The sequence below is a fragment of the Ursus americanus genome, chromosome 23 (genome assembly GCF_024610735.1).
Source record: "Ursus americanus isolate L20-20 chromosome 23, mUrsAme1.1.p, whole genome shotgun sequence".
NCBI lineage: Eukaryota > Metazoa > Chordata > Mammalia > Carnivora > Ursidae > Ursus > Ursus americanus.
Window position 1 is genome coordinate 21,999,778 of NC_142149.1, and position 135,374 is coordinate 22,135,151.

The window sequence follows — 135,374 nt, forward strand, 5'->3', positions numbered from 1 at the left end:
GACGAGACTGGGCGGGGCATCAAAGTTCATATCCCAGAGTCCTTTGTACCTACTTCCTTTCTGTCCCTTTCCGGCGTTCAAGATGTCGAAGCGAGGTAAGGTTTTGACTCTTGAGTATCCTTCGCCATCTGTCGCGAGGTGGCTGCTGGCCTCGCCCGGAGCGGCGGCCATGGGCAGCTGGGACGCTTTGCTCTCCTCCGGGGCGGAGACGGAGAGGAGGGCGCCGTGAGAGCACTAGAAGGGCCCCCCGAAAGCGGCGGGGGGGGGGGCCTGGAGAGTTGAGTTGGCAGGATCCGGACAGGAGTTTAGAGCAAACCCCGCGGGGTCCCTCTGCGCGTGGCGCTGCAGGAGTGATATCGAAGTGCCACTGGCTTAGGCCCCAGAGTGGACGACGTGTGCGATCGCCCGTCTTGCAGGGAGAACTACGTGGTGCAAAAATTGGAGCGAGGATTGAGTGGCTCAGGCCCCTTAATCGTAACGTAAGGGCGGTAATAGTGAGGAATTGGCTGTTTGCTGTGGGAACCGGGTGGCGCGTGGGGAGGGGTAGATGGAGTCCCGGGGGGGGGGATGAGTATACCGTTGCCCAAAGCATGTGCGAGTGAATGTATACCTTGAGAGTGTGAGGGAAACTCGGAACCGTGACCAGTCAGTGACCCCGTCCTGTTTTCCTTCCTCCCCGCAGGACGTGGTGGGTCCTCCGGTGCGAAATTCCGGATTTCCCTGGGTCTTCCGGTCGGAGCCGTGATCAACTGTGCTGACAACACAGGTAAGACCTTCAGCTGCACTCCGCCAAACTCCCCTTTTAAAAGCACTCGGTGGGCCTTGACTAGTGACCTACTGAGCCGTCAAGGAAGGGTAGAGTAAAAACACTGCTTTTGGGTGAAGCAGCAGCGTGTTGTGTTGTTTTGCTTCAATCGGTGGTGTGACAACGTGTTCGCCTTCGTTAGGGGGAACTAACTGCTTGGGAGTATGAACGGAGGGAGAGTCTTGAAGTGCTGGGAAAGGTTACACCAGCCACAAAAAACAAAAAAAAATCACTTTTGTTTACATTCTCACTAGGAGCCAAAAATCTGTATATCATCTCTGTGAAGGGCATCAAGGGACGATTGAACAGACTTCCTGCTGCTGGTGTGGGTGACATGGTGATGGCCACAGTGAAGAAAGGCAAACCAGAGCTCAGAAAGAAGGGTGAGTCTTAGACACACTGAATCCTCTTCATTCCTTGGTGGACAGTTGAAGGACTTTTCCCTTTATTGGAAAAATGGAATAATTTTACTATTGTGAAGGCTTCTTAAAGCTTGATTTCCTTTGAGAGGCAGTGTGAGATAAACATCTGTAATTGAAGTTCTGGTTTGGCTGTCTTAGAGACTCTTCTCTCCCCTGCCTGGTCTTGCCAATTTGTTTCCTTTTTGTTTTTGTTTTTTTTTTTTTTTAAGTAATCTCTGTGCCCAACCAGGGACTTGAACTCATTACCCTGAGATCAAGAGTCGCATGCTCTACTGACTGAGACAGGTGCCCCAGTAAGTGTATTTTTTTTGGTAGGCATTCGGAGCTTGACCAGGTGTCAGGCAAGTTTTCTTTTCTGGAACTACTCATTTGAAGGGGAAGAATGATACTTGCATACTTTCTCAAGTGGTTGTGAGATTCAGGTAATAAGCTGAGCGTGTAGAGCGTTTGGCCTGTGACCTAACACTTCACAAGTACAGAATGACATAGGCCTCCTGATTTAAGATTGAGTTTGTTTGTTCATAGAGGAGATTCACTCAGAATTGTGACCTGTCAAAAGTTAAGCATAGTTGCTTCTAAATCTTTTCTGGTAGAAACTAAAATAGGAAGCTCTTCATTGCTTAGTTCCCCTAGGTGTATGAGTTGGGGGAAAGGGTTTCAGAGCACTTCTGACCTGTAATGTCTTGTCTGGCCTTAGAGCTCCTCATACTCCATGCACTTCAGCTCCTGAACTTCCCTTCTGTACCTGCTTAGTCTGTCTCTGCCCTGGGATATCTGGCTTTTCTGGAGAAATCTGAGCCATCCCTTGATGGACAGTACAAATGTGGTCTTGGCCACATACTGCAGTTACTCCTCGTAGGCCTGTACAAGCGCCCCTCCCACCCCCTGGTGTTTCTTGGGTGGGGGGGTCAGAAATCTTTGTTTACCTTTAATACACTCTTGAGGGCTTGGAGTATCAAACATTGTGGTTAGGCATTGATTAATCCGTGTGTAGATTGGGACCTGCGTGACACTGGACAGGCTTTCCTCTTAGAACACTTGCTGGGTCTGATCTGTGGCCTGGGAAGCCTTCAGAGAAGGGCAGAGCAATCCACTAGCACTGTTGGTGAGATGGCAGCTGGATGTGGTGTTGGTCTCAATCAGGTTGGCGTGGGGACAGACCAGAGAACACTTATGGTTTTAAAGACAGTGAATTGGCAACTGTTAGTGAATCTTATTTGTCCTCATTTCTGCTGAATGAATGTATCCCTCACCTTAGACTTCCATATAACAGAAATGTGGAAAGGGGCAGTTCCGGAAGTCCAGAGTCCTGGGTTTGTGTGTGGCCTTATTCATCTGCTCGAGTGGTCATTTGTGAGAATTTAAATGGTTACGAGTAGGGGTGTCTGACTGGCTCAGCTGGCAGATAGATCGTGTGACTCTTGATCTCTGGGTCATGAGTTCAAGCCCCGCATTGAGCGTAGAGTATACATTTAAAAAATTTTTCTTTTTAATTAAAAAAATAAATGGTTATGAGTAGATGAGGGTCCAACAGAGAAGGCTCTCGGTAAATAATAGTTACTCCTCAACGTGTATCTCATTGTTAAAAACCTGATCAGAGGTAGAGGTGCCTGGCTGGCTCAGTCAGTGGAGCATGCGACTTGATCTCAGGATTGTGACTTCGAGCCCCACAGTGGGTGTGGAGATTTCTTTTAAGTGGGGGAAAAACCCCTGATCAGAGGCCATCTTATGTATAGAGATAGTATTAGCCTCAGGGATAGCCAGGATCCCTATCCTTACCAAAAAAAAATCCTGTATTTGCAGTGTCTGATCTTGAATGTGGAAATGTAACTGTTAATCCCTGTTTTACAAGAGGAAAACTTGAACGTCAAAAGGTTAAGTAACTTGTTCAAGGTCTCTAAGCTCGTGAGGTCATGGTTTGCAGGTGATGTCTGACTACAGTTCTTACAAGTGCAGTAGATGAAGGTCTGGGAACGGGTTTACTTTAGTGCAGGTAGGTTTTTTAAAGTTACTTAAGATGCTGGAAAACAGTTCCACAAAAAGTTAAAACACAGTTAATTAAGATAAGATATTAAACTTAAATAAGATATTAAACTTCACTTACCCAACTTTCAGACTTCTAAGAGACGGTTAATGTTTTGTTGCGTCCTTTTTTTTTTTTTTTTTTTTAAGATTTTTATCTCTTTATTAGAGAACAAATAGGGGACTGGGAGAGGGAGAAGCAGGCTCCCAGCTGAGCAGGGAGCCATGCACGGGGCTCAAACCCAGGACCCTGGGATCATGACCCAAGCGGAAGGCAGATGCGTTACAGACTGAGCCACCCAGGCAACGCCACCCTCCCCTTTTTTTAAGATTTTATTTTATTTATTTGAGAGTGAGTGAGCACACACGCTGGGGGAAGGGGCAGAGGGAGAAGCAGACTCCCCGCTGAGCAAGGAGCCCGAAGCGGGGCTTGATCCCAGGACCCTGAGATCATGACCTGAGTCGAAGACAGATGCTTAACCAACTGAGAACCCAGGCACCCTGTCCTTTCTTTCTGACTTAAGTGCAAAAAAATTAGCTTGTAAGCTTTACTTCTTAAATGGGACCACGGCCTTCCCATAACTCGTTCTTCACAGATGATTGTCCTACATATGAAAAGTTACAGATAGACGTAATCATTTTTAAATGATTCTGTTTTTGTGTATCTGCCATGAGATATTTAGGTTAATTCCAAGTTTTTGCTCTAATAAAACGACATATGTCCGCACTTAGGCATTCGATATAAGGTGTAGAGTGTGTGGTCAAGATCCTGGACGTACTCCTGAGGTTCACGCACATACATACACGCGCATCTTTAGTTCCAGGTTTTCTTTGGTTAAATTGGTGTGTAAATGAGCTTCTATTCGTAAAATCTAACATGGTACATATTTGATCCCAACAAACTCTTGAAAGCAGTGAATTTTAGATCGAGGTATGTACTTTCTTAGAGGTTTTGATACATACTGGGATGAAATATTGCCTAATGAGTTAATAGCTTGGCCTCTACTTACCCAGTCCAAAAGGGGGTCCCATTTTGTGATACTAGGTAGCCACCTGTCGGGTGAAATGGGAACAAGTATAGAAGGTGCTTAGCAAGTTTCCTGCTAGCGTGTTGCTGATTGTTATAAAAAGAGTACAGATTTACACTTGTAGGAAGTGCAGGCAGTTTTGACTTGGAGTAAGGTCTTTCCTTAAGGGGCGATTGGTATTTGCACTGTCTTTCACACTTGCTTTTAGGAAATGAAAAGCAAACGGTGAGTCCACATTATGTTCAAGTGGGAAATGTTGGGGAACTAGGTGAGATGTAAACTGCTTTTTCTTGTGGCACTGGAACTTGACAGGTTAGTGGCTGCTGTCCTGTTTTCTCTCTTAGTACATCCAGCAGTGGTAATTCGACAACGAAAGTCATACCGGAGAAAAGATGGCGTGTTTCTCTATTTTGAAGATAACGCGGGGGTCATAGTGAACAATAAAGGTGAAATGAAAGGTAAGAAGGAAACCACAGTGTCGCCTAGGTCTTTGAGACGGGATGACTTAACCTCTGGGTGGGTCGGATCTTATCTGTCCCCTCATTCTTTTTTTATGTAGGTTCTGCCATCACAGGACCAGTGGCAAAGGAGTGTGCAGACTTGTGGCCCAGGATTGCATCCAATGCCGGCAGCATTGCATGATTCTTTGGTGTATTTGTTTTAAAAAATTAAAAATTATTTGCTCCCAATGTTTGCCTTCCTGTTCTTTTCTATCTGTCACTCTTTTTGACATCCCCTAACCGTTGGTAAAATGAAATTGCTCAGTGCAGTACTTGGGCTTTATGATTCTACAGAAACTTTCAGATTTTCCCATTTGTGTTTGGAGTCCCTCAAGTAATTTGCAGATAGTGGATCCTGGTCGATGATAGTTACCCCATGTAACTGCAGTGCACTGAATTTGAGATAAGATAGCATGAACGGTCCGATGGTGGACACGTGGCGTTCACAGAGCGGTGTGAGGAAGGACCAGGTGCGTGTGTACATATGCACACTTGCAGTTACGGGTTTTCTTTGAGTAAACCAGCACATAAAGGGCTATCTTTGTGAAACCTAACACATGATTGCTGTGTGAATTTGCTCTTGTGGAAGGTAATGAAGTTACTAAAAGTATCTGCATGGTTTCTGCTATCAAAATGTTTGGACAGGATAGCTGTATAATGTACCTGCCCAACCCTAGTTCATGAATAAAGGGGATTAATTAACCAACACAGTGGGCGTAAACCTTGGCAAATTCTGCTTGAAAGCATCGGACGTTGTGTTTTTCTTTCTAAACCATGAAAATTGATTTATGTGACATTCGGGGCCTGAGGAAAAAAAGGAGCATTCTGCGGGTTTGGGTCAACAGTCTGGCCTAAAGATGTTGAATAGGGTTTTAAGATAGGTGTTCTTTGTAAGGCTGAAGATTAAGAGTATGTGTGACACTAGCACATACTTGATAAGATGACTTAACAATTACGGAAAATGAGAGTGGGAAGTAGATGGTATCTGAACTCATTGAGCCATTCTGGGTACAAGCTTTTCAACGGAACCGAGTTTGGGAACTGTATGCAGTAAGGTGGGGGAGAAGGAGGAGGCTGGGTCCGACTGCGTTCACACCGCCTAAGTTCGGTTAACACCCCTTCCAATCTCCAGTTCCTCTTGCATGGTCTTCTCTTAGTCACCCTTCACCTCGGGGCCTTGCGAGCAACTTAACCCCACAGCCCTAAGAGCCTGCCCTGCTGGAGGGGACTATACGGTTTGTGTCACAGCAGTCTTGTGACACCGCACCACGTAACAATGCGACTAATGCGCAGGGGAGCCCCTACCTAGGGCCCTCCACTCCCGCCAGAAAGGCCCTTGGAGGCTGCAGTGGCTGGGATGTCGCGCTTCTGCGAGTGTCCTCTGCGGCTGGAGAAGGGCTTCATCTTGGACGGTGTGGGGGTGAGCACCGTGGCCCGCACCTACGAGCGCCTGCGGCCCAAGCTCTGGTCGGCGATTCCGCCCTACAACGCGCAGCAGGACTACCACGCCCGCCGCTACTTCCAGAGTCACGTGGTTCCGCCCATTCTGCGCAAAACCGAGCAGGTTGTTACAAGAGCGCCCCGGACGAGCTCACCGGCCCCGCAGAGCTTAACCCTGATGGCGGGGCCCCGACTTCCCAAATCCGGGCCTCTTACCACTAGGGAGGGCTCCCCACTCCCACCCCCTCGGCTTCCTCCATGAAAGCCGGGAACTGGCACAGGCAGGGGACAGGGATTGAGCTCACTGAGCTCCCGGGATCACTCCCCGCCCTGATTTTGAGAACGATCTCATTGTGGGTTTCTAACAGCCTTAGGGAACAGGGCTTCACGCCCGCCCCTGCCAATCCAATCGGTTTCATTGTCCTTTTTGACGTCACGGACCACCCTTTGGGGTGATCGCGCGCCGCAGATTCTCTCAAAGCGCGAAAATGCTTGTGACGTCAGCGAACGAGACAAAGCAACGCCTTGACCGGCCGGACGGGGCGCCCTCCCTTGGTGATGTCACAATTACAGAAGGGCTCGCTCCAGGGGACTTTCTGTGAGCAGGTGGGAAGGAAACTTCCCGAACTTCTGCGGCCCTGGCTGCTCCCCCGGCCTTTTCGCTCGTGGGTGCCGCCTCTCCTCCGCGGAGTCCTACCCGGGATCGAAGATCCTGAGGCAGTTTGCTGATGGCTGCAACTGTTTCCAACACTTCTGCCTCCAGTATTTGTGTACATGTGTCACAGCGGTATGGGGAGGGGATTGTTGGGGTTAATGGGGGTTATTCTGCGAACAGATCTTGGGGTGTGTGTGTGTTTGGGTGTGTGCCTGGGTGTGCACTGCATGTGTATGGACACATCTCTATGTCCCGTGCTGGCGTATGTACGGGTTCTCTACTTGCCTAACTTTTACGACCGAAGGAACCGGAGACTGGGAGGAAAAAAGAGAAAAACTTGAGTGTTTAACAGCTTGAAAATAATATGGTGTGCACGCTTTTGAAACTTACTATATTCCATTTTGTAAGGGTTTAATCCCAACCGTTTGTAGTAGGTATTGTTTTCATTTACATAAAGATAACGGGTTTTTCTGTTTTGTTTTAAGTAAACTCTACCACCAACACACGGCTTGAGCTCAGGACCCCAAGATCAAGAGCGGCATGCTCTGCGGACTGAGTCAGCTGGGCGCCCCATGACATTGTTTATTTTTAAAGTAAATTAGGGGCGCCTGGGTGGCTCAGTCGGTGAAGCGGCTGCCTTCAGGTCCTGATCCCACCTGGGGCTCCCTGCTCAGCGGGAGTCTGCTTCTCCCTCGCCCCCCCCATTCTTTCTCTCTCTCAAATAAATTAAATCTTTAAAAAAAAATTAAAGAACCTTTACTATGCCAGGCCCTTTACTTGAATTATCTCACTTAAATCTTACAGCAAACCTCCTTTCACTGATGAGGACGTCGAGGTCCAGAAAAGCCGTGTCGTTGGCCCAGGGTCACACAGCTTGTTCGTACTAGGCAGAGCTGGGATTGTAACTGGCGTGTCGGCAGCAGACACTGAGCCTTTAATGCCTTGCCCCTCCCTGAGAGACGATAGGTCAATAGGTATATTTATATTTAATCTGTCTGGCCTGGTGGCCCCAGGCTGGGACCTTGTCTCTCTCCCCCTGCAACAAGCCCAAAGGGAGTTTCGTTGGCGCCCCTCTCAGCACCGTGGCTGACAGTCTCTGTGTTTTCTCCCTCACTCTCAGGATCACGGCGGCACAGGAAGAGACGGCTGGATAGTGGATTATTTCCACATCTTTGGGGAAGGACAGAGGTACCTGAACAGGAGAAACTGGGCAGGCGCAGGCAAGTGCCACCTGGCTTTCCAGCCTTGGCGTGGACCCCCCTGGAAGAGTGGTATGCGTTCCAGTTCAGAGAGAGAAATCGGGCCACAGAGAGCCCTAGTTTGGGGGAGCGGGGGAGAGGCCTTGGGACTGCGTCCCCAGCTTTTCTTCTCAGACGTGAGCCGATGGTGTCGCGTGCTCCTTCTATTTGGTGACAAAGCAGCTGCTATAGGTCGGTGGTTTTCACCCTCACACTCCCCCTGCGCTCCAGCTGGGCAAACTGAAGTGGACGGAGGGGAAGTGACTGGCCAAGGAGGGCTTAGCTGGGATTGGAATTCCGCTCTTTCCAAAAGTCCATGTATGTTCGACTCCCTGCTCCCTGAACAGGCTGTGTCCTGCTCCTTTTCCAGGCCCAATTGAGCAACAGGAAAGGAAGGGTTGAGAGAGGTTTTTCTGACAGTGTGAACCCTCCTCCTTTGGCCACACTCTAGTCACATGACCTTTGGCACCATTTGCCCAAATTGAGCTCATCCATTTTCTCCACGTGGGTCTGAAGCAAGGGTGAAATGTTTTCAGTCTTCCTGGGAGCAAGGCAAGTTCAGCCAAGCCCAGAAGCTTCTGGCCCCTCCTGTCTTAACACATAGCATTCACGCTCCTCCTGTGTGCTACTCCTGGTATGCGGTTTGGTTTCTGGAAAGCTATCTGTCTCCTTGACTTCATCAGCCCTCGGCTTTTCATCAAGAGGCTCGAGACGTTTGAGGATGGAGGGTTCAGCTGGGACATGGGGAGCACATTCTATACCAGCCCCATGGGAGCAGGGGAAAAGCAAGAGGGGGCTGAATAGGGGCTCAGACCTCTCTCTCCGCCCCCAAGGGCATTCCCTCCAGCAGGTGACCGGGCATGATCACTACAATGCTGAACTGAAAACGATCAAGGGATTCAATGGTCGGTTTGGCTATCGCCGGAACACCCCATCCCTCCGCCAGCGCCCGTCTGTCTTTGGAGAGGTCACCCAATTCCCTCTCTTCTAACAGCATCTCTTCCCTTCCCACGCCTGGACCTGAATAGAAGACATGTTTAGATGAACTCTTAATGCTATTTTTAAATAAACAATGATGTTATTTGTGCCTCCGAGTGTGCTGTTTCTTTGCTGAGGTTGGGGGGGCAGTTTCTCCACCCTCAGCTTCTCTAGCCTTCGGAGAGCAGGTGGGAGGAGAGAGGGCGTCCTCAGGCCTGCTCCCTTACGCCCCATGCCCACGAGTGCCAGGCTGGAAAGGAGGTGGCCATTCTCCCCTGCCCATGGCAGGAGAAGGAACAATGGCACTGAGCGCCTCAGCCTCCACAGAGCTCTGCCCCAGGCTAGAGGCTGGCTACCGTTTGCCCCTCGAGAACGGAGCAGGTGGCCTGTCCAAACAGCTTGTGCTTGGTTTCCTGATTTTCCTGAGACTCATCCCACCCAAAATAACAGACATCGTCCTTCTCCTTTCCACCCTCAGTCCATCGAGAGTCAGGGCGTGAGCAAGGACATATCTGGGTTGCTTGTTAGCTTCTGGATTCTGACATAGTAATTCTGACACCGTGCCTGTGGCCGTTTTCTCCACTAGTGCTCTGTCAATTTCCTTTTCAGCTAGTTTCCAGGATGTCATTTTTCAAGTGTCCCCACCCAGTTTATTGGTGGCCAAGAGAAAAGCCAAAGCAGATGATGGATACAAAAGAAGGTGGGGCTTGTGAACACAAAGCTCGCCAGAGCCCCAGTGTGGGTGGAACCTGATTGGTACTGAGTCACCTTAAGTGGACAAGGAAGAGGAGGCTACCAGGCTGTGGGGGTATAGCTCAGGGGTAGAGCATTTGACTGCAGATCAAGAGGTCCCCGGTTCAAATCCGGGTGCCCCCTTCTGTCCCTTTTTTACTTCCATTAAATGGAAGCAAGGAAATGCACTGTACCTCTTAACTCCCAGCCAGAGTTACTAGAGAGGACAAGGAACCCTCAACTCATTCTTGTACCGAAACACCCCTAGTTTCCCCAACATTCCAAGTGACACTTAGCTGAGACCCCTGGAGGACCCCTTGGGCTTCAATTAAGTCAAAGTACCTAAGGAAATTCTAAATCTAAAATTAATTGTGGGAGGGGCGCCTGGATGGCTCAGTCGGTCAAGCGTCTGCCTTCGGCTCAGGTCATGATCCCGGAGTCCTGGGATCAAGTCCCACCTTAGGCTCCCTTCTTAGCCGGGAGTCTGCTTTTCCCTCTCCTTCTGTCCCTCCTCCCCGCTTGTGCTCTCTCAGATAAATAAATGAAACTCCTTAATAAAAAAAACAGAAATTAGGTGTGAGAGCTACACAAATTTAGCAATCTGATGTGTGAGAGTACAGATAAAGAGGTATTTTTGAGAGCTTAGTATAGTAAACGCAAGGCAGTTGTGAACGAGAACTTGAAACAGGGGCCCCTGTCCTCAGGGACTTCTGTGTCTGCTGGAAGTTGACATATTCACACCCAGGGGTCAGGGGGAGACGACTGTTCGTAGCTTAAGGAAGAGATACCTTTTAAAAATACCTACCCACCTTTTCTAGACTAACTTGCTAACTGAAGCTTTCCTACAATTTGAAGGGACAAGTCTCCTTGGTCTGAAGAGTTTATTATTAACACATTTCTGACACTGTGCAATTAAAATTCCCTTTCTTGAAGGCTAGGGGCACTTTCCTCTTAGTAGGTTTTTTTTTTGTGTTTTTTTTAAGGTTTTTTTAAAAAATTATTTTTAAAGATTTTATTTATTTGAGAGAGAGAACTCGAGCAGGGGCGGGGACAGAGGGAGAAGCAGACTCTCCGCCGAGCAGGGAGCGCAATGTGGGGCTCAGTCCCAGGACCCCAGGATCATGACCAGAGCCGAAGGCGGGTGCTTAACCAACTGAGCCACCCAGGCGTCCCTCGTCTTAGTAGTTTTTTGTGCCAGTCAGAGTTCTTGGAATGGAACAGATATCCACTCTGGCCACGTAAAGCAGGAGAGGAAGCACGGTGGGGACTCACAGAGCCGATGGAAGGTTGGAGAGCCTAACTCACAAAGCCGTTAACTATGAAGGACGGCAGAGGAAGGAAATCCAGCTCAGGTCTCATCTCAGGCGCCACCAGCTCAGGGCACTTGTCGTTACGTGGGGCCACACCTGCCTCTCCAGCACAATTCCCCCGCTTTCACACCGCCAGGTGGAAGCATCCGATTGGCTGAGTCGTGGTCTGACGCCAGTGCAGTTTTCCGCCAGCAAAGGGAGGGTTGCCTCACCGCGTTTGACAACGTGAGGTACTCCCCCAGAACTGGAGGGGTGTTTGGGTGCAAAAATTTCCAATTCTAGCTGTCGAGGATTTGCCCTCTCCCACCCCTTGACTTTCCATTTGCTAAAATTCATCAGATCAAGACGTTGTCTCCAATCAGTTATGTCCACGTGGTCATGAGCATATAACTACTAATTAATATTGAGTCTATATATACTACGGTAGCGTTGGTGTCTTGAAAACTTTTTTTCTCTTGAAGGTCATGATCTCATTTTTTCACTTGTACATTTTTCTTTCTGTTCAATCCTTCCACAGCCTCACAGTACAATTATTTCCCTGGTCCAAACCTTCCCAATTAATTTTTTCAAGGCAATCTTCCCGACACCCTCCCTGCTTCTGCTTCAGGCAGGCTCTTGAGACCTGTCACCCACCTGGTGCCTTGGGAATTCGCTTTCCCCGTCCTCCGTGTGGGATTCTCGGTTTCCTGGGCAACATCTTCCTTTCTCTTAGTTTCCTCCTTTATATGGTGGAGAATAACTCTGAGCTGCTTCCCGAGAAAAAAATATAGGCCAGGTAAGATGCTTGAGTTCTGGCAGCTCCGAATATCTATTTTGTCTGAACACCTGAGAGGTAGTTCGAGAACATCATTTTTGCTGATAATTTTGTTTTCGGAAGCTTGAAAATCATGGTCTTCTAGTTTCTCTTGGTAAGCTTGACGTCATTCTTATTCCCGTATGTGACCTGTTTCTCTCTGTCAAATCTTCAGTTCTTTGTTCTTGATATTCTGTTTTTTCCATGATCTGCTCGGTGATCTCTTCCAATCTAGAGATTCACATCCTTCCTTAAGTGTATTGTGTCTGGTAATTTCTTCTCCATCATTTGCTCACGTGAGGACTTATCTTTTCCCTCCTCCTGTTCATTTGTCTTTTTGTTGTACTTTTGAGATTTCTTCAGGCTGTATTTCTACTCTTGAGGTGGCTTTTGGATTTCAGCTTCCTCATGTGCCCCAATGGCTTTTTTTTGTCATTACACCCTGTTCTAGTGGATACCCTTTTTATGGATACCATTTTCTTCTCTTGTTTCTTTAAGATTGTGGTTGTTTCTGAAGTGTTCTTCTCCAAGTGTTGCCTTTTCCCCCTCCTTTTTGCTGCTGTTTCCTTTGGTTTTGGACTCTGGTGTTGAGGGCATTCACCAAATAACTGGCCCTCCAATAGGTTAAAGGTCATTGGGAGCTCTGTTCTTGGGTAGGGCTTGTTGACTGGTGAATTTCCCTGTGGGTTTTCCAACAGTGAGCCAGCCTTTTCATTTGGGAACTTCCAAATGTCTATGTCTGTGAGTCACCATCTTCCCTGAATCCTTGGGCCATTTAGTTTCTCCATAGAAAAATCCTGGGATCTCCTGTCTGGGATATCTCCTTGATGCGGGCATCTTGGGAGCAGGACAAGGAGGAGGAAAGGGTTTGGTGACCTCACTTTTCAACATGTAGGCTTTTGTTTAATCCCCACTGCTCTTCTGAAAGCCCTTGGCCACCACTTGGAAGTGGAGGGGCCTCACAGATCCAGTTTCTCCAACAAATCTTTCACCTATGGGACTGGAGATAGAAATTAAGAATCTTAACTGCTACGTATACAGACTTTCACCAAAATTCCCTATTTGCTTCCCACTCCTCAGTCCTTCCTGATGATGCCAAATTTTCTTCTCAGGAAGGCCACTTCCCCAGAGTTCCTCACGCATTAATCAGTTCTCTTCTGTGTCCCTCCACAGCTCTCACTGTTGGCACCACCATTCCACTTTCTACGATTTTGACTACTCTAGGTACTTCATGTAAGTGGAATCTTTCAATATTTGGTTTTTGTGTCTGGCTTATTTTACTTAGCATAAAGTTTTCCAAGTTCCCCGGTGGGGAAGCATGTCAGAATTTCCTTCTTTGTTAAGGCCGAATAATGTTCCATTGTATAGATATATCCCATTTTGTTTATTCATCCACTAGTGGACCCTTGGGTTGCTTCCACCTTTTGGCTATTGTGAATAATGCTGCTAGGAGTACAGATACACAAAGAGCTGTTTGTGTCTCTACTTTCTTTTCTTTGTGTGTGTGTGTTTCTCCTTTAAATTTTTTGGAGTATATACCCAGAACTGGAATTGTTGGATCATATGGTAATGCTATGTTTAATTTTTTGAGGGCTGCCATATACCTGGAGAGATTTTTTTTTAAAGATTTATTTATTTATTTTGGGGGGAGGGGCAAGGGGAGAGGGAGAGAAATCCTCAAGCAGACACTGAGGCAGGGAGCCTGACAGGAGGCTCGATCCCAGGACCCTGGACATCATGACCTGAGGCGAAATACCCGGAGAGATTTTTCAACTGTTGATGCCTAGTGAGACCTAGGCCTTCAGATTTGTTTCTGTCCCGGGGGGCATTAATGTGCGCCCAAGATTGCGAACCACTGTCTCAGCTAACCCTCGCGTTTCAGCTCCCACTGCTGTGCTGAAGTCAACCCCACCCTTCCTTTCCATCTTTGAAACCTGTTTGGCATGGTTCTTCTGTTCCCTCTCCAATTTTCTCTTTGTCTTTTAACAGTCATACGTATTAAGAGTTTGGCCAGGGAGTGGAGATCAATACATAATGGTCCATAGAGACTTGTGCCTCTATGAGAAGTATTTATATAGGAATTTTCAAATGTGTATACATGTGGCCTATCTCTTGGGTTGAAATTTCTTAGCAGCGAGCACTTTGGCATGTTTGCTCTCTCTTTGCAGTGGCCAGGAAAGAATTTTCTTGCATTCTTGTATTCATTCACTCATTTGTCCACAGTAGCCAAAGTACAGAATGCCTGTTACGTGCCAGACGCATACCAGGTGCTCTATATAGGACGGCGGTTGTCTGCGGGGCCTGGGTGGCTCAGTAGGTTAAGTTAAGCATCTGACTCTTGATTTCCGCTCAGGTCATGATCTCAGGGTCTTGAGATCAAGCCCGGCTCCATGCTCAGTGGGGGGTCTGCTGGAGATTCTCTCCCTCTGTCCCTCCCTAGTACTTTCTCTCTCTCAAATAATAAATACATAAATAAAAAAAAAAAAGGTGGCAGTTGTGAGCGACACAGTACCCATAATTTGACCAATGCACACATTTGGTCAAATGAAAGCTTTTCAGTTTCTTGCCCTTTTTTATGGTGTCTCTGATTGGACAGACACATGCCCAGACAATATTTGAAGTTGCTTTCAACACGCCTCGCCACCTCCACCTTCTCACCCTGGTAATTAAAAGGCCACATTTTATAGTATCGTGACAGTGAACACAAGGTGGCCTTGTTACAGCAGGAGTAGACCCTTTCGTCACACAGCAGATAACTACAGCTAAGACTCCGATTTCAGTGACATCGCGAAGTGTGTGCTATTTCAGGCTCTTTAGAATACAGGAAACGCACTTCTTAGTAACCAGGGAACCAGCCAGATGCTCCGGGCTAATGGCCCAGATGCAGAAAATGCAGATCAGGGAATCTGAGACTCGCATAACTCCCTCTGTAACTCCCTCATTGTCTCCTAAGCGTTTTGACGTTTTGACAGCACGACCCCCTCTTCCTGGTTGTATGTGGCCTGGAGTCGAGTTGTGAGTATGGAGGCCTGTGACACCACGCTACCCACGTTTGTATGGATAGGCTTCCCCTTTTTAAATGACCTTGCCCTGTCCAATACTTAAATGATTGTCTCAAAACAATTCAAGAAGGATCACGGACAAGCTGTTAAAGGAAAACTTAGGAAAATAGCTTTCCGTCTTGAGGGTTGGCAAAGGTTTCTCAGTGAGCCACCAGGAGATTCTCTCCATGATCAAACCTCGGACGGGCTCTTCTGAGCTCTTTTTCAACTAGCCCCCGACCTTAGGACTTCTGAGTCCTTGTCTGCCTTGCCCAGTTTTGTTTCCTTCAGCGAAGACAGCAGAAGAGACGGTTTATTGTACATGTGTTACATTCGGCCACAAATGAAAACAATTAGTCCTTGAAGTCACAGGTCCAGGGCAAAGGACCAAAAGGGGCTGTTCTGGTTGCAATCTTAGTTGATGTGCGGTGGACGCCAGCACAAAAGGGATTGTTCTGGTAGGAGCAAGGTGGGTCTCTCAAAGGTGGTGGCGATCTGATGGTGATGGATGTCCTATAGCCATTGGCTCACGCTCTAGAAAGTGGGCATGCAGCCTAACCATTGGTACCAGGGTCCCGACCTCTGACTGTCCTTATTTCTGCTCCTGTGGCCCCATGGGTGCTCAAGTTAGCAGCTGACTGGATCTCTGCCTCATCTTCTCTTACACATTGGCGCCTTTGCTTCTTCCTCCACTTGGCTCTCATGGCGCAGAGGTTTCCAAGATGGTGCTAAGGCCAAGGGCTGCCTTGCCCAATTTTCGCAAGAATCTTGCTAAGTCGGTTTAGCCGGGGTCCGAATCCCCCATTCTCCATATCTGATCACCCTCAGTATCTGATCCCGTTTCTCATCCCCCACAGTCCTGTAGGCGAAGTCTGATCATCCTGGCCCGCCGTCAGCCACTATCCTGTAAAGTCAGCTTAGCCAGAAATCCCCCCTTGCCCCTGATGTTTCCTCTGAGTAATTTTCCATTCCCCCCTCCCCCTCTGCTCTGCTGCTTGGCTATACACTGCCGTGCTGTTCTCAGAGTTGAGGTCCCTCTCTCTCCCCCTTTACAAGGCCCCATTGGTACTTCCTGCAATAGTCCCCCCTTAAATAAAGTCTTCCTTGCCCTTGTTCTTTAACTAGTGTTGTGTGTAGTTTTTTCTTTATCAAGAGGATACAAAAAGCATAAAAGAAAATACTAATGAATGAGACTTCACCGTGTGTGCTTGTCAAAAGACCCTGTTGAGAACAGGCAAGCCACAGCCTAGGAGAAATGATTTGCAAAATACGGATCTGACCTAGAACTGGTGTCCAGAATATAAAGAACTCTTGCAACTCAAAAGTGAAAGGACTGTAAAGAAGCCAATTAAGACACGGAGTAAAAGCCCTGGGCTCAGAGGTGGTGGAGCGGCCCTTCCCGGTCTCCCCCACAGTGGGCTCTGTGGCCTGGCGTCCCTGCCACCACGGATCACATGCCGAGGCCCGTGAGGGTTCCCCGCAGAGGTTGCCACGAGTCCACAAGCCCCCCTCCAGCGGCTTGCGCGCCGCCAGGGCTCCACTTCCAGGAACCGGTCCTGCGCGAGTGTGGGCGATCCTGGGGGAGCCATCCCCCCACCACACGGGTCTCCCCAAGGCGCACCCGGGGCACTGGGGCGCAGGCTTCTTTCGCAGGAAGTCCACTCTCCTGACCACGGCCACCGTGTTGGAACGGTATGTCCACCCTCCTGGGGGGCCAGCGTGGGAGATGGGAGCAGGTGGAAGCAGCCTCTGACCACAAGCTCGCCCACAGCAGGGAATCTCCCCAGGCCTCCAGCGACTTGGCTCAGGAAGCCACGAGGAAGCAGCCTGGTGGCCAGCCGGGCAAAGCCAACAGTGGGCTCCAGTGCTGAGCGGCCACCCCCAGGCTGCAGGAGGTGCTGGGCTCATCAGAGACCTCCCCTCCCACAGACTCCAGGCTGCAGCAAGCAGAAGAATATGGGTTCTTTTATATCAAGACAGCAAAACACCGAAAAGGAAGTTGAGAGAACCCTCCTCCTTTACTATCCAAGCCATTCACGAGCCTTCCTGACACCCTGTAAGGGGCAGCCTTGCACCACGTGGAAAATAAACTCCAAGCAGCCAATAGGAAAGAAAGAAAGAAAGAGAAAGCAAGCAAGCAAGCAAGCAAGCAAGAAAGAAAAGAAAAGAAAAGAAAAGAAAAGAAAAGAAAAGAAAGAAGAAAGAAAGAAAGAGAGAAAGGGAGAAAGAAAGAAAGAAGAAAATGGAGTAAAGATGTGAGGAGACATTTTATAAAGGAAGAAATACAAATGGTGGATAAACCCATTAAAAGTATTTGACATCATTCGTCATCAAAGAAATGCAAATTGAAATCACATTGTTACACCACACACACATCAGAATGACTAAAATTATAAAGGCTGCCAACACCAGACACCAACTCTTAATTGGTGGGAATGTAAAACGGTATACCATTTTGGGAAAAGATCTGGCAGTTTGTACAAAACTAAACTAGATTGACCTGCCACCCAGCAATTCCATTCCTAGGATTTTACTCAGGTCAATGAAAACACATGCTTACAAAAAGACATATATAGAAATGTTCATAAAGACTTAATTCATAATAGGCAACACCAGAAACAGACTAGGGCCCACCAATAGGAAAACGATTTTTTAGCTCTGTGGTCTATTCATACAGTGAAATACTACTCATCCATAACAAGGAATGTATTACTGATACAAGATGAATGAACGTCACAAACATTATGCTGATAAAAATCTTATAGAAAAGAGTGTAGCGGCGCCGGGGTGGCATAGTCAGTTGAACGTCTGCCCTTGGCTGAGGTCATGATTGCAGGGATGCTTCTCCCTCTGCCTACCTCTCCCCCTGATTGTACTCACTCTCTTTTTTATCGAATAAATAAATAAAATCTTTTAAAAAAAGAAAGAAGAGAGTGTATGGGTATTATTCCAGTTATATGAGATTCTAGAACAGGCAAAAGTGATCTGTGGCAAAAAAAAAAAAATCACAAGAGTGGTTGCCTCTGGGGTGGGGTTGGGACAGAGATTATCCACGAAGGGGAATGAGGTAATTTTATGGGAATGATGGTAATGTTCCATTTCTTTTTTTAAAGACTTTATTTATTTATTTATTTATTTATTTGACACAGATTGAAAGAGAGAGAGAGCACGAGCAGGGGGAGCATTAGAGGGAAAGGGAGAAGCAGGCTCCCCGCTGAGCAAGCATCGGGCTTCATGCGGGTCTCCATCCCAGGACCCTGGGATCATGACCTGAGCTGAAGGCAGATGCTTAACCGACTGAGCCACCCAGGCGCCCCTGTAATGTTCCATTTCTTGATGGGGGTTTGGATTACACTGGTGTATGCATGTGTCAGAATTAGTAAATGGACACTTAAGATTTACACATTTCATTTTATGTAACTAACATAAAATTAAAAACACTATAAACAAGTATGAACTCTAGTTAATGATGTACTTGCTGAGGGGCGCCTGGGTGGCTCAGTTGGTTAAGCATCTGACTTGATTTTGGCTCAGGTCCTGATACCAGGGTCATGAGACCAAGCCCCGCCTTGGACTCTGTGCTGAGAATGGAGCCTGCTTAAGATTCTCTCTCCCTCTCCCTCTGCCCCTTCCCCACCATTTGTGTGTGTGTGTGTGTGTGTGTGTATGGGTGCACGCGCGCACAGGGGCAACAAGCAATGCTTGTGCCCCAGAATCTGTGCCAGGCATAAGGGACACAAAGGTGAACCCCAGTCTCTAGATTTATGGAACTCATATGAATATAGACAAGTACACAGGGAATTTATAAAACAGTGATAAGTGCTATCATATAATTTTCCAAATTAATCTAAAAATTTGATATGTCCTTCAATAAAACCACAAACAGAACTATTTCTGGAACGGACACGCTGACTTTAAAGTTTACTTGGAAAAATAAAAGTGTAAGAAGAGCCAGGAAATTCTAGAAAAAGAAGAGTAGTGAGGGAGAAGTAGGCTTACCAGTCATTAAAAGAAAGTTACAACAATAAGGACAGTTTGGTAACAGCATATGAATAGAGGGACTAATGAAATGGAATAGAGAATCCAGAAACAAACTCAGGTACAAATGGGAATACACTACATAATAAAGGGATATTTCCCGCCATTGGGGGAAATATAAGATTATTCTGTGAAGTGTTGAGGCAAATGTGTAGCCAACTGGAAAGACAATACACAAAAATAAATTCCAAATGGATCAAAGACTCAAATACAAACATTTAATATAAAATTATAAAGGCCACATGAGATAAAAGAACTCTGAGGAGGGTATAGGGTTGGGGGGTGACTATTGTATTGCGTTGTCTTCTGCCATCTTTTACAGCATATTTACAGCGTATTACCTATTTTTAAAATGTTAAAAATGTTTGGCCAGGGAAATAAAAGTTTGCCTGCTCTAGGATGAGTAGGAAGCCTCATGAGGCTGGAAAGGTAAGGAGTCAGGTCATGAAAGGCCTAGATATGTTAAAAATGTGGTCTTTGTACAGTATGAATAATGAGGAATTATTAAGGGTTTTAGAACATGGGGATGGGTACATCAGAGGGGAGTGCGGTCCTCAATACCTTTACAGGCCAGGGGAGGTCAAATGAGGACGCAATGTGGCTTTTAAGTGTGTGTGTGGGGGATTGCTGAAGCTCATGTGGGAAAAATAGCTGAGTGGAGGACTAAGGTTTAGCAGAAGATGAAATGGAGGCATCTTGTCTCCTGAGTGGAGACAGCCCATTTAGAGTTTGGTTAAGACAGAGTGGAGCAGCTGGAGGAAAGACATGGTTGTTCCCCCTATGGTTTTTTTAAAGGGTCAGTTGAGCCCACCTAAAATGCTGAAAACAGGGACTCCTGGGTGGCTCAGTGGGTTGAGCATCCCACTCTTGGTTTCAGCTCAGGTCATGATCTCAGCGTCCTGAGATCCAGCCCCACCTTGGGCCGCGCAGGGTCTCTGCTTGTCCCTCTCCCTCGGCTCCTCCCCCTGCTCGAGCTCACTCTCTCTAAAAAATAAGTAAAATCTTTCAAAAAGTGCTGATGACAAAGGGCCAATACTGAGGGCGCTACAGGATAGAGGAAGGTATCTGTAATACCAGATGTGAGGGGTCCAACGAAGAGCTGATGAACCGTGAGGGCTTAGACAGGAAGGATGCCTCTTCCAACATGAATGAAGGGAAAGGAAATGGAGAAGCTGGCCGATTCTAAAGGTTTGGTGCAGGAGGGAGCGCCTGGCTGGCTCAGTGGGTAGAGCAGGCTCTGATCTCAGGGTTGTGAGTTCGAGCCCCACCTTTTAGGTAGAGATCCTAAGGTGGGTGGGCCTCCGCCAATAAAAAAATAATAAAGGTTTGGTGCAGGGAAGCCGATGGAATTTCGGCTGGATGCTTTCTACTTCCCTCAATAAACTAGGCCTGGAGTAAGAGCTGAGCTTGCGTGGAGGTTGGAGAGGAGCGCGGGCTTGAAAAGCTTTTCTAAACGGTGGGTGTTGGGGGCGGGGAGTGCCGGGTAGAGGCCAACGAGGCGAACTGGCACTGGAGCGGGGCGGGGGAGGCCTGGCTGTGGGGGGCGGGGTGAACGTCGTAGCGCGCTGCCATGGCAACAGGCCGGCGGGGCGGGGCGGGGCTCCCGGCCGACTGTAAGAGGACCGAGCAGCGCCGTTTCAACACGGCGTTTCTGAGACCGGGTGCGGTGCCAACAGAGGTGTCCAAAACCGGACCGCAGGCGCCGCGAGATCTGGGCCCCAAGCCGTGAGACTTCCCGGGACGCCGACACGGCACTGCGCGACAGCGTACCAAACGTCATCGTCCCGCGACGCCGACGCAGTAATAGGACGCCCTCCCGGAAGTGGGCTCTAGATCGGGCAGTAAAAGTGGCCGCCAGGTCGCCGCTGAACTATTTCTCTGCGTTTCCTCTCGATCGCCTCCTGAGTCCTCCGTAGAGAGGAAGCTTCTCCGCTGTCATGGGGGGCGGAGATCTGGTAAGTGAGGGAGGCCTGGGCGGGGGGAGGACGGAGCCGGAGACCGACCCCGGCCAGGGACGGAAATTGGAGGGTGTGGGAGTGGGTGACCATGGCTACACAGCTGTGCTTTCGCAAGAAGGGAGCCGTAGCCTCGGAGAGGGGACCGACCACTGGGGCCACGGAGGGACCAGGCAGAGACCTGGGAAGGTGTGCGAAATGTGTCGCCAATGGTGGCGGCTGGTGTTTGTGTGTTTGTTGGCGGGGACCCTCCCGGCTGGAAGTTCTGGGAAGGGCCGGGAGGGGGTGGTGGTGGTGGTGAACCATGCCTAGAAAAAGAGGCAGATACCAAGTAACGCAGGCTTTATTTTGTATATCTTGTCTTGGGACACTTCTGTCTTCCTTAGCTGGGAGTTCAGTCATGTTTTGGCCAAAGTAGGAGGGGTCGTGCCCCATTCTCTTCGCCCTTGAGCCATACCTCTTTTAAACCTGAAGTTATCTTCCCCACGTCCACCTTTCTGAGTTCCATTCCTCCTTCAGTGCTGCATTCTGATCTGTAGTGACAGAGCTTTCTTCTGAATGTATAGCAATTAATATAAGTTATGTGGCAATTTCTTTTAAACTGTATAGTTCATTTGTAGTGTGCTGAGCTCCGGTTAGGGCAAAGGACCAGCAAGAGCATAGTGCAAGATCAGAAAGATGCTCACCTCTTTAACGTGTAGCCGATTGAATCAGCAGATAGATCGATTTTGCCACCTGTCCAGTATCTGTATTAGAGTTTGTCAGGTGTTGATTAGAATGCTTTCCAGGACTCCAAGATTCATACAATTTAGTGTATTCTTTTTTCAAAATATTTATTTATGAGAGAGACAGAGCACGAGCAAACACGAGCCAGATGTGGGGGGGGGCGAAGGGAGAGGGTGAAGTAGACTCCCCACAGAGCAGGGAGCCCGAGGTCTCCATCCCAGGACTCTGAGATCATGACCTGAGCCGCAGGCAGATGCTTAACCGACTGAGCCACCCAGGCGCCCCAGTTTAGGTATTTTTCAGGTAACTGCATTTAGGGACAGAAAAGCTCTAATTCAGGGTTTCTCAGCCTTGGTGCTATTGACATTTTGGGTTGGATAGTTCTTTGTTTTGCTTGTGTGTGTGTGTGTGTGTGTGTGTGTGTGTGTGTGTGTGTAGGTAGTCCTATGCCTTGTAGGATGTTTAGCAACGTCCTTGGCCTGTAGCCCCTGGATGCCAGTCGCACTCTTCTCCTCCAATTGGGACAACCAAAAATGTCTCTGGGCATTGCCAAATGCTCCCTGGGGGGCAAAATCACCCGTGTTGAAGGAGGGGGAGGAAGACCAGTAGGACAAGGCCTGGGACGGGTGGGGAGTGGGGAGGGGACTGAGCAACCTGATGAAGGGAAAAGAAGGACAAGGTGGAAAAGAGAAAAGAAAGAAAAGAGAGCCCTCATTGACTGAATACCTTCTACATGCCAGGTACCTTGTGTCGGTTTTCTCATTTAGGCTTCTTAACTAGCCTCCTGGTCCTCAACCTCTGCTTTCTCCAGTGCATTCTGAACATGGTAGCTAGTCATGCCTGTCACCTGCATATGACTGTTCAGTGTTTTCTACTGTCCACTGGATAAAGCCCACTCCCTTAACGTGGTTTATAAGGCCCTTACTCTATTCCTCTCTTAGTTGGCTTAGTTGGCTTCATCTTGGACCCTCCCCCCCCCATCGGCTTGCATACCATCTTTAGCCCCACGGAATCACTTGTGCTGTGTGTTTTCTCACCACTGGGCCTGCAGCTGTGTGTGCTGTTCCCTCTGGAAATCTACCCCTGCTCCGTCCTGCTACATCACTGGGCTAAATTGTAATTGTCATTAGATGTCACTTCTTCCAGGAAACCTTCCCTGGTTGCAGCTGAATCAAAACAGTGGCTGATGGGGAAGAGGGAGAGGAGAAGCATTCTTGAGGTGTTTCAAGGTGCAGCGTGAAGGCGAGATCAGAACCAAGGGGAGATTCCTGGGAAGGAAGGTTGAAAGAGATACTTGGTGGGGTCGTAAACCACACAAGGTTAAGGCAGGTTAACTGGAATCAAGGAGAAGAAGATTGTGTTCATAAAAATGAATGTCCCCTAAAAACGCAGTGTTCTGTTGCCTTTCAGCGTTTACCTCTCCGCCCGTTCCCCCTGTACTGTCACCACCACCCCTTAGTTCAGGCCTGGCCGATGGAAGTCTGATCCATAAGCATTTCAAGCTAAAAGTGTTCAAGGGGAATCCAGAAGAGGCCTGTTCTATCCTGGAGCTTTACGTACCTGAACAAAACCCCAGATGTGTGAGAGATCACTGGGTGCCACCCTGGCCATCGTGAAGGACGTCTTGCCCTTAGATGCCTGCTTCGGCACGAACATGGACTGGGGGGGCCCGTACCCACCCACCCACCCCCTGCATCGTTTTCTCCCTCCTTTCATTCACCACAGAATCTGAAGAAGAGCTGGCACCCACAGACGCTCCGCAATGTGGAGAAGGTGTGGAAGGCTGAGCAGAAGCATGAGGCTGAGCGCAAGAAGATCGAGGAGCTGCAGCGGGAGCTGCGGGAGGAGAGGGCCCGGGAAGAGATGCAGCGCTACGCTGAGGACGTCGGGGCTGTCAAGTGAGTGAGAGGCCGAGGCCGCGGCCGCAGCGGGGGCTGGGGCTGTCCTGGTGCCTAGGGCACCTCGGGGCTGGCCTGCGGCTGCATCCACTTGTTCAGAACCCTTGGCTAAGAGCATGCGTTTCGGAGTCAGTCCGACCTGGGCTCTCAGGCTGGCTTTGCCCGTACTAGCCTAACCGTGTCATTGGGAGCAAGGTTGGGGGCCTCAGTTACCTCAGTAGAACCAGGGGAGGGAGAGACCCAATTCCCAAGGCTGGTGGCGGATCACATGAGATGGAGCGAGTGTAAAGGGCTTGGTGGAGGCCTCGCTCGTGGTTGGTGATTAGTAAGCATGGCTGCGGACAAGTGCCTCCACCCCGCCGCTCCGTGCGCATCTGGGCCTCAGTCCTGCTTTTGTTCGTTTATGTACCGCAGACTCATGTTAGGGGGGCAGTGAGGTCTCATGGAAGCAGGTGGGTGGTGTCTGGCAGGAAAAGTTGTGTGACTGTGGGCAGTCCCACTCCGCTTCACCCTGCTTCAGTTTCGTCGCGTGTAATAGAGGATGGGAGCAGCAGATGGTCAGTAACCTACCCATCTCGTCAAATGGGCTGGGAGCAGATGTATTCTGAGAAAAATAAAAAGCATAAGATGTACAGTGCTTTTTTTTTTTTAAGATTTTATGTATTTATTTGACGGAGCCCGAGCAGGGAGAAGGGACAGAGGGAGAAGAAGGCTCCCTATTGAGCAGGGAGCCTGACATGGGGCTCGATCTCAGGACCCTGAGATCGTGACCTGAGCCGAAGGCAGACACTTAACTGACTGAGCCACCCAGGCGCTCCGTACAGTGCATTCTTAAGTTTAGTGAAAACAACACATAGACGAAAATCAGAGTAATCTGTACTGTCATTCTCTTTGTTCATGTCCTTGTGGGCAAGTCTCGGGTGGTGTGTGCGGCATACTCTCCCCATTGGGTATCGAGGGCTTTTCCTTAATACTTCATGATAAGAGGATCTGTGACATTCAGGGTGGAGTGTGTATGTGAAACTTACACGTGGAAATGGCATTATGGAACTTAGGCATGGTGACATTCACATTCTTGCAGGATACCGGATTGGGGAGAAGGACATTCTGACTCAGGTGTGAAACTTGGAATGTTTTAAAATAGTTTTAGAATTTTTAAATAGAACAAAATATAGTTATGACATTAATACTCCGAATGAGATAAGGGAATAAAATTTATGTCTTTATTTATTTTTTATTTATTTATTTTTTTAAAAGAATTTTTTTTTAAAATTTATTTATTTATTTATTTGACAGAGATAGAGACAGCCAGTGAGAGAGGGAACACAAGCAGGGGGAGTGGGAGAGGAAGAAGCAGGCTCATAGCGGAGGAGCCTGATGTGGGGCTCGATCCCAGAACGCCGGGATTACGCCCTGAGCTGAAGGCAGGCGCTTAACCGCTGTGCCACCCAGGCGCCCCGAAATTTTTGTTTTTAGTACCATAGACATACGTTAAATTATTTTACTTTATATGCTTTATGTAAATTATATACTTTACATTTTAAAAAATGTGTGTGTTTTTTTTTTTAAGTAAACTCTGTCCCCAACGTGGGACTCAAACTCACAACTCCGAGATCAGGAATTGCATGCTCTGGCCAGGCGCCTGCATTATAATTTAATGTCAATAAATTTCACACATTCAGATAAATTCCTGGGCAGTTTATAAGGTGAACCCACATTGTTCTGTGTGAAACTAGACTTTGTGAACCCTTGATTTTAAAACAGACACCAATTTTAGATTCAGTACTTTCTAGTCATAAGAGTTTGCTTTCCCACTAACCAAAGGTAAAAAATCATTTTGAAAAAAAATTTTTTTCTAAGATTTTATTTTAAAGTAATCTCTACACCCCACGTGGGGCTCAAACTCACAATCCCGAGATCAAGAGTCACATGCTCTTCTGACTCTACCAGCCAGGCGCCCCTTGAAATTCTTATGCAGCAAAGCATTACACATCATATGCCTGATGTATCAGAAATGTGGGCTTTGCAGAGTCTAGTTAATGAGTGGGAGTACAGATGAACAGCTGCAGAGCTGCGAGTTAAACGTTTGTCCTTTGCTGACCCTCATGCTTTTCTGTTGTGAATAGGAGGAAGTTGATTTTATATTCTTTTGATTTTTTTTTTGCCCCCTCATATATCCTCCAACATTATAAAACACAAAGGTCAGCACGTATGTCCTTTTTTTGGGTCTTGCCAGAGGTATTTAATCATCTGCTTGTCCGTCTCACTGCTTTGTGTAACTCTTTGCACAGTGGCGTGCTTTTAATTTATCCTATAAAATGCCAGTAGAACCCTTTTACTGTGTAATGATTCACTTCCATGGGTCAGATAATCTTTTCTATGTTTGTAATGCATCTCCCAGAACAAATGGAAACCTTAATACATGTATTATCCTGAATTTCCAGATCCCTCTTGCAATAGAGTGTTGCTTTAGTATTTACTGATAATGGTAGAAAATGTGTTCTCAATGGTGGTCCATACCAGTGTTTCTCAACCTTTGCACTTTAGGGTGTTCTTGGAAGATTAAAGATGGGAGTGGTTCCCTAAGAAGAGCAGGGGTGTGTAGGGCAATGGCATCTGGAGCTTTTAAGAGCTCGCCGTGATCCTAATGGGCAGCCTCGATTGAGAACCTGGCCTATATCTTTAATGATAACAACACCAAAAATCTATAGATCATCTTGCTTTTTTTTTTTTAAGATTTTATTTATTTATTTTAGAGAGAGAGAGAGACCGCATGAGTGGGTGGCGCAGAGGGAGAAAGAGAGAGTCTCAAGCAGACTCATGCTGAGCATGGAGCCCAAGGTGGGGTTCGATCTCAGGACCTGGAGAGTGTGACCTGAGCCGAAACCAAGAGTCGGTCGCTCAACTGACTGCCACCCAGACATCCCAAGATCATTTTGAGTTTACATGGCCTTTCCTCCAAGTATCTTCTCATCTAAAAACTCAGAGTTGGGGCGCCTGGGTGGCACAACGGTTAAGCGTCTGCCTTCGGCTCAGGGCGTGATTCTGGCGTTACAGGATCGAGCCCCACATCAGGCTCCTCTGCTACGAGCCTGCTTCTTCCTCTCCCACTCCCCCTGCTTGTGTTCCCTCTCTCGCTGGCTGTCTCTCTGTCAAATAAATAAATGAAATCTTTAATAAAAATAAAAAAATAAAAACTCAGAGTGAACAGTGAGAGATGGTGGTCACTAGCTCTATTTTAGACATGGGGATATAGAAGTAACTTGCAGGCACGAAGCAACCACCCGGCTGGGTAGTGGTGGAACCAGCCAAGTCTCGTGGCCCTGGATCTCGGCTGTTCAGTGTGTTCTCTTACTAGAGGGCCTGAGTAGGACTGATACTTGTTGAATCCCTTCAAGACTCGACAGAGCCATGAAAATACTACTTTACAGAAGTATCTGTCTTGGTTTTTGGTTTTTGGTTTTGGTCATGTGTAAGATTTTATTTATTTATCTATTTATTTATTTACTGAAGAGAGAGAGAGAGTGTGTGCATGCACGAATGAGGGGAGCGGCAGAGGGAGAGAATCTCGAGCAGACTCCAGCGCGGAGCCTGACGTGGGGCTTGATCCCACGGCCCTGAGATCAGGACCTGAGCTGAAATCAAGAGTCGGGTGCTCAACCTACTGAGCCACCCAGGCGCCCCTGTTTTCATTTTTGATATCCTTTCTTCTCCATTTGACCCAGTTGCTCTTCCCCAGAGACGTTTTTGCTCCTCGGCCTACAGGCTGCTCGTCCTCCTGCCTCTTCCTATCACGTCCTCTCTTTCCTCCGCTTTCTTAGTTCTCCCTCGTCTCCTAGCTGCTCCCTTCCCTTTATTCTGTCAGCTTGTCTTTGTTCCTGCAGGGCCACTTGTCACCTTCATGCTGATGACTCCCTGAGTCCCCTCAGCACATGCTTAGCTCTCGTCAGCACCGTTTGGTAATTCGTGGGCCTCTGTGCCTCAGCCAGTAGCTTATGAGCGACCTGGCTGCCTGAATCTTTTTCATCTTCTGGCCTTCCTCATCTGTCTGGCTCCTAGGAAGTGTCAGAGTAAATATTTACAAATGGATAAATGAATCTTTTTTCTCAGCTGCCCCATCCCTGTTAGTGGCAGGCATGCACAGGCATGATCCTTCCGGTCGTCTCTGACACGGCCTTTGAAAGTTCCCCTGACCCAATCACCAAGACCTCCTTTTCTTTCAAAAAGTACTGCCTCGCTCAAGATCCATTGACCATAAAATGGCAAACACTGAACAGGTGATCATTAGGCAATTGTCTGGGGTTCACCGGTGAGTAAACTGTGGTCCCAGCTACCTAGGAGTTTAAGAAAACCTGGTGGGAGAGAGAAACACAGGCACAGCTAACAAAAGGACCAGCTCGTATTTATTTAGTATTTACTTTGTGCCATGCACTCTTCTGAATGCCTTGGTCTTCCCAAATCCTTCTCGAACTTACTCTGTTAAAGAAATCCTCGGAAAGAAGTCCTGTTGGCATTGTCCATAGTGTCCGATGGTGAGGCTGGTAACTGGGTCGAAGGCAACTGGGAGGGGTCTTCAGCAAACTAAGGACCATTGGGAAACTGCACAAGGAGAAATCTTGTCCGTCAGACACCCGCTCCTCCAGTTACACCTTGGATCACCCATCACAGCTGACCCAACAACCATGGCCTCCGGTCCGTTCTTGCTGCCACTGTGGCTCCTGTTAAGGCAGCACCTGTGACGGAGTGCCAGCGATCTTCTCTCCCCCTAGTTTGAACTTTCAACAGTCAGTGGTGGAAAACAGACCTCCCCAAACTCTAAAGCTACCTCCCAGCTGTGGAGGCCTGGTTTTAATAGCTGTCAGACTCCCTCGAAGCCTCTGGTTTATTCCAACTGGAGAATGGTGAGAGCCTTTAATTGCTTGAAAGACACCAGTATCTATGGTACTCATCATAAATCACCACCACCACCCCCCCCCGGGCATGACCCTCACTGTACTCCTCCATCTTGACTCCAGTGGTGTGAGTGAGGCCGGGCAAGCTGGGTGGAGCCCAACCCCAGTGGCCCACAATCAGTTCTTAATTCCAGACTATAGTGTTTCTCAAACCGATTGTTTTAATAAGGAAAAAAAACCCCAAAACTAAACTAAAACTAAAGGGTCATGCCCCTCCATTATTGGTTTAAAATATTATTATTTTTAAAGATTTTATTTATTTATTTATTTAGAGAGCATGAGCCCCGGGGAGGGGCAGAGGGAGTGAGAGAATCTCCAGCAGACTCTGCGTTGATTGCAGAGCCTGATGCAGGGCTCCATCCCACCACCCTGGGATCATGACCTGAGCCAAAATCAAGAGTTGGACACTTAACCAACTGAGCCACCAAGGCACCCCTGGGCATTTTTTATTTTATTCTATTTTTTAAGATTTATTTATTTATTTGACAGAGAGAGAGACAGCCAGCAGGAGAGGGAACACAAGCAGGGGAAGTGGGAGAGGAAGAAGCAGGCTCCCAGCGGAGCAGAGAGCCTGATGTGGGGCTAGATCCCAGGACCCTGGGATCACACCCTGAGCCGAAGGTAGACGCTTAACGACTGAGCCACCCAGGCGCCCCAGCCCCCTGGGCATTTTTATTAAGAATATTTTAAACCAGGGCAGCTGGGTGGCTCAGTTGGTTAAGTGTCTGCCTTGGGCTCAAGTCATGATCTCAGAGTCCTGGGATTGAGCCCCGCATTGGGCTCCCTGCTCAGCGGAGTCTCCTTCTTCTCTGCCCTGCTCGTGCACACTCCCTCTCTTTCTCTCTCAAATAAATAAAATATTTTTTAAAAAATGTCCAAAGATGTAACTTAGGAAGACATTCTTTATGCTCATAGTTGTTATATAATCTTAAGCAAAAATAAATACACAAGTGTTAAACAGCCATATTCAAAAACGTTGAATTTAATGTTCCAGATGATACTGTTTTGATGAAACAACCTTGCCGCTCGCAGCGTGAACGCAGTGTTGGCTCTTACACACGGGCCGTTGGGAAGTCAGTATGCCTTTACTGTCTGTTGTGTGAGGTTCGTTCAGTTTCCCCACCATTTTTTTCTTTCAGAGCCACAGGGCAGTATTTGTTTGGCAAATACTGTACATAACTTGGCCTGTCCCTTTTGGCTTGAAAGCATAATTTACTTATTCCATTATCTCTGGTCTTTTCTCATTATCTTCTCAAACAGAGAATGACTGCTTGTGCCCATGTGACAACACGCACCCAAACACACTTCACACAACCGAATATGTGGTCACTGAAATTGTTTTTGGTAATGAGATGATCCAGAATCTGTTTATTGTTTCTGATTCTGCTCAGAATGAAAGCATAATATATAAAGGCTTTGTAAAGGAGACTTGAGAGGCCCTGAGCAAGTGTCCACACCCCAGGTTGAGAGATACTTTCTCCACATAAATGGCGTTAAGTGCGTGGAAACGATCTCTCCACTGAGTGGTGAGCCCATGCCGACAAGCACCACGTCTGCTCGTGTGCCATGTGGAGTGCAGTGCTCGGCCCCTGCGAGGTGCCTGGAGAACGAGGCCCGCTCCAACCAGCTGGAGTCCTCCGTCCCTCGTGTTCAGGTTGTCCGTGTAGGTCTGCAGGAGTCTACATTTCCTTTGATTGTGTTTTTTGTCTTAAACCAGGAAAAAAGAAGAAAAATTGGACTGGATGTATCAGGGTCCTGGCGGGATGGTGAACCGCGACGAGTACTTGCTGGGGCGCCCCATTGACAAGTACGTTTTTGAGAAGATGGAGGAGAAGGAGGCAGGCTGTTCTTCGGAGACAGGACTACTCCCAGGCTCCATTTTTGCCCCTTCCGGTGCCAATTCCCTTCTTGACATGGCCAGCAAAATCCGGGAGGACCCACTCTTCATCATCAGGTACTGATGGCGGGCTGGGAAGGGTTCTGTTTTCAGAGTTGCTTGGCTTCACAGTTCGTTTCCTCTTGGCTTTTGTCTGCCCTGTAAAAGGATTGTCTCCATTTGGTGTCCCTGATGTTGGGAAGGGGAAATCCATCAAGGGTGTCTTATCTAGGCCATGTGATAAGAGATGCCAAGTGGACCAGACCAGACCAGACCAGATCATTCTTTTACCCTTGGCCCTTGAACAAAAATAGGAGTTAGAAGCAAGGTGAGAAAGGCTGGCAGCTCCCTGGGAATTTGGGGCTATGTATAGAGCGGGATAGGTGGGTGAGCAGGCCTTCTACCCCCCAACCCTTGTACAGCAGAACCCTTTAAAAAGAAACTTTAGAATCTTCCTTGAAACCCTAATATATAATGTCAAAGGAGAGTTGCATTTTGGGTGCCAACTCTTGCTGTGCATATTAATTTTTTTGCTTTAATTTGCAGCATTTTATTTCAAGCGTATAGGGTTGAACATCGAAAAACATTTGTCATTTATATTTCTTTTCTTTTTTTTTTTTTTAAGATTTTTTATTTATTTATTTGACAGAGATAGACAGCCAGCGAGAGAGGGAACACAAGCAGGGGGAGTAGGGAAGGAAGAAGCAGGCTTCCGGCGGAGGAGCCTGATGTGGGACTCGATCCCATAACGCCGGGATCACGCCCTGAGCCGAAGGCAAACGCTTTAACGACTGAGCCACCCAGGCGCCCCTGTCATTTATATTTCTAATTTTGAAAAAAATTTAAAGTTGTTTACGTAGTAAAGGTATTACATAGGTGTATGTAAAGATACTGTGTATGTATATGCAAATATTTTCTCCCATTTTGTTAGCTTCTTAATTAGTTAGATCGTGGTAAGTAAAACATAACATAACATTTATAATCTTAACCATGTGTAAGTGTGCAGCCCAGTGGCAGTAAGTACCTTCCCCCTGTTGGGCAGCCATCAGCACCACCCATCTTGGGGAGTTTTTCATCTTGCAAAACGGAAACTCTTTACCCATGAAACAGGAAGTCCACATTTCCCTCTCCCCCAGCCCCTGGGAACCACCATTCTACTTTCCGTGTCTGTGAGTTTGGCTACTCTAGGAACCTCACATCAGTGAGATCACACCGTAATTATCTTTTTGTGGGACTGGCTTATTTCACTCAGCATAAGGTCTTCACAGGTTCATCTATATTGTAGCATGTGTCAGAATTTCCTTCCCTTTTTTTTTTTTTTTGAGACTTTATTTATTTATTTTAGAGAATGTGTGCGGGCAGGGACAGGGACAGAGGGAGAGAGAGACAACCTCAAGCAGACTCCCTGCTGAGTGGGGAGCCCAATGAGGAGCTTGATCCCGAGACCCGAGCCCAAATCAAGTCAGTCACTCAGCTGACTGAGCCACCTGGGCGTCCCTCCTTCCGTTTTAAGGCTGAATAATACTCCACTGCATACATTCTGTTTGTCTCTTCATCTGTCAGTGGACATTGGGTTTTTTCCTTTTGGCTGTTGTGAATAATGTTGCTCTGAACATTGATGTATAAATATTATAAACTCCTTTTTTTTACCTAGTTATATATAGCAACCATCTTTCTATGTCACTAACTGCTTCTGTAATACTATTTTTAATGTCGACATTGTGTGGATATATCATAATTTATTTATTGATACTCTCTTACTGGGCCCTAACTTTTTTCCAAATTTTCATTGTTATAATATGGACAGCTTTGTAGGGACCTTCCTGGATTATGTCCTAACAGTAACAAATTCTTAAGGAAGGATTTATAAGATTAAAGAGCACACAGGCTGTGATAAGTGTTGCCAAATTGTCTTCCATCTTCCATGTAGGCTGACCAGTGTACCCTCATGAGCAATAAATGAGAGTAAGACTTCTTTTTTTAAGAATTTTATTTATTTATTTATTTGACAGAGAGAGAGAGAGAGAGAGAACACAAGTAGGGGGAGTGGCAGGCAGAGGGAGAAGCAGACTCCCCACTGAGCAGGGAGCCCGATGTGGGGCTCGATCCCAGGACATGGGATCGTGACCTGAGCCAAAGGCAGACACATAACTGACTGAGCCACCCAGGCTCCTTGACTTTTTTTTCCTTTTTTATTATTTTATTTATTTTAGAGAGGTGGGGAAGGGGCAGTGGGAGAGAGAGAATCTCAAGCAGATTCCCCACTGAGCGTGGAGCCTGACACAAGGCTCTATCTATCTCATGACCCTGCGATCACAGCCTGAGCTGAAATCAAGAGTTGACTGAGCCACGCTGACGCCCTGAGAGTAAGACTTCTTGAAAGAGGAATCCATTCTCTTTATGTCCCAGCTGGTTTTCATGCTCAACAGTGGAGGTGACCTGGAAATGCTGCAGCCCGTTGGTACACAGGAGGACACCCATGTACTTGACCAGCTGGGAAGCCCCAAGCATAAAGCCTAATAAGGAACAGCCCACACTCACTCTTTTGTACCACAGGGAACCCATGTGGCTTTGCCCCCCAATATTCAGTCCCTTCTGTATAGTTGAGGAAGAAGCCCAGAGTCTTCCTCACCATCATGCAGCTTTCAACACAGAGCCTGTCTGTGTGCATCTGAAAAGAGATTGCTGGGTAGACTTGTGGAGAATGGAGTGAATGACCTAATCCCCTTGCCAAAAGAGAGAGTCATGGTTTTTATCATTTCCTTTTTTTTTTTTTCTAGGAAGAAGGAGGAGGAGAAAAAAAGAGAGGTGTTGAATAATCCTGTGAAAATGAAGAAAATCAAAGAATTGGTAAGTAGTGTATCAAATAAGCACTATGAGGATCTTGTAGCTACTTAACGTGAGAACTTCTCTCATTTCACTCTCACCTTATGAGCAGGAAGACAGAATGATTTCCTCTTTTATGTTGTTTGGTTGGAAAAGCACCATGTGATGTCGGTGTTTTTAGAAATTAGGAGTATGGGTCAGCCCCTGAAGTCCTGATCATAACAGTGTGTTCAGGAGATCACATGCCGTCGAGCCTCTAGGGCCCATTTATCATTCTCATGACGTACCACGTGATTGTGTCTTGGCTTAGTTGGTGAGGAAAATGTAGAACTCGAGCTTGCAGTCCCCGGTTGCTCTCAGTGGAGGTGGAGTTCTTTTGACAGATTGGAAATTCCGAGGCATTGGTTCTGGGGGTGGTTTACAAACACCGATTCCTAGCCCCGCCCACCAGAGGTTCCGTTCCGTAGTCCGGGGGGTGTTTGTGCACTGCCGGGGTTAACACTTGCCCCCTCCTGTTGACAGGGAGGCCCTGCTAGCATCCTGGACCCCTGACGCCCCAGACGCATAGTCAGGTAGTTTGTGCATGAACCAGGCTCCTCAGGGGTCTCCGTGATCTTGCGTGGCTATGTTCTGGCTTTTTTCTAGTTGCAAATGAGTCTGGAAAAAAAGGAGAAGAAGAAGAAGAAGGAGAAGAAAAAGAAGCACAAGAAACATAAGCACAGAAGCTCCAGTAGTGATGGCTGCAGTAGCGAGGATGAGCGCGGCCGGGGGAGGTGAGCGTGTGGAGGCGGGCCTCCCTCGTTGACTCCTTCACTCATTCATTCTCCACATAGTCACGGGCGCCGGCTCAGTGCTGGGAACCGCCGGGCACTGGGGTTTCAGGGGTGAGCACTCGCACGTGGGCCCCATGCCCACAGAACTTGCCACCCAGCACCCGCGTTCATTGGCGATCTCGGCCCGGCCCTCACAGCTGACCGTGGCCTCGTAGGTCTTAGCGTAGATGTCCTAGATGTGACTTTCATCTCTGCTTGTGACTCCTCCGAGACGGAAGTGGATTTTATGTTGCCTTCTTCTTTTTCTTTTTAATGCATTAATGGGCCCATCTGGGCCCATTCTGTGTGTCTTCTGTGTGGGAGCAGTGAGCATTGTCACTGCTGACTCACTGTTAGTCCCTGGAATAGCAGCACGAGGTGAGAGGAGAACGTGTTCAGGCGTTGGGGCTGCAGAGCGAGGCCCACGGGTTTTCACAGGAAACACACGACTGTGCCAATGCGCCCGCCAGCAGAGACCGTGCAAATACACAGCCATGCTGCGGGGTGACAGTGCAGGGGGAGAGGGCACGTTTGACGGGGGAAGCATGCTTCAGCCCGAGAGGTTGAACCTGGACCTGTATGTATTTTCTTTTTCAATGAATGTGTATTTTAATCGCTTAGATCTCAAAAGAAGATGGCAGATTCTTCCCCTGTGCTGTCCAAAGCCCCTGGATACGGTTTACAGGTAAGGATGTGACCGTGGCTGTGGAGTGTGTCCACTTGAGAGCCTGTTTGGACCGAGAGCATTTCTAGCAGCCAGTCAGACCTCACGAGGGAAGAAGGGAGTCTGGGCCGCCAGGGTCAGGGCTGTTGGGGAGCTGGCCCATTCCTTATCCCCGAGCCTGTCCCCCTCTGAGCAGACAGCCTGAACCACCAGCGGGGCCTGCGGGCATTCTGCCTCTCCCTCTGCAGATAATTTCCATGAAGTGCAGGCATTTTAAGCTTCCTGGTTGATGACTTTTGACAGTCGGCATCCCTCTGGATTCCTTTCTTCCTTAGTAGGTTTAACCTTAGGTCCCGGTCCCTGTGCCCTGTCTCTTGCTCCTGCCGAGGCTGTGGTGAAGAGTCCAGGCAGTGCCGGTGGCTGGCGGGGTCCATTCTCTGAGAGGATTCTGCAGAGAACTGCTAAGTTTGAGTGCTTCTCTGTGGTAACTGTGTGATGGGCTCGGTACGCCAGGTTGGCTTCTTCTAGAACCTCAGTGCTCATTCATTTCCTTGTTTCACCACATCTTCTTCTGAGCTGGAGAGTCTCCTACAAATACCTCTTCTTCCTTTCCTTGCTGCTACAGATCAGGGACTCCTGCCATAGCCAGAGGGTGCAGAGTTCTGTGATGGCCAAGCAAAAGGGAATGCACGGGTTGAAGAATTATTCCAGGTCCAGAAGTTCCTCCCACTCACCTCCCAGACATGCCAACAAGAAGAGCGCCCGAGAAGCAGGGTCCCGGGACAGGAGTTCTCGATCCCCAGGCAGAAGGTCACGGTCCCCGAGGCCAAGCAAACCGTGAGTGTGGGCATTCACTGGGAAATGGCCTGTAAATGTGGGGGCTGGTCACAGCAGGTGTTTGCTTTTACTGATGTCTGTTCATTAATTTTTCCAAATGTCTTTGCTTTATTTCCTTTATATTGTTTGTCATCCCCCCCGCCGCCACCTCAATGTAAAGCTCAGACCCCTAGAACTACATATTTATATATGTGGAATCTTTGGAGTGAGTTTAATACCAAATCTTACGTATCTTTATGTATTTGCTTTTCTTCCACTTCTGCCCTCTGTTCTCTTCAATTTGGATTATAGTTCTAAGACTGTTAGCTTTTGTCCCATCATTGGCGGGACATGATAAAAAGCCCCTGTATTGAAATGGCTTTTCTCCTCTCTGGCCTGTGTGTGTCTCTCACAGGCACAACTCTAAGGCCAACAGGAGAGACAGAGGCCGAACTAAGAGCCCGTCGCCTAAAAAAGAGATCTACCAGAGGCGGCACGCTCCCGGATACACCAGGTGAGTCAGGGGCCCCGGATGTGAACTGCAGACTCCGCGGCCCTGAGTCTAGGCGTGGCTCAAACCAGGGCAAGTGGATAATCCACCTCACCTTTTTTTTTTGCCAAACCAGCTTTTATTCTTCCTGTCCGCTTTTAACAGTCTGTCCCGCCTCCTTTCCCTGCGAGGCACATGGAAAGGACCAAGTATTAGTTTTAACTTAATGAACAATTGAGTAAGTGACTGTTTCTGGACATCTGTAAACATGTTAATTCTCACAGAGAATTCCACAGAGAAGCTTTTCTCGGGAGAGTGTTCCTTTCCTGAGGCATCAGCTGAGGGGGAAGCAGGGTGCTCTCGTTGAGGGCAGACACCCTAAGATGGACTGTGTGTTGGAGTTGGGTGTGGAGTGGGTCAGACAGAACTGGGGCGTGCCGCCCTGGGACCTGAGGGGAGCCGGCTGTGCCCACGAAAGATTGTCCCTCGGGGTCTCACTTGGTCCTCATAGAAGTTGAGAGGAGATGAGTAACTTTTGCGAACTTCCTTGTATTGCCCAAACAAATGGGCTGCACGGTAGAATCATCTGGGAAGCTTAAAAAAACTCCATTACCCGGCCGCACCCCAGCCCTACTACATCGTCATCCTCTGGGGGTGGGCCTAGACATCAGTGTTTTTAAAGTTCCCCGGGGATTTCGACAGACAGCCAACATTGGAACCACTGGAAGTCTGCGCCATCTCTTGTATTCACTCTGTTCAAAAAGAGGCAGACCCCGCAGGTCCCTTTTAACTCCCGATTGCCCGATTCTCTGTTTCTAAGGAACAGAAACTTTTTTAGAAGTTTTAATCTTGGCTGACAACTTTCTAAAATAGGTTATGTGTTTTCCGGCCTTCCCAGACAGAGTATGTTATGTAGAATTTATTCTTTTACTGGTGACAGTTTTTCAGCTGGGCTGGCAGTCATGCTGCTCTGCGGGTCAGTGCCCGTGAGTGTATTTGTTTCTGTGCTTTAAGGCTCTTGGTCAGCGTGCGACTGTGCTTTTTCAGATCCTGCTTTGTTTTTCTGTCTCTTTTGCCACCTGCCAACACTTCAGTTTGTCGTACTTTATCAGCCTTTCTTATCCTTAGAATTTGTGTTGAGTTTTGTGATCTGAATGGGTCAGAGTCCTCAAGACCTCTTTGTCCCAGGAGTAAAAGCACAGAAATTTCAATGCATGGATTTTGTGGTCTCATTATCGGTTTTGGTTTGGTGTTCCAGGTGGTCGATGTGATTTTATGTAATTAAGATACTGGTGAATTAAGACAAAAAGAGAGAAACTTTGGCTATAATTGAGAATTTTGTGAGAATTGTTAAATGTGCGCGTTTCCTTTTGTATGTTTTCATTGGTGATCTAGAACGACTTTCTTAACAGCTGAAAAGCTTCTCTTTTGCAGTACGATGTTCAATTTAAAGCAATTTTGGGGGCGCCTGAGTGGCTCAGTTGGTTAAGCATCTGACTCTTGATTTCAGCTCAGGCCACGGTCTCACAGTTGTGGGATCAAGCCCCACGTAGGGGGGACATGCTCAACGGGGAGTCTGCTTGAGCTTCTCTCTGTCTCTCTCCCTCTGCCCCTCTCCCCGCTCGTGTGCTCTCTCTGTCAAAATAAATAAAATCTCTTTTTTAAAAAAAAGCAGCTTGGGGGCACCTGGGTGGCTGAGTTGGTTGAACATCTGCCTTCGGCTCAGGTCATGATCCCGGGGTTCTGGGGTCGAGCCCTGCATCAGGCTTCCTGCTCAGTGGCGAGTCTGCTTCTGCCTCTCCCTCGCCCCTCCCCGCTGCTCCTGCTCTCTCTCTCAAGTAAATAAATAAAATCTTAAAAAAAAAAAAAAACAGGGGCTCCTGTGTGGCTCAGTTGTTAGGTGTCTGCCTTCAGCTCAGGTCATGATCCCGGGGTTCTGGGATCGAGCCCTGCATCAGGCTTCCTGCTCAGCAGGAAGCCTGCTTCTCCCTCTCCCACTTCCCCTGCTTGTGTTCCCTCTCTCGCTATCTCTGTCTCTTTATAAATAAATAAAATCTTAAAACAAAAACAAACAATTTTTATGGGATAAGACTTATTTTTTCTTTCTTTTTTTTAAGAAGCTTTTTTTTTTTTTTAAGATTTTATTTATTTATTTATTTGACACAGAGAGAGAGAGAGAGAGGCAGGCAGAGGGAGAGGGAGAAGTAGGCTCCCCACTAAGCAGAGAGCGCAATGTGGGGCTTGATACCAGGACCCTGGACTCAGCACCTCGAACCCAAGAGTCAGGCACTCAGCAGACTGAGCCGCCCAGGTGCCCCCTCTCTAATTTCTAAGAGCTCTTTTATGTTCTGATTGTTCCATTTTAAAAACCTTTCTCATTTTATCGATATAATATCTTTCATTACCTCTGACTGTAAACTTTTAAAAAAGTTTTGTGCTTTATCTTTATCAGTTCCCTTTCCCTTTGGTCTCTTTCTTGTGAGAGGCTTTCCTGAAATGTTTGGTGATACTTCATTGTATGTTCATATGTAAGAATAAGGAATTAAAGCTGAGATCACTGTATTGTGTTGGGGCAGGGCTTGTCTACTGGTGGGAGGTTGGGTTTGAATTGGTTTTTAGCTGGGGACACTCATGTCAGTATCTTCGGTTTTCTTGTCAGGAACCATTAAATTTCTTCTTTTTTAAAAAATTTTATTTATTTATATGACAGAGAAAGAGAGGGCACAAGCAGGGGGAACAGCAGGCAGAGGGAGAGGGAGAAGCAGGCTCCCCGTTGAGCAGAGAGCACGACGTGGGGCTTGATCCCAGGACCGAGCTGAAGGCAGATTCTTAACTGACTGAGACAGCCAAGCGCCCCAGGAACCATTAAATTTCTACACGAGAGGGGTGCCTGGGTGGCTCAGTTGGTTGAGTGCCTGACTCTTGGTTTCAGCTTGGGTCATGATCATGGGGTTGTGGTACTGAGCCCCGTGCTGGGCTCTAGACTCAGCGGGGAGTCTGCTGGAGATTCTCTCCCTTTCCCTCTGCTCTCATTTTCTCTTTCTCTTTCTCTCTCAAATAAATAAATCTTTAAAAAATTTTTTTCTATAGAAGGAAAACACCCTCCAGCTGCCTGACCAATGGCTCTAACTCTGGCTGTTGGCACTTTGGGAGACATTATTTTCAGCCCTGGTGGCCTGCCAGCTCCCTTTGCTGTGCCTGATGCACATGCAACTTCTGATTTCCTGTCTGGCTTAGTTCTTCAGAAACTACGAGAAGGGTCTCCCTTCTGGAGGGTCTCCTGTCAGTGTTTGAGAGAACAATCACTGGCTTCCCCAAGTTAGGCATGAGGACCCAGGGTGTCTTAATTGCTTCTCATACAGACTTTAAATCAGTCCCTTTGTTTTCAGCTTTACCACCATCCTCCACTCGGGGCCTGCAGTCTCTGAGCCTTTCCTGGATTTTACTTCTGATTAGCATCGGGCACTTAAAGGGATTGAATTTTCTCTAATCTGTAAAAAGTAGTTACCAGCCCTTCATCCACTTCCATCTTCGAACAGTTTTTAAACATTTCTTATCCATTGTCCTCTCCTCTCCTATTCTCTTTGTGGTTTTATGTATTTTATTTCGTGGGGTTTTGAAAGGGAGCATTGTCATTTCACTATAGGCAACTAAATGTCAAGTTTTAGTGTTTTAAGTTTCTGTCTCAAAATTGAGCTTCACTTCCTAACGCGACTCCACCAATTATTTTTCCTCTTAAAGGGGATCTTTTAAACGGGCATATCACACCCATTCGAGAAGCGGTGGATTTGGATTTCTGACATTGTTAAATAGTGACTGAGCTGGTTCATCACCTCCTCTTCTTGGTCTGACTTCATTTGCAGTGAGTGCCAGGAAAGAAGACCTACCTATTACTCTCTGAGGTTAAGGTGAATTGACTTGAATTCTTCAGGCATCTGGCTTCTAGCTTTTTCCTAAAGCGGTGTACTCCTGGGCTATGTCCATGAATTTCTAAGCATTTCCAGTGGGTAGATGGTAGAGGTCAACAGCCACATGGCTAACTCAGTCCTGTGTTCCTCAATGAGTTGTTGAGCAAACAATTGGAATATTTTGTATATAATGTTTAGAATAGTCAATCACTCCAGAGATTATTGAGAGAGAGTATGGAATCCTTCACTACAAGTCTGAAATTTGGATGAAGCCACCTGCCCAAGATAATTAGGAAGGAAGGAAACTCAGGCTGAGTGTGGCCCTGGGTTGGGCATTTCCATAGAGAGAACAGGGTGGTGGAGAACCTGGGGTCCTACCTGATTTCTGTTCTCCCTGTAGTGTTTGGTTTTTTGCTGGGAGAGAAGCAGACCTGATAGGATGGTTTCTGTGTTCAACAGAAAGCTCTCATCAGAGGAACTAGAGCGAAAACGTCAAGAGATGATGGAAAATGCCAAGTGGCGGGAGGAAGAGAGGCTGAACATCCTCAAGAGGCATGCTAAGGATGACGAACGGGAGCAGAGGCTGGAGACGCTGGGCTCCCGGGATGGCAAGTTTATCCAGTGAGTGCACCTTCCTGCTGCCAAACGGCTTTCATGGCTGTGGTCCCGAGGAGGCAGCTGATTCATTGTGTTCCTGGTGTTTCCATGTCTGTGCAGTGAGAACGGGGAGATCAGCCTCTGAGCCACCTTTGTTACGACTCCAAGCATCTAGCTAGACAGTGGGATATTTTTGATTTGAAGGAAGGAGAAGTGAATTGGTATTTTCATTGAATCTCCTTGCCTTCCATTGAAATAAGAACTCATGGCTCAGGAGGCCTTTTTCCAATGAGGCTTTACTTGGTTTCCAAAACAGGTAACTTTTCCGTGATGGACGTTGGTTTAACAAATTGAGTTCCAGATGGAGTCCACTCCAAAGTTACCTACATGGGCTTAAAAGAGCTTGGGTTTCTACATCTGCTTTATGGCTGGCAGCCTGTTTCTTCTAATTCCGCCAAATAGTTGACATTTGACAAATACTTGTTACTCACGTTATTCTCCTGTCTTCTCTTCTCAGCCGCATGAAGCTGGAGAGCGCGTCTACTTCCTCCCTGGAGGATAGGGTGAAACGGAACATCTACTCTCTACAGAGAACCTCGATGGCTCTGGAGAAGAACTTTATGAAAAGATGAAAGCTATCCCCTCTCTTGCTGGTTTTCCTGAATTTTCCAGGGAGGCTGCTGATCCCTTAAAAATTCTCTTTATAAGAGTTCAAGTGACTTCTTGCACAGTTGTCAAACCACCACTGTTCAAAGTGACTGTCCTCCAGCGATTCCTGAAACAGCTTACTCCTTTGAGAACCAGTGACACGCACTTTATGGGACCCTCAGTAACTTTTGCTGAGTGCCTTGTAGGTTTTAGTGGGTGAGCACTGGACACTGTAGGTGTGAGCACTCATCCTGCTCTTGAAGGCTGTTTCCTGTGGTCATGATACTTACTATGCCACTTTCTTCCCCGCTGTGAGAACTGTGTGCCTCAGTGTAGACTGGACCCGGCAGAAACTTCTCTCTGCAATCACCCAGATAGATTGTGCTTAGTGGGGTAAATGAACATCTACTTGATTTAGTAGATAATGTGACAGAAGGATGTCAGCTTAGGGCGGAACCAGGGGGGTGACAAAGAATCTGGAAGGGAAACAATCCAAAAAAGCAGTAAATGAGCTGTTGAACTATACGGACTATCTTTTGAACCGTAAAAGTGTAGTGTGTATGTGTATAAATGTATAATTTTTACATGCTTTTTAAAAAGTTAGCTTTGTGAGAACATCTTGTTTGGTAAGTGACTTTACTATATAAATGGAATCATATTGTATCTTGTTACCGAGTAATACAGTAAGGCAGGTCAGCTTTTTTTTTCCCATCTGTATCCAGCTAGTTTAGGAGGAGCCTGGGTTTGTAGATAGGATCCAGGGTATCTATCCTTTTACACTGCTTACAGGCTCCCGTGTGGGCAGTGCAGGGGTGAAGTCAAATGATTTTAGGAGTCAGGACCAAATTACCAGTGTGCTCCCACCCTGGCTCCTAAAAGAAAATAAAATGGAAGCTGTTTTATTTCATGGCTTCCTTTTAATCATGTAGTAATCTTATTACAATTCTAGATTTTCAGGAGTTTGCTACTATTTTTTAGTCAGGTATTAAAAACCCCCAAAACTCATGGGACCAGTCTCCTGCCTTTACTTCTTTCCCTTTTCTGTTCTTTTACCAGAAGCCCTCATGTGACCCATGAACTCCTTAGGCCCTCTTGACCCACACATTAGCTGGGCTAGTTCCTTGTTCTGCTAATCCCTAATTCTGCTTAAAACGAATTTGGATTTATATTTTTGTGCACTTTTGATCCCAGGCACTGTAATACTTAAAATCTAGCCTTTCCCCAGAGAGACAGTAACAAACACTTGCTATTCATTTAACCACCTCATCGTGCTTCTCTATGCTAATTATGTCTTTTATTTTATTACTTGGTAATAAAGGCTACATTTATTTTTGTAACTGTTTAAAGAGCAAGCATACGCTGTGTACCGAATTTACGAATTCCCATACAGAACAATACCGACCTGTAATTTGTGTCGAATGTTTGGAGATCCTTCTTCCGAGAGGAATTATGTAACAAAGCGTGGGCAGTTCACTCAAAGATGTCATGAAGTGAGCCGGAGAATAAGATGATTATGATTCTCTGCTGTAGGATAGGTTTCTTAAGGTGCCGCCGGTCTCTTAACTCGACCCTTTGAAAGGAGGAGGCTAAGCGGCGGGTGGGTGGGTGAGGGACCCATTCATAAAACCCAGGCCTCACGGCCCGCTGCTCTCATTGGCCCCTGGGGAGAGGGGCGTGACCCGCGGGTGGAGCTCGCTCCAGGCCCAGGAGAGTGGCAACATCCACGCTTGGGTGGAGCGAGGGGGCGTTCCTCGGTTTTCCCGGCAGGACGTCCTTTTCCCCTTGCTGGGTTTCTCCTCTCTCCCCCGGGGTGGGATGGTACGTCCCACCCTCCTCGCATTCCCGCCCCTCCTCTCCTCCGGATCCTGGGCGCCGCCGCCATCTTGGCACGTCAGGTTGAGGGAAAGAGCAAACCCTGGCTTTGGGGGGGGGCCCGGACAGGGGGACCCTCCGGCGGTAGACGGCGGGCCCTACCCCCAGCCCTCCTCCCCACTCTGTTCCGGTGTGGGGCTCTGAGGCGCCCGAGGCCAGCCTGGTTCCTGTCAGACCCGGGGAGGAGGGGCGGGCGGGGCGGCCGCTACCTCCCCGGGACGGGCGCTACCACCCGGGCGGGGAGGACAGCGCCTGGTGACGGCGGGGCGGCTGCGGCGCCCGGGGGCGGGGTGCGGAGCGAGCCGGCCGGCTCCCTGGAGCGGAGCGGGGCGGGGCGGGGCGGGGCGGGGCGTGGGGGCGGGGCGTGGGGCGGACGGAACCACCGGGGAGGGGTGGGGAGGTAACGGGACGGGCGCGACCATGGCGCGGTGAGGGAGCGGGGGTGGGCATCGGTCCCGGGGAGGCCTGGGGCCGCTGGCTTGTGCGCCGTCTCGGCCGCCCCCCCTTTCGCCGCCGCCGCCGCCGCCGCCGCCCCGGGCATGTCGTCCAACTGCACCAGCACCACGGCGGTGGCGGTGGCGCCGCTCAGCGCCAGCAAGACCAAGACCAAGAAGAAGCATTTCGTGTGCCAGAAAGTGAAGCTATTCCGGGCCAGCGAGCCGATCCTCAGCGTCCTGATGTGGGGGGTGAACCACACGGTAACCAGCTCCCCCGCGCGCGCCCCTCCGAGCGCGGCCCCGCGCGCTCCCACGCCCCCCCCGCAGGCCCGGCCCTCACCCCGCGGGCCCTGCCGGGGACGCCCGCAGCCCCTCGGCAAGCCACTTGCACGCCCACCCCACCCTTGCACGCCGTCCCGGCCGGGTGTGCGGTCCCCGCGCGCCACGCGAGGCCTGGTGTCTCCGACGGTGGAATGCCGTCGCCCCTTCCCTTCCCTCCAGCCCCTCTAGCTTCCTGCGTCTGGCTTGCTCGCTTCGGGCAGTCCCTGGAGCGCAGGGGGAAGGCCTGGGTGCGGCGGAATCGCTTTCATCCGCTCACCCTGTTTGTTGCATGTGTTGTCCCCCTTGTTCCTTTAACCGGCTGCCAGCTCCCTGTCCAGTTGACAGGGCAAGTGGCATTGGCCTGCCTGAATATTCCTCTATTACTGGTTATTTGGTTGTTGCGACTGCTTAAAGTTTCCCATCCTCCAGACCTCCTCACCCCTGACTATGGAAATCCTCCCTGGGTTTCCTTTTTTTCTTCTTGAACAAGATGTAACAACTGGAGAAGCACAGGCTTCCTTGAACCACAGACACTTTACCAGGGTCTTCCTGGGTTAGGGAGAAGAGAGAATGTAACCATTTGAGAGAAGGTGAGGCCTGATTGTAAGGAAGACTATTCATAGTAGAAATAATGTGTCTTCCTGCATTTTCCTATGGTGTTCATGTCAAAGACGTTGACTTCTCTTTTATTGAGCTTTCTGTTGTACGGTCATGAACGGTGCGGTAATGGTTGCAGGTTAGGATGAGTGGGCGGTCCCCTGGACCCTTGGGGTGCTTTGAGATTGTCCTATCAGGAAGTTGGAGCCCAGCATTCCTGCTTGAGCTGGAGGACTTTGTTTGTGCCCTGTTTGTTTAGGGTCTTTCTTTTTGCTTTTCCAACCACTTGCTCCTTGCCTTCTGCCCATTTGCACTGTGAGTCCCTACACCAGGAATGAGCAGAGGAAGTAAAAGGAACCTGAAACACCCAACTTCACCAACTCCCAAGTTTGGAACTAGGAAGATGAAGCTATTGGCTTGGGTTTCCTGTGAATTTCAGTTCTTTAGGCACCCTGACTTTTCAGAGCACTTGAAATTCCCCACAAGATCAAATGATGACCAAGGGGTCTGGGGCCAGCAAGACTTTTTGCTTTGCTTTGGTAGAGGAGCAGACCTCTGGAGAGGGTTGGCTGGAGATCGATGAACCTTAGTCTGAGCCGGGGTTTTAGATCTATACTTGTATCTAATACAGAAAAGTGCGGGTGTATGGAGAAGTCTGTTGGTGTTTCGGTCTTGGGCAGGTTACTGTTCTCAGTAATCTCCCTCAGGTGAGGGTCCTGGCCAGGGTAGGGGAGTAGCACTGGTTTAATGCCCAGACCCCTGGAGGCTGCTTTGGGCCAGTAGTCCAGCAGACTTTGTTTCTCCTGCTTCCTGCTGCCTCAGGGGTCATCTGACAACATTGCAAGGGAAACTGGGTCATCAAAATGTGGACCTTGTGTCTCTGTCTGGAAGTCAATCCTTGATTTTGTCCTACAGCCTGCTTCTCACTAGAAAGCATCCTGTCTTATATAGAGAATTGGTGGAGATTCTTACGGCTCCTACCTTGGAATATTGCAGCTAACCACTTTGGGTCCCTTATTTTATACACGCAGAAATGGAGGCCCCAGGTGGAGGATTAGCTCACTCGTGGCCACAGCAGAAGATGCAGCTCGTTGCCCAGCACCCCGGGCTGTGTTATTCGGTGGTGGTGCTTGAATGGCAGGTCTCGCCTTCTGTGCCTCCTGTTCCTTAGTCCGTTTCTCAGCCAAGTGCCAGGATAGGTGGGGGTGATGGTCCTGTTAGAGAACCTGAATGTGTGTAGGCTCGGGTGGGCGTGCCTGTGCCCACCAGCTCCCGCAAGTGTGTGTGATGTTGGCTGTTCTGATAGGCAGGCAGTGAGGCTGCCCGGATGTGGGCCTCTGCATGGCAGAGGGATAGGCATCTGTGAGTCTTACTTTCTTGGACTAGGCAGTCACCCTCTTTCTTTGTTAACTTGAAGAAAAGTTTGAGGGCTAGCTGGAAAGGCGTTGACGTTAAGCAAGACCTACGGTTCTGGGTGCAATGAGGGGGTGCCTCAGGGGACAGGCACTGGCACCGCTCCCTGGACAGGGCAAGCTGCACAGCTCAGCTGGTCCCAAGCGTTAGCGCTTCCTCTGGGCCCGCGGTGAGGTCTAGTACTTTGGGATTCCCATCTGGGAAATGGAGGCATCTCCCCGGAAGAAGAGTGGTATAAAATATTGCAGTTCTCTAGGGGGTCAGGACCACACAGTTTTTGGTGGATCGCACGCCTTTCTTGGGGGGTATCTTCCTTCAGAAGCCCACTTTTGTACTTTTTGCAATCTGAGGCTTCAGATATCATATGTCTTTGATTCTTTAGTTTCTCACCCCTTTAGGCATTTAGGGCATGATCGTCTACGGCTGATGGTGGGTGGGTATGTCTTTATGGACAGCCTAAGTCAGTTACTCTCTCCTGAGGTGGTTGATCTATTTCCAGTTGGAAAAAGAGGTTTTTGAGCTCGGTGTTGTCACGGGAACTCCTCTCCTGGACAAGAGATGGAGCCCATGGACTTTGTGGAGAGAAACTGCAGGAAACAGGGAAAAAAGTCCGAAGACTTTGGATCTGGGGCGCCTGGCTGGTCAGTTGGTGGAGCACATGGCTACTGATCTCGGCGTCGTGAGTTTGAGCCCATGTTGGGTGTAGCGCTTACTGAAACAAGTAAAACTTTAAGAAAAAGAAGACGACTTTAGACCCGTCAGGGGAGAACTAGCAAAGAGAGAACACCAGTGTTTTAGCAGGTGAAATACGGTTTAGAGGCTCTGGAGTTAGAGAAGAGATTGCCTCGGAGAGGGGTGTGGACAGAGGAGGCAGACCTGGCTTGAGGACCTGTTGGCCGTTTTAGGAACCACGTATGCGTGAAGCTTCACTCAGGTGATCACAAGGATTAGGAGCGTTGGCGGTAACTATATTTAACCATATAGGAACCTGCTAGACCGTTCTTCAAAATAACGACACTATTGTACATTTCCACCAGCAGGGTGTGGGGGGTTCCAATTTCTCCACATCCTTGTCAACACTTGTAATTGTCTTTTTTATCACAGCCGCCCTGGTGGGTGCGAAGTGTTACCTCATTGTGATTATGATTTGTGTTTCCTTGATGACTAATGGTGTTGAGTATCTTTTCATGTGCTTATTGGCCATTTATATATATAAATTTTTTTTTTAAGATTTTATTTATTTATTTGACAAAGAGAGAGCAAAAGCACAAGCGGGGGGGGGGGTGGGGACAGAGGGAGAAGGAGAAGCAGGCTTCCTGCTGAGCAGGGAGCCAGACATGGGGCTCGATCCCAGGACTCTGGATCATGACCCGAGCCGAAGGCAGATGCTCAACTGACTGAGCCACCCAGGCGCCCTGGCCATTTATATATTTTCATCATAGAAATGTCTGTGAAGATCTTTGTCCATTTTTTAAAAACATTTTTGCCCATTTTTAATTGGGTTGTCTTTTCATTGTTGACTTATAAGAGTTCTATTTTTTGAGAGAGAGAGAGCTTGGGGGGGAGGGGGAGGGGGGAGGGGAGATGTGGCAGGGTGGAGGGCAGAGGGAGAAGGAGAGGGAGAAGCAGACTCCCTGCTAAGCAGTCAGGGAGTCAGGGAGTGCGATGCGAGGCTTGATCCCCACACCCTGAGATCATGACCTGAGCTGAAGGCGGAGGCTTAACTGACTGAGCCACTCAGGCACCCCCTTGATTTATGAGTTCTTTATATATTTTAGGTACAAGTCACTTATCAGCTATATGATTTGCAAGTATTTCTCCCATTCTTTGGATTATCTTTTACACTTTCGTGATGGTATCTTTTGAAGCTCAGGTTTTTAATTTTGATTAAGTCCAATTCTTTGTTTGCCTGCACTTTTGGTGTCATATCTGAGAAGGCTTTGCCTCGCGCAAGGTCATGAAAATTTACTCCTATATTTTCTTCTAAGGAAAACTCTCATAGTTGTTTTTTTTTCCTAAGATTTTATTTATTTATGGAGAGAGAGCGAGAGAGCATGAGTTGGGGGGGGAGGGGCAGAGGGAGAGGGAGAAGCAGATTCCCCGATGAGCAGAGAGCCTGACATGGGGCTCGATCCCAGGACCCTGAGATCATGACGCTTAACGAATGAGCCTCCCAGCTGCCCCAAACTCTGTCAGTTCTAGCTCTTACATGTTGGTCTGTAATCCATTTTGAATTAATTTTTGTGTATGGTGTAAGGAACAGATTCATTCTTAAGTCTGCTCAGTTCGCTCCCACACTCCACCCCCATGCTGTCCATGCATTTTCTTTGCTTAATGCAGACCCAGAACCTCTTTTACCTGCCTTTTTCTCTTGCTCTGCGACTTTAAAAATCTTTAGTAAATATTCCTGCTCTAGTGGGGCCTTTGGATAAATTTGCCCTTTGCCAGGCCTTTCCACCTCACGGAGAACAGGCAGAGAAGAAAAACCATGGTGTGAAAAAGGAGGAATAAGCATAGGAGTGAATCAGTTGGCACCTGTGGCTCTGTTCTTGCCCTTTTCCTCTCTGGTTTGAGGTCTTGCCTGGACTTCCGTGGTCTTAGGGTTTTTCAACACATTATGTTTTCTGATGGTGGCAGGTAACCCCTGATTGTCTGTGCTAGCCAGCCTACTGCTGAGCCACCCACGGAACTGCAGGACACGTCAGGAAACCTGCATCCCTGCCCATGCCTCCTGCGTTCCTGTGAAGGTCACACAGGGAAGTAGAGGCTTCTGGAATCAGAAGTTCAGCAGACTAGAACTAGTGACTGAGTTTTCATCTCCAGTAGGATCAGTGTAGAGTGAATTCTCTGCTCCTAAATTTCTCACTCGGCTAGTTTAGCCTCCTTATTATTTATGCTGATGGCTCCTGGAGTTAATCGTGTGGATAACCCAGCAACCACTTACGGGATGTGAGCTGCAGCAGATTTCCCATCGAATACGTTGTATTTAGCGTGGTACTTGAATGAGTATGCATTCCGCAAGTGCACTTGTGCTGAAGGGAAGGGGGGTTGGCCCAGGATTGTGCTAGATGGTAGAGGACAGGCACATCTTCCTGCATCATTGCTTTATCATGACCTTTCATGCTTCCAAACTTGTAGTTACTCCCCTTTGTCTACCAAATAAAGTTTCTTCTTCTCTTCCTGCTACTTAAGCCTCTTTACAGGGCGCCTGGGTGGCTCAGTCGGTTAAGCGTCTGCTTTCGGCTCAGCTCATGATCCCAGGGTTCTGGGATCGAGTTCCACGTCAGGCTCCTTGCTCAGCAAGGGGCCTGCTTCTCCCTCTCCCTCTACCCCTCCCCAATGCTCGTGCTCTCTCTCGCTCTTACTCTCTCAAATAAATAAATAAAATCTTAAAAAAAAGACTCAACCGTCTGGTCTTAGCCTCCATAGCCAACTTTAACCTTTGTTCTCACCCTTCAGACCATGAGTCTTTGGCATGGTCACAACAGCTTTGCTGTCTCTTTTCTCTTTATCCTGGTGTTAGTCATACTTCCAGTCCCCTTTTTCTAGCCATCTGTCCCTCTAGCCAACATTTATTGTGTACCTACTATATGCCAGTCATCGTGCTAGGGGCATAAGCATGGATAAGATAGTCTCTTCCTTCTAGGGGCTCACAACCTCGTGGGAAACTGAAACATGTAAGCAAACACTTACCCAAGTGAGTGTACTATTTGGGATATAAAGATGCGCAGAGGAATGAGTAATTAATTCAACCTGGGGAAGACAGGGTAGCTCTCACAGAGGAAGTGTCATTTAGCCAGACCTTGGGTGATTCTCTTAGCTTTATCCTTTCTCCTATTCCTGCTGCCACAGTCTGTCACCTGAACTATTATAATGGCCCCATAAATGGTCTTACTGCTTCTGATTTTTGCCTTTTCCAATCCTTGCTTGCTTTTGATTCCAGGATGCCTTTCTGTAGCACCCCTTTGATCCGTACATCCCCACGTTTGAACCCGAGAGCATTTCCCATTTCCTGCGCAGTCAAGTCCAGATTTTTATAGTGGACAAATCTAAGTTCAAGTCCAGGCTCTGCCCCTTATTATAGCTTTGGAACTTCTTTTCCTTTTCTATAAAATGAACAAAACCACTTTCCTTGCCGGTTATTAGGAGAGAGGCAAGGAAGGGGAACACTTCCTTAGTCACGGTCGCTGTCCAGAAGAAGGCTCACACTGCAGCGTATGCAGAGCCAAGGTGTGGGTACCAGACAGACCCAGGAGCGAATCCTGACCCTGCGCATCCTGTCTGTGTGACCCTGAGCAAGGTATCCTGGACTTCTTTTACAAAATCAGATTCATAACTGTTTATGTGGCAATTAAGGATTAGAAATAATAGCACAGAATATGTGATATCTATGGTATCTATAATAATAGAAAGGCCCAGCCACTTCTAGGTATTCAATAAAAAGAAGCAGCTGTTATTTATTAATATTGTTAACAGCCTAGGCCATTCACCTATCTTCCTGTGTTCTCTCCATCCACTCCTTAGTACTTTTTTTTTTTTTTTTAAGATTTTATTTATTTGTTTGGCAGAGAGACAGCCAGAGAGAGGGAACACAAGCAGGGGGAGCGGGAGAGGAAGAAGCAGGCTCCCAGCAGAGGAGCCCGATGTGAGGCTCGATCCCAGACCGCCGCGTTCACGCCCTGAGCCGAAGGCAGACGCTTAACTACTGTGCCACCCAGGCGCCCCAACTCCTTAGTACTTCTGTCCTACCCCGCCACCCTCCAGACTGTCCCCACACACCGTACTTAAGCTGAGCAGTATACTTTTTTACATCTCTGAGGCTTGGTTCTGACTGTTGCCACTGCCTGGGATTCCCTTCCTCTGATTTTTTATTTATTTTATTTTTTATTTTTTTGAGAACGGCCATGCTAGGCCTTTCTCCCATGTATTTATTTCTCTTCAGCTTCCTCTAGCAAGCGGCTGACTCCCGCCGCCAGGCAACACCAGTTTCTTCATCTGTCTGTCCCCCTCCCTTTCTCCATAACTCCGTAGCACTCATCGCATGGTATCTTTTGCCGTCTGTTTTCCCAGCTGCACAGAGCCCGTGTCCTCTCAGTTTTGTCTCCCCTGCTCCGGCCCCGTCCTGGCGTATATCGTAAGGCCCTCAATGTACTGAGTAGAAGTAAACTGAATAGGAGTTTGGTGGCCTCTGAGCCAGGTCAGGAAAGGCCTTCAGTGCCAGGCTAAGGAGGTAGAACTTCACCCTGAGGTTGGTGAGGAGCCATGGGCGAGCTTAAGTGGGAGGGTAACACGATCTTGTCGTAGGTCCCTCCAGTGTCAAGTGCTCTTGGCAATAGCAGGAGAGGCGTGAGGTGCCCTGTTTCGAGCCTGTTGTGTGAGGGCCAGGAGTCTTTGTGACCGTATTAACCTCCCCCTTGGAGCCTCTGCTGTTCTTGATGTCGCTGTCCCTGTGTTTGCACTACTGGTATACCACTTGACTTTGAGTTTCTCCGTGTCATTGGTTCGTCTCATCTCCCCAGTAAGAGGATAAGCCTCCTACTCTTCTTGTGAGCGCAGTGTGTGCACCCCCCCCACCGCGTGCACCCCGTCCTCCCTAACATAAAGTGAAGCATATAGTAGTATCTTAGTAAGTGCTTGTCAATTGAAATTGAATAGAACTCTCTGGGGCTATAAAATTTAACACAACTAAAAAAAAAAAAAATAGTACAGCTAATCCCTAGAGTGAATCATCTGCATGGTGCCCAGTGGAAATGAGGGGTGAGCCTACATAGTTCATATATATGGATTGTTCATATACCAAAAATGCTGTCAGAAGTTTCCTGCTATTGGGTTGTGTAGTCAAGAAGAGAGATGAAGGGAGAACTAAAAACTGGCCAACTTACAACCCTTTGAAGTAGGCTGAACCAGAAGTTACAGAGAATTAACGAATAGAGCATTCTTGAATAGCTCCCCTTAAAAGAATTCACCCTGGCCCGGCATCGCCAACCCTGTCAGGCAAGGGCTTCAGTCTTTTCAAGTTGTCCCAGCATCAAGCCTTGGCCTTGGCACCAAGTCTGGGTTTTAGACTAACGCAGAATCAATGAGTAGTACGTCCTGGAACATTCTGGTATAAAACAATGCTCTTTGAGCCAGTGCGGTGTGTTCTTTCTAGTGTGGAGGTATGAACTAGGAAGGGTAGGGTGACACAGGAGCCACGAACTTCTTCAGCTTCCGAGCCAAGCAATATATGCTAGGAAAAAGGAAGTGGGACAGCTCCCATGAATTGTTTCTGTTGGCAGGAAAACCAGGAAGTGGAATGGTTTCCTCCGTAGGCACACACTTCACAATCAGGTTCCCTTGTGAGCACCCCCTGGAATGGGAGCTGGTGTGGCTTTTGACGTGTGGCTGGTAAGCCGGTGGGTCTCGCAGACCTGGGTGCTGGGGATTTTCAGTGACCAGTTTGATGAATTTCCACAAATGTATGTTTGGTCATGTAATTATCACCCCAAACAATATACAGAACATTTCTGTCACCCCAGAACACACCTCTCGTGTCCCTTTACAGTCCGCTGCCCCCAGCCAACCCAGGCAGTCTCTTACTGGATTTCTCTTACCGTAGATTCTCGTTCTAGGATTTCATCTAAATGAGCTCATACAGGATACACTCTGGTGTCTAGGCCCATCAGGTTTTGCCAGCAGTTTATTGAGTCCCTGCCCCACTGCCAACTTCTGCTGATACCCTGCACCCCCTTCCCCAGACATCTATGTGCCTGTGCCTGCCTTCATTTCCCCAGGAGCAAATTAGGTTTTTCACTGATCCTAGGAAAGTGTGGTTCCCTAGCCCAGATACTGCATTAACTCGAACTTCTTCCAGCCTCTGACATTTCTACATAAAAAAGGTTTGGAGCATGAAAGGGGCAGCAAATTAAATGCTGTTTCCCCCCATTTATGCTCCTAATGAGTCTCGGTTATTCCCTCTCTGCCACATGGGCCTCATTGAGATAATAGGATTTGCAAGGAAAGTCTCTGGGAGACATAAGGCTGTGCGTCCCCTCCCCCCCATCCATTAAGGCAGGCCTAGGGTTTCCTCTGTAAATCCTGAATGCATTAGTGGCCGCTGGGTTGAGGGTCAAATGTCAAATACGCCGCTGTGAGGGAGAGGACATCTGTGGCTAATTAGACCACTAATTGGCTAAGCTGGGGACAGAGGACAGGGTGCGCTCTCTCAGCTCTGTGCCAGTGGGAAGCCAGCTCCCTGTCAGCTTCCAGCTCCCTGAAGGGGGCTGAAAGCCAATGCGAAGGTCTGTTTGCAGTGGGGGGAAGGCACCCTGCCCCTTCTCGTCCTGAGGCAGGACATGGCCTGAGGAGCTGGCCCTGTTTTAATCAGGAGGGCAAGAGCGAGCCAGTGGCCAGGTGCCTACCTCTTCTTCTCACTTTAAATTGAACCCTTTTCTCTGGAGATGAGTCACACATCCACACAAACTCATCCAGCTTTTTTCCTACCCCCGCCCAACATCTTGAATGACCCGCGATTTCTATGGAGGTGTTAAATGGCCTCAGTACCCACATAGGTTGTGTGATGTTTATTCATTGATCCACTTACCGCTACATTTGACAAATATTTATATAGTACCTGCCATATGCAAATCACGGGGCCAAGCACCGTGGAACCGTGGAACCGCTAGAGACCAGTTAGGTCAGTAATAGGGTCTTGCCTCACTTATAGTCTGGCGAGCTCGTGAGGTTGATAAGCATTAACTGCAATGTGAGGGAGGCTGTGTGATGGCCAAAGGACAGGTACAAGCACTACTTCAGGAATTCCAGAGTGAGAGAGAACATTTATGGTCTAGAGAATCATGGAGAGCTTCATGGAGTAGGTGCCTTTTGAGCTGGAACTTATCACGTGGGGAGAATTTCAATAGGTGAAGATGAGGTTGGGAGCTTTGAAGAGAAGAGCAGAAATAAAGACAAAAAGGGAATCCACAGACATGTTTTTGGTGAGATGGTGGCATTCACGTTGTGGCATCTTGTGTCTCTGGGGCAGGTGGCCTCCTGGCTGAGAACCTCACTTTCCCCCTCACTTTCCCCTTGCGTTGCAGATCAATGAGCTGAGCAGTGTCCCTGTGCCTGTCATGCTAATGCCAGACGACTTCAAAGCATACAGCAAGATCAAGGTGGACAATCATCTCTTCAATAAGTAAGTGGCCTCCTGAGCGGGCTCAGGTTTTGCGGGCATCCCTTTCCCGTGAGGCGGAGAGCTTCTGAAAACTCGCGCATGGCCGTGCCAAGCCGGCACCTGGCAGGGTGGACAGCGACACCTGGATTGCCCAGCTGACAAACTGGCTGGGAAAATGCAGTCATTATGTGCCTCTCCCCTTTGTGTCATTCTGTCATCTCCTTTATCTGCCTGCCTCCAGGGTCCCTCGGGGCGTGTGGCCCGGCCCTGGGTGATTCGTCTGGGACCAGGTTAGATAGCAGTGAGTGGCTCACGAGCTGCGGGGTCTAGTGTGAGGCTGACAGCAGTGGGCCTGTCTTGATCTCCGTCTGAGGCAAGAAGCTGCCAGACGTGTTCCTAGCCCCGGATGCAGCCACGCTCCGCTCTCTCCCCACAGGGACGGGCATGTGAGCCAGAGGCTGAGCGTGGTGCCCGAGGGCGCTGTCCGTAGTAATTCCTCCCACTTCTGTCATTGTGGCCTCTGGGACGAACCCGGTCTCTGAAGGGCGTCTCAGGGTTGGAGCAGCCGGCTCACCTGGTGGAGGGTGGGGCCTGCTCTAAGCCCTTGGGAGGCCTTGCTTTCTCAGCCCACCGTGGGCCACCCCGCAAAGCGCTTGCTGCTCACCCCCTCCTTTCTGCACTCGCATCCCGGTGCCACCTTCCATGGCCCCCCACCATTGCCAGACTGTTAGCCTGGAGGGGAAGCTGGGTTTGAAAATATCCCTTCGTGGCTTCCTAACTTCTTATTCTAGAAGCCATCTGTCTTCAGAGCTAAGCGGCCACCCTTGTAGAAGAAGAACTTCTGCTCTGCTCTCCCGCCACTACCACACTTCACTTCACTGAGTTTTCCACACGTCGAGCAGTTCTGTAGGGTGTCCTGCCAATTCAGCCGATACCGTCTACCTGGACTTAGCATCGGGTCCCACAGGCTCAGTCCCACAAAGCTGCCCCCCTGTATTTAGATACCAATCGCATGTCTAGGTCGTCACCTGTGTTAATGACCAGCCTGCTGTGGGTCCCACATTCCCACGAGCCTCCCCCTTGGGTGGGTTAATTTGCTAGAGCGGCTCACAGAACCTGGGAAAACAGTGTATTCACTCAGCTGCGGAACGACCTCTCCGGTGCGCCACCCTCCCCACACCTGCACCTGTCCAGCAGCCTCCAGCTCCTGAGCCCTCCCCTCACCGCGAAGGCCTGATCGAGGGGTCATCGGTAATCGGTGTCAGGTTCAGCCTCCAGCCCCTCTCCCCTCGCTGTAGGTCAGGGGAGTGGGACTGAATGTTCCAACCCGCTCATCCTGGTTGTTTCCCCTGGCATCCAGCACCCATCCTTTGAGGCTTTCCAAAAGTCACTTTTTTTTTTTTTTAAGTAGGCTCCATGCCCAGTGTGGAGCCCAACGCGGGGCTTCAAATCACGACCCTGAGATCAAGACCTGAGCTGAGATGAAGAGGCGGACGCTTAACCGACTGAGCCACCCAGGCTGTCCCCACCTCAAAAGTCACATTATTCACATAAACTCGGATGTAGTTGAAAGGGGCTTGTTATGAATAAAAAAAAAGACATGTTTATTGCTCTTATGACTTCAGAAATTCCAAGGGTTCTAGTTGCTCTGTGCCTGAAACAGGGATGAAGACCACATATCTATTTCTTACTGTATCACAATATCACACCCCCCAAGGAAGGAGAGGCAGCCCTTGGCCCTGAGGCAGGAAAGGGGGTGGCTGTGTTGCAGGGCTCAGGGCTCTGGAAGGGGCATCGCACCACAGCCTATTTCGGGGCCCACGACCTCTGGTGGAGTTCCACCACCTTGACATCTTGGCCTGAAGCAGAGCACCCCATCTCTTCTTTTATCTTTCTTTATTCCTTTTGTCCTCTCAACAACTGTTGATGTGCTAATTGTTAGACTGTGGTGCCGTTTACTAGAAGAAGGGGACAGGAGGCAGAGGAGACCCCTGACTTCATGAGAAGCCACTGCTGTTTATTCCCTCGAAGTGTGTCATCCTGGAGTGTAGTCAGGGGCGCGTGTTTCTCAAAGGGAGATCCCAAGCAAGGGGACCATTGTAAAGATGGGGGATCTGGAGGAGGCCTCCCTTCGCAGCCATTCTCTCCCCTCCTTGGAGTCTGTGGCTTACTGACCAGGGAGTGGGAAGGGTGGAGATTGGTGCCAGCAGCCCACAGACAAGGCTTCCTGGAAAGACGGGACCCCAGTCAATTGACTGAGGACCTCTTCAATCCAAAGCACACTCATCCTCTACTCCGAGGGAAGCCCAGGCTTTCCTGGACGTAACCATCTCAGGACGTGTTGATAGAAGTGTCCTCAGAGGACAGGGTCCCTTGGTTGGGAAAGGCCTCTCCTTTTAGCCTTCAGACAGCCGGCCGCCTCACCTGGGGTGGGGGACCCCGTGTGCGAGCGCAGCGCTTGTGCGGCAGGGCCGACACTCCATCTCGCTTCTCGGCAGGTGAGGTGTTTTCCCTGTACGTTTTGTCAAGAGAGAACATACACTCAGAAAAAGTACACAAATCGTAAGGATACAGCTCGACTCATTTTTACAAAATGAACACGGATGCAAAGTTTTAAAACTCTCACAAGCTCAGCATCACCAGGAGTGTTTGTTAAAAGTGTTGATTTCCAGACTCCTCTCCAGAATTTCTGGGGCCTAGAAACCTACATTCTGAGTGCTGCAGATTGTTCAGATCCCAGTGACCCGTGACCCAAACCCGGAGAAGTTCTGATGTGAGAAGGAGATGGGCAAGGAGGGGCTCACGAAGACATTTCTCTGCTTTGCCCTAGGGAGAACCTCCCCAGCCGCTTTAAGTTTAAGGAGTACTGCCCCATGGTGTTCCGGAATCTCCGGGAGAGGTTTGGGATTGATGATCAGGATTACCAGGTACGGGGTGTCCTTGCAGAGTCGGGGTGTCCTTGCAGAGTTGGGTGTCTTTGCAGAGTCAGGGTGTCCTTGCAGAGTCGGGGTGTCCTTGCAGAGTTGGGGTGTCCTTGCAGAGCTGGGGTGTCCTTGCAGAGTCAGGGTGTCCTTGCAGAGTCGGGGTGTCCTTGCAGAGCCGGGGGGGTCAGGGGGCCACAGGACAAGGAAAGAGTCTCCCATTCTCGTGCTCCATCTTCCTGTCTGTCCTGTCCTGCTCCAGCCCGGTGGTCTCTCCCCTGGTGCCAGCAGGCTCCTGGAGGGGTCGGGGCCCAGAGGTGCCAAGTGCTTCTGAAGGCGCCGGCAGGCGCAGGCTCCTCTCCCTGGGAGGGGCTGCCGAAGCTGCTTCATCTCAGTCTGACATCCCCCGTCTAGGCTGAAGAACCCTCCTCCTCCTCCTCCTCCTCCTCCTCCTCCCTTTCCCCCTCCTCCTCCTCCTCCTCCTCCGTAGTTTGACTTTTTTAAAAGAGGGAATCGTTGCCAGCAGGTGATGAGGCCTCTTAAAGCAGATAAGACAGAGTAGAAAAGGAAGGAAGACTTCCAGGGTCTTGTAACTTCCAGGGTAGTGTAACTGTGGCAGGTATGCGCCTGCCTCCTTACGGTGTCCCAGCCTGCTCTGGGAAGGTTCCAGTCTGCTGAAGGAAGGGGGCAGGTGTGGCCGGCGACTGCCCCTTCCTGGGGCTGAGAATGCTGCCTTCGGCCTGCCGGGAGCATTTGGCCCAGTCTCAGGGACATTACAGTCTGACTCCTAGTCTGTGGGTTCTGTTACTGCTCCACCTAGCACCTTCCACGGACCTTCTTCCCCTGGCAGACAGCCTGCTGGTGACGGTGGGAGGATTTGCCACTTCACGTTGCTAGCAGTAAGAAATACAACTGACTTCCGGTTGTCAGGGGGGAGGGGGCGGGGGGAGGGAAGGAGCGTACAGCCTAGTGAAATCTAAAACGGATGTCCACATCTTTTAAAATACTATAACCCTCCGGGCGGGGTCCTCGTAGGCCTTTCACGGAGTAGTAGTTCCTGAGGAGTGGCGGGGCCCCGCTCCTCTCCCGTCCGCTCCGGAGGACGGCCTGCAGAGACGCCATCCCCAAGAGGCGGGCGCGGGGACGCGGGGACGCGGGGACGCGGGAGGAGGAGATGCCAGGGCCGGACCGCTCACGCCTGTGCCTGAGCGGCACTGGGAGGTGCCTCCAGCCCCCTCTGTGAGGACCGAGCCCGGAGCTGAATCATGACCTGATTGGAGCTGGAGGTTTTCTGAAAACTCTTGCCGCTCTCGCAACCCCAGGTTTCGCGGGAAGTCTTCCTTCCGCTGCGGCTCCTTCCCTTCCCCTTGGCGCTCTAACCACATCCTCTCTGTCTGCGTTTTTTTCTCTGATAACCTTGCGGGCAAGTGATTGTGCTCACGACTGAAAGAGGCAGGGCGGGTGGTGTTCAGGGAGGAGGCCAGCGGCGTGGAGCGGGAGGCTGGGAGAGGGAGGCCCTCAGCTGTGGAGCCTACTTGACATTTCTGGATGGGGGACACCCTGTTTTGGGGGTGCCCTTTTAGAGGGCGCCTCACTACTTCAGACTTGAGTCTTCCCTGCGAAGGTGGCGCTCTCCTTCCCCCAGGGTCTCGCGAGGAGGCACTGGGTGAGGGCAGAGCGTCGAATCCTAGGTAAGAGCCGAGGAGAGGGCTCGGAGGGGAGGCATTTCTGCGAGCAGATCCCCACGTGTGTCTGCTGGGGACCAGGGACAGCTGGGGCCTCCTCTCCGCCTCGCCTTTCAAAGGTCTTCTCCCGGCCTCTGCCTGGTGAACTCATCCCTTTGGTTGACTCACACCTCCCCCCACCCCGTCTAGAGGCTTCTACTGCTCTCTGATCCTAGTGGGAATGGGGCCTCGAGGAGGAGCAGTGGCAGAGCCAGAAACGTTCCCCAGAACTGCCTCATAGCTCTGCGCAGACAAGCAGGAGTTTGAGGTGAGGGGAGAGGGGCTGGGCAGAGAGGCGAGGAATACCTGCCCGCTTTGGGAAGGGTTTTCCAGCATCGGGGTATGTCCAGGGAAAAGAGATGACTGTCCATTGCTGCTTTATGCTGGACTTCTTGAATATTTCCTAAGCATTGTCTTTGTCACCCCAGGAAACTGGGAAAATCATCTTGGACTGCCTCCTTGTGTTCCAGGTCAGGAAATTCAGGAGTGGAGAAGTGAAATGGCTCACCCAAGGTCAGGTTACCTGTGGGCGTCAGGGTTAGGGCCCAGCCCTAACGTCTGAGGCAGGGATTTAGTTGACAGGGTAGTTCTCAGGGGTCAGAAGGAAAGGAAACGTTCCGCAGCCAGCCCTCTGCCCCTCCGGTCAGGGATTAGGGGCAGGTGGTCAGGAGCAACTCTTGTCACTCTTCAGGAAGACCTGTGGGAGACAAGCGAACTTCCCATGACACCAGGGGTGGCTCAGGTCCCGCCTGTCTCAGCGTGGCTGGTGTTAGAGCAGTCTGGCCCAAGGAAAGGTCAGAGCCCTTGTTCCTCTCCCAAGACCAGCCTGTGTTGGTCCCTCAGAACTCAGTGACGCGCAGCGCCCCTATCAACAGTGACAGCCAGGGCCGGTGTGGCACGCGCTTCCTCACCACCTACGACCGGCGCTTTGTCATCAAGACCGTGTCTAGCGAGGATGTGGCCGAGATGCACAACATCTTAAAGAAATACCACCAGGTATGGTGAGTCCCGAGCCTGGGCCGTAGAGGACGGTGGCAGGGGTGGGGGGGAGAGCCCCTGGGCAGCTTCCTGGGGAGGGATGGGTCCCCTGGCGGCGGCGCCCCGCCTCCTGAGACCCAAGCACTTGGCCCTCCCCGGGGCTGCGTCTGGAGCCGAAGTGCCTGCTCGTGAAAAGGAAATGAGGAGAAATGCGGGCCTCTGACCTGCTCAGTCCCCGTGGAACAGCCGTTTGTTGTCAGAGTCCGGACACTGCCCCCTCTAGCACCTGCTGCATTTCTTCTAGAAGAGGTCCCGTGGGCGCAGCAGGGTCCCTTCCTTTCCCATCCGGGCTCTCTGGCCCTCCGCACACCAGGAAGCCGTCCTGGAGGGAAGCAGGGGCGCGGTGGCGGTGTCCGAGTGCCAGGCCTAGTGCCTGGGTCTTCCTGGAGCGCTGCCTTCTTGGTGGTGAAAGGGACTTCTGGTCTTTGGGGCTACAGTGGAACCCCTGGGGTGCCGCATGGCTAAGCACTGGTGGCAAGGAGGGAGCTGTTCCTCTTTCCCCTGCAACCCGCTCGCAGGCCTGCCTCAGTGATCGTCCGGTGCCGCATGCCATTGCAGACAGAAGTTTCAGGGGTGGCCCAGCAACACGAGACCGAAAGGGCTCTGCGTGGCCCACCCAGCCTCTCACTCTGCCGCGCCTGCTGGAGGCGGGAGTGGCCGTGGCCTCTTTAAGTCCAAGGAATCCTCGTGACTTCCCAGGACCCGACTGAAAACGACCGGTGCGGAGGCTCGACTCCCTGGGAGCTTTTGAGCCTGGGGGGAGCCCCGGCCGGCCCGGTGCTTCATTCGTTCCTTAGCCGCCGTCCTTCCTCCCTGTGCTCTAGTTCATAGTCGAGTGTCACGGCAACACCCTTTTGCCGCAGTTCCTGGGCATGTACCGCTTGACCGTGGACGGCGTGGAGACCTACATGGTGGTCACCAGGAACGTGTTCAGCCACCGGCTCACAGTGCACCGCAAGTATGACCTCAAGGTAAAGGGCTCTGCGTCCCCCAGCGTGGAGGCTGCCGCCCGAGGCTCCCACACCCCCGGAAAGCCTCCGGAGCTTAGGTTCCGGTGCCGTCAGGAGCTCTGGAGCCAATGTGCCTAATTCCTCTGGGTCAGAGGCTGTTGGACATCCAGGTGACAGTGACAAGAGGTCATTTCATGTGCCGTATTTATGTCACCATTGGTGTTCTTGAGCTCTCGTCGGGGGGCTGTACGCTCTGGGGGACAGGCCTTGCTGACACACGCACTCTGGCATCTGTCCGGGCCGTGGGGACTGACAGCACACACCTGGCTAGACACGGAAAGGGACACTCTTGTGCCTGGGAGCCACAGTGCTCGGCTGTTCTCGAAATGGCTTCCTGACGCGTCCCCCCAAACCCCTGTCTCTCTCTCTGCTGCAGCCGCAGTGCTGTCCTTTCCATTCCTGCAGGGCCTGGGCTCTGCTCCTCCCCAGCACCTCTCACGGCCCCCCAGCCTCTTCCCTCCCTGCTCTTTTGTCCATCTCTGCTTTCTGCCCCCTAATTACTTCCCACTCGGCTCACATGTCACTTCCTGCAGGAAGCCGGCCTGAACTGCTGCCCCTCCGCAGCCCAGACCCGCCCCTGTGCTACCGCTCTCAGTGTGTCCTCCTCCCGTGTACCACCTAGACCAATGTCACGAGGGGATCAGTTAATCATGTAACTACTTGTTAATGCCTGTCTCCCCTGTTGGAAGGCAAGTCCCCTAAGGGCAGGGACTGTTTGCTGAGCACGAACCTCGTGTCTAATCAGAGCTCTGTCAGTGCCCTGTGACAGAGGACGTGAACAAGTTGCCGCCTCCTGGCCCCTCTAGGACTCTAACCATCCTCCTTCCGTTCACCTGCTGCCTCTCCCCAAAGACGGGTGCATGTTTTCTCGCTCAACGGACTTTGCCTCAGCTGGACCTCTCCTGACGGCTCTTATCCTTGCAGGGCTCCACTGTCGCCAGAGAAGCCAGTGACAAGGAGAAGGTATGCTGGGACCTGTACTGATCAAGCGTGGCCTGGGTCACTTGGAATCAGAAACACCTTCTGTCGGTCTTCCTGGCCCTTCCTCCACCACAGTCCCTAGCCTGGTTCCCACATACGCACTCTGTCGGGCCGTGTCACTGAGCACCCGCCTGGCCTCGGCCTCACTCTCCAGCCTTGCTGGTTGTCCAGAGTACTGCAGGGCCAGCGATTTCTGTCTCTTGGGCCAGCCTGAGTCAGGGCGTGGCTGCCTGAGCCCCGAGGTAGTCCAGGCTCAGCAGGAAGACATGCTTGGGTCTGTCTTCCCTGTCTGACGTATTTCACATCGTTGCCATCCCTGCCTGCCCGAGGCCCGGGACTGCAGCCTCCTGCACTGAACCTATTGATTACACAGGTCGACCCTCTGCACTCTAAGGGCCCCTCCCCCTTTTTTGTACCATCGCCGCGGGGTGAATGTATTAGGCCACCCAGCCTAACCCTGCTGTTGCTCTCCCAGGCCAAGGACTTGCCAACATTCAAAGACAATGACTTCCTCAATGAAGGGCAGAAGCTGCATGTGGGAGAGGAGAGTAAAAAGAACTTCCTGGAAAAACTGAAACGGGACGTAGAGGTACTGACTAACCCTCATTTTCACCTGGGTTGAGGAGGGCCCCCTCTTGTCCTCAGAGCGGGAGCCTCTTTAACCTTAAAACAACTGAACTCACGCCCGCCCGGCCGGCTCAGTCAGAGGAGCACGTGCCTCTTGGTCTCGGGGTTGTGAGTTCGAGCCCTACGTTGGGTGTAGAGATGACTTAAAAATAAGATCTTAAGAAAAAAAAAAAGAAAAAGAAAAATGGAATTCATTACTTTCCACACTCTTGGAAAGGAAGCTGGTGATTTGAACAGTGTGGGTGCAAATGAGGATTCCATCACGGGGGGCACGTTAGTGCCAGTAGAATCTCTGTAGCTCAGGTTGCATTGCTTTCCTCGATCTCTTCACTAATGTCTTCCAACACCTTTTTCAAACGCCCCTAAACTTCCTTTCTGGGGGTGTCCCTATCGGGGGGGGGGGGTGTCGGCCATCAGAGCGATGGGAAGCCAGCTGTAAGATCCACCAGCCAGGCCCTTCCCTGGCTCTGGTTCATCACTTACCCAGCAGCCTTCTGGTGGAATGGGACTTCCGTGGAGAAGTTCTTCCGGGGAGGACAGGCGCTAAATAGCGAATGTGTTACCTGGACCACTTGGTAACTCAGTGTCTCCTATTTTAATTAATTGGGAGCCTGTTCATTAAAACCAAACCCTACAAACTTCTAGAAGTGTTTTCTGGTTTTTTTAATTGGTGTAAAATAGGCATAACATAAAATTTACCATCTTAACCATTTGTAAGCGCACAGTGGCATTAAGTACATTCAGCTGTTGTGCAGCCATCACCAGCCATTTCCAGAACTTTCACCTTCCCAGACTGAAACTCTGTCCCCATTACACACTGTTTCCCCACTCCCCTTCTGCTAGGTCCTGGCAACCACCGTGCTACGTTCCCTGTGAACTTTATATATAAGTGGGATCATACAGTATTTGTCTTTTATGTCAGGCTTTTTTCACTTAGTATGATGTCTAAGGTTCATGCGTGTTGTGGCACGTGTCAGAATGGCCTTCCCTCTGAAGGCTGAATAATTCCATTGTATGTTTACCCATTCATCCATTAAAGGGCAACTGGTATAATAGTTAAGATTTTCCAGAGAAACAGAACCAGTAGATGGTGCCGATAGATGGATGGATAGATGGGTAACTAGTTAGACAGACAGCCAGGTGTTTAGTATGAGGAATTGGCACCCACAGTTATGGAGGCTGACGGTTCCCAAGAACTGCAGTTGGCATGCTAGAGAGACCCAGGAGAGCAGACAGTATAGTTTCAGTCTGGAGGCCAGTGGGCTTGCGACCTTGGAAGAGCCAATGTTTAGTCCATGTCTGAGGTCAGGAAAAAACGATGTTCCAGCTCAGAGGGATGCAGGCAGGAGGAGTCCGTCTATTCACGGAGGGTCCCCCTATTCACGGGAGGGTCACCTTTTTTTTTTTTTTTTAAAGATTTTATTTATTTGACAGAGAGAGAGAAACAGCCAGTGAGAGAGGGAATACAAGCAGGGGAGTGGGAGAGGAAGAAGCAGGCTCCCAGCAGAGGAGCCTGATGTGGGGCTCGATCCCAGAACGCCGGGATCACGCCCTGAGCCAAAGGCAGACGCTTAATGACTGTGCCACTCAGGCGCCCCAAGGAGGGTCACCCTTTTTGTTCCGCTCAAGCCTTCAACTGATTGGACGAGGCCCGCCCACATTAGGGAGAGCAATCTGCTTTACTCAGTTTGCCAATTCACATGTTAATCTCATCTACAAACACCCTCACAGACGCACCCAGAATAATATCTGACCAAATGTCTGGGCACCAGAAATGAAGTGTCGCACTCAGATCGATTCACCGTGAATAATGCCGCTGCGTGCGTGGGTTTTTCGAACGGCTTTCTTTCCTAGGAATCTTTTCCTCCATCACCGCCTGCTCTGTCTGTGCCTTTATTCTGCCTTTCAGTTCGTCCAGAGTCTTTCTCCTCCCTGTCCTCACTTTCTCCCTGCTCTCCTAAGAGGAAGTTAAGGCAGTTTACACATTTCACATTTCATTTGTTTTCACTTTGTTGCTGTTGCTTTCTAAATGTTCTCAGGTGGATAGGAGTGGGTGTGGACTCTCTATTCTGGAACCTCGGCCCTCTCCTTAGACCTTGAGAAGGGCTCCTCCAGACGTGCTTGGCATGGCGCCCCGCACCTTTCTCTCTAGAGGAGAGGCTGCCAGTCTCCTATAAATCAGGGCTTCTTGTGCTTTTAGAAGCCCAAGAGCCTGAGTAGGGGGCCGCCATGGTGCCCACAGTCCGTCAGACAGTTTCCCGGTGACCAGGGCAGAGTGCCCGGCCTGTCACGGTGGCTGCAGGCTGCTTCACGGAGGATTGGGACCCATGCCTCTGGCTACAGCATTCGCAGAGCTGGATTTCCAGCTGGCCATCTCCGTCTGTATCAGCCCCATACTTTTGTTCTTCAAGTCACGGAGTCCCAGACCAGGAGACCCGAGACACCGTCCCGCTCCCTGCACTCACGCAGATGCGGACCCTGCGGCCCGTGGGGCCTTCGGGAGGAGATTCGAGTGTCGTGTGGCCCTTTGTTAGGGGGTGCTCCCTTTTCTTTTTCTCCCCGTTCTTGTCCTCACTGGTAAAGAAGCTGAGGTACGTGGTGTTTCGGCCTGTGCCTGTGGCCCTCGGTCAGAAGTGCATTTTACCGACAGCCCAGCGCACGCAGCTCAAACACTGTCCACCTGCTTCACGTTACAACCTCTCCCATTTTCTATTCTGTTTCACAAGAAACAAAAATCTTGGCCCCAGCCCACTAAACCGGATTTAGGGCCCTGACAGGTGAGATTTGTGGTCAGAAGGATATGGCCTCGCTCACACGCGCCGCAGCCTCTCTTGGTCCCGGATCAGATGGGCCCCTTCCCTTGGCCTTTCTCCCGCAGCCTCTGTCTGCCTGACGCTCGGTCCGTCAGGCTGTCGCGACGCCTCTCCCCAGCCCCCCCCCCATCCTTGCCCTCAGGGCATGGCTGTCCTCCCCGCTGAGCTCCCTGAAGGCAGAGGGGAGCTTGTCCTCGCCAGTGTCAGACTTGAGGATTTGAGGGAGTGCCTTTTGTCCCCTTGCCAGATGCCCCAGGGATGCCCTGGGTAACCGCTTCTTCCTTCTGTCCTTCCGCACCTTCCCCAGTTCCTGGCCCAGCTGAAGATCATGGACTACAGCCTGCTGGTGGGCATCCACGACGTGGACCGGGCGGGCCAGGAGGAGATGGAGGTGGAGGAGCGGGCGGAGGACGAGGAGTGCGAGAACGACGGGCTGGGGGGCGCCCTGCTCTGCTCCTACGGCACGCCTCCCGACAGCCCCGGGAACCTGCTCAGCTCCCCCCGCTTCTTTGGCCCCGGGGAGTTCGACCCCTCTGTTGATGTCTATGCCATGAAAAGCCATGAAAGTAAGTAGGAGCCCGAGTCTGCCCTGCCCGCCCCGGCCCCCATGAGACCCCCTCAGCCTCTTGTTCAGATGCCCCTCTGGGTGTCTGGACCCCCCACTAATTCACGGCCGACTCTGGCCTCTCCTGCCTGTGGGCTCTCCTCCCGAACCACTGCCAGTAACTCTGGCTTCTGGGGCCCCGGGGTCCTTCTCTGTCAGGCTTTCCTTCCCCTCTCTGCTTGTCCTGGATGCCTGAGGCTTGGCTCAGCCTTGGTTCCTGGTTCTAAACCCTGAGAAAGACTGTCCACAAACCAGAGAAGAGCTCTGAAGGCTTCTGAGAAGGGCCCCATTAGCACGCCTTTCCTCAGGTCCAGAATGCCAGGGGTGGGTCTGGTCTCAGGTCTGCAGGGTTCCGGAGCCGGCTGCTTCCTGCTGTTCTCCCTGCCACCCCTTCCTTCTTCCCTGCTTACCTTCCCCCCAGGTGCCCCCAAGAAGGAGGTCTATTTCATGGCCATCATCGATATCCTCACGCCATACGACGCGAAGAAGAAAGCTGCCCATGCGGCCAAGACGGTGAAGCACGGGGTGAGTCCTCCCTGCCGCCTCCGGGCCTTCCGCTCCCAGACACCCCGGCCTTCCGCCCGCCCGGTGCCCCCGCTGCTCTCCCTGCCGGGTGATTTTCCCCTGCCTCGCGGCTCGGCGGGGCCGAGCGTACAGGCTCCTTTCCCCGGGACCGCTGGGCGTGACCGCAGGTAACAGCTTTGTTTCCTGCCCACGCTGCTCCCCGGAGAACCCTTTTCCCCGTGGACTTGAAGCTCCTGTCTCCACACAGGGATCCCATCCAGAGATCTTGAGTCTCTCTACCGCCTCCCCACCACCTTGCCGCTCCTTCCGTGGGCGCAGGCTTGGGGTGTGAATCAGAGGAGTGAGGCCAGGGCCGCTCTGAGATGGGAACCGCTCCTCCAGGAGGCCTGCCCAGCCTGGGCTGTAGTGTTCAGTTCTCACACCGAGCCGGAGGCTCCTGAATCCCCAGGCCCCTCCTGGCTGGAGCCTCCCAGTAGCCTCCTAGTGAGGGCCAGGACCTCAACCTGAGTCAGCCTCTGTGTGTTACAGGCGGGGGCCGAGATCTCGACTGTGAACCCTGAGCAGTACTCCAAACGCTTCAACGAGTTCATGTCCAACATCCTGACGTAGTTACCTTCCACCTTCAGCCAGAGCCAGAGAGCCGGATGTGGGGTCGGGGTCGGAAAAGGGAGAGGGTGTATTGGGGCTGGATGGGAGGGTGGGGAGCAGAGCGGGGAGTCGGGGGAGGGGGGGCTTTGGTGAGGAGCCGGCAGCCCAGGATGGAAAGCCTAGTGGGGGGGAGGGGAGGTGCTGCGTGCCCACGTACTCACAGGGTGCACCTCACCTGCTCACCCTTGATGTTCCCCCCATTTGACCCAGGTTGAAAAGGGGTTTCCTTTTTGTTCCCTTGTCACCTTTTACAGTACCTTGGGGCTAGAGATGACTTTGTGGGTTTCTGTGGGTTTTGTTTCTGCAATCTCATTGCTCCAGGTTTGCTCTTTGTAACGATATATGTTATCACCCCATCACCCTCCCCATCCCTGCCCTGCTCTGGGTTCCCTTCAATTAAAGAGGCGCCCCACGGACTGGCCAAGTGCTCTGATGCCAGAGGACAGGAGGTCAGACACCTCAGCCCTGCTGCATTGGATCTCGTCTGGATTAACGTTCTGCTTTTACGGAGTATTGTGTACGGCTTCCTCCACCTTTTGGCCTCGGATGCAAGTGAAATGTTACCGGATTCCTCCATGTAAACGCTGTCCTCCCGAAGGAACGCTCCAGCTCAGCGTCGGGAATCTTGGATGAGGAGAGATCTCGCAGGGGCGTGAGTTCATCCTCATGGGATGGTTGGGGGTGGGGGTCGCAGCCAGGCTCTCGGACAGCTGGTTCTCACAGAACCCCGTGAACTTCACCCACGCCCCTGGCCTTCCCACGTCCTGTCTGTAAAGCCTGCCTCCCGCTGTGTCAAGAGGAACTAGGAAGCATCTTTACGTGCAGCAGGACCCCCAGACGCTGCTGGGTATCAAATGAGGCCTTGTGCCCTCCATCCATTTACTTCCTTCCGACCTTGGCCCGGGCGCCCTCCCTTGTAGGTGAGCTCTTCGCTGGGGCGCCTTTCCACGCAGAGATACCTCTTCAAGCGCCAGGGCCGCCGTGTAGATAATCTGATGCTCTGTGCCTGTGGTCTGTCCCCTGGACGGTCCTGGCCAGCAGGGGTGTGCCCCCCCCACCTTGGAGGGTGGCACCCAAGCCTGAGGTTGCTTCAGAGTCACTTGAGGATGGGACCCAGGAAATCCAATTTGGAGGCTTGATAGGGGGATCGACCTGGCCCCAGCCTTGGGGCTATTTTCCTTGATGCCCCCGTCTCGACCCCGGGCTTCCTCAGGAGTGGCCTCCTGCAGCTTCCTTCAGGGTCTCCACCCCCCCGCTGAGCTACCCAGGTCTCAGAACTGAGCCACGTGTCATTCTGGGATGCCATCCGCGCAGTCTTTTCTGGCTAGGAAGGAAACAGCCCTGTGTTGGGGGAGGTACATTCCTACATCTTCTCACCCCCTCACCAGGAACTGGGATTTAGGATGAGATACGGTAAAACTTGTAGATACCCCACAGATGCGAAGGAAGTTTGTGGAAACACTTGGAACGAATGGATTGGTTTCCTGCGGCTCCCTCCAGACCTGGCCGAGCTCGGCTTCTGGAGCAGGGGCCAGCACTGTCTCTGGGCCCTACCCGCAGCTTTTCGGTCAGGAAGAATGGAGGCAGCATGTTGGACTCCCCTGGGGCCGCTGGAACCGTTCTGGAAGAGGCAAACGGAGCAGACAACCACCCTGGCTCCGGGAAGGGGCCGCAGGCAGCTCTGAACCGCAGCAGCAAGACCGCCGAGTGACTTGGGGAAGAACCCGGAACCCAGCAGCTCAGCGGCTCATGGAGAACACAAATCGGACTTAGGAAGGGATTACGTAGGAATAATGTTTGGACTTGATTTCCCCACCTCCTAATCAAGAATGAAAATTCGGATCTGCCCCTCGAGAGGCCCAGCATCTTCAGAGCTTGGCCGGCTGTCCTCGCACAGCCGCCACAGCCTCGGGCTCCCGCTGGCTTCCTGCGTTTGGGCCGCTGATCACGTTGCCATCGTGTGTATGAAAGTGTAACGCAGTCCATCAGTTCAAGATGAGCTACCAGGTATCTAACTCCTTTAACATTGAGTTTTTGTGTTTTTGTGGGTTTTTGTTGTTTTCTTTCTTTCTTTCTTTTTTTTTTTTTTGGTATATTGTTTACATTTTGAGAGTAGCATTCTGTTTCAAATGCTCTTTTTGTTTTTCTGACAGTATTGTTTGGGTCAAAACATTTGAGCTGTGGTTGGGTGGATTTTAGATTTTTTTTAAAAGGTCATTCTCTGTGCTATCTTCAAATCCTTGGGTTTGGCCCTCTAATTCCTTTGGCATCCAGATGTTCAAAAGCTATTTAACTTGGTTTATACCAGTTTTCTTTCTCTTTTTGTAATGATGCAGGTATATTTGGTTTGTGGTCTGAATGTGGAGAAAGTGAACTGATCCCCAAGCCTTTGTCTGCCCCCTGTTCCTTTCTCTGAGCCCCACCGTTCCCTCTCTGGGCTGTAGAAGGCCTCCAAGGGCAAGGGACTAGCCTCAGCCTTCCTCTCTGGAGCCCCGAAGAAAAGCTCCAACAGTCTCACAGCACCCCAGAATAATTTGGGGTCTCCTAAGAACAAGGGTGTAAGAGTAGGACATGACCGACGGGGTGAAGCCTGGAGGGGAAGCCTGCGCAAGACTCCTCTCCATTCCCCGCCTCGGCCACCTCGCCAGTCCCAGCTTCTCCCGTCCTGAAGCCTGTGGCTGAGACACCAGCCTCCCAGGCCTCCCAGCCGAAGCGAGGGTTCTCTGAAAACCCCTCTTAGACCACTAGATGAAGGCCTCTGGCCCTCGTTCCTTTTAATGAACCACTGAGTCTTTATCCCCCAGTGCAAGCTCCTTCCCCGTGCCCTGCGGTTTGGGGGTCCCGGGCAGAAGCCAGCAGTCCCAGGAGCAGACAAGCAGTGCTCCATCTGTCCTTACAAAGCTCAGGGCATACTGGTCTGTGGCAGGTGCCGCGAGTCGCCCCTGTGGCTGTTCTCGGTGGCACCCCTAAGTTCCCACCACAGGCAGCTCTTCCTCCCCTCTCCCTCTTCCTGCTTGTTTCTCTTGCCTGTGCTTTAGGCCTCGAACAGGTCCCCTGGTCGTGCTCAGGCTGGGGACTACGGACTCCTGCCCTAATGACGTTCCCCTCTTCAGTCTGCCAGGACCTGCCCTGGGGAGGTGGACCAAAGATCCGGGACTTTTCTCAGCAGCCAATACCCGCCCCCCCGCCCCCCCGCAGTTGTCTTTTTACCAATTCAAGTTTGGAGAGAAGAAAAAGCTTCAGCGCTCCCTAGTATTTGTACTACTCTGAGTGTTAGGAGCCATTAGGGATCTTATGTTTTTAAACAGCCCTTACAGCTCTGGCGTGAGACCTGTGGCTCCCCCAAGTCTAGGGACCTCACTTCTTTCTGGCAGAAATGGAGGGAGGGAGGCTCCAGCCTGAGCACAGGAATCATAGGGAAAACCCATTTGAACAACTGCCCCCCAATCTACCAGCCATCTGCAGGGGGCAGTGACGTGGCCCACCCTCCCTTGGAGACGTGTCACATACGAAGAGCACCTCCAAAGGGGAGAGGAGACCCCGCTGTCCCCAGCGGGCTGTGCTGAGATCCTTGGGAGGCTGGGGAGGAAACTTCCAGAGGAGCCCCTTCCCCTGCTCAGAGCTGTTTTGTGAGTTGTGAACCAGCAGCCTGTAGGGGGAAGGCCGGAGCTGCTCGGCACACCCGAACATCTGATCAGATCGTTGTCATCAAAAAATGTGAATGAAGCTTAGACTCACCTCGTGGGGGAGCGGGACACACTAGCACCCGTCATGTGTACGTGACTTCTCGGTTTCTCACTGCGACCTCCGTTTTTTTAAATAGGAATTTTCAGCCCCTTGTGCTTGTCTAGTGTCTGCTCAGAGCAGTTTGAGACCCTGTTACTGTTTTAAAATGCACGCATGTTAAGATGAATCTCCAACCCAAGGAACAAATAAAACTCAGAAATCTTTGTGTACGCATCTGTCACGTGTGAGTCCTTTGGAGATGAGCCTTTTTTTCAGAATTAAAGGGTTTGGGTCCCAGTTTCAAAGGTTGTTTGGCCAAAATCCGTGTGTGACTTGAGTTTGGAGAAAGAGCAGAGGCTAGGACTTCGGCCGCCTGCTTTCCGATCTGGCTGTAAGCTGGGGGAGGACAACAGGCCCCAGATGGCTGACCTTTCTGCGCACGCCGAGAAGTGGGCCAACCACCGCCCGTGGAAAACCGGCACTGGCGAGGGGCCGCTCACCTACCACACTTGTCCCCGCTCTCCCCTAACTAGCTACGTGGTCACCTCTGTGTACCTCACGTTCTCCAAGCAGAGAGACTCTTAGCTTAACATCGAGGGGTTCTCCCAGTGTGGTCCTCGACCAGCGGTAGCAGCAGCAGCTGGGAATCGGAGCTAGAACTCCCCGGGTCCCTCTGCAGATCCGAATCAGGAATGGTTTTTACAGGCCTTCCAGGTGATTCTGACGGAGGCTCGAGTTGGGGAACCGCTGCCACAGGCTGCAAGCTGGAAGCATTTGGGAAGCTTTTCGGAGAGACGAGCCCAGGCCTTTAACAGCCGGTGAAGTCAGAATCGAGGGAAGGAATCAGAGCATCCGTGTGACGCATGTGCAGCCAAGGTTAAGGATGCTGAACCACAAGGGTCTTACTTGTGGCCACTTGGCCCAATTTCTACCTGAAACAATGAAAGATTTGAGAGTGGTCCAGCAGAATTGAGTGAAAAGGCTTCTAGGCTTTGGGGTCAGGTGGAATATGGGTTTCCATCTTTGCTCCGCCACTTATTAAAGTGGCCCTGAGCTAGTTAACTGCCTCAAGTCACCATGATGACTGAATTCTAGAATGTGTAAAAGCTCTGCCGGGCCTAGCACACAGCGGGCACTCAGCAAGCGGTGTGTCGAGGTGAGCCCTGGTGTGTCTGCCGAGGACGCTGCAGCCCAAGAACACCCAGGGCTGCGCTACGCCGACGGGTCCTTTGTAACTGCCCAGCCGGGAACAAGGATGGCTGGTAAAAGACCCAAAGACGAAGAAGCAGAAGTGAAAGAAAAACTATTTATTAAAAACGAGACACAACAAAACAAAACGTAGGCTCTGGGAACAGACGGTCAGTCCATGCGGGCCTTCAGTGTCCTGGTGGTGATTTTGTCCTTCTCACTGCAGGGGGAGAAAGTCACAAAACATCTACACCATTCTAGAATGCAGGACAAGGCTGTGCTGCCAACTCTCAGTGTAACTGTTCTGCTCGCGTTAACTTAACAGCTTGTCTGCTCAGCCCGGGATGAGGAAGGGGAGAAAGGCGGAACGGGGACACTAGTGAAGGATCCCCCCAGCCAGACCCACCAAGAGTCCAGGTGATTCGGGGCTTGACGGTGCAGCCCTCCAGAGAAGGGTGGGAGCCCCGAGGCCCAGAGAACAAGTCACAGGAAGGGGGTGTGTTGTGTTTCATCCCAAGGAACATAAAGGACCCGAGTGGTAAATTCTCTGTATCAGCCCCAGTCTGTTTTTCATGATTAACTAAGCAAGTTCTCCTGTGACCAAAGGGTCCAAATGCTTATTTTGGGATGTACCCAAGGAAAGCTGTTGGGAGGACATCTACTTCATCCAATCAGGTTCCTGGTGACAGCTCCAGACAAGTAAGGGGGAGTGGGGGGTGGCAGGTAGGGACCGGCTGGGCTTGGAAATCTGCTCCCAGAGCTCAAACGTCACCCAGGAGCAGAAGCTGGGGGAGGAGGGGGTTGCCTCGAGTTTCGATCAATCCGCGATAGCTTTGCTGTGGCTCATCCCCACACAGGTCCCTGAGATTTTGGGGTTAATGAAGAAAAACGTCCACTGTGAGCAAGCGGGGGGCGGGGGGAGACTCGGGGTCACAGAGCCTCACCCGACCGAAGCCAGGGGAACCAGCATGGACTTCCGCTCTCCCAAGCCCACCACAAGTGCCTTTCCTCCCTCACACCTGCTCTGGGGGATGGGAAGAGGAGGTGTTTGGCCGGGAGGGGAAAGGCAGGTGTCTGCGAAGCTTCTCGACTTTTCCCAACTCACACTCACATGATGTGGACAATGACGCCCATGCCTGACACCGCGTCCCGATCCACAGCATTCAGCATGGCTTGTGAGATGGTTTCAAACAGGTGTTCTGGATCCTGCCGACCGAGCAGAAGCCTCAGACCAGAGCCTTGGACCCTAACTTGGTTTGACCCCTTCACTCTCTTTTTTCTAGGCTCAAGGTCCCCAACTCTGGCTATGCCCGTGCCTGAAGTGAGGGATGGTCCCCTGGATGTGGGAAGCCCCCTCAGCACCTCAAAAGGAAGCAGGGTATGTAAGGGAAAGTGAAGGAGAGTTTAAGCCCTGAACTTCCTCCAGTAACCAGCAGTGACCTTGGGCAGGTGACATGTCCCTTTACTAAGCTCGATCCCTCTCCTGTAAAATGAGGCGAATCCCTGTGTGGCTTCCCGCGCTTTATGAGCGGTCTATGGGCTCTCCTGGGTGTCGCACAGCTACATGAAAAATCGACCCGTCCGACTGCGAACCCACCCCCCCCCCAAAACCTGTTCCTCCTGCATCCTCCGCCTTACTTGGCTTAGCTAGAAAACTCTCGACCTCCCTCACTTCTGTCTGAGGTGACCCCAAAGCCTCTCGATTCTAGCTGCCGCACGCTCCCCCCACTCCCCGGCCCAGCTCTCTCTGCTCAGGCCTCACTCAGCGCCCCCTGCAGGTGACCACAGTAGCCCATGGCATCTACCCCGCGGGCTCTGGATGCTGACGGCCTCTGACATCAGGTACTAGGGCAAAGTTCGAGCTCCTTGGCGCGGCATTCAAGGCCTCAGAAGTCTCAGCCCCCTCCTGCTCTCCACGATCATCTCACCCCACACTCGGCCCCCACTCCAGCAACCGCGGCAAGCTCTCTCGTCACTGAACACACCGGGCCCCTCTGGGACGTGGCACAGGCTGTTTCTTCTGCCAGCCAGGCCCTCCCGTTGCCCTGCTTCCGACAAACGGCATTTTAACACGCACTCGGTGTCCGTCGCACTTGTCAGAGTGCAGTAAGCCCGTGAGGACAGACGGCCTGGTTCCCCAGGCCCAGCAGAGCGGTGGCCCCCATGTCAGACACCATCCCCGCCCTCAGTGTTCTCCTCACGCTGCCGCTCCTGGGGGGCCACCTCATTGTCCCCACCTTCCAGCTACGGCCATGGAGGCACAAGAAGGTACAAATGACTGACCTGAGAACATAACTACGTGACCGTGGATCCGGGTTTCCGACCCAGCAAGCCGCCTCTAACCCCGCCCCGGTACAGGGTCTGTGCAACACGGATGCGACGAGCCCGTGAAGCCACGGTGGGGACTCTCGCTGCTGAGCAAGTATCTGCCTGGGGTCTCCCGACAGGAGGCGTGCTCCCCGGAGCCGGCCCGCGCCAGGGCCCGGCGGATGGGGCTTCTGGACACCCTCCCACGGCCAGCAGCTGCGGCTCCCTCTCCTCCCCGGCTCCTCACCCTCGTCACACGCCACATCACCACGCTTCCCTGCTGGCCGAGGGCGCACACCTCAGAGCCCAGCCCCCCTCCGGGCCCCGGACTCACCATGTTGGGCTCCCAGAGGGACTCGCACATGCCGTACATTTGTTCGGAGCAGGTGCCACTGACCACAAAGTCGTCGGTCACCATGGGGCAGCCGATGAGGTCCAGAGAGCAAATGAAGGGCTTAAAGGTCTTCGGGTCCAGCCCGGCGATGACGGGCTCTGTGTAGTAGGGGCCGAACCTGCGCAGGCCAGGAGCAGAAGGAACCACACTCGAGAACGGCCCCTCAGACAAGGCCTGGCTCAGACCCGGGGAGCACAGACGGCGGCGCCTGTCTGGGATGACCCACTGCCCCAAGGCCAGCCTTGTTCTAAACCCTACGCCCGACATGAGGCTTGACCTCAACGAGCCCAAGATTAAACGTCCCATGCTCTACTGACCGAGCCAGCCAGGCCCCCCGCCACACAGTCAGCTTTGAGTCACCCCCACCTCCTGGCATCTGACAAAGCTCGATGACGACTTCTTTCCCGGACACTTGCCTTTCTATCCTTCCCTGACCCTCTCTTCCGCTTCCTTGTTTGGGGCATTCTGATTTCTTCTAACCTTCCCTATCCTAACGAAAGTCTAGTATACATCCATCTATACCGCCACTTCTGAAAGTAGCTTTGAAGCAACTTGTAAGAAAAACACGAAAAATAAAACGAAACCATTAAAACAGAATATAAGACACTCAGACCGAACGCAGTTTTGTTCTGAGTCTCCGAGCAAGCAAGGCAAAGAAGGATACTCAGCTGGGCTACTTTCACTGTCTGCCTACAGGAAATAGGAGATTTTCCAACCTGTTCTAGACCCTGAGCTTTGAGAAGAACTAATGTCAAGAATATCTATATATAAAATACTAAAAAACTAATGACCACTGTTCTTAATACAAACAATAAGTAAGATGTGGGGCGCCTGGGTGGCTCAGTTGGTTAAGCATCTGCTTTCGACTCAGGTCATGATCCCGGGGTCCTGGGACCAAGTCCTGCATCAGGCTCCCTGATCAGCAGGGAGCCTGCTTTTCCTTCTCCCTCTGCTGCTCCCCCCTACTTGTGTGTGCACTCTCTCTCTCTCTCTCACTCACTCCCAAATAAAAAAATATATATATTTTTTTAAGATTTTGTTTATTTGACAGAACAAGAGAGCACAAGCAGGGGGAGCAGCAGCCAGAGGGAGAGGGGAAAACAGGCTCCCCACTGAGCAGGGACACCGGGATCACGACCCAAGCTGAACGCAGACACTTCACTATCTGAGCCACCAGGGCACCCCCCAAAAATAAAATCTTAAAAAAAAAAGAAAGAAAGAAACAGTAAGTATGATGTCTTGTCTTTACTTATCCATGTCTTATATCAGCTCTCAGGAATATCTAAGAGTAGGAACTTAAATTATAGCTCTGTAAAAAATTATTCTAAAAAAAACCTAGTTAATTCTAAGGTGAAGGGAGGGGTTGAGATAGTGTGCTTTGATCCTGTGTTTCTTTTTTTTTTATTTTTTTAAGATTTTATTTATTTATTTGACACACAGAGAGAGACAGCCAGCGAGAGGGGGAACACAAGCAGGGGGAGTGGGAGAGGAAGAAGCAGGCTCCCAGAGGAGGAGCCTGATATGGGGCTCGATCCCAGGACCCTGGGATCACGCCTGAGCCAAAGGCAGATGCTTAACGACTGAGCCACCCAGGCGCCCCTGATCCTGTGTTTCTTGAACAGATCCTTGGGTACCAACTTCTATAAAAAATTTAAAATCTTGTATTTTCTGGATGCCTGGGTGGCTCAATCGGTTAAGCGTCTGCCTTCTCAGGTCATCATCTTGCAGTCCCAGGATCAAGTCCAGCATCGGGCTCCCTGCTCAGTGGGGAGTCTGCTTCTCCCTCTGCCCTTCACCCTGCTTGTGTTCCCTCTCACTTGCTCTCTAAGAAATAAATAAAATCTAAAAAAAAAAAAAAAAAAAACTTGTGTTTTCTTCTCAATAACTGGGAATAACATAAGAATATTCTAGATTATCTGGGTAACAACCTTAAAACTAAATACAACAACACAGTTCAGGGTCTGCATTTGTATTTCCAGTCACACCGATGCCAAGGTCCTACCAAAGGTTGTAACTTCCACGGGCAGTGTTTCACAAAGAGAGGTACCTGGGTGGATTCTCTGGGATTCATGAGAAGTTTTTTCTTTTAAAAAGGCTCTGTACAGGGGCGCCTGGGTGGCTCAGTCAGTTAAGCGTCTGCCTTCAGCTCAAGTCATGATCCCAGGGTCCTGGGATTAAGCCCCATGTTGGGTTCCCTGCTTCTCGCTCTTCCTCTGTCCCTTCCCCGCTCGTGTTCTCTCTCTCTCTCTCAAATAATAAATAAATAAAATCTTTTAAAAAAAGAAAAAGGCTCTGTACATTACTCAAGTTTGCAAATCACAGCATTAGCCTACCCTGCTGGGAAATCACTGACTTCACTCGGGCTTGGAGAGAAAGCCCCCGGCTAGCTAAGAACCTAGAATTTTCCAGGTCAGCCTCGATGTTCTGTATTTTTCTTATCAAGAAACACAGTGGGGTGGTGGCTCAGTCAGTAGAGCACGCCACTCTGTTTGTTTGTTTTTTAAGTTTAAAGTAACCTCTGCATCCGACTTGTGAGCTCAAGCCTCATGCTGGGTGTAGAGTTTACTTAAAACAAAAACAAAAACAAAAACATGAGCCATTACACATATACCTAAATGTGAGTTAATTTTTACAAGCGTGTAAGACGTTTTCCCCCTCTAGAAATCAGTTTAAAAAATAATTTAAGGGGCGCCTGGGTGGCTCAGTCGTTAAGCATCTGCCTTTGGCTCAGGGCGTGATCCCGGCGTTCTGGGATCGAGCCCCACATCAGGCTCCTCCGCTAGGAGCCTGCTTCTTCCTCTCCCACTCCCCCTGCTTGTGTTCCCTCTCTCACTGTGTCTCTCTCTGTCCAATAAATAAATAAAATCTTAAAAAAAAAATCATTTAAGCCTTCCTCAATTCGGGATTCTGATAAACATGGTTACCACACATGGCAGACAATCGCATCTGAGGATATCAACATACACCTAGAAAAAGGCAACCCTTTTATGGTTTTTAGATGGTGAGACTAAAAAGGCCACAGGATTGCTCCAGGTATGGCAACGGCAAAGACTTAGTCTTGAAAGCTCAAGGGTACTTCTGTAACTTTTTCACAAAGTTTGATTATTTCAAAATAAAAAGTTTAAAAAGAAAAAAAAAAGGAAGAAAAGAACTGCACTTGTCTTTCTGCCACCCAGGTTAGCCCAGAGCTGAGGGGAAAAGTCCCCGTGGGGCTCTCCTTCGATCCCAGCTTCTACACCGGATTCTGCAGCGAGGCCTCTGCTTTCCTCACCGTGAAGTCTTCAAAGAAAACTGACAGAAATTCACACACCCAATTCCTAGATCCCAAGAATCTAGTGCCGACAGAATGAGCTCTGGAGTACGGGCGGCTCCTGGCTGGGAGACTCCAGGGCGCTCTCTGGAGGCGTTAATTCTGCGGCCTGGAAGCAAGTCTGCCTGCTATTTGCGTTCTCTGCCCTCTTCTGCAGTAACTCTTTCTTTCCTATTTGGCTGTCGGGCCCACAGAAAACAGACCCAAAAAGTAAGGTTCTCACCCTGCAAATAAGCAATGGGAGGAGGAGGAATCTTCCCGGGCATCCCTCCATACTATATACCTGCCTGGCCAAAAGGTTTCTGCAGCCCCAAGTCCCAGGCGGCGCTGCCACTCACCGTCTCTCATACAAGAGGTTGGCCACCATGCTCATGAGGGTGCAGGGCTTGACCTGCCGGCCCTCCTTCAGCTCATACAGGTTCAGCCGGAACTTGAGGCGCTGGGCACTGCAATAGGAGAAGAAAAGTGAGGTAGGAAGTCACTACTGAATGTCCCCTGGTGTCCCCCCTGCAAAGGTCAGGGGCATGGAGGGAGACGCACAATCCCCACCCCTGCCAAGACTCCTGTCTTCCCCTCCCAGTGATCTTCTCACGGAAGTCCAGCCTCACGTCCGCATTTCAGACTCGTCCACCACTTACCACCTGTAAGCACGCCACTCTGCTAACACTGCTTTTCCCGTACTTTTTTTGAGATGAGAAAAGGGGAACTAAGAAGTGGATTTGGGGGGCACCTGGGTGGTGCAGTCGTTAAGCGTCTGCCTTCAGCTCAGGGCGTGATCCTGGTGCTCTGGGATCGAGCCCCACATCAGGCTCCTCTGCTGGGAGCCTGCTTCTTCCTCTCCCACTCCCCCGCCTGTGTTCCCTCTCTCGCTGGCTGTCTCTCTCCCTGTCAAATAAATAAATAAAATCTTAAAAAAAAAAAAAAGTAGTGGATTTTGCCTCTGTCTTGAGGAACAATTTATATACCATAAAACACGCAGCTCCTTTACACTCCTCGAAAGAGTCCACCGGCAGACACAGTGACGGGGGCTGACAGCAGAGAGAGCAATGGGGAAAAAAAAAAAAAGAAGAAAAAGAAAAAGAAAAAAAAGAAAAGAAAGAGCAAAGGACTGCGAGAGCTGACCTAAGCCTTCATCCTCCCATTGAATTTTTCCGTCCATAAGATGGGGACACAACAAAATCACCGGGCGGTGAGACAATGTATGGGGGGGATGACCAGGTGCTCGGAAACCTACAAAGTCTTCTGTGCGTTATGAAGCAGCAGCTGCTGTACTAATGGCCTGGAAGGTGCCTGAGCAGAAAGGCCACACGTCCTCCAGCGCCACAACTCAGAGCCCAGGACAGGCCCCTGCGGGGACAGACCCATGCCGGAGCTGCCAGAAGCACAGCTGCACAGCCGTGAGTCAAAGGACACAGAACAAAGCCTCAGATGCAACCTGAGCTTCCTCTTACGGGGGAGGAAACTGAGGCCTAGCAAAATTAGCCATTACTGCCCCCAAACATACAAACTTGGTGAGAAAGCCTCCTGAAGAAAAGGCAATGGTGTGAGGGGACTGGCCATGGCTGGGGAGAGGAAGGCTGGTGGGGGCCTTTACAGGGACAGGAACTCAAAACTGTCACCTTGATTTCACCAGGATGTGGCTGGGTTAGGTCTAGGAAGAATTTCCAAGTCATGTGTTCTCAAGACTGAGGGAGCTTCAAGGGAAATGAGAAAGAAAATTCTCTGACAAGCTTTCACCCACATCAGTGAACTATTCTCTTCATCTTCTAAGAACTAACTCCAGGAACTGCCATTCGTTGGGCCACCAGCTTCCTGCAGGACCTGCCACCTATGACCACATCTTCCCTCTTAAAATCCTATCCTGATTCTTTCCCTCCGGCTTCTCCTTGTCCCCCCACCGCTAAATATACAGTTCGGCTCTCGGACAGCAGCTAATTTTTCTCCTCTACCTACTTCGTCTCTCTGAAATCTGTTCCCATAGGTTTAAAAGATCAGTGCCTCGCCAGCCCTGAGATATATAATCTCAAGATCCCAACTGCTTGAAAGATGTTTCTACTTGGCTTGCCTCTTCCCTTCAAAATTACTGTCAAAATCAGCCATCACCTTCCCCCTAAAACTAGTCCTCCCAATTTCTGTATTTCAGTCAACATGCTCAAAACAGAAATCATCTTTAAAACATTTCGGGATTACCTACATGCCACCTACTGATCTAGATACTAGTAACAGATAAAAAAGACACAGACTTACCGTCAACGAATGATTCTAAATTTAGTCTCACAATATCCAAGCAGCCACTAAGGCTGGTCAGCAACAACTCTCAGAAATGCCTTCCTTTCCTTTCCCACCAATACCACCCATCAGGACAATAACCTCATACCTGGAGCAACACAATAGTGACCTATTTCATCTCCCAGATTCCCCCTCCTCTCAAATCACAGAGCCTTTGTCCACTAGATGACAGATCTAGCAGCTAATACGCACCAGCTCATCATGGGTTAGTTGTCTTTCTGTTTAGCCTTTCCCAACTAAAACTGGAGTTATTAGGGACTGAGCTCAGGCCTAAGAGAGACCGGCATTGGGATCCTGGATGACATTCATTAGCTTGCATCTTGGGCAAGAAACTCTAAGACTCTCAGTTTCTTCATCTGCAAAATGGGACAGAAACCTGGTAATGTAGTTAAGAGGATTAAATAACTCCACGTAGGTAAGGTGTTCTGCGCAGAGTCTAGCACTGAGTAAATGCTGGTGTAAGTTGGTTAGGATACAATTCTGTAGGGCTTACAGTGTCCGGCCAAGTCTCCGATTCACTGGTGCTGTTTGGTAGACGACCGATAACCTGGGCCACTCAAGACGCCAGGCAAGGCGAGCCCAAGAAAAGGCCTGCGTGTGAGCGGGGACCCCCGACACTTACACAGTCTGGACATCGGTGGCGAGCCCGGCCAGGCCTATGTACAGCCGATCGCCCATGGGAAAGATCTTCTGGAAGTCGGTGGTCACCATCTGGGCCTGGATCCCGAAGCGCCTGTCGGCAGCGATGGCCACACAGTTCTTCCCCTTCATGGCCATGACGGCCCCTCCGTTATAGGACATTATCGACTGCGGTAGACAGAGCGGAGGGGCTCAGCGCCCGGGGCCAAATGCGGCCAGAGCCCCCGGCGCGGCCCCTGATCCCGAGGCTCCTGGTCGCACCGTCCTCCACGCTGGAGGCGCCCGGACGCCCCAAATTCCAGCTCTGACATTAGCGCCGTGCAGCTGCGGGGAGCCGCCTTCAGCCGCTTGGTCCTCACGGTGGTCATTTTCCCTTCAAACTTCAAACGACCACCAGGCCCTCTCCGCCTCCCAAACCTCCCATGCCACCCTCTCCGTTCCTCCATCCCTACTCCGCGTCCCTCCTCCTTGCTCCCCATCTCACCATGACTGCGGTGTTGTGAGACCTCCAACCACCACAATGGCAAGCAACCCGCTACAGCACTCACTGCGCAGCCACTCTTGCTGCCTTCTCTGTATGCGCCGAAAGGCCAACCCTTCCGGGACATTTTGATTTCTATTGGCTGTACCCATCTGTCAGTCATCAGTACCGGAGTTTGGTTGAGAAGCCAAAACCGGGGATGGGAAAGCGGAAAGTGAAAAGTCACTGTGAGTGCGGAAGGGCCTGGCGCCGCGGTGCACGCTGGGATCGCGGCGGACCCGGGGACCAGACGCCAAATCCCGGGGCCGAGACCTGTGTGCACGTGGGCTGGTGAAACCCGAGATAGGGGCCGCGGACCCAGCTGAAGCGCTGTGGTGTTGCTTATCAGCTTGTGCGTCGGGCATAGTACTCATGGTAGCTTGTTTCACTTATTCACTCCAGAAATCCACACATCTCTTCTGTGCCAGGGACTGTACTAGGCTCTGGACATTCACTGGCCTAGAACGGTGCCTGGAATTTAGGAGGTGCGCCTTCAGTACATATTTAATGTTTCGAGGGGGAGGAGCAGGGGGAGGGCGTCGGGGGTGTACTGCGGGGCTCCAGGGGTTCAGCTGCAAAGGGGAGGTTTGGAGACCCAAGGTTGTTATGCTTTTTGGGACTCTCAGCAGGTCGACTTCGTGTATCCCCAAGACCCAGGCCACCCTAAAAAAGGACATTTCGGGTTTCCCCATCTTATCTTTCTCTAAGAAAGATCCAGAGGAAGCCGGCGACGACCCCTCCCAGAACCAATGGAGGAGAGACGTGAAGGTTCCCCTCCTCCCCTCCCTCGATCGGGACCCTTCCCTTTCTCCCCGGGGTCTGACTTCTTTTGCCTGATTGCAGAGTTTTCGTAGTATTCCTGCGCCTTCGTAGACTCGCTCCCATTGACTCCGCTCGCGGCCACGCTGGCAGTTGTCGCAGTCTCTGTGGCGCAATCGGTTAGCGCGTTCGGCTGTTAACCGAAAGGTTGGTGGTTCGAGCCCACCCAGGGACGCAGGCTTTTTTTTTTTCCTCCCTGTCAAAAGGAAAACCTAAGCGTTATCTTCTCAACCTCTAAAATGTCAAATTTCGTTTTGAAATGGTAGAGATACTTTTTCAGCAAATCAGAGGATCATTGTGATTGAAAATTCGTTGTTCAGTCCATGATGGGATAACGTCTCCTGCACTTTCTCCACCGCCTACCTCCCACCCCACCCCCAGGCTGGATTTCAGCAACCGCGAAGACAGAGGTTTTTGTCTCACTCTGCAATACGTTTCAGGTTGCATTTTTCGTAGGATTAAGAATGAATTTACAGTGGAGGTTGGACAGTTTTCCATGGTCTGGCTGAATCGGTGTTACAGTCTCGAAATACTACGTTTGGAAGGGAAGAAAGCGCGAGAGACAAAGGCAGGGAGAAACTGGGACGAAGCGAAAGGTGAGAGGGAGAACATCGCTGTGATACCCACGGGCGGAAAAGGGGCGCGATAGAGAAATAGGCGGGGTGAGCGGAAGGAAGACTCCAAGAAAATGGAGGGAAAAGAGATGCAGTTAATATGAGAAGCTTCCGAAAAAGGAAAACAGCGGCAACAAAACTATTTTTTCTAGACCTACACACAGAGAAGTGGGGCAGAGGATGGAGAAATAGAAACAGAAACTGACAAAGGACATTGTCTTAGGAAGAGAGGAGTGAAGGACACAGGTAAAGATGGTCATAAAATCACTAGAGGAGCTGCCCTCTCCTACCATCATAATCATCTTCAAGGGGCTCTTATCTTTGCAGTAGCTCTTGGCACGTGCCAGAAATAATTGGTTAGATTTCCCAGGTTCTTGCCCTCTGGAAGCTTCCAGTCTGTGACAGACACAGTGATCCTTCAGCTAGAGGACCCTGTGAGATACCACAGCTAGCACAGAATGCAGGGGAAGCTTTGGTGTCTAATGCAACCAGGGGCACTTCCCAGGACCAGGAGCTAAGCAAAGGACCCTCAGGCAGTTCCCTTCAATGTCGGGCTTCTCCTCAAGATTGGGCTCAAAAGGGCGCCTCTTCTGAAAACCTTCCCCAGGGCTTCCCCCCCCCCCCACGCCTTACCAGGCGCTCACAGGGCTGGTGGGGATAAACCAGAGAGACACACAGTGCCATGGAAGCTAACAGCACAGGCTGGGTAGCCCCACTGGCCCGTGCGGTCCTTGTAGGCAAAAATCCGGCTCATCAGCTTCAGGTCCCTGGTGCCTAGCGCGGTATTTGACATTGGTACAGGACAGGTGCTTTTTTTGCAGGGAAACCAAAGAACTTCAGATGTGAGAAAGGTTGGGTCTTCGGGGGTTCTCCTGGTAAGGCAGAAAGGCCGGGGGTGTGGGGACCAGCGGTGGCCCAGGATGGAAACGATGAAAATGAAGTGGGTAGTGGGGGTCTTCATCCCTCTGTCTCGTAGTTTGCTAGTGACGGGCACCCAATAACTGAGGAACAAGGGAATGGATGCCCAGTCTGCACGGTGGGCCCCCTCACTGCAACACTCCAGAATGAAGGACCGAAGTGGAGACTCATCAGCCCTCTTCCAAGTAGCTGATACCCCCCCACACACAGCCCCTGGGTGCCCATGTGGATCCGGTGTGTGACGGAGATCCAAGGGAAGCCCCTACAGGTTTGCCTTGCCCGGGGATGTCTAGCTGGACAGGAGTGATAGACCAGGAGTCCCTGCTGTGCTCCCGTCCCCGCAGGGCAATTGGGGGACAGCAGAGCCTTCCCCGGCAGAGTTGGGGATGCTGACGACACACCCACCCCAAGAGCCCCCTTTCCAAGAGCGGCGGAGAGATCCTGGTCTTCGCGTGCAAGGACAGGGGAGTAGGTGACCGGGTCCTCCCCTGGACCTTTCTCCCGAGGGTTCTCAGACCACCCCCACTCTGGGAGGAACTTTCTCCCGCCCATCCTCTTCCTCCCCGCCCCCATTCGGCCCGTGTGGGCCGAAGGCTGAAGCTGGGGTCACTTGGCGGCCAGTGTCCGCAGGTCCCCTGGTCGCTGGCCAAAGGGTGAAAGCATTCAGTCCGGGGCGCCCAGCTTCGGGTCTGCCTGAGCTGCGAGCGCGGAGGGAAGAGGAGGAGGCAGGCACTTCGAAGCTTGCGGAAGATTTGTCTCCTAATTTCCTAACTCGAGCCACCCACCGCCAGTGCGCTTAATGGCCCGTCTGGCCGGATAATCGAGCTCTCTGGAGGGACAGACCCAGTGACCATCTCTAATAAATCTTGAATAACGAATAAGCGAAATCGACCGTCCTAATGAGGCAGGGCCCGGATCGTCGCCGTAACGTAGTATCGATTGGCTTCCTCGGCGCCAGCCTCGGCCGCTCATCCCCGCCTTTCCAAGCCTCCCTCCTCGTCCCCCCCCCCTCCCCGGCGGGAGCCACTGGGGACGGGAGCCCGAGCGCTGGGAGGAGCCGGGAGCGACGGTCGGAGGCGGACTGGCACCAGCCGCCTTCGCGCGCGCCGGGCTCCTCCCGGCGCCGGGGCGAGGGAGGCGCACCAACCGCGTAGAGCTCCGAGCGCGATCGGCGCCCCGGAGAAAAATGCGGGAAGCTGCGCGAGGCAGGAGAAAAAGCGCGGGCCCACCTTCGAGCCCCGGCGCCTGGTTTTCTAGTCCAGTCGGGCCTCTCGCATTCGACCGGGTTATTGTATCCCGGAGCCTGAGTCCCCGTCTTCAGCTTGTCTCCCGGCCCAGGTTCCGTTCCATTCTTGTCCGCGCGAGCACTCGGGGGGCGCCAGCCTCCACCCCAGCAACCCGGCCCCCCCCCCGGCTACCCCCAGGCCTCTCCCCCGAGGCGCCCCGACTGGGTCCCGGGGGACTGCCTTTTAGAGCCGGTGATCGGGCCGCTGAGCAGGGCCAGGGGGGTGGGGAGGACACGCTCTCTCCCACGGTTGCAATTATTAATTTTAAGGGAGTGTCACTTAGAGCGAATGAAAATACCCTGGACGCGTGGCCGGAGGCGTCGCGTCCCCCGCCCGAGCCCAGCGCCCTTCGGTCCAGGCCGCGGCGGGTAGGACTGCAGAACGAACCACATTTCAGCCTAGTCCTCATTTCACCATTTTCCAGGCGCCCCAGCTTAGGGGCGGGGATCGCAGGGTCAGGGGGTGGGGGGCGCACACACATTTTTTTTTGGGGGGGGAAGGGTTAATTAAGGTTAAGAGAGAAAAGGATACATCTTCCAGGGTCAGGGGCTGTTTGGGAAGAGTGAGGTCGTGTCCCAGTTTGGGGGGCCCGGCAGCCGGTGTGGGGGCAATCGCGTTAGCCTCCCCCCTCCTCCTCTTCCCCTCTCCGCAAACACCCTGAAGGAATGAGGTCACGTGGGTGAGTAGTGGGCGGGACCTACTCTTGTCTGGAGGAAAAAAGCCATTTTGTACCCCCCCAGCCCCGGTCCCTCCCCTCCCCCCTCCGTCCCCTCCCCTCCCCTCTCTCCCTCCCACCCCAAGCCGCTTTCACAAACTCCTTTCTTACCGTAGGTTTCTCCCCTCCCGCCGCCGGAGCGAGCGACACGGCTGCGGCCCCCCCCTCCCCTCCCTTCCCTCCCTCCCTCCCATCCCCCCCTCCCCGAGACCCACCGGACCCCGAACCCAGGTAAGTGGAGGCAGACTCCCTGTCCTTTCCTTCTCCTACCCTGCAACCAGACTGGGGTTGGGGGGCCGGTCCATCCCTCTTTACACACCCCTGTGGGAGGGGGAGACTCGGAGCCGGGCCTGCTTCTCGCGTCCCCGCCCCACCCCGCCAGCCCCTATCCTAGCTCGCCCCGTCCGCCTTTCTTTCTCCCTTTTCTCTCCCCTTTTCCCTTTCCTCCCTTCCAAGATGGCCGAAATGGATTCCCCCTTTTAGCGATCTGGCGTCTCCCTCGACCACCACCTCTTTGTGCCGCAGCCCCCTCGCAGACCTGCTCCCGAGGTAGCGAGGGGGAGGGTCCGAGGCAGCCACAGGGGCTGTGGGCTGCGCGCTGGGCCGGATCTCTGCCCTCTTCGCCCGCCCCACGAGCCAGAGCGGCCCCTGGCCCTGCCCCACTGCTCCCTTCGGTTTGGGGAGGGGTCGCTCTCTGCTTCTTCCGTGGGCACTGGGGCGTCGTGGACGCGCAAGGAAGGACTTGAGGCCGGGAGCGAGGAGACATGCCTTTCTGATTGCTGCGGGGCCGGGGGAGGGCGCTCCTCCTGGCCGGGGTCCCCGGCCTCCCGGGCACCTCCCCCCAGCGGGTCCCTTTCCCCCCCGGCCAGGACCGGGCGCCCCGCCCCCTCCCCGAACCACCTCAGCAGAGCCTCTTTCTCTGGAACACCCCCCTCCTTGGGCCCCGCCGAAAGTTTGACTCTAGGGAAGGTAGGAACGGCCACCGGGTAACTGGGGTCCCTGATCCTCTGACCCAGGCTCCGGGGGAAGCCCGGGAGGAGGGAGTAGAAAGGAGATTGGCGGGGAGGAGGGGAGTTATCGCGATATTTCCCGTCGCCAGCGGAGGCAGGAGGGGTCTGACCGATTGGCCCCCTCTTCTGCTGGAGAGCCGGGCCGCCTGCTCCCTCCCCTGGCCCTCCTGCCTCTAGCTCCGAGGGGGTGGGACCTCTCGGCTAGCAGACACCCCTGCCCCTCCAGTCCCCACAGTGGGCCCAGGCATGCCTCTTCCCCCTCCCCCACTGCCCCCATCTGCCCAGAATTGCTCCGGATGGCTTGAGGTGGGGAAGGAAGAGGCTTGGGGGTGGTGATTTGCCTGTAAACATTGTGGAAGTGTTACTCCGCGCTTCTCCCTGGTCTTTTGTCTCTTAGAGTAACCCCTCTCCCCGTACATATATATGCCTCAGTCTCTCCTGGGCTCCCTGTCGCTTGTGGGGTGGGGGGAGAAGAAGGGGTTGGTGTCCGGGTTGTCTCCCGCTCTGTTCTCATGCCTCCTTCTCTGGGCCTCTTGCAGTTTGTATCTGTTCCTGAAACTGATTTCTCTTCCTCTCGTCTCCACTCTGTTCCAAGGTGTTGGTACTTGGAGAAGGAGCATAAAGCCAGCTCTGTTGCAGCTTTTGGGTAGGGAGCTTTTCCCAGGGGGTCCCTGGTTTGGAGTTGGGGGTTGAGGTCTTAGAGCTGTCTTTGGAAGGAGGCCGGATCAGACCCCAGGTGAGACCTGGGAGCCAGGATCCGGACCCTGGGTAGCTTGAGTGGGGCTCAAGTTGAAGTCTTTGGGGGTGGGCAGAAAGGGGGGGGGATGCTCTCTGCTGCCCCTGGCCTTGCTGGAGAAATCTTGGTTGATGGAGCTGTTGCCATGGGAATGGAGAGAGCCTGAGCAGGGAGAGGCCACATCTTCGTGCAGGGCCCGATGCCCACGCTGCTCCTCCAGCCTCTGGCCCCCAGAGCGGAGGTTGGGAGCTGCACTGCCTTTGTTGCTGGAAGACTTAGGTTATAATTTACCGCGGGTGGATCAGGGACGCACGGAAGGTTAGTGTGTATTTGCAGCTCTGGTTTCAGGCAGGCATGTCAGACTATGTGCTTCTGGGGTGGGTGGGGGTGGCTTGTGCATCTGGCGAGTGTGGGCCTGGCTCTGGTCTGGCTGGATGTGTGATGGGGTGTGTCTGGCCTGGTGTGTATATGTGTGTGTGTCTGGCCAAGTGTCTGTCTGGCTCTGTGTGTGCGTGTGTGTCTGTCTGCCCTTGTGTGTTGTGTGAGAGGGATGGAGGGGGTGTGTCTGGCTCTGTGTGTGTGTGTATAGTGTCTGTCTGCCCTTGAGTGTTGTGAGAGAGGGATGGAGGGGGTGTGTCCGGCTTTGTGTGCATCTGTGTATATTCGGCAGTGTGTAGCTCTGTGTGTATATTTTGGGTTTTTGTCTTTGTTTGGTCTTAGGAAGCTGAGAGAGGAAGAGGCAGAGAGGGGACAAGAAGCCCAGTTTCAGGAGACTAGAGGATGTTTTGATGCTGCTGGCAGGAGGGGCAGGTCCCAGGGTCAAGGATCAGGGAACACGGAGGGGTTGACCTTGTCCCCAGGCAGACCCCTGTCCCCCCACCCCCAAATACACGGAGCGCATGCAGTTGGAGCCACATGGCTAGGAGAGGAATGCATCTAGTACCTAACGTGGAGACTCCGTTTTCCTACCTGCTCCATGGAAGGGGGGGAGGTGATTAGTTCCTGCCCCTCTCTCTCCTTCAAAGTGAGAATGTGCACCGAAGCTCTTGTGTGGGCCGGACTCTGACCCTTCCCAGAAGGCACACTGAGTGGTCTTCTAGGGAACCTGGAGTCCTTCTACCTTCTCCCTGCCTGGGTGGAGTCAAGCTAGGCTTACTGATTTCTTAAGTGAGTGGGAAGCCTGGCCCGGGTGCCACTGTGTAAAGAGCACTGGAATGGGGGGCGCCTGGGTGGCACAGCAGTTGAGCGTCTGCCTTCGGCTCAGGGCGTGATCCTGGCGTTCTGGGATCGAGCCCCATATCGGGCTCCTCTGCTATGAGCCTGCTTCTTCCTCTCCCACTCCCCCTGCTTGTGTTCCCTCTCTCGCTGGCTGTCTCTATTTCTGTCGAATAAATAAAATCTTAAAAAAAAAAAAAAAGAGCACTGGAATGGGAGTCAGCCAGTTTCTAGTCCTAGGACTGCCGCTGTATTACTGGGTGACCTTAGCTAAGTCACTTCTTTCTCAATTTCTTCATCTGGAGAATGAAAGGATTGGACATTTTCTTTCTTCCTTCCTTCCTTTCTTCCTTTCTTTCTTTTTCTTTTCCTTTTTTTTTTTTTACGATTTTATTTATTTATTTGAGTGGGAGAGCACGAGCAGGGGGAGGGGCCGAGGGAGAGGGACAAGCAGACTCCCCGCTGAGCAGGGAGTTCTATGTGGGGCTGGATCCCAGGACCCTGAGATCATGAGCTGAGCTGAAGTCAGATGCTTAAGTCGTGAAGTCGACTGAGCCACCCAGGTATCCCTCTTTTTTTTCTTTTCTTTTTTAGATTTATCTATTTATTATTTTAGAGAGAGAGAGCAGGGGTGGGGGTAGGGGGAGGAGCAGAGGGAAAGGAAGAGAGAATCTCGAGCAGACTCCAAGCTGAGCATGGAGCCCAATGTGGGGCTTGTTCTCACCACCCCAAGATCATGACCTGAGCTGAAGTCAAGATTCCGATGCTCAACCCACTGAGCCACCCAGGTGCCCCTGGACAAGGGGCTTTCTAAGATCCCTTCTACTTCTGCAATTCTAGGTGTCCGGATGTGACCTTGAGTGACGTTTCCCAAGACCTAGTGGGGGAGTGGGGCTATTTCATGTGGAGGAAAGGCAGAGCAGAGAACGCTGTGTTGGGGCATCTGAAGGAGCAGGGAACCTCTGGGTTATCAGAGACAGGCTGTTTCTACAGAGGAAAATGAAAAAAAAAAACCCAACAACAACAAAACCTGACAGTGGGAGAGGCCTAAATTGCAGGGAACTTGCAGGAAAAGACTGGCTAGAATAGAGAGGTGGGGGGTGGTCTCTAATTAGTAGGGGCTTTGAGGAAGGGGAAAGACAAATGCCAGCCTTGAAAGGCCAGGAGGAGCTGGGATTGGGTGCTGGGTACTAACGAAAGGTCCTTTGCTGCCACTGTAGCCGGGGACCGGGAACATGGGCTGCCCAGTGATCACGCTCGCTCTTGCAACGACAGTGGTTTGGGGACAAAAGGTGTGGAAGGGCTTGGCTGCAGCTGGGGTGGGGGACAGTGCTCAGGTCCCTGTGGTGATACCGTTGGGAGGGACCTGGTAAAGCCCCAGAGCTCCACAGAAGCCACTTCCAAAGGCCCCATGGCCTCTTCATGGATTTTGTCTCTCTGCCTCGGGCTGTTTCCCATCTCCCAACCTCTAACCCAAAGTGATGACAGCTGGAGGTCCAGCCACCATCACCCCTCTTCCCTCTCCTTCCCACAATATACTGGCCAGTTGCAGCTGGGGAGGAATTGGGTCACAGGTGTAGGGCCCTGAGGCCTGGGGGTGGGAGGTGCGCCGGAGGGGGGGGGGGGTGGGGGTTGCGCAGGGGGGGAACTGAGCTGTTTACAGTTGTTCTTGGCACCTGCTGGCAGGGCCAGGCAGGTAACCATGGCAATCAGGTGAGGAACCAATCAGTGCTGCTCCCCGCCCCCAGCCCCAGAGGTAGCAGTCTGAGGCCCCTGGGGATAGGGTGGGGGGAGAGGGGGTGCAGCAAGGGGGGCCTGTTCTTATACCAGAGAAGGAGGCATATTTCTTTCACTAAGCACCACAACGCCTTCCTTTACCCCTGCATCTAGATGGGAGCTCAAGGGATAATCTTGGTTTGATTTCTCACGCATGCCAAGGGAAGTGAGAGGGTAAAGGGCACGGCCACTTGCCTGGGAACTCCTGTGTGTGGAGGCCACAGTTGGCCTGGCAGGAACTGGATGGGAGTTCATGAGAGCACAGCCAGCGTGTGAATGAGGTGACCTAGGCAGGGGGAAGCGCCTGCGTGTGTGCGTGTGCGTGTGAGAGGGAGACACGGGGGAGCGAGATGTGCCGGAGGCAGCCTGGACACCCCGCATCAACCAAAATGTGTCGTTTCCGGCTGTGCGTGCACACGGAGATGCATCTGGACGCAGACACGCACGGCGCAGCGGTCACGCACCGTACCTGTGGAGGCCCAGACGTCACGTCCACCTCCCATGGACGTTACCCACACTCAGCTACTCAGCGACTCAGCCACTTGGAGTTTGCTCTCCCCTCTGGATGGTTGTAATAATATTTGGGCATCTTGCCAGGGACAGGGTTACTATGGAAACGACCAAACAGTGGAGTAGCCAGCAAGCCTACAGGATTGTGAAGGGGGAGCCCTTGCAGGGAGGGCCAGGGGCTGCCCTCTGTGGGACAGGCACCCCTTTCCTTCCTTAGGCCAAGTCTGTGCTTCCCGGCCGAGGCGTCTCCACTGGCTCTCTGGGCTCGCTTGTTTCCCTCTGTCTGCTGTGCAGACTTGGTGTGTCTCCCACATGTGGCCTTTGTGTCTCTGCATCTCTTTCGGTCTCTGGCCAGCCTCTGTGGGCTGTTTGGGTCCTGGCCAAACTCATCCTGGGGTCTCTATAGAAACTGTTGATCCTGGCTGTGAATTTCTGGTCCTAGAAAACCCAATGTGGTGGCTTTAGAAATCTTTCTGGAAAGGAGAGAAGGGTGTGTGTTTTGAAGGAGTCCTTGGGGCTTGGCCACCCTCTCGAACCCCAACCCTTGGGCTTTTCCACGGGAAGGAGTGGGGGGGGGGTTCCTTTCTAGCTGTAGGTTTGATTTCTATACCAAGAAGTTAAGCACATCAGCCAGTCCAGAGCGGGGCCTTGACTGACCTCCCTGGACCCTGCCAAGGCCTGGCTGGGTGCTCGGGGCTGCTGCGGAGAGAACTTTCTGCCCAGCCTTGGCAGGCATCTCTGAGAGCCTGGGGTCTGTCGCTGGACAGCCTGCGGACAGGTTGCGGCCCATGGAGACAGTGCCCATGTGGGGCAATCCCTGCGTGTGCATGGGACGGAGGTCCTGGAATGTGTGTGGGATCCAGGAGACGTGTGCGGGGGGCTGTCTGCTGGGGCTGCATGTTCCCCGCCGCGGGCATGGAAGGACCATCCTCAGCATTTCCTGCCTGATCACGAGGCCTAGGAGCTGCATGGCCAGCGTGCGGTGGATTTCCGGGGAGCTACTCCGGGGCCAGGCTGCATGCAGAGCTGGGAGGACAGGAGATGGGGTTCTCCCTCTAAACGTAGGACAGCCCACACCCACAGTGTTTCCAGGGCTGCCTTCCTGGGGGAAGAGCGATGGGATGGGAGGAGGGTAGGATGGGGTAGAGACATGGGGGGGGCCTGGTGCCTGGGGAGGGGGGATCGATGTTTCCTCAGCTCCTAGCACTCGAGAGAATACGGATGGGGATCAGGGACAGTTTTAAAAACTGTTCTCTCCTGTTTTACCACCTCCCTGTATCCTCCGGAGAATTGGTCTAACTTCAGCCTTTGCTCCTGCCCTTGAGATGGAGCCTGACCTTGTCGCTCAAGGTCACATGACTCTCCAGAGGGGGCCCCCCCCCCCCCACGCCCAGTGAACTCTGAGGGGCCGGGAAGAGCCAGGCCTGTGCGTGTCGCCAGTCCAGACTTGGAGGCAGAGAGAGCAAGGGCCTCAGGCTCGGGGACAGATGCTGGGTGGTGTGGAGGGGACTGTGGGAGGGGCTGTCGGGGCTCTGGGTTTCTGATCCCACTTTGCTTTCTCAGGGTGACGCTCCCCAGGCCCCCTGCCCCCCACCCCGGCATCATGCATCGGACCACACGGATCAAAATCACAGAGCTGAACCCTCACCTTATGTGCGCCCTCTGCGGGGGCTACTTCGTGGATGCCACCACCATCGTGGAGTGTCTGCATTCCTGTGAGCTGGCTGCAGGGGCCGCTTCTCGGGGCGGGCGGTCTCAGCCCCAAAGAGCTCACGTGCCCGCGTGTCTGGGGACGCTCCCTGGTTGTAGAAAGACCACCCGGGGTGGGGAGACTCAAGGGTGCCGCTCAGAGGTTCATGTCAGGGGCTCTCACCTGGAAGCTTAGGTGTCTCCCGGAGCCCCTGGCCGCGCTGGCAGCCCCGGAAGACGCAGGTGCCCTTGGCGTGCGCTGCGGGCTTGGTGGCAGGGGGGTCGCGGACCCTGGCAGGTGTCGGCAGGCTGGCTCTTGCACCGTACTGCCTCAGACTGGGGGCTCACTTTATGCTTGGTGCACGACGCGGGTCTGACACAGACACGCGCACACTCCCCTGGGGACAAATAAGGGGCCACTGCCGTCTGCGCAAAGCAGGACCGCGTGGAGCCTCTGAAGGGCTGAGAGGTGGGGACAAGGTGGAGAGGAAGGGTGACCTGAATGTGAACAGAGGCCGTGGCGGGGGTGGGGAGGGGCTGGTCCTGGATTATGAAGGGGGCTCTGATTCTGCTTTCTTTCTCCACCCCCTGCCCCCCCCCCCCGCAGTCTGCAAAACCTGCATCGTGCGCTACCTGGAGACCAACAAGTACTGCCCCATGTGTGACGTGCAGGTCCATAAAACCAGGCCGCTGCTGAGCATCAGGTGGGCCGGGCGCTGCCCCTCCCGCCACGCCGACCCCCTGTCCCTCAGCCCTCCATGCTCCCGACAGCTGCAGAGGCAGGTCGGGGAGAAGCACGGGGCGTGAGCCCAAGGCCCTTCCCCGCCCTCTGTCTTGGATGCAGCTTGTCTAGGCTGAGAAATACCAGAGGGGTCAAGACCACGGCTCTAGAGACCCTGATGCCCGGGCCCTGGATCAAGGAAGGGAGGTGGGAATAGGGGTTCCTGGCTGGCGATATAAGGGTGAGGTCGTGGCGGATAGAACTCTCTCTGTTTTTTTCCAGATCTGACAAAACCCTCCAAGACATCGTCTATAAACTGGTCCCTGGGCTTTTTAAAGGTATCCACACACTCTTGGTCCTGCCCCCTGCCCCTCACTCCCCTGCCTGGCTCGCCATCCTTACCCAGCCTCCCTCTTCCAGATGAGATGAAACGGCGGCGGGATTTCTATGCAGCATACCCCCTGACCGAAGGTGAGCGTGTTCGCGTGTCCATTCGCACGAGCGCGCAGTGCTGCCCCGGGCACGCGGGCTGCATGCACCGGGCTTTCCGTCTTGTACGCACCAGCTCGCTGCCCCCGGCCCACAGGATGGCTGGGCTCGCCCCGCTGAGCTCCGAGATCCCGGGGTCCTTGGTGGGCCTCCTTTCTCCGTCCTCAGCCAACCCCTCAGAGCCCTCTCCTTCCGCAGTCCCCAACGGGTCCAATGAGGACCGCGGCGAGGTCCTGGAGCAGGAGAAGGGAGCTCTGAGCGACAACGAGATTGTCAGCCTCTCCATCGAGTTCTACGAAGGTGTCAGGCAAGTCTGACCCACGCCTGGTCTTTTGGTGTCCTAGGTGGGGACGCCCCTCTCTCCCACCCGGCCCCCTTCTGGATGTGTGCATTAGGGGATCCTGCCTGTCCCAGGGTCTCCCTAGCTTCATTCTTTCTTCTCCCCCAGGGACCGGGAGGAAAAGAAGGGTCCTCTGGAGAATGGGGATGGGGACAAGGAGAAGGTGAGTGCTGGGGACCTCCTTAGGAGTGGGATGTGGGCTGGGAGAGAGTGCTTGGGGTGGACCCCAGCCCTTGGGTGCCTCTCCCCCCGCAGACAGGGGTGCGATTCCTGCAATGCCCAGCAGCCATGACTGTCATGCATCTCGCCAAGTTTCTTCGCAATAAGATGGACGTCCCCAGCAAGTACAAGGTGAGTCCCTGGGCCCTTTCAGACACTGAGTGTCCGTGTGTGGCTGTGTCTGACCATCTGTGCGTCCCAGCCATTGCTCTGAGTGCCCGGGTGTCCTCAGGGGCCTGCATGGGTGTGGGATTGAGCTCAGGTAGAAGAGTAGTTGAAACCAAGATTAGGGTGGGGCAGTATTCATCCGTTGAAGCCAGTGTGCAGAGCTCTATGGGACCAAGATGGGGGGGAGTGTGCGCACGTGTGCACACGTGCACGCTTACATGCTCAGAACTGTGGCAGACATATGTGTGCGAAAATGCTGGCTCTTATCTGGGGCCAGCTGGCTGAAGGAGGGCCAGTCTGAAATTCCAGCGGCGCTCTCGGACATTGCTTCTCAAATTTGAATGTGTTGGTGATTCTCTAAAGATCGCTTTAAAGCGTAGGTTCTGATCAGTAGGTCCTGCCATTCTAGCAAGCTCCTTAGTGCTATCAATACTACTGGTCTGTGAACCGCACTTCGGGGAGCAAGGCTCTAGGACAGTGGATCCCAGGCTTTGCTGTAGACCAGAATCACGCAGGGAGCTTTAAACCCCGACTTCCGTCCTACTGATTCAATCAGAATCTCAGCTGAGATCCAAGCATTGGTATTTCGTTTAAAGCTCCCTGGGTCGTTCCACTGCAGCCTGGGTGGGCACCAGTGCTCTGCGAGGTCTTTCTCATGTGGGCTTTTTCTTTGCCCCCATGATCTCTGGAGGACCTGCCAGAGACGTAAGGGGACCCAGACAGCTGTGTGGATGGCTGCGGGCAGGGCTCGTTTGTGATCTGGGTACTTTCTCTGGCTCCCTTCCCATCCGGTATTGGGAGTTCTGTTGGGACAGGTCCGGGAGGGGAGTCAAACCCACCACGAAACCCCAGAGAAATAAGGGAACACCTGCTAGTCCTTCCTCCCCAGTGTCCCACCTCCCACCCCTAGCTTAGAGCCTCCTGGCCAAACGGCTGGAGCCTTGAACCTGACCGGGGTCTCGGTGTCCTCCGTCTCCTCGTCCAGGTGGAGGTTCTCTACGAGGACGAACCGCTGAAGGAATACTACACGCTCATGGACATCGCCTACATCTATCCGTGGCGGCGGGTGAGCTGAGCGGGACAGTGCTGGGCGACGACAGGGCTGGGAGGGGAGCCGTGCAGGGTCGGGCATCGGTCTGTGGCCGCAGCGACCACACAGTGACCAGGAATCACCCTCTGCATCTTGTCCCATGGGCTGGGCATGTCCAGGGTGGCCTGCCACGACAGGCCAGCCTCCGGGCCATCTTTCGATGAAGACCTGCCACGTTCCGAAGTAGAAGGGGGTCCTTTGGCAGATGACGTGCCCCGATTTGGGTCAGAAAGGAGGGTCCGGTGGCTGTGGAGGGGGGAATGTTCTCCCTACGTTTCAGCCTCCCTCTCTCCTCTCCAGCCTCTGGCCGTGCACGTTCTTCCTGCCTCTCCAGGTCTTTGTGTGTGCCTGTGTGTCTGGCCTTGCTGGTCGGTCTTGCTTTGCCTGTCCCCTCCGCTCCAAGGCCTGGACCCCTTTCCTCCTGTTTGAGCAGCGTGGGGTGAGGGTTGGGCAGCTGCCTGGTGAGCCTCTTTCTCCTGACACCCTCCCCTTCCCTGCCTCTCTCTCCCCCGCTCTCCCTGCAGAATGGCCCTCTCCCCCTCAAGTATCGGGTCCAGCCGGCCTGCAAGCGGCTCACCTTGCCTACAGCACCCACCCCCTCGGAGGGCACCAACACCAGCGGGGCATCTGAGTGTGAGTCAGTCAGCGACAAGGCTCCCAGCCCTGCCACCCTGCCGGCCACCTCCTCCTCCCTACCCAGCCCAGCCACCCCCTGCCATGGCTCTCCCAGCTCCCACGGGCCCCCGGCCACCCACCCTACCTCCCCCACTCCCCCTGCAACAGCCAGTGGGGCCACCACAGCTGCCAACGGGGGTACCTCGAACTGCCTGCAGACACCATCTTCCACCAGCAGGGGGCGCAAGATGACTGTCAACGGAGCTCCTGTGCCCCCCTTAACTTGAGGAAAGGGACCCTCTCCCTCCTTTTCCAGCCATGCCTCTCCACCCCTCCACTTTTTCTGGGCCCCTTTTCCATCTCTTCTACTTTCCCCAGCTCCTCCCGCCTTAGGGGTGGGGGGCGGGTTTTATAAATAAATCTATATATATATGTACATAGGAAAAACCAAATATACATACTTATTTTCTATGGACCAACCAGATTAATTTAAATGCCACAGGAAACAAACTTTATGTGTGTATGTATGTGTGGGGGGGTGGAGTGTTCATTTTTAGGGGGTCTTGTGTAATTTGCCCTGCTCTCATTTTGGGGGTGCCTGGAGGTGGGCTGGAGGGGCCACTTGAGGCTCAGTAAGGCCCTGCTCCATCCTCCTTCTCGGGTGTCCTGGGAGCCCTACCAGCCCCCAAAGCTTTAGGCACAACTCCCAACTGGCTGTGTATGGGGTCTACCCTCTCCCCCCCCCCAATCTTGGCTGCTGTCCCGCCCCTGCCAGTGCCCCCCGCCCCCATTGTTGAATGTCCAGAGAATCGCTAAGACAGTGCCTTTTACAAATGCAGTGTATCCCCTGATTCTGAGGAGCGAGTGGGTGGTAAAGCTGGCACCTCCCTTACCTCCTCCTCTTGCGGTGGAAACTTTGTGCAAAGAATAGATAGTTCTGCCTTTCCCCCTACTGTGTGTGTGGCCTTTGCGTCATCTGTCCTGTGTCAGAGAAGATTCAGGCCATGGGAGGCCTCGGCCCTTGAAATTCCGCTGTGGCTTTAGCGGTGTGAGCGCTTCGTCGGGTTCTGCCCCTGCCCCCACCCTGGAGCCCTGACTGGCAAGGCTGGTTTTGGTGAAGTCCCATCTGGGGGTCCGGAGTGCTGCAGAGAAGTGGAGTGGGGTTCATCTCAGATAAGCACAGAGCCCAGATTTTGCCAAAGGCCAACAGCCCTCCAGTCCCCTCCCCACCCCCAGCTGAGGCTGAGTCAGGACAGAGCCACAGAGGCATCGAAAAGCACAAGAAGATGGAAAGCTGTAAGCTCTGGCCTCGCCTCCATCCCGAGAGGTCAGTGGACTGCCCCCAGAAGGGCGGGCCCCAGCAGCTCCCTGCCCACCTGCTTTTCCTCCAGTGTACATAGATTGGGGAGGAGGGGAGGAGGCAAGACTCCCTTGCCGCCTAGGTGTTCGGGGTCAGGAGCCCTCCCATCAGGTTTGTCTGTGTTTGCACCTTGTCCTGTGTCTAAGGTGCTGTGACTGTACCCTCCTCCTGCCCCAGGACATTTGTATCTCCTGGCTTTGGAATAAATGCTGCACACTCTCTGGAAGCTGTAGTTCTTTGGGGCACAGGGGACGGGTGGGTGGGGCCTCTGGCCTCCTCCTCATGTCTCTTGTCTGTGGGCTTGGCCTCCCCAGGGAGGCCCCATATGGAATGAATGTGAGCCGCCCCTTCCCTGTGGCCAGTCGGACGCGCCGTCCCAGGTTAGCACCCCGAGCGGGAGTAGGCCGCGTGTCCCCCACCAATGACCACAAGAGCACCACGCTGGGTGGGCACAGTGTTTAATGCCGTCTTCACCAGCAGGCGACGAGCCAGGGGTATGTTCCCCGGCTGCCCAGGAGACCTCCGGTATGGGGAGGAAGCTCTTCACAAGCCAGCAGTGGGGACTGGGGTCCCTGGGTGGTCCCTTTTTGGGCTCAGCACTCCGTCTCCCTCCGCACAAATGGGGTGCCTGCCAGAGGCCTGCCCAGCCCCTCAGAGTGGGGAGCCCACTTCTGCCTTCTGCACCCGCTCGCTCCGGTGGGTGCCATCGCAGTACGGGGCCTTCTGGGTGGCCTTGCAGGTACAGAGGGCCACTACGCGGGTCTCCTGGGCCTTGAACTTGAGTGGGGATAGGCCAGTGCGTTGGAAGAAGTGGGAGCCGTCACAGAAGGGCTGTGAGGGAAGAGAGACGTTAGAGACCCAACCCCACCTGCTGGGGAGGGGCCGGTCCCGAAGGAAGGGCACAGTGTCCAGGGCGCAGGCTCCCGACGGAGACTGGCTGGGTCCCCTCGTTTACCTCTCAGCTTCCGCGTGAGAGTGAGAGGAGAGCTGAGCCGAGGACGTGAGATAAACAGTGGTTCTCGTGCCCTCTGCCCGCAGTAAGTGTTCAGTAAGGAGTCATCTTTCCAATATTTGTCTCTGGGGGCCCCAGAGGACCGGGATACAGGGGCAGAATTGCCAAGGTGAAGTGGGACTTTTGGTATCAGCAATGTTTACACTGATAGTTTTTTTCCCTTAATGTCTCAGTCTCCACGGGCTCACGAAATTCATTTTCCTCCACATATTCTCGGTAAAAACTTCTCTGCGTGGGAGAGAACCTACGTGCCTCACAATGCTTTGCGACTGGGGTATCAGTTTGGTTTGGCTCCAGGGAAACAAGTGGGCATGTTCTAGGGAGTGGATGCCGCAGGGAGGAAGGGTGAACTGGCTGCCTGGTGCGGGAGAACATTCTGTATCCTCCCGGGAAGCTGTTCCAGCAGAGACGGGGTCATGGAAACTGAGGCCTGCCTTGACTCCCTAGTTAGCGGCAGAGCTGGAGGTCAGGCAGGGTAGGAGGAGAGAGAAGTCTCCAAATAAAACCCAGCAACCTGCCCCAGAGGGCAAAGGGCAGGAAGGCAGCGTGCCAGCCTGGCTAGGCCACACTGCGGCAGGCGTTCCCCTGGTGCCGCGCCCTCGGGAGGGACTGCTCCCAGCCGAGTCAATGGCAGAGCAGGACTTGGGACCTGGGCTGTTGACACCACACCACGCCACACCTCTTAGAGGCACACAGTTCAGAGCCCTGCTCAGGAAGGAAAGGGGCCCCGGAGGCTGGGAATATGGGTCAGGTTCCTGCTGGAAGGGAAGGCTCCTGGGGCGGAAGGGAGAGGGAGGTGGGGGCAGACAGCGGCAGGGAACCAGGGAAGCCACCTCAGCCGCAAGAGGGAGGGTCTGCAGGAGACAGTGGCAAGCGGCACTTGGGAGCAGGAGAGCCTGTGGTCTGCCCCGTGTTGGGGTCCAAGGCCTGGGAACCTTCGGCTCAGGTACTCCCTGGAAGGAGGGAGAGAAGAGGGGAGACAGGCAACCCGGCCTCTCGGTGCTCAGAGCAGGGAGGCCAGGCCAGGGCTCCAAGGAGGGCACACGGGAACAGGGGGGCACAACCCAGCGCTCCAGCCGCCTGGCCGGGAGACCGAGTTTCTGTCTCTCTGGCCTCATTTCAGAGGGTGGATACAGAGAACAGGGAGCTCAGCGTTGTGGGTGGCGTTGGCCTGAGAGCGTATGTTCACCCCCAACCTCCCTTTGTTGTCCTTCGGGTATGTGTGGGAAAAGAGGAAGGTCTTGTCCAGGAGCTCCCAGGAGCTCCCTGCTGTCCCAACCAGGCATGTCATAGTTAGTGAGGTGGGTGGGGTCTCTCACCTGCTTCTTGCTTCGGCCACACACGCACCATCTGTAGGTTTTCCCAGCTACCAGCTCTACCTTGATGGGCGTTTTCTGGGCCACCACGGACTTGGCTGGGGTTTTAGGGAACCATCGGTTCTGTGGCAAGGGAAGATGAAGGGCTTGGGGTCAGCCTATGTTCTGGAAACACTTTCCTGCCTATGGACTTGTCCAGGTTCCCTGAGGCCCTGGCTTATGGCAGGCTTCCTCTGCAGGAGGCTGGTCTGATGTCACCGCACAAGGACATTCCCCCAGGACACCATAAGGACCCTGAGCTCCAGATAGGGAAGAGATTTCACGCAGGCACTCCGGTTTCTGCACCCAGCGGCCGGCCTGCTTTTCTTTCTTTTTCTTTTTCTTTTCTTTTCTTTCTTTCGAGATTTTATTTATTTATTTGAGCGAGAGAGAGATCCCAATCAGGGGGAGGAGCAGAGGGAGAGGGAGCAGCAGACTCCCTGCTGAGCAGGGAGCCAGACATGGGGCTCTATCCCAGGACCCTGGGGGACCCTGACCCAATGGGAAGGCAGAGACTTAACCGACCGAGCCACCGAGGTGCGGCCTTCCTTTCAAACCTGGACTCCCACCTGGGGGCTAGGAAGGGCACTGCTATTTCCAGCGGAGAAGCGGAGAAGCGCTGCTCCCTGCCCTTGGCCCTCTGGTCACGCCACCTCCCCTGAGCCATCGGGAAGGGGGCTACAGGCAGGGGCATTCTGAAGTTGGAGTCTGGGAAGTAGGGCTGACCCCTTCTGGTTCGGTCTTTGGTTCCTACCTTTGGCGTCTCTGGGCCTGGGGGACTTGGGCGGAGGGACGGGGAAACGGGGTACTCACCAGCCAGGAGGAGATGTCCCGCCTCTGGCTCAGCTTCTGAACCGTTTGCAGGCAGGACTAGACGGCGGTTTGGAAGCAGGGGGAGAAAAAAAAAAAAAAAAGTCAGTGGAAAGCGTTGGATTTCCAGAGGGAAGTCATCTGGAAGGGACGAGACGCCAGGGATTCGGGCGCAGGAGAAACAAGGGGGTAAGAAAAGGGGTCACAAGACAGGAAGTGGAGCTGCCGGGCGGAGCTGGCGGGGCCCCGCCAGGGCTCAGCGAGGGAGGGCTGCAAGGCGCCCGGCGAAGGGGGAGGGAGCTGGGCACGCTCCGCCGGGAGACGGCAGGGATGGGGCGGCCAAGCGGCCGGCGGAGCGAGATCGGGGTGCTCACCCAGGCCGCAGGCCGCAGGGACGCCCCCACGCCGCCGCCCATGCCGGTCCCAGCCGCTGCGCCGCGCCGGCTCCGCCCCGCGCCCGGGTCACCTCCCGCTCCCGCCCCACCGGCCGGCCCAGCCCGCCGCCGCCCGGAAGACGCCGCGGGGCTCGGAGGGGGTGGGGGCTGCGCAGTCCTGCCCCCCCCCCCCCGCCGCCGGGAGCCCGGCTGCCTCTCCTCCCACCGCGCTGCAGCCTCCTCGGGACCCCCGGGAGAGGGGGGCGCACGGGGCCGTGCCGGCGGTCGCACCGCCGCGGCGTTCCGGGCCCGCGCCTGCCGGTGTGGGCGGGGACCTCCCGGGAGCCCGCGGCCGCGGCGGAGGCTGGGGCCGCGTCTCCACGAGCGCGCTGCGGCCCCATCCCACCGCCCAGGGAGCTGGCTTTTTTAACCGATTCCCGCCTGGCGCGGGCGGACGCGTTACCTCCTTGTGGGTGGGCACAGGTGTCCGAGCTGTCGGCAGGAACCCGGCGTCTTGCGCACCCGGGCTGTGAACTCCTATGCTGAGTGATTACAGAAATGTAACAGACCACCCCCATCCCCTCCCAAGGCTCCCTCAGTTGGCACTCCCCTCCCTTTCCCCTTAGTAAAGCCAGACAAAGCAGCGCTCTTTGGATTTTTTTTTTTTTGTAAAACATTCTTTTATTAAAAGAACAAGTGCTGTTTACGAACTGCCCTCCGTACAAATCACGTCCGTTATACAAAGATACAAGATCCGGGTTATGCACAATTCCAGGCTTGGAAGTGAAAGGAGGGGGGCATTGCCTTTTGGGCTGAGGATATAAAGGAGGTTCTAGAAAGAATGTAAAAGGAGCCCCTGGGTTTGCAAACTCTGGCTTCCCCTCCCTGCTCCCCTAGGAAGGGTCTGCTACATTGAGACAGGTTGGGATGGATAGGGGGAAAACGGGGCTGGGAGTCAGGGTTTGGGTCTCCAGTCCTGCCACCTGAGTCCCAAGTTGGGCTGGAGGAAGTGAACAAAGGGCAATGAAGGCACTCCTCAGTCCCCAACTTTTCAGTAGATCAAGTCAAAGTGGTCGGGAGCTAGACACACTTTGAATCCGGATTGATGTGACTGGGAGGAGCCAGGGTATTGCGCCCCACTTCCTCCCAAGTCCCCACCGAGGTGACCTTAATCCCTCTGGGCACCTCTCCCCAAGAAAAAGAAATTGAGATAAGGGAGGACTGGGAGCAAGCTGCCTGCTCCTAACTTTGGCCCACCACACACCAAGGAAGATGCTGGAAGTTGGCAAGGGGAGCCTGTGCCTTTGAAAAGTTGTCTGCGTTTCCAGTTCAGGGAAAGGGAAAAGTGGAGGTTCCCGTTTCTTAGAGCTGGCCCTTGGCTCTGGCTCCCCTCACTTGTCTAGGCCCTTCCCTGGTGCACTTCTCTAGAACTCAGTACAGGAATGGGTGGGGAGCTCTCAGCCTCAAGGTTAGGGCACTGGGAGGCAGCAGTGGTAGACCCAGGAGCCTGAGGGGAAAGACACACACAAATAGGAAAAACTTAAAAAAAAAAAAAAAAGCAATCTTTAAAGTGTCATTGTCTATGGAGAGGATCCATCAGCTCTGAGCTAAGACCAATCAGTGCTACATAGATACCCTCCCACCCTGGGGCCCAGCCCAGCACTCACACACACAGGGACAGACCGACAGCCACATGGAGGTGGTGCAGTGGGGGGCGAGAGAGCCCAGGACCAGGAGGCCAGGGTCCTGAGGGCTGGTCCTGGCTCTGCCCCGAGCCCCTGCCCCTCCTAGGCTTGGAGCGATCACCTGTGAAGCAAGGAACTGGCTCCAACCACCCCTGAAAATAGGTCCCTTCCAGCTCTGACACTCATGCACCAGTCGTGACCTCAAAGCCGGACAGGGGTTCTGCATGCACACCCCTCACACCTCCACGCCGAGCGTGACTACACACGAAGCTCCTCTCATGCGTTTTCAGACTCCATTTCCGCCCTGCAAACCACATCCTTTCTCTCTGCTAGGCAGAGACATCTAGCAATCGGTGTCTCTTCCCACTCCCCATCCAAATTTTGTCCTGGAAAAAGGGACAGAGGCTGGGAAAGGAGGGTGAGGTCAGTAAAGCCATTCCCCTTGCATTGAGATCCTGAAGATCTCCAGAACTTTCCAATTATAAAGCTCCCTCTGAAGAAGGAAATGCATGACCCCGCTCATGCCCCCCTGCCCCAAATGGAGGGACAGCAGCGATCCGTACCCAGCCTGGGTCCCTTCTTTGAACCTAACCTGCCTGCGGCTGCACCCCAGCCTGGGGAAAGCTGGAAAAACATAGGCTCTTGGAGATGAGAACCCCAGGCTCTCGGGTGCGGGGAGGGAGGGGGGAGGTCTTGGTTCCAGTGCACTAAATCCTAGGGACCTCTCACTCTGCCACAGCAGCAGCACAGTGGACTGGCTTCCCTCAGCATCCAGAACAGGAGTCGACTTAGGCTCTTAGCGGGCCTGCCTCGGGCCAGGGTGTGAGTGTGAACGAGCAACTCTTCTAAAAACCTCTAAAGGTTATTTTTCTCTTCCGTGGTTTGGGGGCAGGGAATTAGAGAGCTTAACAGACCAAGAAGATGAATAAACTGCAGAATTCTATCGTTTCTAATTGATATTTAGCATTAATAAAAAGTGAGTATTTCTGAGGTCATCACAACTGCCTTCCCCCCACCCCCAAGCCCTTGCAAGTGCCTAAAAATTCCCTCGGAAGGGTTCCCACCCACCCCCTCCTTTATCAGCTCCCTAACATCTTACAAAGTCTGATCAACGGGAATATTAATATTATTTTCAGTATCAGAAAAAAACCAGTTGAGCAGCACAGGCAAAAATATATCTGCACTACGTTTCTGTCGTTGCCAAAAATATACACATCTTCTTTTCTTTATTTAAAAAAAAACCAACAATAACAAAAACCCAAACAGAAACACACACAAAAAATCCACACATGCAAAGACTGACGAGACACGAGCGTCAGGGAAAGCTGGAAACGCCTTCCCCCGCTCCAACCCCAGTGCAACTGCAACAGAGACACAGGCTTCACCCTCGCCCCTCTCCTGGCTGCCCGAGCGGCCCCTCAGCCTTTGCCACCAAAGGCTCTGGGCAGGTGGGGGCTCTTTAAGGTGAGAATTGCCCCCTACACCCCGGGGAAATAGCTGGTGGGTGAAGGGACAGGTGTCGGGTCAGCTCGAGCTGAAGGCTCCCCTGGTTGGTGGGGGTGGGGGTGGCGGGGCGGGGGAAGCAGGCTGGCTAATTCTGGAGGGAGGTTCTCACCAAAGGAAGTGGCACTTTACCCCCCCCCCCTTTGCCCCATCCCCCAGATCCCTGGGACTCCCCCTGGGCCAGGGAAGCAGGACCACCTATCAGTTGGGGAAGGGGAGCTCTGAGGGGGCCGGGAGACCGTGTGGGAGTCTGGGGGAGGGAAGGTAGGACATTACCCTGATTCAAAGCCCCCAGCCCCCAGTTACTCTCCAATATTGGAGTACTGGTCTGGTTTTTGTTAACCATTCCTGCCCCCAGAAAGGGACCAAAGTTGGTGAGGTGGGGAGGGTGCAAACAAAAGCTGGGAGTCCCCTTCTGGTGCTGCCTCATCTGAGCACTGCTCCTATCCCTGCCCTCGGCTGCCCCAGGTCCGGGGGGAGTCAGACAGACAGACAGACAGACAGACACATACACACACACAGACACACATGCACACACGCACAGGCACACGCGCTCTCTGAGTCAGGCAGCTCCATCTTCCCACCCTCCGCACTCCTAAATCCAATAGTGCAAACAAGGGGCGGGGCGCCAAGGGGGCTGGGCCTCTCCCCCCTGCCCTCCCCTACCCCCCTCCAGAGGTGGGGAGTGGTGGGGGGCAAGGGCTGAGTTTGGTGCCGTCCTGCCCCTTCCTCAGCTCCCTCGGCTGTGGGCTTTCACAAGCTCAGCTTGTAACCCTCGCTGGGGGGCAGGGGACCAGGGAGACACAGTCCAAGGGATCTCTTCTGCCCAAGTTGGGAAGAAACTGCAGGTAAAGCAGGGCCACCCCTTCTTTTGTAAGAGATTTCCGCGCACGGGCAGGCCCAGGGCCTGTCCCCCCACCGCTCCCCACTCAAGTGCTGATCCATTTTATGTGAGGGGTCCAGCCAACCCCCCACTTATGCCATAGCCCACATGGCTCTTGGAGGACCTCAAAACATTGCTGAGAGTGGGGGCTCCTAGGTGGGCTTGGAGCCTGTCCTCCCTCTGAGCCCCTCATAAAGGGGTCAGTGCGGAGGGAGAGTGGGCCAATGGAAGGGGCATCCCTCTCTCTGGCTCAGTCCTCGGCACCAGGAGCACCCCACACTCCCCGGGCCTCAGCACATGCTCTGGGCTGGGGCTCTCCAGTGTCTGGGTGCAGGTGCCTGCTCCAGGCCAGGTAGGGCCCCTCAGGCCAAGATCTGCCCCCCTCCATTTGGGGGTCAGGAGGGGCTGGGTGGACTTAGCCTTTTTCCTGGTTGGCTGAGGTTCCTTTGTCAGCGGTCTGGAAAGAGAGGAAGGGAGGCTGGGGGTTTAGGAGGCGTCTGGTTCTAGCACCCGGTTGAGAACAGCTGCTGCTGGAGGGGGCAGTGAGGGAGCCCGGCTGAAGCCCCCGCCCTGGGCTCTTGGGCTTAGGGATGTGTTTGTGTTTCGGGGGGCGGGGAGGGCAGGCTGCCCTGCACAAGGGCACCCAGCTAAGCAAGGCCAGCACCCCCGGCTCTGACAATATGCCCTCAGAGGAAGGAGGGAGGGCCTTTCTCCAAAGGGCCCACCCAGAGCATCATCTTTTTCTAACTGGTCCACCCAGAGAGGAAACCGACTTTTCTAATTGGCCTCCCCAAAGGAACACCATTTTCTAAGCGGTCCTTCTGCTATTAGCCTGTGCTCGGAGTTCACCTCTGGCGGAGCTAGCAGAGGCCCGGGGGCCTGGAGCAGGGTGCCTTGCTGACCTAAGGGTCGCTTCCTTCCTCCTTCTGCCCATCCCGGAGAAGGCGGACAGGACGGTCAGGGGGCCCCTACTCACCCCTCCTTTGGGGCCACTGCCATCCGCCCCCGCCAGGCTGAGGAAGGGATTGGTCTGGGCCGTGAGGACTGGAGGTCCGCCTGCTGCTGCTACTGCTGCGGCCGCCGCCGCCGCGGCCATGAGGCTCGTGTTGTTGCCGAGCGAGGGAGCCACCAGGGCCCCGGCGGGCAGCAGCGGGGGGGCGGAGGCCGTGGGCAGCAGGCCGGGGGTGCCCGCAGACAGCAGCGGGGTGGAGCTTCCTGCCAGCAGGCTGGCCATGGGCAGCTGCGAGCCCCCGGCCAGCTGCAGCCGCTGCAGCTCCCGCTTCTGCTGGATCTGCTGGATCATCTGGTAGACCACAGTCTGGTGTTCCTGCAAGGGGGCCAGATGGCTCAGGGCACAGTGGTCCCCGGAGCCAGCCTGCCTTGCTTGGCCCGGGCCCCATCCCATCTCATGGGAGCCATGAGGAAGGAGACGGGGCGGGGGGCGGGCAGTCAAGGTCCTGTCTTGAACTCCCCACTCAGGGCCTCAGTCTCCCCATCTGGATAAGAAAGCAGCGGTCTGGGTCCTGAGGGTCTGTAAACCCCGGGGCACTCCTGGCCCAGCGCTGGAGGAGATCTGACAGCCCTGGCCCCACCCCCTCGCTGCATCAGTTCCTTAGTCACTATGACAACCACAAATGCCCCCAGGGGTGGTATGACCCCAAGTTGAGAAACAACTAGGCTAGGTCAATAGTATTCAACTCCCCCCTTTTTTTGTTTTGTTTTGTTTCTTTTAAGATTCATTTATTTTTGCTTTGAATAGGCAGGGCATTGTCAGTGTTCCAAACACCAAAAACGATATCAAGGTTTACTTGGAAATCTTGCTCCTACCCCTGTTCCCATCTGGCCCCATATAGGAAACCAATTGAATTGGTTTCTTGTGTTTCTAGGAAAACGATTATGTTTTGTTTTTTTTTCAATTCCCTCCTTTTTAAAAGGCAGAACTCCTTTTCTCCAAAGGAAACCTTCACAGAACCCAACACCCAACACAGAACCCAAAGGAGCCGCTCTGGGCGACAGGGTGTCCACTCGCTCAGCCACAGACCCTGCAGCTCCCCTTGCCCATCCTTGGGGCTGGGACTGGAAATTCTCGGTAACTGGGGCCTCACCACCCTCCAGACCTTCTCACTAGGCTGTGAGCCTCCCTTCTGCAATGCCCAGGGCCTGAGAGCAACACTTACCCCCTCTGCCCCCACAGGCCCCGCAGGGGTCCAGCCCGGGCGGCCCTCCCTCCCTTCCGTGCCTGCCTGGCCCAGCCTGGCCCCGCGCCCATCGTGGGCCCTTCCCCGCGGAGCTGGAGCTGCCTGGGAAGGGGGGGCATTACCGGGGTCAGCTGTGGGGAGGCCAGGAGCTGCTGGAGCTGCTGGAGCTGCTGCTCTTGCTGCTGCAGGAGATGTCTCTGCTGCTCCGTTAGGCTGAGGCAGGGGACAACACACAGACCGTGGGAAGGGGCAGGGAAACGCTCCTCCCCCACCCCGCCCCTCCACATTCCCAGACTCCCTCAGTCCCAGGTGGAGAAAGGCAGGATAGGCGGTTTTAGAGGAGGACTACAGAGAAACAGAGCAAGCTCAGACACTGCTGGGAGGGAGACAAGTTCGATAGAACTTTCCCAGAAGGGAAACCAAGACTTGGGGTGCAAGAAAGAAACCGATGATTTTGTCCCTGGAGAGCACATCCAGAGGGCACTCACATCTAACATCTAGGGAGTACCTGGGGCCAAGAGGCAACTAGATTCTATACTCTGTAAGACTGGAGAACATTCTTCCTTTTGGGGGGACAGTGGGTGTTGGGGGGAGTCCCTCCCAGAGCCAGCCTCCCCGTTCCCTTCCCCAGGCTGAGCTCTCCCTCACCTGTTAAGACAACCTGGCAGCTGCAGCGTGGGGGCCCCGCCAGCCTGGCTCAAGCCCGCAGGGTTGGGGGCGGCAGCCCCATTCAACCCCCCCAGGAGCCCATTGAGGGGCAGGGCCCCGCTGCCCGCCAGCCCCCCCAACAGCCCCTCAGCCATGGGCATGGCCCCCAGCCCCGCTGCCCCCGGTGCCCGGCCCAGCCCGTTTTGTGGCTGGGGCGGGAGCGGGGCAGGGGCCCCGGGCAGGGCCAGGGGCAGAGTAGCGGGGCTCTGCTGGAGCAGGGGCAGCGGTGGGGGCGTGCTGTGGAAGGACAGCGACGAGCTGCTGCGGCTGGGGCAGCCTGAGTGTGGGTCCTGGGGAGGGAGGGGGAAGGGAGGGGTCAGAGGGGCAGGGGGCCAGCATGACCTTTCTGGCCCCCGGCCCAGCACCCACCAGCATTCTCACAGAGCACAGCCACCCCCACCTCACCCAGGCAGAGCCACCCAGGAGGAAGAAGCAAGGCCCAGGGATAAAGGCTAAGAATCCAAATAGTCTTCACAAATCATGTTTACAGATCACTTCCTGGGGGCCCAGGACCCCTCACAATCCTTGTTAATCATGAACAGTGACCTTGGTGGTGGCCATCTAGTGAACTAGACCCAGGGTTCACTGCTTGCCCCCGAACCATCTCCTTATTCCCATATATGGGTGAAGCCGCTGATTCTTAAGCAGGCTAAGTAGCTCTGCAGGCAGGAGAACAGCAGCCGGAGGGAAAGGCTCAGGTTCAAATTCTGTGTCCACAGTTCCCTGGCTTCTCTTAGTTTACTCACTCATAGCGGGGGTGGGGGGGATAGTAGTACCTATTCTGTAAGGTTACTGGAAGCCTAAACAAACCAATACTTTGAAAGTCTCAGCACAGGACATGATTTCAGAGGGCAAGTGCGCAACGAATCCTCGTTATTGCTATGACTATTGTTCAAGTAAACAAGCGCCCTGTTGGTTGGATTTCAGCAGTAACCACAACCTAACAATCGCTCCCCCCAACACCGCTGATCACGGGGGGATTATTGGGTGCCAGTTGCTGTAATAAACCCTTCCCAAATACTTCTCAAAGAGGCCTTCCCTACCCACCTCCTAACTCCACAAGAATCCCACCCCCATTCTGCCTCACAGCCCTCAAATTATTTCCATTTTCACACTTTTCCTGGTTTGGTAATGATTATTTTCTTGGATCACTAGTCTATCTTCAGGAGCAGGGCTGCAGCCGTTTTGCTCACTGATTGTTTAGCCAGTGCCGGGCATTAAGTAGGCACCTATAATTATCATTTAATGAAAGAAAGAATGGATCGGTCAGCCAGTTGCTCAGCCAGTCACTTCATCGCCCAGCCTCCAAAAGCTGCAGACCTGGAGGCCCTGGCGCTTCCCCTCCTGCCCCCCGTTTTGCCTCCCCCCGCGGCGCCCACCTCGGAAGACGTGGACAGAGAGTTGTCCAGGCCAAGACTGTTCTTCCCCGGGGGGCTCTTGCTGGTGCTTAAGGAATCGCTGCTGCCGGCTGAGGGAGGGGATCAGGGCAGGAGGTCAAGGGCTGGAGGCGGGGCCATGTCTTCGCACCGCCCGGCACAGGCTCCCACTCCCTGACCCGGTGGCAGCCCCCTTACCTTGGGGAGGCAGGCCATAGGGCCCAGGGACTGGGCCGTTGGCGGCAGGCAGGGCGGCAGGCAGGGCGGGGAAGGGCACAGAAAGCTGCACGTTGAGAATCTGCAGTCGCTCCTTCTTGGCCGTCAGGCTCAGGATCTGTTCCTGAAGCCGCTGGTTTTCCTTCTGCAGCGCGTGCAAGGCCTTCAGCATCTCCACGACTGCAGAGAGAGGGTGAGAACGCTTGAGCCCCGCAGGCCTGGGAGGCGGGGCGAGAGTACCGGAGGCGGGGCCTGGAGGGCGGAGCCTGGCGGAGGAAATCAGACTGAGACCTAAAACAGAAGGCGCCTGCTAGCAAGAGATTCAGGTGAGCTTGGGGAGGCGGCACCCGGGTGAGCCAGAGGTGTGAGGACTAGGGGCGGGGCCCGAGGCTGCGGGGGGAGGGGGGTTGAGGCCCTGAGTGGGAGAGTAGAGGCGGGAGGAAGTTGGAAGTTGGAGCATAACAAGGTAAGGGCCAGGAGGCCGCGGGGGCCGAAGGCGGGAGCACACAGGTGGCGGGTCCAGAAGCCCGACCTAGCAAAGGTCCAGGAGCCCGACCTAGCAAAGGCCCAGGAGCCCGACCTAGCAAAGGCTCGTGGTAGCCACAAGTTAAGGATGGGGCGGGGCCAAAGGGCGGAACCTTAAAGAACTTTGGGGACCTCGGAGGGAAAGGTGACCGAGTCTGGGGGGTCCTAGGGCAGGTCTCCCAGGCCGGGCCCACCGCTCCTCACTGTTGACACCGGCCTCGCCGTCGCCCTGCTTCTCCAACAGCTGCTCCATGTTAGTCGTTCCGGGGGCCGCTGGGTCTAACTGGCCACCCCCGCAGGGTGCAGACGCTGTCTGGTCAAAGAGTGCGGGGAGGCTGCTGATGGGGGACCTGGGGTCGGAAGAGAAAACCGGACTCAGGCTTACCTCCCGTCCCCACTCCTGTCTCCCTCCTCCCCCCTAGGGGTTCCAGTCGTCCCCTCTTGGACCCCACCCTCTCCTGGCGCCCGTCTCTCCGTCCCCTCCTCCCCCTAGTGTCCCTCCAGCCCCGCTCCCAGCCCCTCCCCCAAGCCGCCGCCCCCTCCCTCACATGGAAGACAGACTCTCCTGGGGGGAGGTCCCCCGACACCGGAAGCTGCAGTCCTCCAGGTCTGGCTCTTGGAAGGAGAAGGGGAGCAGGGATCAGCGGGGAAGGGGTGCCGTCGGCCTCACGGTCCCCGCCTGGGAAGTGGGTGCGGGATCTGGGACTTTACCGCAGACCCCTTTCCCCCAGGATCTCCCCCAACCCCAGACTCGTAAGGCGCTCTAGCTGGTAAGGCGCTGGGAGCCCCGACTTGGAAACCTAGCCCCTTGGGAGGCACAGCCATGGGATCTGGTCTCTTTCCCATTTTCTAGGCAGAAAGGCGGCCGCTGCCTGGTTTCTTTCAGGACCACCTCCCAATTTCTTTCCTGGTAGATTCAGGGTTATAGAAATTCAGGGTCTAGACAGTCCTCGGTTGAACTTGGACTTTTACTATCTGACCTTGGGCTTGAAACTAATCTCACTAAAATGACTGTTAGGAGGATTAAAAATAAGGTAATAAATGTCAAGTGTCAGCTGTCCTGCAGCAAACCCTTAATAACTGCAGCTATTATAATTAGTCTTGTGCGACTTCTCATATTCATAAGCTCACAAGTTAGACTGCAAAACCTTTTGTTGGAATTCCAATTTGGGTTTTGGGAAAGGTAGTTTACCCTGCGCGGTCAGGTAATTAATTCTGGAATCAGATTCGGCCCCTTTAAGAAGGTTTACCTGAAGGGGCGGCCGGGGGTGGGGGTGGTAGTGAGCCCCGCCCCCTAACCGGCCAGGTGGTGTCTCTGCACCAATCAGCTCTCTGGGGCTGGGTTGACTCTCCAGGGAGGGGGAGGGGCGCTTGCGATCCTCCCCCTTAACTCCGAAATACCCGGAGCGCAGGTTGCCCAGCTGGTGGACCCGAAAAGGCCCCATCCCGAGGACTATGTTCCAGCAGGGAACTATGCAAGTGACCAGAGTACTGGGCCTGGAGTCGGGACCAGAATTTGAGCTCTGGCTCTGCCTTTCTCTGCTTCAACTGCTTTGAGCAAATCATTAAGCCTTTTTCTTCTGTGAGATGGAGCAGTAGTAATTCTGAGGGTCCTGTCCCGTCCCTCCACGGTTTTTGTTTTGTTTTGTTTTTTAACGTGAAAGTGTACTCTGGTTTGTTGTGTAGTTTTTTTTTTCAGGGCGGGCAATGGCCAGAGGGAGGGGGCAGCCAGAAAGCCCTCCCATCTTTCTCGGGTGTCATGCAGGTGATGGGTGCCCCTCAGGTCTTTGGGAAGAAAGGAGAATGGGGTCAGAGACACATACCTGTGTGGCTGCTCTCGGCTTGGGTGAGGAGGGGGTTAACGGCACCCATGGGGGTTCCAAAGATGTGGGTAGAAGGGAGGCTAAAGGTAGAGCCAGCCAGAGAAAACACCTGAGGGAAAGGAGGTATAGTCCAGCCTGGTGGTTATTCTGGGATCTAGGGCACAACTGTGTGTGTGTGTGTAGAGGGGGCGGGGATCAGGTGTGCTGGGGAGGAGAGGACCAGAGAGAGGGAGACATTCAGGTGGCCACCAAGCCCAATCTCTCAATCTCTCCCGTGGAGAGCTGGTGTCCCAGGCAGCCTGGCCCCCACCTGCCCAGGGATGGAGGAGCCCAGGGGTAAGGCCTCACCTGAGTGGTGGAGATAGAAGCAGAGGAGGAGGGGAGGGTGCTGGTGAATGGGGAGCGGCTGAGGCGGGGCAGGGCCGAGGTCCCTGGGGGCCCCAGCAGGCTGGAGGAGAGGGGGGTGCTGCAAACAGCGCGCAGCATTCCGCCACTGCCACCGTGGGAGATGGGGTCCTTATTACTGGTGTAGATGCCTACAGGCACAAGAAGGACACAGAGGGAAGCTTACAGTCACCACCACCCCCACACCCCTGCTCAGTCAGGTGGCTGGGGCAGCCCCCCCCCCCACCGGGGAGACTACTCCCCTGGATCTGGCCACACACATCAGTCTAACCCTCTTGTTGCAAAGATGTCACTTCTTGCCTATGTGACATCTGCTTGACATGCCTGCTTATTAGACTGTCTGCCCAGGCCAGGGGGATTCCAGGCTTTTCTGATAGGTGAGTCCTATTGACATTCTACTCCCATCTCTCCCACTACAACCCTGCAGAAGACGGTACGGGGGAGTGTCTGAGAGCTGACTGGATCTTCCGTCCTTTATCTCTGTCCTTTGGAGCAGTTCCTATCACATTTCCCTCTGACTGCATGCTTATGCCTCTGTTCCCTCACTAGACTGGCTGGGCCCTGAGATGCCCAAGAGTCACTAACCTGCCCCTAGCAGGGGGGACTCCAGGCTCAGGCTGGGAAGGCTCCCTGAAGGCCCAAAGGTGCGGGACGCCAGACCACCCAGGCCAGAGCTGACCAAGGAACCTCCAGAGAAGGGTGAGGCAGCAGTGGCAGTAAAGCCAGCCAGCTGGGCACTGGGCAGGGAGGGAGCAGCTGGGCCCCCAGCCCCCTCCTTGTTCCTGCTGCCCTTGGGACGACCTGGTCCATGTCGGCTCCTCTTGCTAGCTTTGTGCTTCTTCTCCTTCAGGCCTGTCTCAGGGGTCTCCTCGGCAGGTGCAGGGGCGGCACTCAGTGTGGGCATCCGCTTGTGGGTGCCTGCTGAGGCCCCGGACCCCGAGACGTGGGGAGACTTATAGTCTCCAGGAGATGGGGCCCGGGCCCGGCCCGAGCTGGAGGTGGTGGTGGAGAAGCGCATGATGGGCCCGAAGCCAGAGAAGACCACCTTCTGCTCAAAGAGGTCAGCCTTGGGGGGCTCGGGGGCTGAGGGAGAGGGGGGGGCTGAAGGGGTGGGGGCTGCAGGCTTGGAGTACTTGTCTTCCTCTGGCTGCTCCAGCTTGGGGAATGCCGAGAAGTCAGGGGAGCTCTGCAGGGACGAGACTATACAGAGGGAAACCGGAATTACAGCTGGGCCCCAGATCCCCCCTCCCAACTGCACTAGCTGGAGAGAGCTCTGGTGGGGGGGGGGGGCTGGGGAAAGCCTGGGTTCCTGTCCTAGCTCTGCCACTGTTCCTATGTCTTGGGATGAGTGCCCCCCACCCCCACCCCAGCTTTCCCACGTGCTATCGATAAAGGGAAAAGAAAACTCCTGTCCACCTGACCTCACCAGACTGTAGAGATTACAGGAGATATCATTAGTGTTGGGACTTTAAAAATGGCACCTCATGGCCCAAGTGCAGGGGATGATGAATACTGTTATGGCAGTGGAGGGGTGAGGCCTGAGAGGGAGGGGCTGAGGGGAGGGTCCCGAGAGGAGTCACTTGGTGGGGAGCCCCCATCTTTAACCAATTTCAGAAGCAAATGAGATGCAAAGCAGCGTGCAGAGGCCCTTGCTAGAGAAGCTCTGGGCCAAGGCTGTCCCGCCCCCAGCTTCCTCCAGGACGCCCACACTCACCTGCAGGCTGGAAGGGCCCCCCAGAGGAGGAGGAAGAGGAGGAGGAGGAGGAGGAGGAGGAGGCGGAGGTGAAACTGCTCACACCTTTCCCACTGCTCAGTTTCTTCCCCTTGTGACTCAGGCTATGGCTGGAAGACTTTTTCCCCTTCGAGTCCCTGCTGCTCTCAGAGGTCTCCTGAGTGCTGGCCTCATGGTGGGAGGAGGACGAAGCTGAGGAGGGGACCTGAGGGAAGGAGGAGAGGCGAAGGCTCAAGGCCAGCTGCCCGGGCTCACCCACGACCTGGCAGTGGGGCAGGAGTACATAGGGCCCCGACACTAGGGGGAGAGTCCAAGTTTGCTTGTGGGCGGGGTGCCCAGATCAGGGAGGTAGGTGTGAGGACAGGGGAGTCTGTCTGTCCTTCACCTGAGGCAGAGGAGAGTGAAAATGGTCCCTGAGCCGGTCCACACGTGCCCATGTGTTCAGTTACCCGCTGAAGAAATGCTTAGTGGGTCCCAGAAGGCTGGACTTGTGCTGGCCGTGACGTGCGCAGGGGAGAGGGACCGCTGCCCTGGCCCCATCCCTGAGCCCGCCAGTCACCACCCCTCCCTGGGTGGTGCAGCCACCTGGCTGGTACCCCCTCCCCTGGCCACTCTGGGCCCTTCTTAGACAAGCTGAGCTTGCTTGCAGTGCCAAGCTTCTGCCGGGACAGCCTATCCTGACTCTTGTCGGGAAACTTCTCATCCTTCCAAATCCAGCTTGGAAGTCCATGAGGCCTCGATCTATGAGGCCATTGTGATCCCCGGGGTGGATCCGGCCACTCTGTCCTCTTAGTTCCAGAGCACCGTGTCCTCACATCAGCCATGTCAACAGTTGCCACACTGCACTGAAACATCCAGTCCCTGAGTCCAAGGCCTCCAACAACCCCCGGAGGGCAGCATGGGCTCTGGGGCGGACGGGGTGGGCTCTGCCATCTACTGCTGTGTTCTGTTGTGCGGCCTCTCAACCTCGCTGAGCTTCAGGATCCTTACAGGGCCAGCTAGGCCTCTCTGGAATGGCTCGAGGCGCACAGAGCCAGATACACAGTGTGGGGTCTGTCAGATGCTGGTAGCCGCTGTGAATATACCGCAGAGACGGTGGCCTGTGCAGAAGTATGGGCCTTCAAGCTGGACTGCCTGCGCTCCCATCTCGACTCCCGCACGTACTAGCTGTGTGCTTTTAAGGTAAATTACTCCGCCTCTCTGTGCCTCGGCTTCTTCATTTATTAGACAGGGTTAATAAAATACCTAATTCATTGGATTATTTTGAGGATTAAATGAGCTAATCCCCGCAGACCCCATCCATCCTCCTGTTCGAGAAGGGACCCTGGCATGCAGTGAGTGAGTGAGTGAGGGCTTCGTATTACTGCCAGGGATGGTGCTTTTCCTCCTGGTGGAGACCAGGTATTCAGTAACTGAACAAATGCTACAGGAAGGATGGACGAGAGCCGCCCTGCACTGCCCTTCCCTGGGCGGAGTCCTGGTCTCTGTCTTCCTCTTTGTTCTTTTCAACAGCTGGAGTTCTGAAGGGAGCCAGATGTGGTTCTCAGAGCAAGGGAGGAAAGGGGTGAGGGGGAGGGGTAGCTGAAATGCTGGGGTGGGCGGAGGGGGATGGGCAGAAGGCTCCTACATGTCCAAGGGGACACCTGGCTGCTGGGAACTCCCATATCTCTGGTCCTATTTCCACCTGCCTGCAGGCCCCAGGGAAAGGTCAGAGGGCATGAATGACAAGCTTTTCCAGGTGAGCCCTGGGAAGCAGGCGGGGGGGGGGGGGGGCGGGGGGTTACTGGGACAGTTGCCACAACATCACCCTGGAAACCTGATACTCGAGCCTTCTGCTAAGATGCCCAGAGCTCTGCCAACCTGCTAAGGCCGGTGGAGGTGAGTGGGGTAGTAATGGCGACAGGAAGAAGCAGTTTCTCCAGGCCCCTGCACTCCTTCTGTTGGGGGGGGGGGGCTGGAAGGAGGGAAGGGAAGCGGCTGCTCTGGCTTGGATTAGGAACTCCCTAGCCTCGGGTAGGGCCTGCTGGTTGCTCCTCCAGATGTTGCCCATTTCTGGAGACAGGCCTGACATACCAAGCCTGGGAAGGGTGGGATGAGTGGCGGTTTCAGGGTGCTGTCCGTGGGCCTGCCCCATTACACCATGAGATTTTGGTTGGGAGACAGGGTCTGGGCAGTGTCCTGATGTGGGGGAGGGCTGAGAGCGAAGGGTTCCTCTCTGCCTGTCTCTGGGGAAATGGGCCCCAGAACTTGGAGAACCAGCCTGAGTACTGTACCCGCAGACAAGAGCCCAGTGCTGAGGCTCTCCGTCTGGACAGAGGCAGATGTAAACATCTGGCAGCCAGCAGGCAGGGCAACACCCCCTACCCCACCCCTCCTGGTTGGTCAGTGATTGGTGGGGCTGAGGAGCATAGGGTAGAAGGAGGGAGTGGAGAAGGGTGGGGCGGGGAACAGAGGCACAGTAACCTGAAGCTGCGTGGGGTGCCCAGAATCCCTGGCTCACTGTGACCCCTCCCCTACCTCGGCCACTCCCCCAGGGGTGGGCAGCAGTACCTTGTCAGCAGTGGGGACCACGGGTGGGGTGAGGATGCTGGGCGGTGACTCAGGCCGCTTCTTGTGCTTCTGTTTAAGGCGTTCTTTGTCCTTTCGACTCTGGGGAGGGAGAAGTGACCAGATCTGGGTTGTGGGCGACAGTGTGGTTGAGGAGACACATGCCATGTGCACGTGGGGAGCAGTCCCCTCTCGGGGATGGGCTTTGTGGGCATCATGTCCCCCTATGGAGAGACTGGGGGACTTAGGCTGGACAAGAATGGCTCCAGCAGGTTGCTCTGGGAGCCAACAGCCCCTCCCCCTCACCCTCCCTACGTGCTAAAAATAGCCTGTCCCATTCGCACGCCAGGGACACAGAGTACCACACACAGGAGCCCGCACCTGCGAGGGTGTCCACCTGGGACATGGAGCTGGGTGTGGAGCTGGGAGGGGAACCAGGCACACTGTGATGTACCAGGGGATGGAGACAACTGGGCTCTCACGTGGCTGGACTGTGCAGGTGTCTGCAAACGTGCAGGGCCGTGTGTCGAGGGCTTTGGAGACACTGTCATGTCACAGGGAGGACATGGAGGAACCACACAGAGAGCTCCAGGGAAGCCAGGCCCTCATCTTACCCTCCCTGACCCTCGTGTGTCACTTCCTCAGTCCCCTGCTGGCTCTTAGTGGCCTCAGAGGAAGGGCGAGGGCAGGCCCCAAGGCCTCAGGAGCACCTTGTGGTTGTTTTTTGAGTTATGTGTTAGGGCACCTGTGGGGGCTCAGTCGGTTGAGTGTCTGCCTTCGGCTCAGGTCATGATCCCAGGATCCCAGGATTGAGCTCCGCATCGGGCTCCCTGCTCAGTGGGGAGCCTGCTTCTCCCTCTGCCCCTCTCCCCCCAACTTGTGCTCTCTCAGTCTCTCCAATAAATAAATACAATCTTAAAAAAAAAAAAAGTTATGTGTTTGTGGGTGTGGGCAGGAGTAGGAAAGGGAGAAAACATTTACCTTCTTCTGGCCCCTTTCATGGTGGGAAGGGTGCTTCTCCTGCTGGGTGGATGGAGAGGCTGACCGGCTTCTCCGGCCAGCGATAAAGCCACTGCCACCTCCCCCTGTGCCGCTGCCTCCGGCTCCTCCGCCGCCCCCGCTGGTATGCCGGGATGTCTTCTGGGGAAAGAAGAGAGAGGAATTGCCAAACTCTCCTTTTGATAGGTTAGGAAAAGATTCCTGGAAGTCAGAGGATCGTGGGGGGCCAGTCCCTCCCACCCTGCTTGTCACTAAGAGGACCTTGTGTCTTCAGTGGTGCTCTGCTCAGCAGAAGGCATTCCCCCACCCTAAGTCCTAGAGCTTGCCCAGTTGGCTTATCCAATGCACAGATCCAGCAACTGAGGCCCAGAAGGGCTAGGGGCGTCTTGGCCCGGGCAAGGAACCGCTAAAGGTAGGACAAGGGCCTGAGTCTCTTATTTTCTGCCCACATCTTTCCATGGTGCCTCCTGGCCCATCTTAGGCAGCCCGAGCCACAGCCCAGTTCCACCTCTTTCGCTGGGGTAGAGGCTGCAGGGGGGCCCTCTTGGGCAGTCCCTGCTCCCCCACACTCCACCCCATGTTCCCCCTCCAGATTCTTCGCTCCAGCCATCAGCCCCTTCTCTCTTGATCCTGGCCCTCCCCTTCCATCAAACCCACAGTGGGTCCTTCTGTCCCAAAGGACCTGATGCCCTTAAGAAGGGGGAAGTAAATATGCATGACAGCAAAAACCCAAATGATCCTTGTTCTGCCTTTCTTCCCAGCCAGGGCCTGCCCCCTCCTTCCCTTCACTGCTGAGGACTGCCCCCTGCGTTATAGCTTCACCTGTCCCAGACTTGCAGGTCTCCCCTCTAAGGTCACCCGCTACCTCCCAGTTGCCAAATCCAAGGACTAATTTCAAGCCCTGTCCAACCCAGTTGCTCCCCAGTGGTGGGTACTGCTCCTTCCTTGCCAAGCACTAGATTCTCCTCTTCATGGTCCCCCTCACACCTTGACCCACCGTATCCTGGTGGGCACCTGAGGATTCCAGTCCAGCCTTCTCTCCTTGGGGCTGCCACCAGCTACCACCACCCTGCCTGGGGGGCTGACAGTCACCGGACGTGAACTTCCCCATGTGGTACCCCCTCTTTGCCACACGGAGCTCCCTACCTTGTCCTAAGTTGTTATCAAACCCTGAAACCAAGGTGACCATATAATTTATGATCCAAAGCAGGACACTTTTGAAAACAAAGGGGGGGAACTATTCATAAGTACACCAGGGTGACAAGTAAGAACTGGAACTATCGAGGGCAGAACAGGACACAGGACAACCCTACAGAAGCCCACCGTACCCCCTGTTCATAGCAGGCCCGGGTGCCCGAGCCTGGACAGCCTGGATTCTCTGTCCCGCCTTCAAATGCCCCTTCTCAGCCACCTTCTCGAGTCCAGCCTTATCCCTCCAGCCCCCCCTGCTCGCAGCTGTCTCCCAGCCGCCAGCCTCAGCCCTTTGGATCCAGCCTGACGGTGGCTGCCAGGGTAATCTTCCTAAAAAACAAATCTGATCATGTTACCCTCCTGCTTATGAGCCCGTGGCGCGGGGGTGAGGTCCACGCTGCATTCCCAGTCAGGCCGCAGCCTCCCTCTCCAGGACACCCCCAGAGTTTCTGGAGCATGCAGGCCTCTCCACAACCATGGACTAGAAGCCCTCATCCAGCCTCTCCTTGGGCCCCAGAAGCCTAGGGCAGAAGCCAGCCCTGCCCTGGCCGCCTGAGCTTTCTGGTCATCTCCTGCCTCACTCTCCCCAAGCACCCCGTTCTGTTCCCGAGTTTTCTTTTTCACCTCAGGACTCGGCCCATGCCCGTCCCTCCACCTAGGCCTCATCTCTTTCTGCCTCTGCTTGGCAGGTCCCCAAGGAGCTTTCAGATCAAACTGTGTGTTCTGAATCCCGCACACCAGCTGTGGGATAAGATACACGACCTCGGTGGGTCTTAGTTCACTAATCTGTAAAGTGGAAAATACAGTACACCCAGTTCTTAGGGTGGCGGGGAGGACCACGTCAAATGACCCATGTAAAGAGCTTCGTACGGAGCCCAGAGCACAGTCACCCCCACAAATGTTGGCTCTTCTTGCTGCCACTTCCACGCCACTTAAATGCCGCCTCTTCCTTGAAGCCTCCCGGACTCTGACAGGCAGGGTCTGAGCTCTGTCTTCTGGGACGGACCGCCTGGCTCAGCCCTCATTCACCTCCCGCAGGCTGTACCTTGGCCTCTTCCTTATCTGGTGGCAAAGCTCCTCACGGCAGGGCCCAGGTTCCCTCCACCTCTGACCCCTAGCACCTGGCGCCAGCCTGGCCCGGAGCCCACACCCTCCGACGCAGGACCGCCTGACGCACTCGCGGCCTGGCGGATGGGACTCACCATCTTGCTGAAGTGGTATTTGCAGTAGCCGCAGTACTTCACGTTGTCCACCTCCAGCACTTCCTCCTCACACAGGAGGCCTGCCATTTGGGCGCTGGGCGAAAGAGGTCAGCCTGAGAAGCCTGTGGCCACAGACCAGACCGGCCACCTCCTTCCCACCCTCCTGGGCTGTGGCCAGCGTGAGGCCAAGACCATCCGAGGGCATCCCCGCCATCGCCACCAAAGAGACAGCTGTCTGTGGCAAACCTCGGACGGGGTTGGCCAGCTGGCCAGGGATCCCAGAGAACCCTGGAGGGGGGCGGGACAGGCAGGGGTCTCACCAGGTGACGTGGAAAGCTTGCCGACACCCGTGGCGGTTACAGGTCATGCAGGCTCCTGAGGCCGCCTTGCTCTCCCGGCCCTGCTCCTCACAGATGTAGCATGTCTGCGGGACATGGTACAGTCGTCCCCTCCTCCCTGCTACCCGAGGGATCCCTTGGCCTTCTCAGCTCTCTCCTCTCCCCGCCATCCTAGGCCAGGGCGAGCCAGTCGAAGTTTCTGCGATGATGGAACTTTTCCATACCGCGCTGTCCAATACAGGAGCCATAAAGGCTACTGAACCCCTGAAATGGGGCTAGTCTGACTGAGGAATTGAACTTGAAATCGGGTTGCATCTTAATTTGCATAGCCGCATGTAGCTGGTAGCTACTTTAGTGGACAGCAGTCCTTGGATGGTGAGCTCTGGAAGGCCAGGAACGACGTCTGCCTTGCCTGCAGTCAGCTCATTCCCACCTCTGGGCCTTTGCTCATGTTATTCCTTCTGCCTGGATCCAGAACGCCACCCTCCTCAAGGCTGGCTTCAGCCTGCATGTCTCTTTCCTTGACCACTTTCTCTAACGTCAGCCCCCCACGAGGTAGGCTTTATTTTTGTACCTTGTTTCTTTTCTTCACAGCACTGACCACAAACTGCATTTCTTTTATTTGCCTGTTCGTTGATATTTACAGTCTTCCCACACGAAAGCCTGCGTTCCACGGGGCCGGGAACACAGCTGTTTTGATAAGCAACCCCATGTGCCTGGTTCCTCGGCCTGGGTCTGGCCCACAGTAGGCATTTGGTACAACATGTTCAGTGAATGAGTAAGTGACGTGCTTGCTCAGGTCCACGCCCGGCTGCTACTACTGCCACGGAGCCTACTTGTCCACGTGAGTTCCAGAGCACAGGCGTGTGTCTGGCAGTGGAAGGCGCCTACCTACCTCCTGAGTACCCCTTTGGCTGGACAGAATCAGATTATACTGGATGGAGAGAGAGCTGGAGGGACCCCAGCACGGCTGGCTGGGGGGGCGGTGTGGGGGCTGGTACGGGGTGGGCAGGGCCCACTGACCTTGTTGAAGCGGTCGTGAGGCACGTACTGCAGCACGATGGGCTCCATGGTGAGCACGTTGGCAAACTGCACCTCCGGGATGTAGAGGGCGCACACCACATGGGCCCAGCCTGGGGCGGTGGGGGGCCGGCCTGAGACCCTGGCCCCTCCCCGCCCCACGCTGCACACGGTCCCCCCCTCCACAGCCTTCCCATCAGTTTCCAATGCCAGCCAGGGAAGGAAAACCCAGCCTCCAGCCCCACCCTGGCCACCCAACAGAGTCCACTCCTGCCTTCCCAGACCCCACTCAGGGGGCCTCGCTGACTTCCACGGATGAGCTCTGGGGCTCAGGGCCCCCCTCACCTCCATTATCAGTCCTCTTCAATGCCCCGTCTTTGTGTGGGCACAGCTCACACCTCTGCCAATGCAAGGGGGCACAGGGATTTTGGGGGGGGGGCTTTTCAAAAGGGGGTGGGGGGATCTGCTGAGCTGGGCCCTTCCTGAACACATTCACAGGGCCCCAGGATGAAATGAGCGGTCTATAGGGGATGGGTGGGGGTATGGAAGAAACCGGTTGGCCATGAGTGATAATTGTCGGAGATGAGTGATGGGGACGTGAGGTTTATTGTAGTATTCTCTCTACTTCTGTACATGTTGGAAACTTTTCACAGTAAAAAGTTCAAACACTAACAAACAAAAATAAAAGGCCCAGTGCCAGGGTGGGGGCAGAGTAAAGGATAAGCTGAGGGAGTGATGGGTTGGTGAGAGATGTGCAGGAAACAGGAAGTCCTGTGTGACAGTCCCACCCTAGCCTCAGCCTCTCTGAGTCCCCTAGTTTAACTGGGAGGAGATGCTCAAGTGTACAGAAGAGAGGAGGGAGTCTCAAACTCACCACCCTGGCTGCTCGCTCCTGAGATTCACATTTCCGGCAGAACCAGGGTCCCGTTGGCACCTGGACGATGCCATAGCAAGCTGGGGGGTGGGGAGAAGAATCACCAAGTAAATCTGTCGGCAGTAGCTTTTCTCAGAGCAACTGGGGTAAGGGGGTGACTCTAAAGGAGGGGCCTGGCTGCTCCCCTGTCCGGAGTCACTCACTAGACAGGAGGATCACAAGGAATGCCTAACAGTACATGGCCAGCCTTCAACCACAAAACCAAGCACTCCAAACAGGGATGAGAAGTCTGAGTCCTTGACCTTAAACTTCTAGAAGACCCCCACCCCCACCGCATGCTCTTTCTGGATCTGTTTCCCAACACCTTGCCTGGGAACAGTCCTCATCATCAGGAATAGAGAAAACCAGAGGGACAACATTTACGATAGTCAAACACGTTTTGTTGTTATGGGGGGGGGCATTTCTTAAAGGGCCAGCAAGGGAAGAGGTAGGGAAGTAGGGGATCCAGGGACCTCATCTTCAGCCTCTAACTATAATAGGTACAGGTCAAAAGTCAAGGCCGAGGGCAGGTGCAGTGCAGGTAACCAATAGGAGAGCGGCGGGAAGCCGGGACAGCCACAGCATTAAGGGTTGTCCCAGGAAGGTGGGGGGGGGGGCAGCTGGCTGTGCCAGACAGGCGGGAGATGCCAGCCTGCGCCCTCGGCAAGACTCCTCAAGGAGTTAACTCCCGAACCATGTGCTGTTGGGGGAAACTCCAAACCTCCCTCTTCTCGATTCCCGGCTCCCTGCACAACCTCTCTCCTATCCGCAGCTCTTCCCGGAGGATTTTAGGAGTCCCCTCTCCCCTGGGACCCTTCTCCTCGCTTCCCAATTCCGCTCCTCCCAGTATCCGGAAGCGGGAGGGGGGGGATGACCCCCCCTTGACCTCTCCCTCCGGGAGCCAGGACCAAAATAACCGGGCGGGAGGGGACACCTCGCAGGTAAACATTCCCCCAGCAGCCCCGACACTAGCGGTGTGGGGCGCGGAGAGTGCACTCACTGCCCCCTAGTCTGTCCCCAAACTCCCTCAACTTGGGGTGGGGGGCGCGGGACTGGAACAATAGGCAAGAAAACAATGCCTGACCCGGTCCTCCAGGACCGGGCGGGGGGAGCCCCCCGACGCCTCCCTTCCCTTCAGGTGGGGTGGGGGAGGGGCGCCCAAGCCCCGGGAGGTCTCCGGAGGGCGCGGCCCGGGGCTCCCCGCGCGCGCCGCCCTCGGGGTCCCGCCGCCCCCCGCGGGCCACCCCCGTACCTTGGTGGACAGCCACGCTGCACGCGTGCCCATCACAGTAGACCAGCGGGTTCTCGGCCCAGCCCCTCTCGTCCGAACATACGCAGCAGCCTCCTACCATCTCCTTCATACTCCCATGAGCTCCCTCCGGGGCTGGGGCGGGGGGCCGGCCGGCGGGGGTCGGGGGTCAGGGGGGGAGGGAGGGAGCGGGGGGCCGCGCGCCTCCTCGCTCCCTCCTCCTCCTCCTCCGCCGCCGCCGCTTCTTTTCTTTGCCTCCTCCTTCCTCCTCCTCGGCGTCCTCCTCCTCCTCCTCCTCGCTCGCTCTGTCTGGCCGCCCCCCCCGCCGTGCTCTCGCCCTCATGCCCCGACGGGCCCCCCCCCCCCAACAATGAGACCCGCGCGCCGGGCTCGCCCCCTCCGCGCCGCGCGCCCAGCTACCAGGGCCGCCCGGCCGCCGCACAGCCCGGGCCCGGCGGGGGAGGCGCCGAGTGGCACATCGCGGGCGCCCGCCCGCCCCGCGCCCGCCCCGCGCCGCCCGCTCACGCGCCGCCCCCCCGGCCCCCCTGCCCGGCCGCGGCAGCCATGGCCGCGCGCCTCCGCTCGCTCCCGGCCCGCCCGCCGCCCGCCGCCGGGTAAAGTCTTAGGTTCAGGGAACAAAGCCTGGCTTGGTAGGGAGGTTTTCGCTCGCTCGCTCCGCGCGTATTTTCCCTCTTTCTTTTTCTTTCGGTGGCTCTCGGTTGTTGCTCCTGAGCTCTCCCTCCGCCTGCCCTTCCGTCTCGGCCCCGGTTCTCCAATTCTACATCCCCCTTCGCCCAGGTCTTCGTCTCTGCTGTTCAACTCCAAGGAAACTCAGAGGTGGAGATCAGAGGAAGGGGCGCTAGAACGAACGGGAGCTACTCGGGCCGCTCGCCCTTCCGTGTGTGTGGGGGGGTGCTCATTGGGTGGCCGCTTGTGGGCTCTTTCCTCGGAGGCTCATCTGGAGGGTAGACACTCTCACATGCAGACATTTGTTCATTACACAAATATTTATTGAATGCTGACTATGTGCAGCCGCTGGGATAGAGCAGTGAACAAAACAGGTATGGATTCCTGCCCTCAGGGAGCTTCCGATCCAGCTTATAGACTCAGACGCGCGTGCACAGGGACTCGCACCCCTTAGAGGCACGCGGAGGCACCCACAGACACAAACTCACCCCCAGTCTCATCCAGCCTCAGCACCTGACTCTCCCAGAGAGACACAATCCCCAAATCCGGCCCCGCAGGCACACTTAGAGACCCACGCCAGTTAGAGACCCACAATTACGGAAGTGCCCGCAAACAACACAGTTACACTTGACCTCTAGGCATGCACACAAACACAGAACAAACACACACACAGCACCCCCAAAGGACTAAAGCCCCTGAAATGGGGTCTGGGAGGAAGTGAGGGGCGTCAGCTCGATGGCTTTATCCCAAGACCGGAGTGGGCCAGGAGGACGCAATCTGACCCCCTCCCTTCCTAAGGGGGGCGGACGCCCTCAGGGACCAAAGGTCACACTCCCTCAGCGGGAGGTGGGGTGGCGGAGGGGAGAAGGCAGCCCTGAGGGCTTCAGCGACACTTCAAAGACCTCGCGCCCGGGAAGGCTTCCTGCGGGGGAGGGGCAGAGGGAGAGGAGAGGGGAAGACCGGCAGGGGGACCTGAGGGTGGGAGGAGGCTGCCCCCCCTTCCGCGCACTGCCCCCCTGGCCGACTCTTCCGCCGGGACCGCCTCCTTTTCACCAGCACCTGTTCAACCGGAACATCAAGGGGCCGGGACCCGCCGCCGCCCCTCCCTTCGCGTCTATTTAGTACCTTTCATCCGGGAAGGGGGGGGGTGAATCCCCGCCCAGGAGAGGAGGGGGAGTAAAACGGGGGAGAACTTGTCCTTGACCTGGTCTTTGGCGTCAGGGATTTACTCCCTAATCCCAGCGACACTGGCGTTTGGGGAGGTCGGGGAAGCTGAACTCTGGACTGCAGCCCTCCACTTCCCCTCACTCCTGCAAGGGACCAGAGAATCCCTGAGGGCTGCCAGGACGTAGAAGCACTGCCTAAACGGGCGCGGCGGGGAGGAGGCCTGTCTCTGCTGCTTCCGTGCCTGGGGGATGGGGCCGAAAGCTAGGGGATTGTCGGAGCGGGCCAGAGGACCGGGATTCCTGCGAGGACTGCCAAGTGCCCGTATCTTGGTCCGCTTCGTGAACTTCGCTCATACGAAAAGAAACAGACGAGAAGTCTCACTTAGGAGTTTCTAACGAATTACTTTTCCCGACAAGAATAAAACTTCAAGAAAATTAAACACAAAAATGTCAACCCTAGCCATGCACCAGTTTCGGAAAATTTGAGTATTTGCTTTCGGGACCGACCGCGGCCAAAATGACCGAAGTTTCGGGTTTCGCGGGACGAGAGTCACTCGAAGGCCCATTGGTCCCTGCATCCAGGGGTGGGCGACGTGGGGACTGGGGCGGCGGAGGCTTTGTCTCCGGTTCTCATCCCGTGCGGGTGCAGCGCCCGAAGATTGTGAGGTGAACGCGCGATGATATTTGTGCGTTTAGTAAGTGTGTTAGGAACACTGTTTCGTTTAATCCTTCCCATAACCCTTTGGGATGGGTGTTAATATCCCATTTTATAAATAGATTAGCTGAGGTTCTGGCGGATGAAGAGACTTGCCCAAAGTCACACAGCCGGAAAGCGGCAGAGCCAGGGACTTGAACCCAGCTTGTCCTCCGCTAGGTCTGGGGCTCCGCCACCACGTGTTGGTCAAATGCCTGTGTTTAACTGGGATGTCCGCCCATCGCAAACGCTCCCTTCCGACGTCTGGGGAAAGCCGGTGCCGCGCGGGTTGGGCTGGATTCGCGGCGGGTACTCCGAGGGCTGAGCTAGAAAGTTTATTCCCGGTCTTCCAATATTTTCCTGAGAACCTACTATGTGCTTATCCACAAAAAAAAAAAAGAGCAAGAGCGGGACTCAGCCAGCAAGTGGTTCAAGTTCGTCTTGCTCTCCTTGGCATAACTGAGCACTGATTTGGGGTGTCACGCTGATCTTGGCTGTGCAGTTTTCGGCGAGTGACTTCACCTCTCAGGCTCAGCTTGTCCCTCTTAAATGGGACGTTAACTCCCTCTGGCAATTGCCGTAGTAAAGATCTAACGAAAATCCTTTTGGAAAGCGCTAAGGCACACAGTAGGCGCTCAATCCCCGCTCTTCTCCTCTCCGCCCGCCCCTCTAAGCGTGCCAGGGCAGCGCGTTCCCGCTCCTGCTTCCCGCCTCCGGCATCCTTGCCCGACTCGCGCGTCCCGCGGCTAAGGGACTGGGGCAGAGAGGACCAAACAGAAAATTATTTCCGCCCGCTCGGCCCGCCCCGCCCCGCCCCGCCCCGCCCGTCCCCGGAGCCAGAAGGGGATTGTGGGGCCGCCGCGGCCGCCGCCGGAGCCGAGCGGGGCGGAAGCGCGCGTCGCGCTGCTGCTCGGGCCCGACCGCGCCGGCCCCCGCACCTCCCGGCCCGGGACTGCGGGCTGTGGTCGGGGCGGTCCCGGGGCTCGAGGCGGCTGCAGCCGCGCGCGTTTCCACGAAACCTGGCTCTCTGGTTCCCAGAACCGAGCGGGGGAGGCTGAGGAGTGTTGAGGTTTCGCTTCTGCTAGCCGGCCGGGCGCTTGGTTTCGCGGGTCCCGGGGGCTGGGGGCGCGCCCTCCGGATTAGAAAGCCCCGGGCTCCGGGAAAGAACTGCGCCGGCGCCCGCGGGTTTGCGTTTGTTTTGCGTCTCGCTTTCTCTCCCGAAAGCAAAGCTTCTGACCTTGGGGCGTTCAGAGAGGTTAAGTTACTTTCTCTAGGTAACCCAGTCTGTACGAGGCCTCAGGTGGTTTCCTGCCGGGTAGGAGAGCCTGGCGTGGCCGAATAGAAAGGGAAACGCTAGGGTCAGAAAGACCCGGGTTCAAGAGTCAGCCTAGCCACTTACTGGCTTTGCCCATCGGTTAGTAATTCCTACTCTGCGACCCTCAATTCCCCCATCTCAGAATGTGGACGGTACTACTAACCTTAAGGCTGATGTCAACAGTGACATTGTCAAGTGCGGGGCGCAGGGAAGGGTGATTTCCCCGTCAAAGGTTATGTCCCTGCGGTGGTCTCTCCAGTAGGCCTGCCTGGGGTGCGAGGGCGGGCGTACAGGTTCTTTCCTAAGTCAGACATCCTGTGCAAGAGGGAAAGAAGCTCGATTTAAAGGGGAACTGGTGGGAGTGAGGGGATTCCCCAGGCATTAGGAGGCCAGTAGTCATGATTATTGTAAATAGTGACTCTGCACGGTGGGATTTTTGGCCTTTCAGATCTTTCTACGGGAACAGCACAGTACTTAGTGTCAAATCCTGCCTCTGCCATTAGCTGGCAGTGTGACGCAGAGTCTGGCTTACCTCAGTTTGCCAATCTGGGACATGGGGATAATTGGATAACCTCTTCTAATCCTCAGGGCTTTGGCAACTCCAGCCAGTCAAGATCCCAACAGGTGCTTTAAGAGCTGTGAGTGAGCCCAGGTAGTCCCTTTGATTACATTAGGGCGTAAGGGAACTTCCTTTAGGGAGCTAAGATGGATAGGAAAGGAAGAGGTTCATGGGGTATAATAGCCATCTGCCCAGTCTTTTCCCAGAGCTACCTGGAATCTAATCCCAGCCCTGCCCCTAGCCAGCTGTGTGACCTTGGGCAAAGCACTTGCCCTCTCTGGCATTTGGTTGGGTGACTGGACCTTGAAAATATCCTTGCAGTTAACATTTTGTGGTTGATGACTTTGGTCCTGGGAAGTTTCCAGGCTGAGAGATGACAGATGAGTAGCATGTTTGCCCTGCTGTATTCCCCTTTTCCACCAGTTCCTCCTGAAGTCTAATCTTCATCCCTCCTGTTAATAGTTGCTGTCACGACAGAAGTTGAAAATGTATTATTCAGTCTTTGAGCAAACGCTTCATTGAATCTTCATGAATGGGTCATAGGAGAGACACAGATAGCACCCAGGATGGTGGGAGTGATAGAGAGAGAAATAACTTCAAGGATTTAAGAGCTATGCTAGTGCTCAGAACAGTGCTAACATGGGCAGGAAGGAAGTGATTATGTTTATGGAGTCAGAGAAGGTCTCAGCTGGGACCAAGTGGATGCAGGCAGATAAGAGACAGAAGAACATTCCAGGGGCGCCTGGGTGGCGCAGTCGTTAAGCATCTGCCTTCAGCTCAGGGCGTGATCCTGGCGTTCTGGGATCGAGCCCCACATCAGGCTCCTCTGCTATGAGCCTGCTTCTTCCTCTCCCACTCCCCCTGCTTGTGTTCCCTCTCTCGCTGGCTGTCTCTATCTCTGTCAAATAAATAAATAAATAAAAAGAAGAAGGAGAAGGAGAAGAAGAACATTCCAGGCAGGGTGGACAGCATGTTCAAGGGCACAGAGGTAGGAACGAGCAAAGTGTGTCCTAAGTTGTGCCTTGCGGCCACCACAGGGTGGTAGATGTGGCAGGAGAGCGGGAGGGAGGGTAAAAGGGGTAGCCTTAAGGCAAACGCTAGGTTAAGGGGACCTTGGATATTTTGCTGAGGAGCTTGGACTTAATCCCGAGGGCAGTGGGGAGTCACTAAGGGCTTTTAAGTGGTGCAAACATTGCTTGTCAAGTCTGGGGTTGGTTAGGGTTGGGGGGAGGCTGGAGGTTGGGAAATTGGTTAGGATAGCAATTCTCAACCTTTAAAATGCATGGGAATCCCTGGGGGGTCTTGTTAAAATGCAGATTCTGATTCAGTAGGTCTGAGGTGGGGGTCTGAGATCCATCATTTTTAACAAGCTCCCAGGTGATGCTGTGTTGTTGATCCAAAGAGCACACTTGAATAGCAAGTGGTAGGAGACTTGTAAAGGCCCTGCTGAGAGAAGACGGGCTGACTCCGCAGAGCAGAGGGGTGGAGTGGAGCTCTGGGGAGGAGGCTGTCGGGAAGGTGGGATGTCAAGACCAGGACTGGGACTGCTTGGCAGAGCAAGACCCGGGGGGATGATTCCCAGAGGGGCAGCTTGGGGATTTGGTGGATGGGGCTTATCTGTCCACTCACTGATAGACCCCAGGAGTGAGGGTGGGGGGCGGAGCTGGTAAGGAACTGCTTCGGACACGCTGACATTGGGTGTTGGTGGTACAGGGTGGTGACGCTCAGTAGCCAGTGGATGGTGTGTGTCTGGGCTGGAGGCACCCAGAGTGAGAGGGCCAGAAGGCTGTCCAGAGAAGCTGGAGAGTTCACATCATGGAAGTCGGAGAGGGACTTTTAAGAAGGAGGAAGTGATGCCAGGGTCACATGCCATCGAGAGGTCGAGAGGAAAGGGTTCTGCAAGGAGGAGGTCCCTGGTGACCTCAGCCTGGAAAATTCCAGGCACTGGTGGCTGTGGGTCAAGCATGGATCGGGAGGCAAGAAGGGAGGGGATAGTGGAGAATGCACTAGGGAGCTGGGAGGGTCAGGAGACAAGGAAGGACACCTATGGTGATTATGATGATAACAGTGACAGCTCCTTTTTGATGGAGCTGATGTGCCAGGCACTGTGCCAGACTTCTAATGTGCTCCTTACAATGCCGCTGAGATAGGTTCTATTCTTGTTCCCATTTTACAGGGAAGGGAACGAGCTCAGAGCACAAAGAGCACACAGCCAGCAGGTGCAGAAGCAGGACTTGAACCCTGCTTTTAACCATGGGGTGGGTCCAAATGATCAGTAAGAAGGCTCTTCTGGAGCTAGTTCAGAACTTACTATCCCCTTCTCCCCAAAGCTCTCCCTATCTGTGACACTCATTCACTGTCATTTATTTAATCCACCATCATTTGTTGATGGCTACTATGTGTGAGATAATGGGCCAGACTTTGCTGATGCAGAAAGGATTGAAGCAGGTTGCAGCCCTGCAGGTGTTCAAGGTGGAGAGGAAGGGCTGGCTGGTGGGCAGGCAAACCGCACCATACAGTATGATGTCTTATTACGGGGGCTGGACCACCCTACAGAGAGCCCTGGAGAAGGAGCTCCAGTGTCTGCCCAGGGAAGTTAGGCAGGTCTCTTGGGAAGAGACTGGGTCGGAGCTATGACTTGGAGGTGACCAGGAGTTTGCTGGGTCGCCAGGTGAGGGCAGCACTGAAGGCAGAGGACTAGCAGGTGTACTTGCTAGCATGAGCGCACGGCTGTGTTGGGGCGGGCGGAGGGGGGGCAAGTGTTCAGCGAAGCAGGAGTGGAAAGTGGCTGATGGTGGGAGGAAAGGGGACATGAGGGCAGATGGGAGGGGAGGGATCAGGGCACCTTACACATGGACCAGACCTGACCCCAGGAGCAAGAGACCCTGTGGAAGATGCTGAGCAGATTCACATGTTGCAAAGTCCAGTGGCTGTAGCAGGATTGGGGGTCTGAGGGTGAAGGCAGAAGACGGGGTGACTTCTGAAATGATTACAAGTGCTAGAATGTAAATTCCATAGAGCAGCGATTTTTATGTGTTGTGTTTGCTGATGTATCCCCAGCACCTGGGTCAGCATCTGGCACATAATGGGTGCTCAGTTAATACTTGCTGAATGAATGAATGAGTGAATGGGTGAATGGGTGAGTGGATGAATGTTTGACCATCTCTGGTCAGTAAGGAAGACGACATGTACAGGAGTGTGGAGATAGACAGGATGTGTAGAGGATGAACTAGAGAGAAGAGGGTGAGGGACAGTTGGTAGTCATGGAGTGGGAGGGCGACTCCCAGGTTTCTGTCTCAAACAGCAGGGCAAATGAAGAAGGGAGGAGGAGGAGGCACAGGACTGGGAGAGTTGATGAATTCAGATTGGGTCTTGTTGACTTTGAGGTCTAGTGGTCTGTCCCAGAAGAGGGTTGGATGCGTAGGTCACTTTAAAAATTATAAAATGCTTTTGAAGCATATGTGATATTCTGTTCACCTCTTCTGCCATATCCTTGATACCCTGAAAAACTATCAGAGATATCTTTGAGCACTGTCAGCAGTAGATGGTAACTGGAGCCCCGGTACGGTCGAGATCACCTGGGGAGGCTGTGCAGGTGCAGAGAGCAGAAGGCCAAGGCCAGAGGCATTTAAGAAGGGGCAGAACGAGAGAAGCCAGGCAAAGAGCATGTGAAGTGTCCAGAGATGGAGGACCCCAGAGAAAATGGTGTCATGGAAACCAAGGAGGGGGGCGGGGGGGAGTGGCCTGCAGGGTAGGTGTCTCAAGAGTGGGGCAACTGGTCCAGTGTGGTGGAGGGGGTGGCAATGGATTGCATGAGGAGGGGGAGATTAGATAACCTTCCTAGGGGCTGGGCCATGAGCTGGCAGGAGACGCGGCAGCAGGGGAGGGGAGTACAAGGTCAGGGAGGTGTGGCCGGCAGTTTTCTGGGACAGTCTCCCGCACAAGGCTTGGGTGGACCAGAGGGCGCTCTGCTTCCCCCTTCTTGGGGGTCGGAAGTGAAGGATGGGACTGGAGAATGTCTGTGTAGGACTTTTCTGCTTGTTAGCATGTATCTTCTCTTTTTAAAACTTTTTTTAGTTCTCAATTTGTCCCCAGTTTTATTGAGATATAATTGCTAACGGCGTATTACTTTCAGGTGTACGACATGATTTGACGTCTGTGTGTATTGTGAAATGATCACCCCACGTAAGCTTAGTTAACATCCACCATTCTCTATTTCCTTAAATCAACTTTTTGTGGAATAATTTACATGAAATAGAATGCACACATCTTAACTGTACAAGTGATGGCTTTTGACAGATATTTACAGCTAGGTAAACCACCACCCTGATAAAGATATAGAACATTTCCATCTCCCCAGAAAGTTCCTTCCTATCCCCTTGCATTCCTCCAGCCCCAGGCAAACACTGATGTGATCTCTATCATTATGGATCATGGTGGATTCATTTTGCTGGTTCTAGAACTTCCTCAAAGTGGAATCTTACCATTTGTACTTTTTGTGTTTGGCTTCTTTTATTCTGCACTGTATTTTTTTTTTTCTATGAAACAGCGAAGCCATTGCTGGATAGGGGACTCAGGTGGAGAACAGGAGAGGGAGCTCCTTGGGGCTGAGGGACATCCAGTGAGCAGTGTTCCCCAAGTGTGGCCTGCCGCAGAAGCAGAGAAAGCAGCCGTGTGGATGTGGGTTCAGGTAGGAGTGTGTGCCCCAAGCGCTAAGCATCTCGGGTGTAGTTTACCTTGGTCATGGCAGGGCAGGGTGAGGCCCTGGGGCTGAGTGGCATGATGAGGAGGAGGCCTGGACTCACGTGGACACAGAAGGCCTTCAGGATGGATGGTGGAGTTGGGACTGCAAATCCTGGAGTCACACCTGACTTCCTACTCTCCACCATTGGCCTGGCCACTTCTGTTGAAATGTCTCTGGAATCCTTCTCTTTGCTCCTTGACCCTCAGTGCCTTGAGCTCAAACCTCTGCTTGTCTGGGCTAAGCCTCTGCCGGGACCCGTCTGTCCTCCCTCTTGGGGGGTCTCTTTATCCTGATCTACCTCTCCCATATCTGCCTCTTTCCTCCCACCCTCCAAATGGGCTCGAACCAAAAGGCCACCTCTCTGTACTTGTCTCTTGGTCTCTCTGTCTCCCACCCCTGCTCTGCTTTACACGGTTCGAGTTGACTCTCTGGCCCCCCTTGCCCCTGCTGAAATTGCTCTGTCAGTGGTCACCAGTCACCACCTGTCAATGGTGTTTTCTAGAGGTTGTCATCTGTCCAGTGCCCCCTTCCTGTTCCAGGGGAATGTCCCACTGGGTGATCTACCCTAGAACTCTCTGTCTACCTTAACCTCCCCATCCCCACCTGTGCCAACTGCTTCACCCACGGCCTTCTCCATCTCCACTGATGGCAGCTTGATCTTTCTAGCTGTTCGGGTCCCAAACCTAAATTTCTGATTTTTGTTCCCACCTCTGCTCTGTCCGCGGATCCTGCCAGCCCCACCTTCACGATACACACAGAATCTGATGACTTCCCGCTGTCTGCACCATCGTCCTCTCCCCTGGGTTACTGTGGTGGCCTCCTGACTGCTCTCTCCGCCTCCCCCTGCCCCCTGACATTTGTTCCCTACACAGTGGCCAGAGTGGTCCAATGAAACTGTAAGATGAGCACATCGCCCCTGGGCTCCAGAGAGTTCCCACTGTACTCAGGGAGGCCCAACTCCTAACAGGGGCCTGTAAGGTCCTGCAAAGCCCGCTGCCCCAGTCCCTCTGGCCTCATCTGCACTGTTCCCCTCATTCCCGTGCTGTGGCCACACCGGCTTCCTTGTTGTTTCCCCGTGCACGCGGGCTCGTGCCTGCCTTCTCCGCGAGGCTCCCCACGGGCCACCTTACTTACAGCCGCAACCTGTGCCCTTTCTGCCCCACCCCTGACCTTCCTTATGCTTTTCCTTTGTCCTTGACCATCTCATTATTCCTGTGTTTCTGTCTGTTGTTGGTGGTCAGTGTTTCTCCTCCAGTGAAAGTGGCATGAAGACAAGGACCTTTTTGGATTTGGTGGCTGTTTTCAAGGGCCTAGGACTGTGCCTGGGACATACTTGGTGCTCGATAAATATTTACTGGAAAGAACTGAAGGAAGGCATTCTGAGCATCTGTCTTCATGCCCTGGACACTAGATGCGGGCCCAGGAGCCAAGCCTCGCCCATCTGATGCCTTCGTGCTCTGCTCTGAGGACCCAAGTGACCAGAGCAGAGGCTGGTGGGGGTCCCTCTTGATGGCTTTGCCCGTGTGCCTGGGGCTGCTGTGTCCAATGCCTATTCCTTTTTTTTTTCTTTTTAAAGATTTTATTTATTTATTTGGCAGAGAGAGACACAGCCAGTGAGAGAAGCAGGGGGAGTGGGAGAGGAAGAAGCAGGCTCCCAGGGGAGCAGGGAGCGTGATGCGGGGCTCGATCCCAGGACCCTGGCATCACGCCCTGGGCCGAAGGCAGACACTTAACGACTGAGCCACCCAGGAGCCCCTCTAATGCCTATTCCTGCTGAGAGACAGCTGTACTTTTTGCTTCTTGGCACTTGGGGCTCCAACTCCAGGTGAACCTTTCCGTTTCCCTGTTTTTCCTAAGAAGCCAGAGTCAATTTCCCAGACCCCTGGCTGGTTCGTCTCAGAATCACTAAGGCCAGCCGCAACTCAATCCTGGTCCAGCTTAACCTCTCCATGGCATTGAGACCCATGACCGCCCTGCATGTCTCACCCTCTCATGTTTCTCAGCCCCCTTTGCTGGGTCCTTTGCCTCTGTCTGTCCCACAGAGGTCCTCTTCCAGATCCACATGACTTTCCCTGAAAGAGCGTAGCCACGCCCATAGTTTCTCCCCTGACCCTGGTGCCCCTGACTTAGTCCTCATACTCTCCCATCCCAAGGCCTTCCCCCTGGCTCCTCAGACCGCACCCACTTATATTTGGTCTCTGGGAACTGAGACGAAAAATGAACTGACATCTCCTCATCTCAGGCCCCGCCCCTCCTCCTGTCCTACTTTAGTCAATAGCCTCCTCTCTCTCCTGAGAAAGAAACCTGAGGGTCCTTCTTAACTCCTTCTCTCTCTCCCTCCTCCGCGAATCAGCCAGCAAGTCTCATAAAACCCGCCTTGTCAACACCTCTCAAATCGAAATTTCCCTAGGCACAGTCCTCTTTCAGTCCTACGCATCCCTGTGGCCGTCCTCGGCAGGTGCCTCCCAGCTGACTTCCGCGATCCGTCTTCCTCCTCACCGCACCCCCCATGCGGCTCTTGGAACCACTCTCTGGGCTACGTACACTTCTGCTGGGTGCTGAATGTGCAGGTTCCAGAATCCCACCCTCTGGCAGCTCCCTAACCGAGGGGGCACCCACACCCCTA

The 135,374-nt window shown here is 53.6% G+C and overlaps 7 protein-coding genes and 3 non-coding genes across 21 annotated transcripts in view; 8 read left to right on the forward strand and 2 right to left on the reverse strand.

Annotated features, from left to right (window-relative positions):
* RPL23 (ribosomal protein L23) overlaps positions 1-4,966 on the forward strand; it is a 5,027-nt gene extending 61 nt beyond the window's left edge. Inside the window, exons 1-5 of the mRNA XM_045777747.2 lie at positions 1-95; positions 683-766; positions 1,060-1,188; positions 4,622-4,735; positions 4,837-4,966. The exon at positions 1-95 is cut by the window's left edge and continues 61 nt beyond it. Of these exons, the coding sequence (XP_045633703.1) occupies positions 83-95; positions 683-766; positions 1,060-1,188; positions 4,622-4,735; positions 4,837-4,919 (423 nt within the window). The 5' untranslated portion in view covers positions 1-82 and the 3' untranslated portion in view covers positions 4,920-4,966. The remainder of the gene's footprint in view (positions 96-682; positions 767-1,059; positions 1,189-4,621; positions 4,736-4,836) is intronic.
* LOC123779553 (small nucleolar RNA SNORA21) lies at positions 797-931 on the forward strand. The gene has a single exon (XR_006776233.1). It is a non-coding gene; the product is annotated as a small nucleolar RNA SNORA21 (small nucleolar RNA).
* Positions 4,967-6,119: 1,153 nt separating the features above from the next.
* SPMAP1 (sperm microtubule associated protein 1) lies at positions 6,120-9,197 on the forward strand. Its single transcript, XM_045777757.2, has 3 exons — positions 6,120-6,341; positions 7,993-8,092; positions 8,944-9,197. The coding sequence occupies exons 1-3, from the start codon at positions 6,135-6,137 to the stop codon at positions 9,099-9,101; spliced, it is 465 nt and encodes a 154-aa protein (XP_045633713.1). The 5' UTR covers positions 6,120-6,134; the 3' UTR covers positions 9,102-9,197.
* Positions 9,198-9,892: 695 nt separating this feature from the next.
* TRNAC-GCA (transfer RNA cysteine (anticodon GCA)) lies at positions 9,893-9,964 on the forward strand. The gene has a single exon. It is a non-coding gene; the product is annotated as a tRNA-Cys (tRNA).
* Positions 9,965-20,760: 10,796 nt separating this feature from the next.
* Positions 20,761-42,507, forward strand: CWC25 (CWC25 spliceosome associated protein). Of its 2 annotated transcripts, none has more exons than XR_006777989.2 (10): positions 20,761-20,957; positions 23,409-23,581; positions 30,251-30,487; positions 33,190-33,259; positions 33,881-34,008; positions 34,669-34,732; positions 35,337-35,548; positions 35,943-36,041; positions 39,759-39,925; positions 40,385-40,514. XR_006777989.2 is itself a non-coding variant. In XM_045788830.2 (10 exons), exons 1-10 carry the CDS (start codon positions 20,940-20,942, stop codon positions 41,152-41,154), a joined length of 1,278 nt encoding a protein of 425 aa, XP_045644786.1. In that variant the 5' UTR covers positions 20,771-20,939; the 3' UTR covers positions 41,155-42,507. The 2 variants fall into 2 exon arrangements, 1 of the variants encoding a protein (XP_045644786.1); XM_045788830.2 differs by lacking the exon at positions 39,759-39,925 and adding an exon at positions 41,040-42,507 and having other exon boundaries at positions 20,771-20,957; positions 40,385-40,546.
* A 919-nt stretch (positions 42,508-43,426) lies between these two features.
* Positions 43,427-70,812, forward strand: PIP4K2B (phosphatidylinositol-5-phosphate 4-kinase type 2 beta). 2 transcript variants are annotated; one of them, XM_045788822.2, is made up of 10 exons: positions 43,427-43,740; positions 53,889-53,986; positions 56,796-56,892; positions 59,454-59,606; positions 60,473-60,619; positions 61,583-61,621; positions 62,115-62,228; positions 65,387-65,645; positions 66,105-66,208; positions 66,737-70,812. In XM_045788822.2, exons 1-10 carry the CDS (start codon positions 43,582-43,584, stop codon positions 66,815-66,817), a joined length of 1,251 nt encoding a protein of 416 aa, XP_045644778.1. In that variant the 5' UTR covers positions 43,427-43,581; the 3' UTR covers positions 66,818-70,812. The 2 variants fall into 2 exon arrangements, with proteins under 2 accessions (XP_045644778.1, XP_045644779.1); XM_045788823.2 differs by lacking the exon at positions 43,427-43,740 and adding an exon at positions 49,175-50,110.
* A 1,062-nt stretch (positions 70,813-71,874) lies between these two features.
* PSMB3 (proteasome 20S subunit beta 3) lies at positions 71,875-81,334 on the reverse strand. Of its 2 annotated transcripts, none has more exons than XM_045788829.1 (6): positions 81,194-81,334; positions 80,693-80,877; positions 78,120-78,227; positions 74,412-74,589; positions 72,882-72,976; positions 71,875-71,990 (listed from the first exon to the last, which is right to left on the reverse strand). In XM_045788829.1, the coding sequence occupies exons 1-6, from the start codon at positions 81,194-81,196 to the stop codon at positions 71,942-71,944; spliced, it is 618 nt and encodes a 205-aa protein (XP_045644785.1). In that variant the 5' UTR covers positions 81,197-81,334; the 3' UTR covers positions 71,875-71,941. The 2 variants fall into 2 exon arrangements, with proteins under 2 accessions (XP_045644785.1, XP_087710580.1); XM_087854454.1 differs by having other exon boundaries at positions 72,876-72,976.
* An 815-nt stretch (positions 81,335-82,149) lies between these two features.
* Positions 82,150-82,223, forward strand: TRNAN-GUU (transfer RNA asparagine (anticodon GUU)). The gene has a single exon. It is a non-coding gene; the product is annotated as a tRNA-Asn (tRNA).
* Positions 82,224-85,637: 3,414 nt separating this feature from the next.
* Positions 85,638-97,740, forward strand: PCGF2 (polycomb group ring finger 2). Of its 3 annotated transcripts, none has more exons than XM_045788826.2 (11): positions 85,638-85,812; positions 87,131-87,237; positions 92,392-92,543; positions 93,125-93,221; positions 93,521-93,576; positions 93,659-93,709; positions 93,926-94,034; positions 94,176-94,230; positions 94,323-94,418; positions 95,440-95,520; positions 96,069-97,740. In XM_045788826.2, exons 3-11 carry the CDS (start codon positions 92,432-92,434, stop codon positions 96,444-96,446), a joined length of 1,035 nt encoding a protein of 344 aa, XP_045644782.1. In that variant the 5' UTR covers positions 85,638-85,812; positions 87,131-87,237; positions 92,392-92,431; the 3' UTR covers positions 96,447-97,740. The 3 variants fall into 3 exon arrangements, with proteins under 3 accessions (XP_045644782.1, XP_045644783.1, XP_087710579.1); XM_045788827.2 differs by having other exon boundaries at positions 87,187-87,237; XM_087854453.1 differs by lacking the exon at positions 87,131-87,237 and having other exon boundaries at positions 85,732-85,812.
* Positions 97,741-97,960: 220 nt separating this feature from the next.
* Positions 97,961-124,089, reverse strand: MLLT6 (MLLT6, PHD finger containing). Of its 7 annotated transcripts, XM_087854452.1 has the most exons (22): positions 123,587-124,078; positions 122,296-122,375; positions 121,767-121,821; positions 121,425-121,534; positions 120,384-120,487; positions 120,064-120,157; positions 117,653-117,811; positions 116,675-116,773; positions 114,107-114,329; positions 112,978-113,592; positions 112,336-112,523; positions 111,988-112,096; positions 110,713-110,779; positions 110,369-110,514; positions 109,622-109,819; positions 109,427-109,515; positions 107,988-108,337; positions 107,462-107,552; positions 106,118-106,468; positions 100,700-100,756; positions 99,851-99,970; positions 97,961-98,350 (listed from the first exon to the last, which is right to left on the reverse strand). In XM_087854452.1, exons 1-22 carry the CDS (start codon positions 123,693-123,695, stop codon positions 98,171-98,173), a joined length of 3,594 nt encoding a protein of 1,197 aa, XP_087710578.1. In that variant the 5' UTR covers positions 123,696-124,078; the 3' UTR covers positions 97,961-98,170. The 7 variants fall into 7 exon arrangements, with proteins under 7 accessions (XP_087710578.1, XP_045644784.2, XP_087710574.1 ...); XM_087854448.1 differs by lacking the exons at positions 97,961-98,350; positions 99,851-99,970; positions 100,700-100,756 and adding an exon at positions 101,726-105,598 and having other exon boundaries at positions 117,653-117,808; positions 123,587-124,089; XM_087854449.1 differs by lacking the exons at positions 97,961-98,350; positions 99,851-99,970; positions 100,700-100,756 and adding an exon at positions 101,726-105,598 and having other exon boundaries at positions 114,191-114,329; positions 123,587-124,088.
* Between the last annotated feature and the right edge of the window lie 11,285 nt (positions 124,090-135,374).

Excerpts from the sequence above, each read along its gene's own strand:
- SPMAP1 (XM_045777757.2), top strand. The coding sequence starts at position 6,135 with ATGTCGCGCTTCTGCGAGTGTCCTCTGCGGCTGGAGAAGGGCTTCATC. Across the intron at positions 6,342-7,992 it reads TTCTGCGCAAAACCGAGCAG|GATCACGGCGGCACAGGAAG; the intron begins GTTGTTACAAGA and ends CCTCACTCTCAG. Across the intron at positions 8,093-8,943 it reads GAGAAACTGGGCAGGCGCAG|GGCATTCCCTCCAGCAGGTG; the intron begins GCAAGTGCCACC and ends TCCGCCCCCAAG.
- CWC25 (XM_045788830.2), top strand. Across the intron at positions 23,582-30,250 it reads GAGGACGTCGGGGCTGTCAA|GAAAAAAGAAGAAAAATTGG; the intron begins GTGAGTGAGAGG and ends GTCTTAAACCAG. Across the intron at positions 34,733-35,336 it reads CCCCTGGATACGGTTTACAG|ATCAGGGACTCCTGCCATAG; the intron begins GTAAGGATGTGA and ends TTGCTGCTACAG.
- PIP4K2B (XM_045788822.2), top strand. The coding sequence starts at position 43,582 with ATGTCGTCCAACTGCACCAGCACCACGGCGGTGGCGGTGGCGCCGCTC. Across the intron at positions 56,893-59,453 it reads TTGATGATCAGGATTACCAG|AACTCAGTGACGCGCAGCGC; the intron begins GTACGGGGTGTC and ends TTGGTCCCTCAG. Across the intron at positions 60,620-61,582 it reads ACCGCAAGTATGACCTCAAG|GGCTCCACTGTCGCCAGAGA; the intron begins GTAAAGGGCTCT and ends TTATCCTTGCAG.
- PSMB3 (XM_045788829.1), bottom strand. Across the intron at positions 78,228-80,692 it reads GCCACCGATGTCCAGACTGT|TGCCCAGCGCCTCAAGTTCC; the intron begins GTAAGTGTCGGG and ends CTCCTATTGCAG. Across the intron at positions 72,977-74,411 it reads CCCTCTGGGAGCCCAACATG|GATCCAGAACACCTGTTTGA; the intron begins GTGAGTCCGGGG and ends CTCGGTCGGCAG.
- PCGF2 (XM_045788826.2), top strand. The coding sequence starts at position 92,432 with ATGCATCGGACCACACGGATCAAAATCACAGAGCTGAACCCTCACCTT. Across the intron at positions 93,222-93,520 it reads AGGCCGCTGCTGAGCATCAG|ATCTGACAAAACCCTCCAAG; the intron begins GTGGGCCGGGCG and ends GTTTTTTTCCAG. Across the intron at positions 94,231-94,322 it reads GGGATGGGGACAAGGAGAAG|ACAGGGGTGCGATTCCTGCA; the intron begins GTGAGTGCTGGG and ends CTCCCCCCGCAG.
- MLLT6 (XM_087854452.1), bottom strand. The coding sequence starts at position 123,695 with ATGAAGGAGATGGTAGGAGGCTGCTGCGTATGTTCGGACGAGAGGGGC. Across the intron at positions 107,553-107,987 it reads CTGCCAGGTTGTCTTAACAG|CCTAACGGAGCAGCAGAGAC; the intron begins GTGAGGGAGAGC and ends CCCCTGCCTCAG. Across the intron at positions 100,757-106,117 it reads GCAGTGGCCCCAAAGGAGGG|TCCTGCCTGCAAACGGTTCA; the intron begins GTGAGTAGGGGC and ends ACCGCCGTCTAG.